Source organism: Archocentrus centrarchus, chromosome 11 (genome assembly GCF_007364275.1).
Source record: "Archocentrus centrarchus isolate MPI-CPG fArcCen1 chromosome 11, fArcCen1, whole genome shotgun sequence".
Lineage (NCBI taxonomy): Eukaryota > Metazoa > Chordata > Actinopteri > Cichliformes > Cichlidae > Archocentrus > Archocentrus centrarchus.
In genome coordinates, this window is record NC_044356.1 from 34293118 (window position 1) to 34420895 (window position 127778).

Here is a 127778-nt window from a genome sequence, read left to right on the forward strand (position 1 = left end):
AAAGAAACATGATCTTAAATGTGATTATACTAATCCCATTCGCTAATAGTGCCACTGCACTCCCCCCAGCAGGTCTGACCATAATCTAGTCCTGCTGATACCAAAATATGTTCGTCTTGTTAAACAATAGCCTGTATCCACAAATGTTGTTAGGTGGACAGATGAGGCTGTGGAGACACTGCAGGACTGCTTTGAGTCTACAGACTGAATGTACTTGGCAACCACACATAGTAAAAAGTGTATGTGCAGAAAGTTGAAATCACTTAAAAGTTTGAGTGAAAACAATCTACATTTCTGCTTTTATTATTTAAATTTGTGCCACAGCTAAAGCAGAAATATAGGTTGTTTTCACTCAAACTTTTACGTGATTTCAACTTTCTGCGCATACACCTTTTAGAGTTCATGGAGAGTACATTAACAGTTTGACTGGCTGCATCACAGAATATATCAAATATATTGACTTTATGCTTCTTTGAGAGCAATAAGCCTTGGATCACTAGTGACTTGAAAGAACTGCTTAATGAAGAGCAGACACAGTTTTTTTCTCAGGTCTGAGGACAAACTGGGAAGAGTGCAGCATGATCTGAGGGTGAAGCTGAGTTTGGCAGAATGAATAAAATCACTGGGTTTAAGGTGACAGAAAGACAACCATTGGGCAGCCTGGAGAGAGAAAATGAGTTGAAGAATTTCTTCAACAGGAATAATTCACAGCCCTCTGCTGCCTCCTCCACCACACACCATGACCTCCACACACCCTCACTACATTCAGTGATTTTGCCCTTCTCCCCTTCTTCTGAACTCTGTGAATCAGACCCCTCACTCACCCACTTTCTTTGATTTCTCAAGTGCATTAGGTGCTGCTACTGAGAGAAAGGCTACCAGAAAAGTCAGTAAACAAGTCCACCATCTCATGGACTACTGACTGCTTCACAGTCTTCAGTATGTGAGACTGAGCAGAGCTCTGTCTGATTTGGTGATGTGCAGTACAGGAGCTCCACAGGGGACTGTGCTGTCTCCATTCCTGTCCACCTTGTGAATCTCATACTTTTAGTACAAGTCCAGGTAATCCCACCTACAGAAATACTCTGTAGTGGTTGGATATATAGTAATGGGAGGTGAGAGGAGTACAGAGCACCTGTGGATGATTTAGTGGAGTGGTCTGGAGGGAATCGTTTGCCTTTGGTTGTGAATAAGACCAGACAGACTGTGACTGACTTCAGGAGGAAGATGATGGCTACATAACCTGTGTCTGTCCTAGGCCACAATATTGATGTGGTAGAGGACTACAAGTACCTGGATCTCCACATTAACAACAGGCTGAATTGGAAGACCAAAGCAGAGGCTGCATACAAGAAAGAGATTCTCTATGTCCTAAAGAAGTGCATATCCTTCAATGTGTGCAGCAAAATGATGGCATTTTTCTATCACTTGCTTGTGCCAAGCACAGTGCACTTTTCTGTGGTCTGCTGCAAATTGAACACTAGACTCTAAATTCTTACTTTTTTGAGCTACACTGGGCTTCAACAACATCTTTGATTAACCATCATAACATAGCAGCATCATAAACAGATGCAATACAGATTTAGTTACTTAACTCAAGAGTAATTTTCATGCATCTCATAAGAATGGCTACAAAATAATTTAGTTTATCAAACATTTGGTGGTTATGATATATTAAACTAAGGTAAATAAGTCATTTAACATACAGTGACTTATTTATAACAGATTATATTTTAGGAACTTGCAGGATTACAGGTGCCACATTAACAATTGCATATGTACACTGTAACCTGTAGTGAAATAAAGGCAGTCTTCACCCCTGGTTTGTGGCAGGCACATCAGGAGATGGGAGAGGCTGTCCCCCAGGTGTGCATGTGCACGTGTGTTTGTTATTCTATTCATTTCAGTTTAATTTATATAGCCAAATCACAACAGTTGTCTCAAGACCCTACAATATTAAAGGAAAAACCCTAATGATAAGATGATCCCTTATGAGTAAGCCCTAGGTGACACCTAGGAAGCCTCTTGCAGAACCAAAGTCGGGGGGGGGGGGGGGGGGGGGGGGGTAGCCATCTGCCACAATTGATTGGGGCTGAGGAGAAACAAGAGAAAAGAAGAGCAAGGGGAGACAAAGACAAACCATAAACTCTGGAACAGAAAAGACAAATTTTAATGACATGCAGTTGTGGTATATAAATATCCTGGGGAGTGAAATGAGGTGAGTGTAGAGGAAGTATTCAGTGCATCATGAGAAGTCCCACAGCAGCCTGAGCCTGTGGCAACATAACTAAGGGATGATTCAGGGTCACCTGATCCAGCTGTAACTATAAGCTTTATCATAAAGGAAAGTTTTAAGTCTAATCTTAAAAATAGAGAGGGTGTCTGTCTCCTGAATCCAAGCTGGAAGCTGGTTCCACAGAAGAGGGGCCTGAAAGCTGAAGGCTCTGCCTCCCATTCTACTCTTAAGTATCCTAGGAACCACAAGCAAGCCAGCAGTCTGAGAGTGAAGTGCTCTGTTGGGGTTGTATGAGATTCTATGAGGTCTTTAAAATATGACATGGTTAGATTATTCAAGACCTTGTATGTGAAGAGAAGCATTTTAAATTAAATTCAAGATTTAACAGGAAGCTGATAGAAGAGATACTAATATGGGAAAAATATGCCATCTCTTTCTAGCTCCTGTCAGTACTCTCGCTGTATTGTTTTGGATTAACTGAAAGCTTTTCAGAGAGCTTTTAGGACAACCTGATAATGATGAATTACAATAGTCCAGCATGAAAGTGATGCATGAATTAGCTTTTCAGCATCCCTCTGAGGCAGGATGTTTCTAATTTTAGCAATATTACAGTGATAACAGAATGCAGTCCTACAGATGTGTTTAATGTGCACACTGAAGGACATTTCCTGGTCAAAAATGACTCAAATTCTTAACAGTATTACTGGAGGCCAAGGTAAGTTATCTGGTTAGATGTCATGTTTCTGGGAGGAACCAAAGTTGTCAGAGGAAATAAACCTCAACCTGCTAGAATAAAGAAATCAGAACAGAAACCCACAGAAATCAAACCTTCAAACATTTGGAATAAGAAGAAAAACAACTTAAGCCTAAATTCATATTCACAAAGAATTAAAAATCCCCAGACAACAAAAGCCCTTGAGGCTTTATCTTGTGAGGCTTGTGGTGCGCACTGGATCAAATCAAGTTTTAACACAGCTGATACTACAGTATGTCCAGGCAAGTGCGAGGTGTGGCAGAGGATGCAAAGACTGGGAGAGGGCGGAGGGGAGGGTTTCTTGTTGGAGGAGCGGGAGGAGGAAAGATAAATGAGCGGGGCTATGTTAAGGGATTGCAAAGTGGTTTGTGAAACGGAGGGACTGAACATCCCTCCTCCTCCTTCTCTTACTCTCGCACGCTGCTGCAGTCAGGCACAATCCAGCGCAGCTCCCGTCATTTTTCTCGCTTCTCTCTTGAGGGACTGACTGCATTCCAGCAACAGCAAGGCCACTTTTTCATCCTAAGATCGACCTTGCTCTCTAATCGACCGTTGTCCTATTACGCCACTGGATTGCTGTAAACAAGACGTTTTCTTTTTTGTGTTGTTTATGTACAACATGTTAAAACCGTTGTATTAAGGCTTTGTACTGGAGAGCCGTCAGTATGTATGTAGGCGGATAAAATGGAGAAGGGTCGATAAATGACGAAGAGGACAAATTAAAGGTCTCGGGGTGTTTCTTCGTGGGCTCGGTGTGGATATTTGTTAATTTTTCATAAGCGGGAAAATGAACGCGGCGTTGTTGCGATCCCTTATCTCTTGGAAATAGGCAGAGGCTGAATATCAACGGAGCCACCGCGACTTTCAGTACCATGGACAGAGGAAAGAGCGTGAAGCCTGATTCAATTACCAAGCTCGACCTTCTAATCAAGTTCAGCAACTTTGAAGCTGCTTTCGCCTGAATGAATCGTCCCTCTTCTCCTCGACGCTTTTCCGACCGCATTTAATGAGTTGCCTGAAGATCGCTGTGTCCTGTGCGCGGCGCGCTTTCTAAGCTGTGCGTTGATGTAGTTCTTATCCAAACACGGCAGAGCAGGTGAGGATAGGTTTCACAGTGTGAATGCAGCTGGAGAAGAGCTTGATGGGATTGCTCTAGGTTGATTTGAATTATTTGTTAAATGCTTTGTTGCTTTTTGCAACAAATGAGCATCACATTAAAAATTATGTAAATAATTCAGAATTGTAAATGTGCTTTCTTCTCTGACGAACAACAGCTTGCGCCCGCAACCTTGCAGACTACCAACTGAAGGCTATATAGGAGGAATACACTGACTCGGTCTAAGCTTCGCTGAGGCTCCAGCATCCTCCAGCTATGACTAGGCTTTGCCAAACCCTCCCCCGCAGGTCCGTCTCCCGCTGCTATCTGACCTTTACCCTTACTGTCCTCCTATCCTGCTCCTGCCCGGCTCTAGGCAAGAAGAAGCTCTACATTGGAGCTCTGTTTCCCATGAGTGGAGGCTGGCCTGGTGGACAAGCCTGCCTCCCTGCTGCTCAGATGGCCCTGGACCTAGTGAATAATAGGACTGACATACTGCCTGACTATGAGCTGGAGCTGATACACTATGACAGTATGGTGAGTACAAACTATGGCTTACACTGATGTCTGTCTTCAAATGTTGATCAGAATTAGTAAGACTTAGTCTGCACCTGCAGGAACACAACCAGGGCATCACAGTACCAAAAGAAACTGACACTAGAATTCCTGTAGACAATTCATGTAGCCTTCATTTTAAGGCAACCTTAATGAAAGAGTTGTAGGTGGAAACTTAATGCTTTATCAAACATTGCTGAATCAACATTCAGTAACATTTTACAAAACAGTTAAAAGTTATTTTAAACAACATCTGACTTTGGTAAAGTAATTTGATCTCTCTCTTTCTTTCTTTCTTTCTTTCTTTCTTTTCTTTCTTTCTTTCTTTCTTTCTTTCTTTCTTTCTTTCTTTCTTTCTTTCTTTCTTTCTTTCTTTCTAAATGGCTGAACACATCTGGACCAAAATGAATTAATTAACACAGAGCCACAGACTTGATGATTAAATCCTTTAATAGTGAGCCACAGTCATTTATAACTACAGGTTGAAGGCTAATTATAACACATGAGACCCAAATGATTTATAAATGGCCCACCAACCAACATTTCCTACTCTGTTCCATAACTTGTCAAAAGTTTTTACTTTGTCACTCTATTGCTAAACTTATTAATGATATATTTGACAACGACAACAGTCACATGATGAAAATGTGCAGAAAAAAATTAACCTTTTGACCTTTATGAAAGGAACATTAACATCTGAAGTAAAGATATAGATTATCCCTTCTCCACATATCAGTTATCTCTGCACTCCACAGACATATTTCCAGGATCATGTCATGCCATCAGCAGAATAAGTGGCAATCTTCTGTTTTTTTTTATGTTTTAAAATGCAGCATTCAGGCCATAAAATGGGTCGCAGCCCCAGAGATATGCTCTACCTACTGTATAGGAGTGTAAAAACTGCATCTCTGTGTGTTTGCAAAAGAACAGCAGCTATACACCCTGCACACATTCAAATAGCACCACACTGTGCAAATGGCTCCCTGTGTGCTCACTGTGGAAACTCGCCTATTTCTGTCTGCATTCAGCCTGCAACCTGAATGTTATGAAAGCAACATAGCATTTTGAATTAAAATGTGATATTTGCAGTGAAACAGACCAGAAAAAACTTTGATTTGCTGTGATAAAAGTAGAAACAGAAAGCAGGACACTGAAATGGTGTAGTAAAGAATACATTTTAAATGTCAGAACTATGGGTGTGCAAAAAACGAACAAATTTTTAAGCAACTTTACATTATTCAGGCTATTGTTTGACAATTAAAAACACTTAAAGTTGTCATTTTTATGGAGTTAATTTTGTCTTATTATATAATCACACTATATAGGTTTGCAATCACAATGAGCTAAACTATAGATGCTGCAATCAAAAATATTTTGTTCCAATAAAATACATTTCTGATCCAAATATGAATCTAAAAGTTTTTTTGTTTACTAACTCGGAATGTTGCCATCCTGTCACGTCAGTAAAGTAAAGATCATCTTCCATCCAGAACCACTTTTAGCAGGATTAGCTTGAAGTTATAGTTTTCTGTATGACTATCAGTCACTCACATAACTGTGGAGGAATTTTGTACAAGGTTGCTTCAGTTCAATCAGGTTTGTAGGTATTTTTGTTTATGCAGAACTCTCTTAAGGTACCATCACAACATTTCAGTTGGGTTGAGATCTGGACTTGGGGCCATTGCAGCATCTTGATTCTTTTCTTTTCCATTCTGCCGTAGATTTGCTGCTGTGCTTTGGAACATTGTCCTGTTGAATGACACGATTTGGGTCATGCTTTAGCTTTAGCTAGAGTCACATTTGACTCTAGAATACTTTGATATGCGGAGTTCATGGTCAGCTCGGTGACTATAATTTGGCCAGGTCCTGTGTCTACAAAACCAGCCCAAATCATTACCCCTCCACTGTCATGCATGACAGTTGGTATGAGGTCTGTGTGTGCTGATATGCTGTGTTTGGGTTTCACTAAAGATGGTTCTGTACATTATGGCCAAACATCCCCACTTTAGTCTCTCTGTCCAACGGACAGAGTTCCAGTTATTTGGAATTAGTGGTTTATTCAAATGCAACTTTGCAAGTCTAAACTGTGCTGCCGTTTCCTTTTTTCAAAAGAATAGGTTTGCTACTGGCAGCCCTTCCAAATAAGCCATCCTTGTTTAGTTTTTTCTAATTGTGCCATCAGTAACTTTAACATTCAACATACTAACTGAGGCCTGTAGAATCTTAGATGTAGTTTTGGGATTTGTTGCAGTTTCTCTAAGTACTGCCTTTAATCCACAGAAAGAGTGGGAATAACAGGAGAATAACATTCAACAAAGCTCTGTCCTGCCAGGAGTCAAACCTGGGACTTGGATGCTCCATATTATAGTCAGTTGGGCAGGTCCAATTGAGTGAGACACTTGAAAGACCTTTGCCTTTGCTTGTCATGTTCTTAAGAAACATTTTTCCTGTGCAGTATCATAGCTCGGTCCTTCTCAACCACCTTTGTGGGTGTATCCCATCCCAAATCCTCCATGCATGGTAAGGCACTTTCTTGTCTTGATGTCAATGGCTTCTATCTCCTCCTTTGGTCACCTTGCTATCCCAGCAGGGTATCTGATGACTGGCACAGCGTAGGTATTGATTACCCAGATGTTGTTCTTCCCATTTTGCTGAATTCTCTGCAGGTAATCGGCGGTTTCATCTTTCCTAGAGGTCTTTTCATGGTTCCCTTTTGCCTCTGGGATTCCGAAGTACTTGTAGCTGTGCTCAATGTCTACAATGTTGCCTTCTGGTAGAGCAATCCCCTCAGTTCTAACTACCTTCCCTCTCTTTGTTACTATCCAACCACACTTCTCCAGTCCAAATGGCATTGTGATGTCATTGCTGTAGATCCTAGTGGTGTGGATCAGTGAATCAATGTCTCGTTCACTCCTCACATACAGCTTTATGTCATCCATGTAGAGGAGGTGGCTAATATTTGCTCTATTCCATAGCCATTATCTGTAGCCAGTCTTGTTAATGATTTAGCTGAGGGGGTTCAGGTCTATGCAGAACAGCAGTGGGGACACAGCATCTCCTTGGTAAATCCTGCACTTGATGGTGACTTGTGCAATTGGCTTTAAGTTGTCCTGATAAAGGCTCTTAGGGTCATGTTGATCTTGTATAGTTCTAGGCATTCCAGGATCCTTGAGTGAGGCATTGAGTCACAGCCTTTCATGTAATCAATCCTGGTGGTGCACAGATTGGTCATTCTGGTATTATAGTCTTGAATGACTGCTCTGTCTACCAGTAGCTGGTGTTTTGCTCCTCTGGTGTTTCTGCCAATTCCTTTTTGGACTTAACTCATATTGAGCCACATGCCTGACAGAAATGTCCATGTTGTTCTGAGGCAAGTTGGATGGGACTGGTCCCTGATCCTTGGGGATCAGGACTGTCCAGCCTTCGGTCGGCCATTCCAGGTGCGTCGTACTCATTAGCAGCCGGTTCATTTGTGCTGCCAGGTGCTCACAGAGTGCAGTTAGTTTTTTTAGCCTGCATGTGTGAATCGTGTCTCCAGCTCTTTATATATGAGAATCTTTCTTTTGTTCTCATATTGTTCCCCTGCCACTGTGCATATACCTTGGATGGCTCAGTGGAGAACATCTGGTTTATTCTCCTGGCTTTTCTCTCTCTGGTATACCTCATCAAGCAGTTAGCCAAGGCTGTGAGTCTTTGCTTGCAATCCAGCTGCTGGATAGTGTAGTGGCATTTCTCTGTCTCTCTGTCTCTCGCTTGCTCTCTCCAGCAATGCACACACACACACACACACACACACACACACACACACACACACACACACACACACACACACACACACACACACACACACACACACACACACACAGAGTACTAGTCAAAATACATACAGTGCATACATATACAGTCATTCATATGAAGAGGTGAGTGTGTCCAATAATAATAATAATATTATTAATATTAATATTTTCATTAAACTGTTTTTTCCTATTTTTTCTTAAAGTCAATTTACGTGGCTATACTTTAGAAATGACTTAAAGACAAGTATGTCTCAGAAAAGTTAAAGGTTTTTGAATTAAAGCCATCTTCTCATTTCATGGTGGGTTGTAAGCCAGCCTGCCAATCATTAGGTTTAGATGTTGTAGACAGCACCCGTGTGCTCCCTGCACTGGTCTGCACCCTGTTACCTACTATCCAACCAGAGAGACTTACTATCCTCTTGCTTTTGGTGTTAGTGGGCCTCATTTAGTTTTCATGTACCCATATAGCTAAGGCACCCACCCAACAGTAAATCATTCTTTATTCCTCCTTTCTCCCCTTTTTCAAAAATTACAACCACAAATCACACATGTGAGTATGGCATGCAGGGTCAGGGTCAAATCAATACTGGCAATCATTTCAATTCAGTTACTAATTCAAGTATTACTTCTCATTTTTAAAGTGTTTATCATTGCTTAGGAAGTTTGAATTTGAATTGAATTCATCATTCCCAAAGTTCAATTCAATTCAGTTGTATTTATATAGCACCAAATCACAACAGTCAGCTCAAGGTTCACCTGGTTCGTAAGTACGTAATGAACAGCACTGTAGCTCTACTTGTAGAATGATGAAGTGTACATTCCTGTGTTTATCACATTCCAACTGGTCCAGACAAACTACCTCAATCCAAGTGACATTAGCCTTAGTGCATCTTGTACAACTTTTCTGCACACCATCATTGGTGACCAAGAGACCGATGGGGAGAGGTTACTGAAACTTGGTGAGAATGGGGTTGACTTCACGTTTTGCAGATCATGCCTCTGCCGTGACAGCGCATCCACTTGTACCAGTTTGATGGTTTTATCACAGCAAAAAAAAATATTTTTAGCATCAAAATAAGCATTCTCCATTTCAATCTTACATTGAAAATCCTGCATTGAAAAAGAGAGAGAGAGAGATTTAGTAAGATGCCGTTTTAAGTTGAAAGGTTTCACAGCTGGACTGTAATTTCATATTTTCTCAATCTCTCACATAGCCGTGTCTCACACACAGAGTATATAAACAGTTAAATGTAATGTGACAAGTGTGTGTGTTTTTAAAGAAGCACTGTGATTGGTTCAAGCTGTTCTGCATTGGATCTCTTCTTCAAAAGCCAGGGGTGGTGGTGGGGGTGTAGGTTGGCATGACAACAGTAACCACGACAACTGCAGTTCAGACAAACACAGATTTGGCTCCAAGAACAAGGCAAGATCATGCACCTTGTATCATGACACAAACAGGAGCAGACGGACAGATATGTGATGTCAACCTGTTGTGGTGAGAAATCCATATTTAGCACACTTAGCCAAATGTAACAAGCACTAGCTTGGTCACTCATCAATCACAGATGACTAAACCACTACACTGCTCTGCCAGACCAGCTGCACATCACACTGAGCATGCTCTGATGGATCTCCCACTGACAATAGTCCAACACCACACAAAGAGATGCCTGAGAGGTCAGGAAAAAACAAAAGCCTGCATCATCTGGTGGTGAACAGAGCAGAAACTTCCGCCAGACCTTCCTCCAGGATCTTACAAAAAGCCTTTATAGCACTTTAAAGTACTTTAACCCTATAACACTGGGCGATCGCCGCTGATGCACCTGTGACCTGTGACCTGCCATTACCTGCTGTGAACAGCTGGTTAACAGCGAGTGTATCACTGTCGAGATGTCTGATCAAACGCACTTGAATATCTGTAATTATGCAACCATTTGTCCTGTCGGAAAAATTCAAACAGTTTCTGAAACCTGAGAAATTGCACTTCACACCCAAAATATGGTTATTAACTGAACAATGGGACATTTGAAGTAGTGTACGTTGTGTCCCCAGTGACACATTTGGCTTTATAGGGTTAAAGCCACATTTAACCCCACATCCAATACAATGAAGACTATGTGTTTTTGGACAATGATACATCTTTTTTGTTAATTTTGCCCCTGTTCACCACCACAGTGGATTTTAAAGTGGACATGAAACACTGCATGTATAAAGGCTATAGAGCACAGATTTAATGGTTTGTGAAGGTGGATTTAAGAAATAAGTGTTTAAAGTTAAAGTTTTTAGAGCATGTGCAGTGCCATCTTGTGCCAGTGCGAATGTGACATCACTGGGTTGGTTGGTTGGTTGCTGCCAACAGACTTACATTAGTTTATGTTAACTAACTAGTGACAGAACTGATAACTCAGTAGAATGCAAAGAAACTAAAACTAAAGAGCAGTCTAAGGGGGTCATCTCTTGTCTCTCTGGGTCACTCTGTGCTGCCCCTGGCTGGAGCAATGAGTTTGTCAAAAAACCGAGGACATACTGTCCACTTTCACTCTCTGTCACTTAAGCAGTCAGTGGTTCTTCGTTGTTGGCTCGCTGCACTGAAATGGGAAAATCCACCTGTTACATGTTCAAGTTTGCGAAACACTTTATAAATGAGGGTTGTGTGGAGGAGAGTCTGTTTGAGTCAGGTGCCCTGGTGGTTCACCAGACTGACAAGCTGGTGAACCACCAGCTGTCTGATTTTTCTTTGTTGGGTGGGGGTGTACCAAGCAGTGCAATCAGATGGCAAAGCAGATGTTCACAAGATGTGATCAGCTCTATTTTCTGCAGTAAAATAGTTTCATTCCCCAAGCACATCCAACCAGTTTACAACAGAACAGGTTACTACTTTTTAAACCAAAACAAGGAAATAAGGTCTCCAAAATGTTAATGTGTGCATGTGTTAGATCTTTAGCCAGTGCCATGAATGATCATCTTTGCCTTGGAACTGCAGTGTACCGACATCTCAAAACCACAGAATCAGACAGCCAGGGTTTCATATGTAATAAGCCTAGGGTACCATTCCCAGGGCAGGCCTGTCTTTTCACAGCTGGGATCTGGGATTAAATTTATGTAGCATTAGCAATATAGCTAGCTGTTAGCTGTTGGAAATAGTCAAGCTGAATGCTCTGTGCACTTGTTTCATTTCATCTCATCTGCAGTGGACACCACTGTGTTATACGGTCCTTTATGGTTATGCTAGTTTGCTTCCATTTCTTCCTGTTTTAATCTGTTTGTGAAGTGGTAAAACAGACACGTTCCACACACATCAAACAGAGAAAACAGAGGCAAAAATAATATTACTCAAATTAAACTTATGTTAATGTAATTACACGGTAATGTAATCTTCCCAACAAGTGTTATTCTCAGTGTTTGTGGTGACAGCTATGTTTAGTTTTTACAGCTAGCACCTCATCATTATCTGTTGTCTCCCCAACCAAGTGTACCAAATCTGTGTTCCAGACCACCTGATGGCTGCTTCGTGCATGTGACTGCTGAGTTCTAGTGCACGGCTTGTTAAATTTCCCTGCGAGGAATTTAATTGCGGGAGTGGCAATGAACACGTGCACCTGTGAAATGAAATGATTTGTTCCATGTTTGTGTCCTGCAAACGGCTTTTGACATGAATATAATTCCATAGTAGTCAATCTGTGGAGGGGTGACTGGGGCTTAATTAGCATATTCATACACGACTTAAGTAAATGAGGCAACTGTATAGAGTTACAGCTAAGCCAATTTAAGGTAAGAAAGGGTTATTTTATTTTTATTTATTATTATGAATATTTATTTTAGTTTTATGAACAGCTTTTAGGTGTGTAATCACTGACTGGAGAGGTATTTTACCTCCACAAGAATGGATTTATACTCAGAGTCAGTTGCTAGGGAACAGCTTGGTTTCAAGTTCACATCCTTTTTGTTATTGATGTTGAAAAAGTAACAGGAAATTAATGCAAGTCCCTTTTTAGATGTTTGTGTAACTGAAATGGTTTTTGACCTTCACTATGAGCCTACGGCAGAGTCATTCTAAACATATAGATTTTGTGGTCATGAAGTTTAGCAGCATTTTCTTTCCCTTAAAAAAGAAAAAGCAAAACTGTAATTGGGAAAGAACCTGAAAGAAAGCACTCTCTGTCAGTACTTCACACATCACAGGAGCCTGTGAATAATGATGGATTGTGAGCTGGATGAGCTACTACCTCACTGATGTTCTTGTTTTGTTCAAGGCTGTTAACTTAGTCTTTTCCCCTGCTGAATAATATTTTGCCTTTGGCTGAAATTATGATAGAAACTTTGAAGTACTCTCAAAAGGCACTCTGCTTTTATTTTGCAATTTATGAAGCCCACCTAGCTGGGTTTTCCTGTTAGTGTAACTCATTCATAATCATTATTTAAGAAATTGAATGTTAACAAATATATATTAAAAAAAATGGAATCTGAGGTCTTAAGCAATGTTAAACATGGTGATGCAGCTGCTGTGCATGTTTTGCAAAAGAGGAGACTCATGGTAAGCTTCTGACAGGTGAAATATCATATTGTGTCTCAGAGGTGCTAATACAAGACACATTTTCCCCTACAGATGGTTTCTTTGACTTTGGGTACATAACCATAGTCTGTGTATTTTCATGAAGGCACTCAAAATGCCCTCCACTTTCACCACTAAGCAATCAACTGCTGTGGAGATATATTTAAATGTGGAAATAGCTGCAGGAAATTGTGAATCTCCTCACTCTTTCTATCTTCCCATGTGTTATGGAAATGTAAAATACAGTGATTTTCACACTAATAGGTTGTCTTTGTGAGGTTTTAATTTGCCTTTGCAAAGGAGTCAAACAATACCGAGTGCAACAGCATGACGTTTGACAAAGAATAACAAGCACAGTCATTTATAAGGACGTGATCTACTCGCCATGGTCACAGAATGCAATCAGAACATTCTGTGCCACATATAACCTGTACAGTCGAGTATATCGTGTATTAAAAGATTATATGGAGACAAAACAGATTGCTGTGGATCCTTCCATTCAGCCAAGTCAGTTTAACATAAAAGGGCAGAATCCTAAAATTTTTCATCATACCTTGTTAGTGCCCTGCTTTGAACTCAGCTTGATGATTGTTATGGGGTGAACTTGGTGACATCATAATTAACCACTGTTTTAGTCACAGTTAGTGGATTCGTGTTACCTTTAATATTCTTCTGTCTGTTTACATTGTTAAAGTAAAAAATTCAATTTCATTTGTGTAGCGCCAAATCTCAGCAGTGATTGTGTTTTACAGCTGCATTACTGAGATGGCCTAAAACTTTGGGGCACCAGGCAGTACTGATGATGATATAACAAACTGTGACTTATGAAAACCCTTTTTCTGGAGCAAATATATACAAAAGAAAGAAAAACTGATAAAGTGTACCATGGACAACTGGTGCCGTTTTATAATGATCTAAACTTGTTTTGTTTTTCTTGCTCTGAATGCAACTTTTCATAAAACTGTTTAGAAAGGATCTTCTTCACTTAGCTTAGTTTCAATCCCAAAATAATCTAATGTTGTACAGTTTGGTGCCTGTTTAAAGAAAGACCCAATCAATTAGAATCTTTGATCTAAGTTTCCCACTGTTGTGATGGTATAAATATCTTCTTGGATGTAAGTGCTGAACTTGCATTTAGTAGCTTTTTACTTGAACTTTCAGTATGAGGTCAAAAGAGACCTCATATTGGGAGGTCTCAATATATCAGTGCAAGTGAATGAGGCCATTATTAGTCTGAAAAACCTAAATAAGCCTATTATGAACGGTGTTGCTGTAGCAACGCTCAAATTTTGGGTTTCATTTGATTGGCTAGCCACAAAAATGTACGTGTAATCAATCACACATACTTTATCTGATTTGCATGAATGCAGAAAAAGTGGCAATTGGCACAATGGCGCCCCCTGCAGAATCAAATCAAAAGTCAAATTTATATGGAGGCACGTAATTACTGAACATTTGCTATCCCCGCCTAACAGCCAAAGAAGGCATTTGGTAGCTAAACAATGCAACTGCTGAGTAACCTGAAGTCTGCACTTCATTTGCATCTTAACTGTTTGATTTTAAAATCCAGTGTGGTGGTGAACAGATGCAAAATTACAAAAATTGTGTCACTGTCTAAATACTCATGGACCTAACTGTATCTATGAACAGTTATTTATCCAGTATTATCAAATGTAAGGTTGTTTGGAACAGTATGCTTTGTGCTGTATACTGACAAATATACTGTGTTTGTGTTTCTATAGTGTGATCCTGGTGAGGCCACCAAGCTGCTGTATGACCTTCTGTACACAGAGCCCATCAAAATCGTGCTGATGCCAGGCTGCAGCTCTGTGTCCACATTGGTGGCCGAAGCTGCTCGCATGTGGAACCTCATAGTGGTAAAACCCTTTACATGTGTAGGGCTTCAATATACAACTCATATGTCATAGAATGTATGAAGCTCTTTGAGTGCTCAAGTAGAAAAGTGCTATATAAGAACCAGTCCATTACTGCAGCATGAACCCAAATGAAAATGTTCCCACTACTTTTAGGTCTTTCTAAACAAGAATTTACTGGTACAAATACAGTGTTGTATTTACATTGTTTAAGGAAAGAAAACAACAGTACCAGAATTAATTTGAATGAGTGATACTAGTCACAATGAAACAGCAAGGAAGAGCTATGCATATGAAACCACTGATAGAAAAGAAAAGGAAACACAAAGGCTGCCCACAGAGTTTAGGCGATAAGTAATCTCCGGGTGCTTCTGTGTGAAAATACCACCAAGAACACTTAGCACCATAGGTGACAACAAAATACAAAAATATCATCACAGGAAGACAGTTTTAACACCAAGGATACAGAGCCAAAATATGCACTTGAAGACAGTGAACTGAAGGGATGTCAAAGTGAGACAGCCAGATTAGGGCAGCAGCTGCAGAATCCTTGGTTACAGTTGTGGTACTGAGTCATCCAACCATTCATGCATGGCTGTGGGTTTCACATCGCTACATCAGAGATTACACAGGACGCTGTACACTCAGCCCCCCTTCCAAGACACAGAATCACTTTTGAAAAATATGAAATCATTCTTACTTATTGTCAAATAATACATTCTATTTGTTTCTCTCTCTCCAAAACACAGATATTATTTCCAGGGGTAGCTGTGTCTGTCAAAAAATATGCCACTTTATATTGTTGCTGATAGCACTCAAGTACATTTTGATATCATAATTTATTACATATTTTTGATGTCATGGCTGGATATCTATACTGATATGGACTGGGTAATGTGTTAGGAAAGGATGCCACATCGTTTGATGGCTGAATTCAAAGACACCCTGAAAATCAAAGTGAAAAAATGATGCACCAGGCTCGTTCACTTTGCTGAAATTTCAATGTAGCAACTCAAAATAGTATTCAGTAGCTTGTATGGCCCCCACATGCTTGTATGCATGCCTGACAATGTTGGGGCATTCTCCTAGTGGGATAACAGATGGTGTCTTGGATGGAGGATGTCCTGGACCGTCTGAGGTGCAACAGTCCAGAGGTGTTCTATTGGATTTAGGTCAAGCAAGTGTGGGGGCCAGTCAGTGGTATCAATTCCTTCATCTTCAGGAACTGCCTGCATACTCTCACCACATGAAGCCGGTCATTGTTATTCACCAAGAAGAACCCAGGACCCACTGCACCAGGGTAGGATCTGACAATGGGTTCAAGGATTTCTTTTCCAGATACCTAATGGCAGTCAGGGTGCTGTTGCCTACCCTGTAGAGGTCTGTGCATCCCTCCATGGATCACTCCATGACCTCCCCAGACCATCACTGACCCGCCACCAAACAGGTGAACGATGTTACAGCCAGCATAAGATTCTCCACGGCTTCTCCAGACCCTTTCACGTCTGTCACAGGTGTTCAGGGTGAACCTGCTCTTATCTGTGTAAAGCACAGGGTGCCAGTGGTAGACCTGCCAATTCTGGTATTCTATGATAAATTGGGGTCCACACTGCCGGGCACTGAGCACAGGGCCCACTGGAGGATGTCGGGCCCTCAGGCCACCCTCATGAAGTCTGTTACTGATTGTTTGGTCAGAGACATTCATACCAATGGCTGCTGGAGGTCATTTTGTGCATTTCCTGTTCTTCCTTGCACAAAGGAACAGATCCTGGTCCTGCTGATGGGTTAAGGACCTTCTGCGGCCAGCTCTCCTACAGTAACTACCTTCCTCCTGGAATTTTCTCTATGCTCTTCAGACTGTGCTGGGAGATACAGCAAAGCTTCTGGCAATGGCACGTATTGATGTACCATCGTGGAGGAGTTGGACAGCCTGTGCAACCTCTGTAGGGCCCAGGTATCACCTCATGCTGCCAGTAGTCAAGTCAAGTCAAGTCAAGTCAAGTTTATTTATAAAGCACGTTTAAAAACAACAGCAGTTGACCAAAGTGCTGTACATTTAAGATAAATAAAATAACTTAAAACACAATGTAAAAGAGATAGTTAAAACAGGAAGCATAAAATTATAAAAACAAAAATAAAAATAAAAGAAAACAACATCAGTAATGTATCCAGTACTCATTTTGATTTAAAAGCCAAAGAATAAAAATGGGTTTTCAAACGAGATTTAAAGATGTCAACTGTAGGGGAGGTCCTGATGTGAAGGGGCAGCTTGTTCCATAATTTTGGAGCAACGACTGCAAAAGCCCGATCACCTCTATGTTTTAATCTTGACCTCGGTACAGTTAAGAGCATTTGCTCAGCAGACCTCAGTGATCTGATGGGAGTGTGCAGGCTTATAAGATCAGAGAGGTAGGTAGGTGCTAACCCATGCAACGCCTTAAAAACAAATAATAAAACCTTAAAATCAATTCTAAAACTGACTGGTAACCAGTGTAAGGATGCAAGTATGGGGGATATATGGTCTCGTTTATGGGTGCCGGTTAGTAATCGTGCTGCTGCATTTTGAATCAGTTGCAGACGACGAAGTAGCGACAGACTGACACCTGAATAGAGACTGTTACAGTAATCGAGTCGAGATGAAATGAAAGCATGGATAGCTTTCTCAAAATCCGTGGAACAGAGAAATGGCTTCACCTTTGCAAGCAGACGAAGATGGAAGAAGCTAGATTTGATGACGGTATTAATGTGCTTGTCAAAACTAAGATTTGTGTCAAGGATCACCCCCAAGTTCCTTGCACAGGGTTTATTATATATCTTTAAGGGGCCAAGGTCATAGAGGTCAGGGGTACCAAACACAATGACCTCGGTTTTCTGCTCATTTAATTTAAGAAAGTTTTGAGCCATCCATGTTTTAACTTCCTCCAGACAGTCCAGTAAGGCCTTCAAAGGACTCACTGAGTTTTTTTTCAGTGGCAGATAGATCTGCGAGTCATCTGCATAACAGTGGAAGGGGATGCAGTGTTTTTTAAAGACTGAACCCAAGGGGAGCATATAAATTGAAAAGAGGGCTGGGCCAAGAATGGACCCCTGGGGCACCCCACATGAGAGCAGGCTTTCAGAGGAAGAAATCTCTCCCAGCCTAACTGTAAAACTTCTGTTCGTTAAATAGGATTTGAACCATTTAAGTGCAGTCCCTTTAATACCAACAAAGTGCTCCAGTCGAGATAAAAGGATACCATGATCTATGGTATCAAAGGCAGCACTAAGGTCTAAGAGTACTAAAATGGCAGAGTCCCCCAAATCAGTAATAGTTAAAAGGTCATTTAAAACTTTTAAAAGTGCGGTTTCAGTACTGTGATATGCTTTAAACCCAGACTGGAATACTTCAATAACACCATTTTGGTCTAAGAAGGTCTGGAGCTGAAGGAGGACAACTTTCTCCAAGACTTTTGAAAGAAATGGCAGTTTAGAAATTGGTCTGAAGTTGGATAAAATGGTTGGGTCAAGGTTTTGTTTTTTAAGAATAGGTTCTACCACAGCATGTTTAAAATCAGCAGGGACACAACCAGAATTAAGACTGCTATTGATAATAGACAGCACACTCTTTCCCACTGTGTAAAAAACATCCTTTAGTAGGCGAGATGGAATAATATCTAAAGGACATCTTGTGGGTTTCAACTGGTTGACTACTTCATTCAGCAGTGAGAGAGACACGGGCTCAAAGTGGTCAAAGGTAGTAGCGGTAGTGGTAGTAGCGGTAGTAGTGACACTGACCATGGCCAAATGCAGAACTAGTGTAAAAACAGTCAGAAAACATGAGGGGAAAAAATGTCAGCGGCTCCACCTGTAAAACCATCACTGTTTTGGGGTTGTCTCATTGTTGCCCCTCTAGTGCACTTGTTAATTTCATTAATGCCCAAACAGCTGAATCTGATTAACAACCCCCTCTGCTACTTAACTGATTAGATCAATATCCCAGAAGTTTAACTGACTTGAAGCTATACTCTGATTAAAAGTGTTCCCTTAATATTTTGAGCAGTGTATTTTAAATACTGCAGCAGTAACACCCATCACTAAAAGCAGAAGTAGATTAGTTTTAAAAAAGATACCACTTGGTTTACCTTGAGCCTGCAGGCTCAGAGTCAAAAAATTACTCCTGTTACTGCCCCTCAAGGTGTGTTCAGTATGTTGCCTTTGCATGCCATTAAAGCTGGAGTACACTGATGTCCATTTCATCAAAGGCCTTCCCAAAGGAATTCCCATAATACTAATTAAGCTGATCAATGCTAAGTAAAGTTTTCTGTATGCCATTAAGTGCCATAGTTTTTCATCTATGTAACATGCCGGAGCACAAGTAGCAATACATTTTATGTCAGACAGCAGTGGTGTGGTAACAGAAATAAATAGGGGGGAAATGTAAGAAGTACCCAAGAAAAGAAACAAACTCTGAATGTTTCTCAGAAGAAAAAAAGAAACCAAATGTAGATGGTGTTCCTTAAAGAACTGTTGTATTTATTTACTCCCACTGCCCTCCTCACAGAAAGGAGGTGGGGGTGTAAAAGTTCTGCAACTGTAACTGTAAAATTACAGCAAATGTAAGATTCATTATTCCTGAGGCTCTGGCACTTCCCACTTTGTTTCTAGATGTTGTTGTTGTTTCTAGTTGGTAATTAGGCCTTAAAACATGACCCTGATAACTCCTGGAATATATGGTCTAGGTTGTGTGCCAAATAAAGACTACTAAGAAGCTGGGGGAGCCTATGTGTCTGTTGAAGCCAGAAACCAATTTAGATAGGTAAGTGATTATAAATAAATGACCAACAGATCACTTTCACAGAACAGGAAACCAGCCTAGGATTGCCAGCCCAGATCCTCTTGCCAGTGACAATTGCTAAAGGCACTGCTCACAGTACTGTTGTATTAAATCTAGTGTACAGTACCAGTCAAAAGTTTGGACACACTTAGTGGGTAAAGGACCGTGGGTCAGACTCAAACCTGGACCACTGACTTTCAGCCCTTGGGCATGTGGTCACCTGCTCACACCGTGAGCTAACACTAGTTGTAATGTTTAAGTGCACTCGGCATCTGTGATTGATGCTGAATGGCAACCCTTCAACTTCAGTTTCAGCATCAATTTATGCCTTGGCAATATAAAGAATACAGGGGGTCAAAGCATCCTCTCGGACAGTCCAATCTTGGACTGTCCGAGAGGATGCTTTGACTCTACGTCATGGCACATTTAGATTCCATCTGGGTGATGAGGACAGGTTAGACTGATCCATAAGGAAATTAGGCAAATTGTGATTATGTGTAAAAATAGAAGGAAATAGCATGGCAGGGTCTTGCAGGTAAATGAGGACCCAAATACAGGCAAAGTCCAAAAATCCAGTGAAGCTAAAACAAACAATCCACTTTCAGGTAGAAGAACAGAACAAACTGAGAGTATACAACAATCAGGCGTAACATTATGAACACTTGCCTAATATTATGTTTGCCCCCCCTTTGCTGTCAGTCTTGGCCCATCAAGGCACGGACTCCACTAGACCATGCTACTAGATGATGAGGAAACTCACAAAAGGGACATAACAAGGAAAGCAACAGATGATCTGACTATTTAAATACACACACACACACACACACACACACACACACACACACACACACACACACACACACACACACACACACACACACACACACACACACACACACATGGTGATCAGGGAAGTGGAGGCAGTATATTGAAGTGAGTTCAATATACCCAGGTTATCTTTCCATTATCTGGATTCACTTGCCATTGCCAATCAGGGAAAGCTGTCAGATGAGGCTGTGATCAACAAACTAACTCACAGCTAATCCAGGGTTTCCCCTGTGCACTGACATGAAAGGGGTGGTGTTGGCAGCATCTGACCAGTCACAATAATGATTAAGCGTACAGGCAGCAGAGTGACAGCTTTTAGAAAGGAAGATAAAAGTATACTATGGAAAATATGAAGAGGTGCTGCACACAAATCAGCAGTAGTTTGTGGTTGAATGTGTGTACACTTTAGGTGCTTTGGTCAGTAAGACTGGACAAGAACTACTATTAACATAGTAGTCTATTTGTCTATTAGTCTATTTGAAGTATTTTTCAGAGAAGTGATTAGGCAGTGATTTCATACCGATCTTTAATCTGGAACATAGGTTCGCAGCTTAAGTTACCATACCTATATTCTTCAGTAAGAAGTGAATCACCTTCATAGTACAGAAAACCCATTAGGGTTAATGCTGAAGTTACCTGGATAAGGTTAAATCCTCCTTTACTGTACAGGCCTTAGTAGGGTAATGAGAGACAGCTGAACCACATCTATACAATATGATACTGGGGGAGGAAGTGAAATTAAACGCAGGACACCAGAGACAAATATTACCAAAATGAAACAGGAAATGAACAACCACTTCTGAAATGCTGAGACATGAGAGGGAGACAGAGGAAAACACTGTGGGGACAAAGTGAATGCCATAAACATAGACTAGAACTGAAATACAACCAGAACTGATGGCTCCAAATATGAAGGAATGAATAATCAAAACCTAACAAATCTCAGAACAAAGTAACCCCCGAGTAATCAAACAAGAGCAGCTAATGAACAAGAATGCTAAACTCCAAAGTACAAAAAATACACAAGGAACAAAACTCCATTAAAAACTAAAATAGGCCTAAAATATGATTTCAAGTCAATTCAGTTCTTTATATTGCAAGGTAAAGACCCTACAATAATACAGAGAAAACCCCAACAATTAAATAACCCCTCTGTGAGCAAGCACTTGGCAAGAGTGGGAAGGAAATACTCCCTTTCAATAGGAAGAAACCTTTGGCAGAACCAGGATCAGGGAGGGGCAGTCATCTGCTGTGACCGGTGAAAGGAGGGAGACAGGACAAAAGCCACTGTGGAAGATAGCAAGAGATTAATAATAACTAATGATTACACGCAGAGTGGGGTATAAACAGAGTGAAAAGAGACGAGTGAAGAAGAAATACTCAGTGCATTATGGGAATAGTTTAAGACTATTGCAGTGTAACTAAGGGATGGTTCAGGGTCACCTGATCCAGCCCTAACTATAAACTTGATCAAAAAGGAAAGTTTTAAGCCTAATCTTAGAAATAGAGAGGGTGTCTCTCTCCTGAATCCAAGCTGGGAGCTGGTTCCACAGAAGAGGGGCCTGAAAGCTGAAGGCTCTGCCTCCCATTCTACTCTTAAGTATCCTAGGAACCACAAGTAAGCCAGCAGTCTGAGAGAGAAGTGCTCTTGTCCCTCTGACATCATAATTTGCATAATTTGTTATGGTCCGTGGGTTTTATTGTGGGGTTTCATTAGTAAGTGTATTGAGTTTGTTTTGCCCCATTCATTACAGTACAGAAACAGCATTAGTGAAGGTTATAAATTATCTTCTTATGGACTCTGACAGTGGACTCATGTCTGTACTTGTCCTACTACACCTCAGTGTATTTGACACTGCTGACCATAATATCTTGTTACAGAAATTACTGCAGGAATGTCTTAAAGACATAAAGGCCTGGATGACCTCTAATTTCTTGCTTCTAAATCCAGATAAAACTGAAGTCATTGTTGGTCCTACAAACCTTAGAAACTTGGTGTCGAACCAGATACTTACTCAGTAGGTGTGAATGAAGGACAGACATCCAGGTTCTAGAGTCTAAGTCTTGAACCCATGGATATCACCAAGTGCTACATTTCCTGACTTGAGATGTTCTGCCAAGCCTTTACTGCAGGCATATTCAGTTGCTGCTTGCTTGTGGGTCTCTCTGCCTTCAGTTTTCTCTTTCGTTCAGCAGCCTGAAACATTGATACAAAGTAAGATGGATCCATGCTTTCATGTTCTTTATGCCAAATTCTGATCCTACTATCTGAATGTCACATCGAATATCGAACCTCGTCAGACCAGACAACATTTTTGGAATCGTCTATTGTCCAATTTTGATGACCGTGTCCAAACTGTAGCCTCAGATTTCTGTTCTTAGCTGATTGGAATGGCATGTGGTGTGGTCTTCTGCTGTGCTTCAAGATTGAGTGCAGAGTGCTTTCAGAGATGCTCTTCTGCATATTCTGGTTGTAATGAGTGTTTGAGTTACTGAAATTCTCCTCTGACATCTGGCATCAACAAGGGATTTTTTTCCCAGAGAACTGCTGCTCACTGGATATTTTTTCTTTTTCAGACCATTCTCTGTAAACTCTAGACATGTTTGCACAGGAAAATGCCAGCAGATGAGCAGTTTGTGTAGTACTCAGATCAGCTTGTCTCTCACCAACAACCTTTTCATGTTCAAAGTCACTTCTATCACCCTTCTTCTCCATTCTTCAGCAAACTTCATGCATGTCTGCATGCCAAAATGCATAGAGTTGCTGCTATGTCATTGACTGATTAGATATTTGTGTCAATGAGCAATTGAACAGGTATAACTAATAATGTGGCTAGTAAGTGTATATCACACTATCATATAACGTGAAAACACTGGCTGCTGGAATATTTCATCAGCGGTGGGGATCAGGGTTATTTTCTGCACAAATGACAGTCAAGTGCCAACACTGCTGCACAAACACTGTAAAAGACACAATTTGTGTACCTTTAGTTGCCAGAGGTGTTCACACACTGACCTGTCCAAAAGACATATTCTGTTTAATTAAGTAACTGGTTAATTAATTTCCAAATGAGCTAATTTTGAGTAAAAATCTTACCGCAAAGGTTTCTGAAACATATCTGCACTTTCTTTTTTCATACTGCAGAGCTGGTGATAAGCTGTGCAGTTTACCTAATTCTTTTTTTAGTTTCATACCAAGACTAAATGCATTTCTTTGTGTCTTTACATCTCTTAGCTCTCATATGGCTCCAGTTCTCCTGCTCTGTCCAACCGACAGCGCTTCCCTACTTTCTTCCGTACTCATCCATCTGCCACGCTGCACAACCCCACTCGAGTACAGCTCTTCCAGAAGTGGAAATGGACCAAGATTGCCACCATTCAGCAAACAACAGAAGTTTTTACATCAGTAAGTCATTTTTTTAAATGTAGGATAAGCATGTAAATTCATGTACAAGGAGGAATGTAAAGCACCACGCCCAAATTGCCCCCTGCAAACCCACCTCTGAAAAGCAGCTCTCTTTTTAAAGTTTAGCTAAATTTATATTTAAGGATTTTGTGAGCACAGGACCAATATTGTGGACTACATTCATAGTCTTATAATATGCTCCATTTTAATTGCATACTACCAAATTAATTTAAGGTACTGCAATGGCAGAGGGGGTTGAACACTAAAAAGTCTTCTGTCTTTTCAGAATAATTATATTTTATACAGTCACTGAAAGTATAACACCAGACAGCCTATAATAGTGTGAGATTAAAACAAAGATTAGGACTTGTGCCTCAGACATCTTTGCCTGTGATAAGCATTGTCAAAGAATCCATTTTAACCCAAACTAGGATCTGCGCTACACAGATAGTTTTGTCCCTAAAGCTTACCAAATAGTCACTGAAACAAAGTCTACAGACCTTCCACTATCAAATGTAAGGTCCTGTGTTTATTGAAACCTCAGGAAGATTCTGTGGCTCGTGCCATCATCTCCTGATACCGACTTTGTGGCTCTTGGAAACAGGGATTAAAGTGGGCTTGAACGATCCAGAATGGTGTTCCAGGACCTTCAGTAAATGAACAATTAATCTGATAGGCAGGTCAAACATAATAAAAAAGAATACATTTTATCTGTTGTAGCCTAGCATTGCTTCCAGCTGACATTATAAGGGTAATAGCAATAAGAAAATAATGATATCCTATGACCCGCTTATACCTTCAACACATCCTTTGCTCCTTTTTGTCCCTGTGATGTGTTCATGGTGCAGATGTCAAAGATGCATTTGGGGTACTTCACCATCTACCTAGTGCTACAGAAGAGCAGCCAGCATAACATAACTTATTAACGTGGCAGAAAATTTCAAAATAATCTTTTCAAAAAGCTCACAGATACTACTTTTGATGTGATTCTTTCTCTTTCGCTGCAATTCTATTCATAATTTTTATGGACAGATTTTCTTGGCGTACCCAAGTGATGGAAGGTTTCCACTTTGGTAGCACCAGAATCTCATCTTTGCTTTTTGCAGAGGATGTGGTTCTCTTCGCTTCAGCAGGTGGTGGCTTCCAGCTTGCACTGGGGCAGTGATGAGGTACTGTAGTAGGAATGGTGGATGGGGAGTTGGGCTCTGGGCTTCTGTGCTTAGACTGCTGCCCCTGCCACCCAGGCCACGATAAGCAGCAGATGATGGATAGATGGATGTTATCAAAGTAATAATAATAAAAATGTCTTTAACTTTCTGTAGCAGCACAAAATGTGGCAGGATAACAAAAGACTGGAAAAGTTATGTAATGCTAAGACGCATTTAGTGCAAGATCTTACAATTACGGAGCCATATTAGTAATGTGTTTGGGTCTAACAAGAGCAGTCAAATCTTTTTGGGTTGAAGATGGACAGGCATCCAGCACTGTGTGGACTCCAGTCCAACAGTTTCACAATAATGTTTTTCAGCGTAAAACTGAAAATAATGGATTTAATCATTTACATCATAATATCATTAAAAGATCCAACAGACGAACTACTTTAGCTCAAATTGGCGAAAATGTTTATGCTGGTTCTGATATAAAGGTCTCAGAATACACAATGTATCACAGTTTGTTGTGTATGGGGTTGCATAGCTGCAGACCAGTGCTGGCCCATCCATTGCCAAAAGTGCCAACATTGGGCATGTGAACATCAGAACTGAACCACAGAGCAATGTGGTCTGATTAATCGTGTTTTCTTTTACATCCATGTACACCTGTTCTTGGAAACAATATTCCTTGATGGCTGTGGCAGGATAATCACCCTGCCACAAAGCAAAAATAGTTCAGGGATGGTTTGAGGAACACAGTGAGTTTGAGATGTTGACTTGGCCTCCAAATTTCCCAGATCTCAGTCCAATCAAGCATCTGTAGGATGTGTTGGACAAACAGCAATAAGGCCATCAGCCTGCAGCATTCATACTGAGTAGTGACAAGTAGTGACAGTCTAAGTCTTAAGTGCATTTGCTGTACTGTGTAATCAAGATTGTGCAAAAAAATGTTCAAGGAAGGTCCTTGGTCACAGTTTTAGTGCTCTCACAGCCTGTGGAAGAAGACTACTGGTGCTACAGCTGATGCTCCTGAACCTTCAATCGGATGGTTGCAGGAAGAACAGGCTGTGAGATGGGTGGTAAGGATCTTTTAGGATATCTGACACCCTACGGATGCAATGCTTGCTGTAGATGTCCAGCAGAACACACGAGAGAAAGACACAGAGGAACAAAACAGACACTGAACAGGAACTCAATACAGATAACTGTTACTAAGAACTTGATTCAGAAACTATAACAAACAAAGAAGTAACACTGTAAGGAAATTTAGAAACAGAAGAATTTCAGCAATTTCCTGCCACAGCAACCAGGTGTCCCCTGTGTTAGTGAAGTGGCTGTGAAGTCCCTAATGCCACGCGAAAGGTTCCTTCTAGCCAGTCTGTATGCTGCTGCATCTCCGGACATACAGATGCAGCCACTGAAAATTTCCGGCCGATCCGTGACGCGACCTTGGCCGGTCCTTGGCCGATTCGTGGCCGAACCTCGGCCTAAACGCGATCCCCCGCTAATGACGTAGGAATTCCGGCCACTGGTGGGAACGCCCCTAAGCAGCATTTGGGGAAAATGGTGGTAATGTCTTGTTTATCCACCAGGAGGAGCAGTAATAGTGGAAGCGCATTCATTAGCAGCCCGCTGTATACTGTACCAAGGATCCTCACATCATTGAACTGTAATTGTAAGCGGAACTGTCCATTAAAAACAATAGAAAGATGAGAGTAAAGCGGTCATTATAGTGGAGCGGTGAGTATTGTCTGGAGGGACGGGCTGGGCTTGAAGTTCAGCCCGGGACCTCGGACAGGCTGTGAGCGCTGCACCGCCAGCGAAACTGGGTAAAAAAATAATTAAAATAATTCTGATCACCAGCCGGTTTGGCCTGGCAATGACCTGGGAAGCCTTATCCTCTCATCAGTGTCACATTGTTCTTCCAAGTCTTCTCAATGTTAAGCTTTTTGTTTGTTTATATTTTCCCTTTTATTTTATAATCAAAACTGCGACCAAAATGGCTATAAAAGGCCTTTTCTTAAAGGATAAAGTGGTGTTTGAGCCACAGTTACGACGGAGCGGCGGCTCTTTGAAATGGGACGCAGCCTTCCTGCGGCAGACAGCTAGCAGCAGGAACCGGACGCGCCAGGTTAGCCTAAGAAGCTACTGAGGCGTCCGTGACAACCACCATAGAAACAGCCTTTTAAGACCGTTTTAAAAACATCCTCAGAGTTCAAACGAGCAAAAATATATGATTTGAAACAGTTACAGCCGCAGAGCTGTGGCGGCTTCTTTAAACGTTGTTTACATAGATGATCATGAATGATACGATGTAGCTAGCAGTGTAGCTAGCAGTGAATGAGGTGACGTCATTGTGTGCGCATTTCACAGCTGTCTGTCTCAGTCTGTTGTTGTTATTATTCTAATTAACATGTGTTTACTTTCTCTGGACCATCTCAGGTCCACCGTTACAATTTCAGCCTACAAAATGATATGAACACACACTCTAACATCAGTGCGCTTTATGAAGTCCAATCCTTAAAATAAATATTATGTTTGTAAACATTCATGTCTCTGAAATAAGTACAGATGTTCATGTTTGTCATTACCATTTTATTTGTTTAGAGAATTGTGAACTTCACATTGTGTATCTAATCAGAGTCTCAGCAACCTTCAGTCAGAGACTGAGACTGGATCACAGCTTTAACCTCTGCAGAGTCACAGACAGACACAAACCTTCCAAATCACACACAAGCAGCCCAGTCTCATCATTTTTGGATGCCTCTACGGTACACTACACTGTGATCAATATATTAAAAATTATAAATGAAAAGATAACATTCACATAAAGCTGTTTGAAAGTAAAATTAATAGGTACTTTCCAATAATATTTTTAAGGATCTCTGTCAGAGACCAGACAGAGCCATGACTCTCAAGAACCAGAGACTGAAATATGGAAAGAAAAAAAAAATCCCTATGAGAAATAAATGTGCAACAGTAAATATTTTGTGCAGTGGAAAATAAACGTTTTGAATCAAAAGCTTCGGATATCATCAAACCAGAAATATAGAACTCATTTTTTTCTTTAATAACACACCTTAGCATGCAGTAATATGACACGTTTCCAAACAACAATACATAGATTTTATTCAATGTTTTGATTGTGGCAGTGAAAACACATGTTGCTGTGCACTGAGACCATGAAGCCCACTTCTCTGAAGCAGCTTCTTCTTCTTCTTGGCATCAAAACAGAGGTGGGAGAAATCTACCAAAAGGAGAAAGAACATCTGAGGTGAAACCAGTCAGGACAAATGATTAAATTATATATAGTAGTTCAATACAGCCTCTCAGGTAGCTTTGTGCTGATTTCAGCTCACTGCTCCTGTCTGTGGACCCGTGGTTTTTATGTTTGTAACCACTTAACTTCCATTCATCTATTTAACTCAGGGAGGAGAAATGTCAGGTTGGTGCAGGCTGGTGAGTTTAGGAGGGAGGTGCGTTTGGTTCTCTGTTGTCATTATCTGAAAGATTTGGTTCACCCTGTGGCTGGGCTGTATCTGGGGTTACGTTGGACCTGTCACACTTAGCAAGTTTCCCAGGTTGGTGTTTATGGTTTAGAACTTCTAGCTCTGGAGCAGCATCTGTGGCTGTGTAGGGTCCCGTTGGTTTTTGCTGTTTCTCCAGATCTGCGTTGGAAATTAGGTTATTGATCTCAGTGCATTCCTAAACAGGCTGAACAAGGTTATATATCGTCACCCTCCTAAAAAAATGGTCAAAGACATTTTTAAAATTTTATTTTTGTCTAAATTAAATTTTCAACATTCGGTTCAGTTTTTTGTGTTTTCTGAAAAGCCTGAAAAAAATCAAGGGAGGGTGACGACATGTTTCATGGCTAAATAACATAACTGCTGCAGTCTGATGGTGACAGCGAGATCTGAAGCAGTGGGTGACGAGGAAGAGGAGGAATACAACAATTTGAAGAGATCCCTCAGTCTACAGTCAGCACAAAGGCTACATTAGTGGCTGTTTGAGTTTCCTTCCATCTGCTGTGAACCTGAAGCACGGAGAACACAAAACATCTCTTCCAAATCTGGGATCTCAATTACAAATTTGTTCTTATTAAAGGTGAAATATGTGTTGTGACCTGGCTTTTTATACACCTGGCGACCCTGGGTCATCAGTGGTAACCCATCCCCACCCCCACACCCATCCCACACACATTCCGATCTACTGGCCCCGTGTACATAACAAAAGGTGGCCTAATGAGATGTAAACTGCCATTTGGAGGCGCTTGGTAGAAAAAGGAGTAGTGTGAAAATGCTGGTAGTTCTAGTGGTCCAAGTTGTTCACCCACTCTACTCTAAGGTGCCGTTTACACGAGACCGTTTTCATTTTGAAACGGTGTCGTTTTGATGCGTTTCGGCCTTGCGTTTACACGACAACGGTGTCGTTTTGATGCGTTTCGCCCTTCTGTTTACACGACAACAGAGTGAAAACGATGTGTTTCAGAAACGGGGTCCAGAGTGGAGCGTTTCAGAAACGCACCGGCTTGCGTTTTCGTGTAAACACTTGAAACCGGGGTGATTTGAAAACGCTCGACTCGCACATGCGCACTATGGTTGCGACGGCCAGTTTTTCGCGCACGCGCAAACTGATAAACAGTACTCGCGGATTCACGAGTGCTTCTTATGCTCTTCCTGTGTTTTTACCGTTTTGTAATTCAGCGTTGTGTGCAGCAGCGATCCAACCTCATCATCGGTCCACACAAAACCTCTCACATTGGCCGTTTTGTAAGTAATGAACAATTTGCCGCACTACCTACTGTGTCACTCCACGCATGCGCGTCTTGCGTAAACAAACTGCAAAGAGAAAACCAACGCCAACTTGTGGCCTGGCATGGGAACTACATCGTTTTCATCGTTTCACATGTCCTCGTGTAAACGCGGATCGTTTCTGAAACGCCATCGTGTAAACGAAAGGCTGAAACGCATCAAAACGACACCGTTTCCAGTGAAAACGGCTTCGTGTAAACGGCACCTAAGTCTCAGAGTGGGCTTGCTTTGTGGCCTGAACTTGAGTTCAAGCTTCTCCAAACTCCACTGGTGTTGCTCTGCAGTAGCTGGTCCTCCATCTTCTTTCTGTAGGTGTTTTTTCCATCCCTGATTTTCCTTCTGAGATCCTTCTGCACAGCTCTCAGCTCCTCCTTATTTCCTGATCTAAAGGTTCTCTTCTTCTCCTTCAGGAGAGCCTTTGTTTCAGAGCCACAGTTATGTATAACAAGTAATACTCAAGTGAATGTTAAACATGTATTAAAAGAAAAATGATTCAGCTCAGCTCACAAGAAACTGCTGGATACTATTCTGGAAATGCCTAATGAATACAAGGCCACTGTGAGCAATGACAAACCTTTAAACATGATAATCAAAAAGTACACATTAAGTATCATTGCTCACCTTTATTTATGAGAGTGTCACTTCTCAAAATGATTGCATGCTGTCAGCTCTCATGGGTGAAGTTTGGCTTTGAGGGTTGGAGAAGAAGCTTTCCAGCACCTTTGGATTTCCAATTCAGTTCTGAAAGAGCAAAGACACAAACTACAATGATGTATGAACTGGACATGTTTGATTGTTGCTGCAGCACAAAACAGGTTTATAAACTGAATCAGTAACAAAATTATGGTGTTGAAAGTAAGTAGCCTGATGATTCTAGATTAGTGACTCCAAAGCAGGCTGAGTCAAAACCTGAGATGGAGACTGGGTTTGTTTAAAGCTGAGGACAGTGAATCAGTCCCTGCTCACTGACAGGATTCCCAGAGTCTGGAAGCTTCTCCATGATGGGAATGTAATACACTGTAAGTAATACACTGTAATACACTGCAAGTTTCAGCTCATTCTCAGGTGCTGGCAGGTTTCATGGATCCTCAGGTTTGTCACAGAGGATTAAAGGCAGCCAGACTTTCAGTTTTATGTGTATAGTGCCAAATCACAACAGTCACCTCAAGGCTCTTTCCACAGAGGAGCTGAAGGCTCTGCATCCCATTCCACTCTTAAGTATCATAGGAACCACAAGTAAGCCAGCAGTCTGAAGTATAAACAGACTGCTCTTTGTTTAAATATTGAATATAAGAAACTTGCAAATATAAGGTTTGTTTACAGTGAATATAAAGAAATCACGGGAACCTCCCCAGCAGTCTAGGCCTATAGCAGCATAACTAAGAGAGGCTTCAGGGTCACCTGATCCAGCAACTGTGTTCAGACCAGTATCATTTTATTTTACATTGTGATAAGCCTGGGTCAGTTCAGTGCAGATTAAATGAAGCACTGTACTCGCAGATATTGAATATGGATGCACTGAAGCTCATCAGGATATTTATTTGGAATCTGTGGCTGAAAATAATCATTTTACTTAACTAGTAAGTCCAGAAGCTCATATTTCTGTCATAACATTGTTTAAATAGTGAACGCTTTCCTACGATATCCGCTAACATTTGCACAGAAAATTTAAGCTAGCGTCTCAAAGACGGCAAAACCCGCAATAATCTCTACAAATGCATCTCAGAGTTGGGATATCAGCGCTCTCTTACACCACATTAATCTAATTTCAAGTGCTTATTGAACTCACGGCCGTAATAATATCACTATATAAACGCTGTCCATTGAAATCCTCTTACCTGAACACTGCAGCATCCGCCGGAAGTCAGCGAGCATGGCTTCTGTAGTCCTTCTTCTGTAGTCCTTCGTCTGTAGTCCTTCTCTGTCAGTGATCCTCCGTTAGAACGATAACTACCTTCTCGACTGACTACGAGGTGCAGACGGCCCTTGCTGGCCCATATTTACAGGCCTGAAAACCGCTAATAAAGTCAGTAATTACCTCATAACATCCGAAGCGGGTGAACTAATGCAATTAGCTGGACAGCAACGGGAATACGCGTGACCATGGTTACGGCCGATGGGGTGATGGGTATTGTAGTTCATTTATTTATTCATCGTTGGTTCATGGATTTAACACAGAGGGAAAACGGCTTCAGACCACGGAACTCACAGAAAAAATTGGACACCGAATATAGCACTAACCATAAACACGTAAATATAAATTTAGACCTAAAAAGCCCCACAAATGTCATCGTTACAACCATAAGCAGCACCCCACATTAAATGAAACGAGGAGAAATTCATGTCAAAAGGAAAAGTGGCGGTTAAGGATCGCAATTAAAGGCATAATTCAGCTTCTGAGCTTCCAGTTCAAAAGAAAAGGGGGGAAAAAAGGGGGACAGGGGCAAAAAAAAAAAAAAAAAAAAACTATACTGCAGCTTAGAAGCCGTGCTCAGAGGCACGAACTTTATCCCACTGCATTTCAGGCAGGTTAGAAGTCGTGCCGAGTAACACGAAAAAAGAGGGAATTCGTGTTCATGAGCACGAATCAATAGATTAAATTTCGTGACTACTGCACGAACTGCCGTGAGACCGGGTTGGCTCAGCGCAGCACCGCTTCTTTTTTAACCTACTGTATTTATTTACTTATTTAGTTAAAAGATGAAGTGAAACAAAGGAATCTTTTGGTGATTCGCAATGGAAATGTGTGAAAGGTCATACTGACAAAAATTTTAGGCATCTATTTTAGGTTTTCAAAACTTGATACTTCACCAAAACTTTTTTGAATCACAGAACTCAACGTTTTTGTTAAGAAGGCGCCACCTTTTGGTGACAGTCTACAATTGAGGGAAAGGGGTGTGTTCATGCTGGAAAGTAGATACGCCCAGGAGAAGGAGGGGGACTTCCAGCCCGACGACAGCCGGACGTCGGCCAGCTGGGGGCTGGACTTCAGCTGGCCGACGTCTGGCTGGATGCGGCAACATTAGGTGGCTGCATCTGTAAATGCTGTGTATCTGGCTCTCAGCAGCACACACACTTCAGCACACATCCAGGGTTTGTCATTTTTGCGACACTTGGCTTGACTAACGTCACGTCGTCAATACATTTATCAATTTAGCTGATGACTGATTCAGTGTATTCCTCCAGGTCAAGCACCCTGCCATTTGTTGCTAACATCTTGATGTCAGATACCACACCACACCTTCATGGGTCTAGTGGAGTCCATGCCTCGATGGGTCAGGGCTGTTAGGCAGGTGGACCTAATATTATGCCTGATTGCTCTAGGCATCACTGTGTGATACATACAAGATTTTATTTAGTTTCTCTGTTCTCATTTCCTATTTCTCTGCCGTCCCTTACTCTCTGCACACACTACCATGTCTACCTTCCCATGTTTGTTTTTTCTCCATCCTTCTCTCTGTGCTGTTTTATGTGATTGTTATTACATCACCCTCACCACCCACTGTCATTTTTCAGAATGACCATTTTTTTATCTTCCCCCTCACTATTTTGCATCTATTTCAATTACTGTTTACTGTTCTTCACATTTATTCTCACTGCCTACTATTCCCTTATCCTTCTCTTTCCTTTTTTAGCTGCTGTCTCTGTTGTTCTCTCGTCTTCTGCATGCTTATTATTGTGTGCTTGTCTCTCTTTGTGTGTCGCAGACTCTGGATGATCTGGAGGAGAGAGTGAAGGAGGCAGGGATTGAAATCAGTGTTCGTCAGAGTTTCCTCACCGACCCTGCTGTGGCTGTCAAAAACCTCAAGGTGCGATTTCCCCAGTTGTTCTTACACATACCAGGTAGCTGAACACCAATCAGTCAGGCGTTGTTGCAGGAGTTTTTGGATACTTAGCAACAATAAGACAGAAATTTCAGAAGCAGTCTGTTGCCAAGAATGTTATTTGGTAACGCATTGAAATTCTTCCCATTGGCCCAAACTGTGCAGATACTTTATTAAAGTGTTCTCAGATACAATTAATAATCACTAAAATTTGTCCAACTCCTTCACCTAAAACACAGTTCAGTACCTGGAGTCACTTATTATATTCAGTTTATTATCTTATATTATATTCAGTGTCTCTTGTCACTGACCTTGAGAACAGCAGCTGACAAAGGAAGTAAAAGAGGTAAAAAAAAAAAACGCTTAAAATTATTTGATTTGCCAGCAAGAGTTTTGATTAAAAGGACTGATGCATTGTTTGGCTTTATTTATGTGGTAGCTTCACCTGAAAATCTTTAGAATGACGTTACCATATTTGCTGGTGTTCTTCTAATTTCATTCTGGTGGAACACAGTGATTGGAAAATGTCAAAATTATCTTATGTCTGTTTATTGACAGAGCCAAAGGCCGGTTAGTATGGCCCTGGCTGGGTAGTTGAGTGGTAAGCACTGTTGCTTCACAGCAACGAGGTTCCTGGTTTGAACCCTGACTGGGGCCTTTCTGTGTGGAGATTGCATATCCTCCCTGTGCTTCTGTGGGTTTCCTCTGGGTACTTTGGCTTCTTCCCAAAGGCATTCATGTTAGGTTAAATGGTGACATTAACTACATTAGCTGTGGATATGAGGTAAATAAAGTGCTTGAGGTGTATAGAATAAAGCACTGTGTGAATCTATGATTAATATGTGACTTGAACTCTGAAGTACTTTGACTATTCAGTAAGACTAGAAAAACCTATATACCGTATTTTTCGGACTATACGTCGCTCCGGAGTATAGGTCGCACCAGCCAAAAAATGCATAATAAAGAAGAAAAAAACATATATAGGTCGCACTGGACTATAAGTCGCACTTTTTTTGGGGGGGGGGGGGGGGGGGGGGGGGGGTTGATAGAATCCGAGACCCAGAGCAGAAATTCCATCTTGAACGGCAATTTAAAATAATAATGGATTAAAGAACAGGACGAACACGGTTACGCCTACGTTATGCTAACGTAGCACATTCAGCTACATGACGCACAACGAACACGTGTTCGGTATTGTAACGTTGTAAACACACTTCCAAAGTCGGCGATATGCACAACAAAGGTCGTCTTTATTAACAGAAAACCAGCTGCTGTAGGCCACAGCCACGCCAACCACAACTACAACAGCGGAACAGCAACACACACACAGGCAAGCTCTCGGTCTTTTTCTCTCTCTCCATGCTGCCTTCACGAACCTCCCGAACAGTCCGAAATCCCACAACATCAACACGCTCTCTAACTAAGAGAATCGCTACAGTATGTTAACGTAACATTAAGTTATTCAGATAACCATAGCATAAAGAACATACTAACAAGTTAACCAAACCATCAATCCATTGAATTCTTCATCCTCGGTGTCACTTCTAAACAATTCCGTACACTCCGTAGACGAAGCGCCGCTTCCTCTTCTGTGTCGCGTTAGTCAGACTCGTCGTCAGCTGCAGTTCCAATTATTCCAGCCTTTCTGAATCCCAACAGGATGGTTTGTCACTGAAGCCCATGTTTTCTTGATCCATCCAATGACTTCCAGGAAAGTTGGGTGGCGCATTCTCCCAGTTGCCGTTAAGCTGTGCTCTCCATCCATCATCCACTGCGCCCACAGGTTACGCAAGACTGCCTTAAAGCTGCAGCTCACGGAGATGTCAAGTGGCTGGAGTATTTTGGTTCATGTGTTATAAATGTCACATATACGTCGCTCCGGAGTATAGGTCGCACCCCCAGCCAAACTATGAAAAAAAGTGCGACTTATACTCCGGAAAATACGGTAAATATGAGTGCATTACATTTGGGTGATTTTTTTTTTTTTTTGTGGCACAAATAGTAATAAATGACTTAAGAGGTTTTATAGTTAATGCAGACAGAGAAAATGAAAAGCATGATTAAAGGAGAATGCACATTTAATGCACCTTGGGGAAAATTGTGCTGTGAGTTTTTGCTATATAAATAAAACTGAATTGAAACTGGCAGAAAACAAGGTGAAGGTATACTATTACTAGTTGTTATAGCTGTGGGCTTTGAAACATGCTACATATGGAACGCAACCTAATTTAGACTATTTAAATGGAATTTTTCATGTGACACTTTGTTACACTCAGATCAAATAAACCATCGATCAGTTTCTGACATGGTGGCAGCAAATAAATAAGACTTAGACTCAAAACAATCCATGGCACTGGTATTTGTATGTATGTATTTTTCCAGTGTATGGAAACCATTTGGCAACCACCCCTTTATAGCAAAGAAGTGCCAGGATTGTTCAGTACGAGATAAAGAAGCTCAATCAGTTTGCACAAAAATTGAGCAGCAGCTTTCTGAGCATTCAACAATACAGTACAGACTAACACCGCAGCCCAATAAAGCTATGAGCACTAAAAGAAACACTCCCACAAATGAAAATTGGTAGTCAGACTGTGTATTCATTTACCAATATTTACTGTACGTGAGACTCTGTGTGCCCCTGGACCAGGAGTGAAAGATCGAGGAAGCTGTAAACAGTCACCAAAGAAGGTTCCAGTGTTTGCCGATTTGCTTTCTTCCACACATATACCTTACAGTGACCTTGTTCAGCATGTCAGCCTAGTTTTTGTGTGTAAGATTAACTGGCCTTTGCAGAAAAATACAAAACAAAAAATCCCCCAAACAGAACATGGGGACAGGATGAATGCATTCCAGTGGAGAGGAGGTCTACAACTGTGTGATGCATGAGATGGGAGGAACGTTGGCTTCTTTGCGCTCAGTCCACACCATTGGGGCTCTAACTTGTGTTTTCTGTCTCTTCCCTCTGTGACTGCTGTCTTCATTTTATTTTCACTTCCAAGCGTCAAGATGCCAGAATTATTGTGGGCCTGTTCTATGAGACAGAGGCGAGGAAGGTCTTCTGTGAGGTAATGTCCTAACCTGCTGAGATTAATGTGTCTAATTTTAAGTATTAAGGACAAGTAACAGAGTGAGAGCTCAGTGATAATGTGGTAATAGGTGAAACAAGCAGGTAATAATATAGAATTTGCAATTGTTTACCATAGTAATATCCCAATAATTGTCTCGTATCAGCAGTGGTTATGCCTGAGTAGTATTACACTGAAATGCTTATCAAGCAAAACCAATCAATAAAAGTATAGTAATATAACCATATGATTACCTGTTGGCAATAAAATGGTGATATCTGTGAATTAGAATTTTTATATTCTGACTGTGATACCAACCTCATAATATTACTATTAGGATACTATTACCATATTAATAATGTGTAAAATTTTGTTTTAACATTATTAATTAGGGTGGACTTGTTTGCATTAAAAAAGTATAAAATACACAGTTTTTGTTTTTTTTTTACACTAAGACACCGAGGGGAATCAAGAGAATATCTTTCTCGTTTTACTTTTCCTTTGCTGTTGAATTAAATTTCAAATTTGCACATTTTCTTCTGTTGTCTGTGTCCAGGTTTACAAGGAGAAACTGTATGGGAAAAAATATGTTTGGTTCCTCATTGGTTGGTATGCAGACAACTGGTTTAAGATCAAGGACCCGTCCATCAACTGTACTGTGGAGCAGATGACAGAGGCTGTGGAGGGTCATGTGACCACTGAGATTGTTATGCTTAACCCAGAAACAGTGCGAGGAGCCTCTAACCTGGTAAGACATGCATTCTCTTATAACATAATTTATCAGTGATAAGTTAAAATTCAGAAAAATTCTCTTCTCACAAGAGGAGCCAAAATGGGAGAAATAGTCTCAGTGTTTCTAGTCCCTGTCAGTACTCTCACAGCAGCATTTTGGATCAGCTGAAGGCTTTTCAGGGAGCTTTTAGGACAACTGGATAGTAATGAATTACAATAATCCAGCCCATTAGACATAACTGCATGAATTAGCTTTTCAGCATCAGTCTCAGACAGCAGGTTTCTATTTTAGAGCTATTGCAGAAATGCAAGAAAGCAGTCCAACATAAACAAAAAATGAGTCCAAGAATCCTGACAGTGTTACTGGAGGCCAAGGTAATGCCATCCAGAGTAAGTATCTGGTTAGACACCATGTTTCTAAGGTTAGTAGGGCTGTGTACAATAACTTCATTTTTATCTGAATTTAGAAGCAGGAAATTAGAGGTCATCCAGGCTTTTACGTCTTCGAGACAGTTTAACTAATTGATGTGTGTCATCTAGCTTCATGGATAGATAAAGTTGGGTATCATCTGCATAACAATGAAGATGTATGCAGATGATTCCCCTACATTGCTTTACATGGTTCCCCTAGGCCTTATACTGTATAGGGGAAGCATGTAAAACAATGTAAATAGAATTGTTTGTAGCACAGAACCCTGTGGAAGTCCATATTTAACCTTAGCTTGTAAAGAAGACCATCCAGTTACATGAACAAATTGGAGTCTATTAGATATGATTCAAGCCATTCCAGCACAGTACCTTTAATAATTATGGCATGCTCTAATCTCTGCAATAAAATAACTGAGGTCTAGCAGGAGAAGCACAGATATCCACAGTCAGAGGCCATAAGAAGATCATTTGTAACCTTCACTAATGCTGTTTCTGTACTGTGATGAATTCTGAAACCTGAATATAACTTCAAATAAGCCATTCCTCTATTGATGATCAGTTAGCTGTTTTACAGCTACTCTTTCAAGACTTTGGGGGATAAAACAAAGGTTGGAGACTGGCCTATAATTAGCTAAGACAGCTGGGTCAAGTGATGGCTCTTTAAATAGTGGTTTGACTGCTACAATTTTTTCTCTAATGGTTAAATTGTTATTTCTGAAGAAATTCATGAAGTCATTACTAATTAAGGTTAATGGAATACTCAACTCAGCAGAACTCTGACTCTTTGTCAGCCTGGCTACAGTGCTGTAAAGAAACCTAGGACTGCTCTTATTTTCTTCAATTAGTGATGAAGAGTAAGATGTTCTAGCTTTACAGAGGGCTTTTTTTTATAGAGCAACAAACTCTTTTTTCTAGGCTAAATGAAGATCTTCTGAACTAGTGAGATGCCATTTCCTGTCCAGCTTAGGGGTCATCTTCTTTAAGCTCCATGTTTGTGAGTGGCCAGTGAGTCACGCACTTATGATTTGATGCTTTTTTTTTTTCAGAGGAACCACAGTATCCAGGGTCATACGCAGAGAGGATGTTAAAGTACTGATGAGATAATCAGGCTCTGTGGGAGCAGAGTTTAGGTAGCTGCTCTTCACCGTGTTGGCACATGGCACTGAAGAAGATCATAATGAAGGATTTAAATCTTTAAACTAATTGTAGCAGTTTCAGAAAAACTTCTACTCTAATAATATTTATTCCCCACTGTAGTGTAATCCATTATTGTAAGTGTAAATGTTATTAAGAAATCATCATACAAAAGAGGATTTTCAGGGAATAATGTTTCCAGGAATGCTGTTAGCTCCTGTGCCATATATGAGAACAAGTCCAGAGTGTGGTGTAACTGGTGGGTGGGCTAATTTATATTTTGAGAGGAGCCAGTTGAGTCTAATAATAGATTAAATGTGTGTTAAAATGACCCACTACACCGTCAAACATCATCTATGTGTAACCTTCTGTCTTCTGTCGTGGTCTCTCTTATTCAGACATCTCAAGAATTTCTTGCTCAGCTGATGTCCAAACTTGGGGGTAAAAATCCAGAAGAAACTGGTGGTTTCCAGGAGGCTCCACTGGCCTATGATGCTGTGTGGGCTCTAGCCCTGGCCCTCAACAAAACCGTGGGACCCCTTAGGGCCAAGGGTCATCGCCTTGAAGATTTTAACTACAACAACCGAGATATCACTGCTGAGATCTACCGGGCAATGAACACCAGCTCATTTGAAGGCGTTTCAGTAAGTACAAAACTCAATGCAGGAATGAGAGAAAGGGTTTGGGTGCTGGCCAGGGCTGTGCAATTAATTGAATTTTGATTTTGATTTTAGCACCAAACAAAGACAAAAACAGTATAATCAACAAAAACATTATTATTATTATTAAAATAGTTTTGTCAAATTATGTTCTGCAAGTATACTCTTAGCCCTGATTTATGGTGCAACACTGAGTCTTTGCGGGGCCTACAGCGTAATCTATGTAAGTGACCAGCAATGTTGCCCACACTTAGGTATTATGTCTTAATTATGGTTAATTATCAAGCGGAAAACCTACATCGTAATCTACACCATAATCTGACCTGCATCTCCCGAGAAAAGTAGCTTGTCAGGGCGATGCAGTGATCATGATTGGCCTGGTAAGCACCTTATGTTTTATGGTGCAGTGTTTTTCATTTATAAGCGAGAGAATAACAATCATCGTCTCAATATAAGGAATAATAATCATAGCATCAATATAAGGACTCGCAAATGTCCTGGAGGGAGATTGTTCAAACTATCGCAATGGACGTGAGGGAATGAACAAAGAAATGGAAAAACTAGAGGAGCAAATAGCTTCCCATCCAAAAAAAATTGACCCAGAAGGGAAAAAAGTCCTGAAATTTTATTTATTTCTGTTGGCCACACCGCATGTAAAACACCGGGACACAGCCGCAAGGTAATTAACACAGATTTGCTGCAAGCTGGGGTCTGCACCATCCACAACATGACAAATCTGTTGGTCTAAATATCTTCATCCTTTTTCTTCCTAGTATTTCTAGTTATGATAATTGGAATTACCTTTCTATTTATTTATCTATTTATTATTTGTGTTTAATTTATTATGTATTTTTTATTGCAATTTATTTGTATTTTTTGTATTTTATTTATATTTTATTTATGTATTCAGTATTTTATTTTCAATTTAGTATTTTATTTTCAAGAGACTGTAGAAGTACACTAGATTTCAAGGTATTCACTGTTCTTTGAGAGCAATAAATACAGTTTGTTTACAAAGTCAAAGATAATCCTGATTTCAATATTGACCAAAATAATCATGATTATGATTTTTTTACATAATCGAGCAGCTCTAGTTTTGGCTGAAAAAAATGAGATAGAAAAACACTTGGGTGTGAAGGATGCAGGCAGATACTACAGCATTAACATTTTTCTGCTTCTTTCAGGGTCATGTTGTGTTTGATGCTCAAGGATCTCGAATGGCCTGGACTTTAATTGAACAGCTTCAGGGTATGCTACAGCCACACGCTTTAAATTGAATTCCTTTTAAAAGTTTATTAGATATAGTCTGCCATGATCTTGTCCTTTATTGTATACTCATGTAAAGATATTGATGTATGCCGTGCTTAGACCATTTGCCATGTCAGGTTTTCAAACATGCTTAGACCTTGTACATGCTAAGACCTTGTACATGCTTAGACCTTGTACATGCTTAGACCTTGTACATGTGCAGCATGTTATGCACTGTGAGGAAGGACATTTATTTTTCTATATAAAATTAGCTTTGAAACAGATATTACAATCTGCACTGTTAGTAAGTTCAACTCATCCTCATTGCCATTTATGGTAAATGGACTGGTTCTTATGTAGCGCTTTTCTACTCTACTTCGAGCACTCAAAGTACTTGTCTCATTCACCAGTTCACACACACATTCATACAAGCACTTTTTTCTATGCCTAAACGCTTTCTATCTAACATTCACACTCCCATGGATGCATTGGAGACCAGCTTGGAGTTCAGTATCTTGCCCAAGGATACTTCGGCATGCCTACTAGAGCAGCCAGGCATTGAACCACCAACTTTTCAATTAGTAGATGGCCTTTTATACTTCCTGGGCCACAGCCATTAGTAAGACTTTAGTGTCCTTTTTTTTTTAATGTGAAGTGCTTTCAAATTAAGGATTTTCAAGGATCTCTGAAGCAAAAATAAATCTGTTTTCTCTAAGCATGTATCATTAAGAAGCATATTTTGCTCACAATTTCAAGGCACTGTATGATTAAATATTGTATGTTTAGCCTCCTTTATGGGCATTAAAATTCAAAAATTCGAAACCCCCATCCCTCTTACCTGTCAGATTACTGCTCTCTTTATTCCCCTGACAGTTTACACCAAGCATGTTTAACATGCGTTAATATGTAGAATCATTCTTTTTCAACTCTGATGTGCAACAAGGATGAGAAAACTAGATGTAAAAACCAGGATGTTACTTTTTAATGCTAAGAACAATTCATTTTATCACAACATAAAAACTTTTTCGGTTCTGAGTCAGGTACAGCTGGTTTCTGCTGGCCAAAATAATAAGCAGTAATTCAGGATGGCAGCTGTACTTAAGTATTTTCACTAGAAAAAACATTTGATAACGTGGAGTTATTGTAGGTACAATTTAAGGACTCTCAAAGAATTGTTAAGATATTCTATGGATGTATTTTACATGAGGCCTCAGAACCAGACTCAGGGAAGGGTAGTCATCTGCTGCTACCACTTGTTAGTGAGGGGAAGGCGACAGGACAAAAGACACACTGTGGAAGAGATCCAGAGATTAATAATAACTAATTAAATTAAATGCAGACTGGTGTATAAACACATAGGATGAAAAGAGGTGAGTGAAGAAGAAACACTCGGTGCATCATGGGAACCCCCCCCCAACAGCCTAGGCCTATTGCAGCATAACTAAGGGAGGCTTCAGGGTCACCTGATCATACCAATATACCAATATGGAAGAAATATACTCTCACATTCTAGTCCCTGTCAGTACTCTCACTGCAGCATTTTTGATCAACTGAAGGCTTTTCAGGGAGTTTTTCAGATGTGAGTTTGAATTTTATGTTTTCAGAGAGCTTTTAGGAACACCCTGATAATATATAATATATAGCCTATAATTAGCTAAGATGGGTTAAGTGACATCATTTTAAGCAATGGCTTAATTACCTTAAAGGCCTGTGGTATGTAGCCAATCAATAAAGATAGATTGATCATATTTAAAATTGAAGCATTAATTAATGGTAGGACTTCTTTAAACAGTCTTGTAGGAATGGGGTCTAATAGGTGGTCAGATGGTTTGGAGGAAGTAACTATTAAAATGAACTCAGAAAGATCAATCACAGAGAAAGACTACATATCAGTAGTTTTGAAAGTAGCTGTACATAATGATATGAATGTGAGGTGGTTATGAATATTTTTTTTCTAATGGTTAAAAATGTATTTGTGAAGAAATTCAGGAAATCATTACTAGTTAATGTTAAAGGAATACTCAGCCCTGACTCTGAGCCTGGGTACAGTGCTGAAAAGAAACCTGGGGTTGTTCTTGTGTTCAGTGATGAATAGTGAGATGTCCTAGCTTTACAGAGGGCTTTTTTTATGGAGCAACAAACTCTTTTTCTAAATTAGAGACAAGATTTCCACTTCAGGTTACAGGTTATTTGCTTCAAGCTGCATGTTTGTGAGTTATACCAGGGAGTCAGGCACTTCTGATTTGATGCTCTCTTTTTCAGTGGAGCCACAGTATCCAGTGAGGATGTAAAAGTACTGGCAAGATAATCGAGTTCTGTGGGAGCAGAGTTTAGGTAGATGCTCTGGACTGTGATGGCACTTGGCATTTAACATAACAGTGGAGGAATAATATCTTCCTGTGCAATAAACATATTACTCACACACAGAGCTACTGCATCACTGTTAATTTCATATAATGGACTGAGGTGGCTGAGTGCACATGTGACATTATCATGCTTGTGTGTTCTGTTTGTAGTGGAGAGGCTCTGGAATACTGGCATGCCTTTGAACTGAGCTTGTGTTCTCCCACGTAGTCTGTGCTTTTTGTTCCTCTGACAGTGCTGAGATTTGTGCCTCTTGAAGGCTCTCTCTGTGTGTGTGTGTGTGTGTGTGTGTGTGTGTGTGTGTGTGTGTGTGTGTGTGTGTGTGTGTGTGTGTGTGTGTGTGTGTGTGTGTGTGTGTGTGTGTGTGTGTGTGTGTGTGTGAGAGAGAGAGAGAGAGAAAGAGTATATTTTTGATATACACTATATTGCCAGGAGTATTCACTCATCTGCCTTCACATGAACTTGAATTGAATCCCATTCTTAATCCAGAGGGTTTAATACGATGTCGGCCCACCCTCTGCAGCTAGAACAGCTTCAGCGCTTCTGGGAGGGCTTTCTACAAGGTTTAGGAGTGTTTAAGGGAATTTTTGACCATTCTTCCAGATCACATTTGTGAGGTCAGACACTGAGTTGGACGAGAAGGTCTCGCAGTCTCCACTCTAATTTATCCCAAAGGGGTTCAGTTGGGCTGAGGTCAGGACTCTGTGCAGGCCAGTCAAGTTCTTCCACACCAAACTCACTCATCCATGTCTTTATGGAGCTGCTTTGTGCACTGGTGCGCAGTCATGTTGGAACAGGAAGGGGCCATCCCCAAACTGTTCCCACAGAGTTGGGAGCATCAAATTGTCCAAAAGGTCTTGGTATGCTGAAGCATTAAGAGTTCCTATCACTGAAACTAAGGGGCTGAGCCCAGGTCCTGAAAAACAACCCCACACAATAGAATAGAATAGAATGCCTTTATTGTCATTATACACAATGTACAATGAGATTGGAGGGCCACTCCTGTTCCATGCTGTAGAAAGTCACACTTTCTAAAATATAAAATAAAATTTCTAAAAATATACAGAAAACTGAATGTATAAAAATATATATATTGTAAAAAATAAAATAAGTGTAGACATATAATAATGAAGATGGTGAGTATTGCAGCATCTAGGTAGTGAAAAGCAAAGTTAGCCAACTATCAGAGCTGCAGAAAGCTGACATGAAAAAAGGGGAGCCTAAGTAGTACACAAATACCCAAGGATTTACAAACTGCCCAACACCAGCACCAGGCCCTGACATGATCCACACATACTTGCTAAAGAAGCTAACTGCAGTCCATGAGCACCTGGCAGCACAAATAAAGCAGCTGCAAATGACTAAGATGCACCCGCAGTGGCTCACCGAAGGCTGGACAGTCCTAATTCCCAAGAATCCCCAGAAGGGACCGGTCCCCTCCAAGTACTGGCCAATAACCTGACTCATTACAACATAGACGCACCTGTAAGGCATCATAGCAGCTAAGATTGGTTACAAGAAAGCCTATGACTCAGTTTCTCCCACATGAGTCCTGGAATGCCTAGAACTGTACAAGATCAAAAGGACCCTTAGACCCTTCATCAGGAACTCAATGGGGATGTGGAGAACAACACTAGACCATCAACTGTGAGCTTTACCGAGGACATGCTCTGTCCCACTGCATGCTGGAACTCACTCAGCCAGGTCATTAACAAAACTGGACCCAGATACCGTCTACTGAATAGCCACCTCATCTACATGGATGACATCAAGCTGTAAGCCGTAAGTGAATGACACATCAATTCACTGATCCACATCACTGGGATCTACAGCAACGACATCGGAATGTCATTTGGACTGGAGAAATGGTCGGGAATTTTCTTTATAATTATATGCCAGGTGTCATACAATAGACCCTGAATACCTGGGGGGGGGGGGTTTAGCTTTTTAATGTATGCACACTATTTGAGTCTGCTATTCTCATGGAACAGGGCTGCACTAGCCATCATGAGTGCCATGTCTTCAACATCAACACATTGTTAATGCATGTGGCATGTACATGGCTGAGGAATATGAAGAAGAAATGAACAGCTCAAACTGAAGAGAAGGCGAGAAAGAGAACAGATACGCAGTAGCACACTGTTAACAATGATGATACCTGAAGGCTCTACCTCCCATTCAGCATCTGGATACTCTGGGACTATAAGTAATCCTGCACTCGGTGAGCAAAGTTCTGCAATAGAATGATGCTAAAGAGCACTTTAAGATGGTGGCACCTCATCATTCAGGACTTTGTATGTGAGGTGAAGGATTTTAACCCTTTAACACTGAACACAATCACAGACAGATTTGAAAAAGTGTGGTGTTTTTCTATGTCTCCACCACCCTCAAAGGAGTGGTTTTGCAGGCTTTCTGTGGAAGTGAGCTTACTGTAATAACCACATATTGGCTGTGAAGCATAATTTCTCAGTTTTCAGAAACCATTTGAATTTTTCTGATAGGACAAACTGGTGTATAATTACAGTAATGCAAAGTACGCTTTTTCAAATTTGCCAGCATGATATGCTCGGTGTTAAAGGGTCATGATTGTGGCTCTTAGAGGGTTAAAGTAGTGTGTAAAATCTCACCACTTGATATCAGTAGATTGCAGATTGCAGTCAAGAGAGTTTTCTTTTCTTACCCCTCACAATTCAAGTGCAAAATCCTTGCTGGATGGCAAACAACTCTGGCCACTATCTATAGTGAGTGAAGGCTGTCAGTCCACTGCTTACCTCCGTTGTCAGTTTTTGGCCAGATCTATTTACACTGGAGGAGGCTATGAGTCAGTGAAGCTCACTTCTGTCCAATGACAGTGATACTGAGGAGAGTAACTTTCTTTGAAGTGGATCTAACATTGTTGGACTCTTAACGAATGATGTGATGTGAGAATAAAATCAAATTGTTAATCGGAGGAAAGTGTGATATTTAGAATACTCATGCCTCACATTAGGTGACATAATGTTAGCTTATAACCAGCTGTTTTTGTTTAGCCAGACAGCTCATTGTCAGCTGTCTGGAGATTTTATTTTTATTTTTTTTTTGGGGGGGGGGGGGGGGGGGTGTCTCATGTCTAATCTGCTGACAATAAGTAAATGCAACAATATCGGGAATAAATAATCATGTTTCTGCATGTTTTCATGTGTTAGAGCCCTGACACATTATTGGTTCCTAGGATACTTAAGAGTAGAATGGGAGGCAGAGCCTTCAGCTTTCAGGCCCCTCTTCTGTGGAACCAGCTCCCAGCTTGGATTCGGGAGACAGACACCCTCTCTATTTCTAAGAGTAGGCTTGAAACTTTCCTTTTTGCTCATGCTTATAGTTAGGGTGGATCAGGTGACCCTCAACCACCCCTTAATTATGCTGCAATAGACCTAGGCTGTTGGGTCTACTGCAGCATAATCATTAGTTATTATTAATCTCTGGCTCTCTTCACCTCCATCCTTAGTGTACTACATATGTGGCTGGTCTCTTGCCATATACATAACACACAATTAGGTGGAGAAGCTATTTAATCTTGGCCATTGTATTCAAAATGGCAGGACATCATGGTGGCTCCCAAAAACCAGCACTTAGTTCCTATGTAATGGAATAATTTTAAGTCTCTGAGAAGCCATCAGTTTGTTGGAAGATGTAATCACACACGCTGGCTCAGAAGGCAGAGCAGGTCATCTACTTGATCCCTGGCTACTTCCATCTTCATGCCAAAATATCCTTGGGTAAGATTCGGAACCCTGAGTTGCTTCCAGTGTGTTCATCGGACTGTGATTGTGTGTGTGAATGTTAGACAGAAAGCGCTTAGACATAGACAGTGCTTGTATGAATGTGTGTGTGAATGCGAGAATGAGACATGCTGTATAAAGTGTTTTGAGTGCCAGTGAAGAGTAGAAAAGCGCTATATAAGAGCCATCTCTGAGCTTCTTGAAGGGCATTCCAAAGCTCTTCTTTGGACAATGGCTGCCTTTTTTGTACCATTGTCTTTCAAGAGGATCCCACACTGCTTCAATAATGTTGCTCTGGGGAGGTCAATCCATGACTGATAGCATACCATTGTATGTTTTTTTTTTTTACCCTGGTATGCTTTTACTGCATTAGCAGTGTGTTTGGGATCATTGCCATGCTAAAAAAAAGCCATTGCCAATCAGATTCTTTCCTAATGGTTTGACATCTTGGATCTAAATGGTAAATGCACTGGTTCTTATATCGCACTTTTCTTCTCTGCTTTGAGCTCTCCAAGTGCTTTACACATCATGTCTCATTGAGCAATTCAAACACATTCATACAAGCACTTTTTTCTATGCCTAGGTGCTTTCTATCGAGCCTTCACACAAATTCACATGCCAATGGGTGCATTGGAGAGCAAGTTAAGGTTCAGTATCTTGCCCATGCATAAAATATGATGGCTCTGTTCTGTGTTCCATCAATTTACCAAACCCACTGTTATAGATACCCAGTGTTGTACCTCTCTCCTGACCACCTCTGTACATACTGATGATTTGAGCCAAAAATTGCAAGTTTGGTTTTACAAACTTACATAAGACCTGTTGCCACTGATTTTCAGTCCAGTTCTTGTGTTATTTGGCATATTTCCATCTTTTCATCCTGTTTCCCTGCCTTAAGAATGGCTTCTTGACAGCCACCCTTCCAATGAAATGGTAACAAATTATATGTCTTTATGACAGGCTGTGCGTAACAAAGTCTATATATAAGTCTATATATAAGACTGACTTTTATAGTCAATGTTTCCCAAGATGTCAGTCAGTCAAATTTACTAAGGAAAATTGGAAAACTTACAGTAGTACTCAAAGGTCAAAAACACTCATTCAAAGGTCTTCTTTTATTTTTAATATGTTCTGTCATTAAAAAATAGTCATTTAAAAGGTTATATTCTTTAGGTAGCTGTTTGTCCTTTGATAATTTGTGTACTTTTCATTATTCTCAACCAGCCTTATGAGGTTATCACTTGGAGTTTTTCCAACTGTTTGGAAGAGTTAACATATTTGCTGTCTTTGATTGTGCCCTACTGTGAACATCAGGTCATGTGATTACCTCCGTCCATAGTCCTTACAAAGAGCGAAGCTGGGTTTTGGTGCATTGTCCCATGAACAGCAAGTTGGATTATATGGTGTGTTGTTCTGGTATCCATGCTCGGTCTTGTGTGCCTGCATAAGAGACCCAATGCTTTTATTTTTTTAAACTCCTTTGTTTTATAATTTGTGGATTAAATTTGATCCAAAACACTGCAAGCTTCATTTAAAAAAAATAACTGCAAATATAGATATTTTTAAAAGTACTTCATTATAATTTCTCAGAATAAAACAAATGAAGGAGATGAAACAGTCAAAACAGTCTGTCAGCCTCTGAGTATATTGACAAAGGAGGATAAAAAAATGTGCGTGTCAGTCCAGAGTGGGCAATTAAACGCGAGACAGAGCCCCAAGGGACAACAGGCAGTTCAAAGGACAATGTTGTACAGACAGTGCACATTAAAAAAAAAGAAAAACAGTTCTGAACTTATGCTGAGTGTGTGACAGAGAGTATCAAATCTCTTCAAATACAGGAGACCATATCATTAAGCCATTTTTTGAAACAAGGTGGGGTAGAGGATTTCCATTTCCTCAGAATAACCAAACATAAGAGCCTGCTGGAGAGACATAGGAAGAGTAAGAGAAAAATTAGAGCAACCCGGAATAATCAAATGGTTGTCAGGAATAAGGTGTCTGCCACAAACATTACTGTAAAATTGAAATATCTTGCACCAGAAGTCCATAAGTTTAGGGCAGGAGCAGAAAAGGTGGCTCAGAGTCCCATCATCTAATTTACATTTGTCACAAATTGGAGAGACAGATGGAAATAGTTTGGTTTTAGAAAAGTGCAACCGATGGACAACTTTGAATTGCATAAGTTGCAGTCTAGAGTTGACGGCACAGGTTTTGATTCTCGACAGACTCTTATCCCACAGCTCATCTGAAATTTCACCAAGTATGTCAGAAGACCAGGCGGAAATATAGATATTTTTAAAAAAGCTTTTTGTTTGTTTGTTTCATAATAGGAAACTGATCATGGTGCACAGATTTGTTTTAAAGGGCAAGGACATCTTTTATAGTGGCAGGTTTTGTCTCTCCATGAACCACCAGGGTTGCTAGCACTGTGATGAAGATTATTTGGCTTTCTTACAACTGGGTGATGAAAGTCACAGAGAGAGATGTAAAATATATTAGCTGCCTCAGCATTTTGTCATAGAGCATGTGTTATTCTTTTTTTTTTGCATGGATGTCACTTTGGTAGGACACAATAGTGGTTTGGAAATTCCCTGAATTTTCCTTGAGTGCGTGCCATGATTTTGAACACAGTTTGAGGAATAATAACAATAAAAAAAACAATCTTCAGTCATTCCTTTGTTCATTCTATTTTGCACTGACCACCTGCAGTTTGCTGATATTTCCCTCCAAGCTGACTGTCCATCTGCTATGTGACTGATTAAATCTTGAAAGATTTTTTTCTTTTTATTGCTTTTTGCTTGTTGTTTCGTTGTCTGTAGCAACATTGAGAGATGCTTAATTTTTCTCTTCTTTTTTTCCATAGAATTTTGAAATTCCTAAAATTTCAAATGAAAAATATTACATGCTTAGAGCACAGTATAATTAATATTTTGATCACTTGAAATTATTATACACTAACTCCCTATTTACCTGCAACAGATATTTTGAGAACATTAAAACTGGCATTATTAAATAATTGGATTCTGTCAGAGCTGATGATTAAAGCTTGGCAAGCCACGTGTGGCCTGTGAGCCATGCAGTGAGTAGCAGTAGAGCATATTAAGAATTATGCATAAGGATTATGTGACAACTAAAACTGGAGTCCAGTGGATGTTAGCTTGTTCATTCATTGCATCTGGATTTTAAAGTGTTTTTACAGCAAACAATGGGAAAGTTTTTCACATGGGTAGATTTTTTAAAATAAGCTTGCATTAATGACATATTACATGACTTTTGTTGGCTCCTGGAGCAGAATGCACAGGGCATCTGTCTGACTTGATTTTCTGGATGATAAAAAATGTGTTGAAGATGATATATATATATATATATATATATATATATATATATATATATATATATATATATATATATATATATATATATATATATATATATATATATATTGAATGCGGCATGTTGGCATAAAATGTAACAGTAAAACTTGGGGGAAATACTATATACTTGTAAACTAATTTAAAAAAAATCAGTCTCACATCCATCCATTCACTTCCGCTTATCCTGTTCAGGGTCACGGGGGGCTGGAGCCTATCCCAGCTGACATAGGGAAGAGGCAGGGTACACCCTGTACAGGTCGCAGGGCCAACACGGAAAGACAGACAACCATCCACACTCACCGGCAATTTAGAGTAGCCAGTTAACCTAACCCCAGTAAGTGCATGTTTTTGGAAACCGAATTACTTGGAGAAAACCCACGCAGACACGGGGAGAACATGCCAACTCCACACAGAGAGAGAGGGAGGGGCCCGGACCAAGTTGGAATCGAATCCAGGACTTCCAGATGGAGTTCTAACTGTGAGGCATAGGTGCTAACCACCACGCTGCCCACATAGTCTCATCTTTGTGGTAAATACACTTATACATGCACAAACACACTGAGGGTTCATCAGGAGAATGTGTCACAGCTGGGGAAAGCGAGGTACAGATGAAACAAAGGAATTATGAGACGGGAGGAAGTAAAATTTAACACAAGACACTAGAGATAAGTGACTTTCAAAATAAAACATGACATGACACCCGTAATTAAATGGGGAAAAACACTCATAAATGAACTTAGAATAGGGGAACTGACACAAGAGGACAAAATAGGGAACACTGAGGGAATAAACTAAACTCTAATAAAAACTGGAACTAAGACCTAAGAAATAGACAAATATGAAAATGTAAACAAAAATCAAACTAATAATCAAATAGAAGATATTTAATAACAAACAGAACTTGAAAATCCATAAACTCCAAACACCCAGGACCATGACACAAAGAAACCTGTGCTCAGGAACCATCTGCATCCTGCACTATAGGAAGACACCTGTGAAATTCACCATTAACCCTTGTATTGTCCAGGGGTCAATACAGTGAATTCTTTTGCCATCAAAATATGTTTTTTATTCAACAAATGGTCTGAAAATAATAGGGGTTGTTCAATAAATGGACTAATTCTTACTAGCACTTTCCTACTCGAGTGCTCAAAGCACTTTATACATATTTGTATTCACCCATTCTGGCACACAAGCACACAAGCACTCACAAGCACTTCTTTCTTCATCTAAAAGCTTCCAATCTAACATTCACACACTCTCTGATCTCCTCTACCTGCAGTACAAATTGGTGCAATGGGGCAAATTGTCACATACTGCTTTCCAACACATCTTTGATTTTTGATCTTTGGTGTGTGGGGTCAAGATATGGCTATGACCAAAAAAGGTCTTTTCTCACTGGTGTTGGGGCATTTCACATTCACAAACAGAGGAGGCAGAAACTCCATACTGAATAGGAGGCTTGTGAGTTAATTTTTAACCACGTGGAAAAGAATGACCAGGAGGACAATGCTGAACATAATGAAGAAGAATCAACTGAAGAGGGCGATTCAAGGTCTGAAGATCCAACATACAGGCATGCTACTTCTTCCTTTGAAGAAACCCTCACATCACCTGCTGCAGAAATGGAAGAAGGGTATGAAGTGAAGGAAAATTTTGAACATGATGATGACGTAGAACGGTAAACGGACTGGTTCTTACATAAGGCTTTTCTACTCTTCAAACCACCAATTTTCTGATCAGTGGATGACCTGCTCTACCTCCTGAGCCACAGCCACCCCAAGCTGAAGTCAAAATGGAAGAAGTGTCAGAAGTGGAGGACTGCACTCATTTATGATGATGAAGAGGAAGAATAAACTGATGAGGAAAAGATCTGCAGGAGAGGACCCAGGTGAGACAGAAGAATTTTTCCAGTCAAAGGATGGAACATTAATCTGGTCTTCCATCCTTCCCAGAGAGACCAGAAAGAGAGACAAGCCACCATGGTCCAACTGCATATGCAAGGTATCATATTAATGACATAAAGTCCACTTTTGATCTGTGTCTGCCCGAGCCAATTGAACATGTGTTGCTGAACATGACAAACAAAGATGAGTGACATGTGAATGGCAACAAGTGGAGAAAGCTGGATCGAATGGACCTGGGTATGTTGATTCTTGCTGGCATGTAGTGATCCAGTAAAGAAGCTTCTGCTAGTTTATGGCATGAGTCTGGCAGGCCAATTTTCTGTGCTACCAAGACACTCCAGATGTTTCATAAAATCTTAAGAGTAATTCGATTTGATGAAAAAGACACAAGAAAAGATCAATGTGCACAAGACAAACTTGCTCCCATTCCCAGTCGGGAGCAAGTGGGTGTCTCTCCTATCTTTAATGTATGATCCAGGCACTGATGTGACTGTGGATGAGTTCCTGGTCTACTTCAGAGGTTGCTGTCCATTCAAACAGTACATCCTGAGTAAACCAGGGAAATATGGAATAAAAATATGGGCAGCATGTGATGCCAGGTCCAGCAATGCATGCTGTTGTCAGAAGAAAATCAGGGCATGCGAGTTATATTTGACATTATAGAAGGTCTTCAGGGGAAAACAATCACCTGTGACAACTTCTTTAGTTCATACGCCCCTGCCTGCAGCTGCTGAAAAGAAAGCTGTACACAATGGGAACAGTGCAAAACAGAGCTTCCCCCTACACTGGTGTCAATAACTGACAAAGCTCAGTTTGCATCAAAGTTTGCCTTCACCGAGACCCATGCTCTGGTGTCTTATCACCCCAAAAAATAGAAATTCTGCAGATCACCAGAATGATCTCAAAACATCAAAAACGTGCCAAAAATGCAATGATCGTGCCATTACTACCTGCCTTGCATGCAACTGAGCACATATTCAAACTGTTCTTATTCTGAACAGTTAGTTTTGAAAAGTTGAATGTTATGGAAATGTAGGGATGACATGTTTTATAGGTCAAGCAATGAACTGGAATAAAATTGGAACACAGGGGTGGGTGATAATTTCTACTTCATGTTGTATAAACAGTCAAACCAAACTGGGTCATTTTGATCCAGCAGGTGTGATTATTTGCTACCATTTAGAAAACTGAAGTGGTCTGAAAACAGCATCCTAACTCAACTTTGACATATACCAGTCTGTGATGATCAACACGGATGACTCTGATCGTCAGCTATAATCAGAATAACTGATAATTTATTTATTACTCAAAAATAAGGTAAAAGTTTATGTAAATTAGGTTTTATTGCCTTTAAATTTCAAATGGAATAAAGAAACGTGGTAATGTGTTTGAATGACATTGTTATTAAAAGCATAACACAGAATTGGGTGACTATCCACTTTATAATCTTCAAATAACAATCAAACCAGTCGGGGTCAATTTTAAACCCAGAGCACAACAGGTGTGATTATGTGCTGCCATTAAAAAAATCCAAATGATTAAAAAAGCATCCTCACTAAACTTTGACATATAGCACTCTGTCAAAAAGTCAAAATAACACTAAGTCAAGGAAAAAAGAAGCAGGAGGACATTATGAGGGTTAAACCATAAATTACACATTAGAGTCATGAGAAGAAATGTTTTAATCAGTTGTGTTTGTTTGAGTTTGGTGTGTTTTTGTAATTTAAATCGAACCATGCAGTTTCTCCCTTTGTAATTAAAACTACCGACATCCTTCAGAAGAAACATGAAGGAGCCTGATTCATGAAATGCTGAACATTTTATTTAAGTTCAGTTTAGGTATAATTTTACTTTGTATTAAAATATTTAAGGGACAAATTAATGGAAAAGCAAATTAAAAGTAAGATGTTGGAGTACCACTTGCAGCCAGAACAGCATCAGTGCACACATCAGTGTGTGAATGTTAGATAGTAGGGACTTAGACATAGAAAAAAAGTGGTTGCATGAATGGGTGTGAATGGGTGACTGAGGCATGTTGTACAAAGCGCTTTAAGTGCTCAAGGAGAGACAGTACAGAAGTGCAAGATAAAAAACAGTCCATTTACCATCATTGCTTCCCCAAGTCTCTGGAACACTATTATATTCCCTTGTTTAGTGTTTTAATGATGTTGGTGGTCCTACCTGCACACATTTGGGTTGTTAGTAAGGTTGAAGACCCTGCACTGTCTGCACTGTCATTAATTATAGTAAGAGACAGAGTGTGAGCCTCTTCCCTGTCTTTCTGTCTTTCACAGGAGGGAGCTATAAGAAGATTGGATACTATGACAGCACTAAAGGCAATCTGTCCTGGTATGGGAATGACAAGTGGATTGGTGAGGGACATTCATCTTCCTCTGTCCCTTTATTTTTCTCTTTATCACTGACTGTTGCACTCCTCCTAGCATCAAACCTTCTGTTTTCTCTGACCCTGCTCCCCCATATTCCTCTTTCCTTCCCCTTTTATTGCCCTCTCCTTCCCTTCACCATCTCACTCTCTGTATACAGTATAAGACTGGCTGCCAATTTGCATCAATCAATTTGTCAGGTTTTATTTAGCATGTGGGAACTGCAACACTTTGCTAACTTTTCACAGCTCACAAGCTATCCAAGAGTGAAACCTAGAATGGGCAGCACTTAAGCACTGGTCCAGTATGCTTTACAGTGGCAGTTATATTCCATTTATAAATTAAATATGAGATCTAGTTCAAGGCCATGACAGCAGTACAATAAATAGAACGTGCCTGCTGATAGTCCACACTAAACAGGAGAAAGCAATCTGGGTGGTGTTTTAATAGGATTGGGCTTCATGACCTTGACTTTGAGGAATGAAAATGTGTTCTCTAATCAGCACACAGAGGATCTCACTCTGCATCCATTTTAGGGGTGCCTGCCTGAAAGCCAAAAAAATCCAGATCTGACAGTGGTTAATGCACCGAAGCTATGGAGGATGCTGCAAGTCTGTGAAGTGGGAAACAAAATGAATGATGTAATAGCCAATAGTGACAAGGGGTAGTGGGTACAGACTGACCTTGGGTTGTTTATACTGTTTGCTTGGTTGTTCAAATGTCTGTAACAAGTGCTGTCTGAGCCAGTTGGTTAGCTGGCTGTCTCCCCCAACACACACACACACACACACACACACATGCGCACACACATTTCCCCACAGACAACACTTCACTCACACACATAGGGTCAAGGCTAAGCCCTTGTCTGCAACACGTGAGGATAACAAACAGGAACATGGGCTTGAGACACAGATGATCTGACAGAGGACAAAGGGGAGATTATGACTCTGCATACATGGAAGGTAAAGTGAGCAGCGTGGAGCCATCTGGGGAACAAAGCACAGCTGAACTAGATCTAATAAGGAGCCATAGGATGTAAAACTAAACGCAAATGACTAACAAAATAAAACACAACATAACATGATAGGTGTCTCTGTGTTAGGTGTTTCTCTAACAGAGATGTACTGTACTTAACATACAGCGGCATGCTTAGGGTGTCACAGCTGCTGCAGGCAAGGCAGGGAGGACCCCAATGCAGGACACAATGCGAGAGCTTTAATAGGACTTAACCTTTATTTTAAATGCTTGAACTAAAACAAGCTGGTCAGGAGCCAGATGCACAAGGAGACTTGAAACTCAAAATACAAAAGGCTTACAGCAGGAACATCAAACAAGACGTTAACAATGATGAGGACCTGAACAAAGAACAGAGGAAAACTGAGGGCTTAAATACACACAAGGAAATCAGGGAGAGTGGAAACAACAGGGAACAACGGGTGAAACAAATGAACCTAATAACACAGAGGAAGCAAAACTAAACACAAAGCACAGGGAACACGAGACTGTCAAAATAAAACAGGAAGTGACCAACATAACATTTGTTGCAGCAGCAAATTCACATAGATCACACACAACAAAAACACAGACATGAAGTAGATAAAGCAATAAATATACATATATGTACAAGCTCACAGTAAATGCGTTTTCAAATTTAATTTCAGCGTGGTGAAACTTTGTGCATTGAATCAGAATCAGAATCAGAATCAGAATCAGAATCTTTATTGTCATTGTACACAGAAGTTGCACAACGAAATTTAAAATGCATTCCTTTCTAGGTGCCTCAGACAATAAATAATAAAATAATAAAAATATGAGTGATAAAAATGATTACTAAAATACAGTGCACAATAGTAAATTAACAGACGAATCTAGCCCCAATACACACACCAACGCACGCACACAGTCAGCACTACCACCCCACATCACTGTCCAAACCACACAGAGTTCAGTTCAATGATAGCCCTGGCATAAAAGCTGTTCCTCAGTCTGTTTGTTCTGGCCTTCATTGTCCTGAAACGTCTGCCTGATGGCAGTAGCTGAAACAAGGAGTGTCCAGGGTGTGAGGGGTCCTGGAGGATGTTCTGTGCCCTCCTCTGGCAGCGGGCATTGAACAGTTCCTGGAGGGAGGGCAGGGGACAGCCTATGATCTTTTGAGCCGTGTTGATGATTCGCTGGAGTGTTTTCCTGTCTGCTGCTGTGCAGCTGTTGAACCACACGCACAGACAGTAGGTCAGTAGGTATTGCCACGTGGAGAGTAAGTTTCCCTTTGCTGCACAGAGGGTTGGAGAGTTATTATACATTTTGACAGCAGCAGAAAAGATTTCTTATATCAGTGCTTATGACAGCGCAGTTGAAGGAAACTCCTACTGAAAACACTGCTGTTTCAGCAGTAGGTCATGCAGGGGATGTGAAGTGTTCTCAAGTATGTTCATCTGTGTGTGCAACGTTCACTTCTCATTAACTCCTGTGCTTCTAGAGTAGTACCCACAGATCCAACCTTCCAAATCAGCTTGTCCAGCTTTCTGGTGTCACTGGCTGTGATGCTGCAAAGAAAATTGCTCTAGCAAAACCAGACTGGTCAAAAATGTGTAACATTTTACTGCATATATTAAATGACCTATTCTTTCTATAGAGTCTGCTCTGTCCTTTCCTGTAGACAACCTCAGTGTTTCATTACATTTCCAGTTCCTTCTACTGTCAAGGTGAACACCACGGTATTTGCTCACCACTACTTTTACCTCTTTTCCCAGGATGGAAATAGTGCTTAACACTTAGGTGGAGGTGGTTATTACTACACCACTCCACAAAATGGTCCACCAGTTCCCTGTGTTCTGTCTCCTTCCCACCACTGATCCAACCTACAACTGCAGTATCATCTGAGTATCAGGGCCTACAGGCCGAAGCTATGAGGTGGACCCAGATGCAGACACGGACAGGAAGACAGAGGCTATTTACAGTTTATTGAAACATTGAATTGGTTTGCTACTACTGAGAAAAACACTTGAAGTGGGATCCTGAAGAGTATTTCCATAGAACAGTAGTTCACAGTCAGGTTAGCAGCACAGAAGGTTATGTGGGTGAGTCACTCTAGGCAGAGGAAAGGGAGAGTTTGTTCCACGAAACAGACTGCAGTGACAGTTCCAAGATGATATAGAGGCTTACTTGTAAGTGGGAGCTGAGCAATCCTTGATGGAGGTGTGTTGTTGTTGTGGGCTCCGACGATTTCCAGGAGGGTAGGCAGGCAGAGGTGAGTAGTGAATGATTTCCAGTAAGCGTGGAGAGGAAGCCAGTCTGAAGATGCAGGTGAGTGAAAGAGAGGTTGGGCTCCGTAGTGAAGATACTTAACAAAGAGGAACACATAAGTGCGATGCACAAAACTTTCTTGATCATGAAATAGCTGGAGGTCGTTACCGCATGGTTAACAGACACTCTGGCATAGACCGGAGGGTTGGACTGACACCTAAATATTGGGTTGATTGCAACAGAACAAGAATCAGGTGTGCAGGACTGCCGAGCTCTGACCTCCGGCCCTGCCCCAGAGAGGTGGAGGAACACCATAATGGTTGCCTCCTGGAAAAGTTAGAGAGAGAGAGAGAGAGAGACCCCACCACAGCAACAACACCACAGCATCGTGGCACTGAGAATTTATGTACTGGAAGTCAGAGGTGTACAGGGTAAAGAGAAAAGGTGAGTGTACCCTGTGGTGCTCCTGTGCAGCTTACCACCTGCTCAGACACATGCCCCTTCATTTGCACAAACTGTGGTTTGTCTGTCACAAGGGGTTGTGGTGCTTCCTTTTGAGATTCTTTCACAGCAATACAAGCTGGATTGTGTTAAAGACACAGAAATCAACAAACATCATTTTCACTGTGATGCCACATTTGCCTAGGTGGGAGTGTGCTTGTTGAAGGAGGTAGATGATGACATCTTCAACCTCAACTTTGGGGTGGTAATCAAACAGCAATGGGTCAAGAGAGGTGGTCACCTGTGGTCTGAGATGGGCCAGAACCCATCTCAAGTCTCTCCAGGGCTTATTGAGAACAGATGGGGCAGGGTGCTAGGACAAAGATGTCTTTCAGAGCATTAGCACTCAAGTTAAGGTTAAAGAGGTGCCACAGATCAGCAGCTTTTTTCTCGCATAGTCTCTCCAACTGTCTCTTGACCTTGATGCTAGAAACAGGCAGGTAGGTGGAGACCGTATTAATGAGGTTGTGTTGCAGTTATTGGTATGGGCGTCTGGGTTAGAGGAGGCACATCTGATTTTTTTAGTCCATGTTGTGATATTTGAATTATGTTTCTGAAGTGATGTCTTGATCCTGGGTTCTTGATCCAGCGCTTTGGACTTTCAATTTCTGTTTTTATGTTTTCTGTCTGACTCTTAGTTTATTTTAGTTTTTGCAGTATTGAGTTTTGTACCTTTTCCCTGGTTGGTTTCTTTATATAGGCCTTTCTTTTTCTAGGCCCTCAGACCTTCTTAGTTTTAACTTTATAAGCTCAGTTCTTGGTTATAGTTTGTTTGTATCTAATTCCTTATTTCAGCTACCATACTTTCCCCGTGTTCTCTGTGTCAAGTCCAAGTTTATGTCCAGTGATTTGTTACTTCCTGTTTTATTTTGCTAGTCTTTTGTCTTGTGTTTAGTTTTACTTCCTTTGTCTCATTAGTTAGATTCTGTTCACCTGTGACTTACCTCCTCCAGCTGTCCTCTCTCCCTAATTACTTCCCTTTGGGTATTTAAGCCCTCAGTTTTCCTCGGTTCTTTGCCACATCCTCCTTCATGCTGTGTGCTCTGCCGTTTCTGCCTTTCTGTCTTGGGAATCTCTGGCTTCAGCTCTGCATTATTTTGTATTCTGTATTTTGGCAAGTCTTCAGCATTAAAACTGCCTTCTCATGAGTCCTGCATTTGGGCCCCCAACCTGTCTGCCACACAGCAACATATGCAGAAGAGTCCCAAGCAGTTGTGAAGGTGCATATAGTGAACGCGTAGAGCTTATGATGTAGACTACACAAGTGGGCTGCTGTCATGTGACCTTAAGAGGTCACATAATGGTTGGTTGTTGGCCTGGTGATGGTAATTTCCTACGCTCTTTATTCGCACCTTTTTTCATCACATTGATCAAGTGAGTTGTCACACGAGCCAGTGTGATGACTTAATAGTGGGTTAACAACCTTAATAGCAGGTTAACAACCCTCAGGACCACCTCCACAGTAGATAGCCCCCACTAGGGGTTTATTACTTGGGACTCTTCTGCAGTTGCTTTAGAACTGGAAAAGCCTCTCAGACTAGAGGAAAAACATCTTCAAAAACTTAAAGAAGACCAGTTGCCTTCTTTTCAAGCTCTCAACATTGTGGTCAGACGTGCCAAGATAGTGGAGCTACATGCACTTTTACAACTGCATAAAACAAATAGTGCTTTATTGTCTCGGGTTAGGCAGTTAGCTTATTGCTGAAAACGTCAAAGTGCGTCAGAGAGAGAAGTATGATTAAGTCTCCAGAGGCTACTATGAACATTTGGGTGTTGGGTTTGCAGTCCTCTCTCCTCTCTCTCCTAACTGAATGGATGATGTCACACACCATGTCAGTATTAGCTGATGTCAGATTGTAAACAACAACCATAATGGCACATGTAAACTCTCTCAGCAGATAATATGGATGCAGGCTTGCAGCTAACAGTTCAGTATCTGGGTTATGGTACTCTTTAATATTGATATGGCCAAGATTGCACCATCTGTTGTTTACAAGCACTGCAGTCTCTCCTCCCTTCTTACAATTTAGTCTGTAATTTCTATCTGCTCACACACATGGTGACACAGCACAAAATTTTTTTTAAATGCCTTGAAGATGAATACAGCTCATTTCAGCCATTCAGTGTCCTTGTCAGCATAAAAACATTAACTAGAATGACTGATTGGACAAATGAAAACCTGACAGAACATCAGCAAAAAGCAGCAAAACACGCAGAACCTTCACAGTAGCTGCTGCAACTTGCTGCTACTAATGGCACAATTTTTGATTTAAAAAATTATAAAGATTTGTAAGCTACTTAAAGAGCACCTTTTAAATATGAAATATATAACTACACTGCTCAAAAAAATAAAGGGAACACTCAAATAACACATCCTAGATCTGAATGAATGAAATATTCTCATTGAATACTTTGTTCTGTACAAAGTTGAATGTGCTGACAACAAAATCACAAAAATCATCAATGGAAATCAAATTTATTAACCAATGGAGGCCTGGATTTGGAGTCACACACAAAATTAAAGTGGTGGATGGAGCGAGACATGATGTCCCAGATGTGCTCAATCGGATTCAGGTCTGGGGAACGGGCGGGCCAGTCCATAGCTTCAATGCCTTCATCTTGCAGGAACTGCTGACACACTCCAGCCACATGAGGTCTAGCATTGTCCTGCCTTAGGAGGAACCCAGGGCCAACTGCACCAGCATATGGTCTCACAAGGGGTCTGAGGATCTCATCTCGGTACCTAATGGCAGTCATGCTACCTCTGGCGAGCACATGGAGGGCTGTGCGGCCCTCCAAAAAAATGCCACCCCACACCATTACTGACCCACTGTCAAACTGATCATGCTGGGTGCCTGGGTGGCTTAGTGGTTAAGCCGGCAACCACATACATATGCCACGTTGCGGTGCGGGCGGCGCGGGTTCGAGTCCCGGCCCGTCGCCAGTTTGCCTGCGTGTCTTCCCCTGTATCTTTCCCCCATTTCCTGTCTCTCTCCACTGCCCATAAAAGCCTCTGTGGCCAAAAGTGTAAAAGAAAAAAAAAAAAAAACAGTCATGCTGAAGGATGTTGCAGGCAGCAGATCGCTCTCCACGGTGTCTCCAGACTCTGTCACGTCTGTCACATGTGCTCAGTGTGAACCTGCTTTCATCTGTGAAGAGCACAGGGCGCCAGTGGCGAATTTGCCAATCCTGGTGTTCTCTGGCAAATGCCAAGCATCCTGCATGGTGTTGGGCTGTGAGCACAACCCCCACCTGTGGACGTCGGCCCTCATACCATCCTCATGGAGTCGGTTTCTAACCGTTTGTGCAGACACATGCACATTTGTGGCCTGCTGGAGGTCATTTTGCAGGGCTCTGGCAGTGCTCCTCCTGTTCCTCCTTGCACAAAGGTGGAGGTAGCGATCCTGCTGCTGGGTTGTTGCCCTCCTATGGCCTCCTCCACATCTCTTGGTGTACTGGCTTGTCTCCTGGTAGCACCTCCAGCCTCTGGACACTACGCTAACAGACACAGCAAACCTTCTTGCCACAGCTCGCATTGATGTGCCATCCTGGATGAGCTGCACTACCTGAGCCACTTGTGTGGGTTGTAGAGTCCGTCTCATGCTACCACGAGTGTGAAAGCACCACCAACATTCAAAAGTGACCAAAACATCAGCCAGAAAGCATAGGTATTAAGACGTGGTCTGTGGTCCCCACCTGCAGAACCACTCCTTTATTGAGTGTGTCTTGCTAATTGCCAATAATTTCCACCTGTTGTCTATTCCATTTGCACAACAGCATGTGAAACTGATTGTCAATCAGTGTTGCTTCCTAAGTGGACAGTTTGATTTCACAGAAGTTTGATTTACTTGGAGTTATATTGTGTTGTTTAAGTGTTCCCTTTATTTTTTTGAGCAGTGTATTTAATAACAGGTAAATAATTATTCAATTTGTCACAGGTGAAAGGTGGAATCACCAATTAACCAAATAGGTAATATTAGGTTAATATATTAATATTATTGTAATATGTCCAGGTACTCTGGCCCCAGCCATGACCTTCTTGCTGAAAGGCAGTGCTAACCACTACACCCCTGTGTTGCATATTACATTGTGCCATTATTTATTGAACAAAAGTCAAGTCAAGTCAAGTCAAGTTTATTTATAAAGCACATTTAAAACAACGACGTTGACCAAAGTGCTGTACAAGATCTGTAACCCCAAGGACTATACTAAATAAAAATAAAAATATATAAATAAATAAATAAAATAATAAAATAAAAATAAATAAATAAAAACATTAAGAACAATAAATAACATAAGAAAATTAAAAATTAAAACGTTTAAAACAAGTACCATAAAATACCATAAAACAATAATCTAAAAGGAGGTAGCACTGCAGCCAAATGCCAAGGAAAAGAAATGTGTTTTTAATAGAGAGTTAAATGTGTGTATCGTCTGAGCTGTGCGGATATGGAGAGGTAGATCGTTCCATAGCTTTGGTGCTGCTGCTGCAAAAGCTCGATCACCTCTCTGTTTTAGTCTGGTTTTAGGCCTCTGTAAGAGCAGCTGGTTCGATGACCTCAGAGCTCTTACAGGGGTGTGACAGTGAAGCAGCTCAGACAGATACAAAGGTGCCAGTCCGTTTAAGGCTTTAAAAGTAAGCAATAAAATCTTAAAATCGATTCTAAAACGGACAGGGAGCCAGTGAAGGGATGACAGGACTGGGGTAATGTGTTCATGCTTTTTTAAACCGGTTAAAAGACGAGCTGCCGCATTCTGGACTACCTGCAGGCGGCGCACAGATGATTGATCTATGCCAAAGTACAGAGAATTACAGTAGTCCAGGCGGGAAGTAATAAAAGCATGAATAACTTTTTCCAGGTCCTGCTGCGGGAGATAAGGTTTTACCTTGGCAATGACTCTGAGTTGGTAAAAACTGATTTTGGTAACAGCACTTACTTGCTTCTCCATTTTAAAACTACTATCTAAAATGACACCCAGATTTTTCACAGCATCACGACAGTGAGGAGCCAAATGACTCGGAGTGCCAGAGGAGTAGCTTGAGGGGTCAAATTTACCAAAGCATATGACCTCGGTTTTGCTTTCATTAAGATTTAGGAAATTGTTTCTCATCACTTAGACAGTTCAGCAGGGGTTCCCATGGATCTCTGCTGTTCAGTTTGATGGGCATATACACCTGGATGTCGTCAGCAAAACAGTGGAAACAAATATTATGTTTCCTAAAAATCGACCCTAGAGGCAACATATACAATGAGAAAAGAATTGGGCCCAGAATGGACCCCTGAGGCACTCCACAAGAAAGCTTTGCTGTGGTAGAAAAACAGTTTCCTAGATGGACAGAGAAACTTCTATCAGTAAGATAAGATCTGAACCAAGTCAGAACTGTGCCTTTAATGCCAATTTCATGTTCTAGGCGGGATAGAAGGATCTCGTGGTCCACAGTGTCAAAGGCAGCTGACAGATCTAGAAGTACTAAAACTGCAGGACTACCAGAGTCCACAGTTAAAAGCAGATCGTTAAAAACTCTTAAAAGAGCCGTCTCTGTGCTGTGACGCATTCTAAAACCTGACTGAAACTTTTCCCACATTCCATGTTCACTTAAAAATGCTTGAAGTTGCTTAAAAACAACTTTTTCAAGAACCTTGGATAAAAATGGTAATTTAGAAATTGGTCTGTAATTTGAAAGAACATCAGGGTCAAGGTTCTTCTTCTTGATTAGAGGCTGTACAACTGCATGTTTAAAGGCAGCTGGAACACAACCAGATGCAAGCGCACTGTTAATCAGAGCGAGGATAGTTGGTCCCACTGAATCAAAAGCCTCTTTAAAAAGGCGAGACGGAACACAGTCTGTGGGAGAGTTTACAGGTCTCATATTTTGAATCACCTCCTTTAGTGTGGAGAGTGTGACAGGCTCAAACTGCTCAAAGACAGCTCTGCTGGGAGGAGGTGCAGATGAGTCTGTTTCAGCCTGAGGTGATGAAGGCCTGAGGGCAGAAATTTTTTCCACAAAAAATTTCTTAAAGTTTTCGCACAGTGCAGGACAGACCTTGGCTTGGTTCACATTACAGCGAGGATCAGCGAGTGAATTAAAAACACTAAAAAGAAAATGAGGCCTGTGACTGTTACTTGAAACAATGTTAGAGAAATAAGCAGACTTTGCATATTTTACTGCTTTCTGGTATTTCAATAAACAGTTACGCAGGATCTCTAAGGAGACATGGAGCTTATCCTTTTTCCACCTTCTCTCAGCGCGTCTGCACTCACGTCTGAGAGCGCGGGTTGTCTCATCCAGCCAGGGCTGGGAGGAAGGTTTGGTGCGTTTGGTTGTAAAAGGGGCAATACAGTCCAGTACAGCAGTGCAAGCAGATATAAAAGAGTTAGTGAAGTCCTCGGTATTCAGGCTCAAGCAAAAATCCAAATTGCTTAAGTCAGAGTTTTTAAAAGCAGCTGCAAAATCAGCAGCGCATGAAGAGTTAACCAAGCGCACACGACGTGTAGAGGATACTCTATTTATCCCAGAGCTGGGGAGCGCTGCTGTAAATAAAACAGGAAAATGGTCCGATATACCACAGTCACGTATCCCTGTGATGCAGACTCTAAGTCCATAAGACAACACCAGATCCAGTGTGTGACCTTTTTCATGAGTGGGACCACACACGAGTTGTGTTAAGTTAAAAGAGTCAATAAGCGAGGCAAATTCTTTAACCAGTGGACCACTCTCACAACACACATGAATATTAAAGTCGCCAACAATTAAAATACGGTCATATTTTAGTATGAGACCCGTCAGCAAGTCAGCAAAGTCACCGATGAAGTCCTTCGTGCACTTCGGTGGTCGGTAAATCACCGCGCAGAGCACCGAGGGGGAAGAGTTTATCTCCAACAGCTGCAGTTCAAAGCTGGCGTACAGGTCTGCCGAGACCTGACGACAGCGAAAACTGCATTTAAATATTGAAGCAAGTCCTCCACCTTTTCCAGAGATCCGCAGGGAGCTGAAGAAAGAACAGCCGGGAGGTAAAAGTTCGGAAAAAGGTGCAGACTCACCAGCATGAAGCCACGTCTCAGTCACAAACATAAAATCCAACTGCTGTGCGATGAAAAAGTCTTTGAGAAGGAAAGTTTTGTTGGCTAACGATCTAGCATTTAGTAGGGCCATTCGGATGACCAGATCCTTGTTAGCTGAGGCCGGGGCCCGCTTCAACAGGCGAAGGTTAGCATGGTTTACGCCGCCTCCACGATCCCGCATCCTGCGCCAGGACGAGGGACGCCGAGTCTCCAGGATGACAGGTGGGACAATCGGCCTGATCCAGCGACGCCCGAAATCCACAGGCAGCCCAACAGCCTTGAGGCGGCAAAGACCACCATCCAGGGGGTAATGAACAGACAAACCCAGGAGTCTCAGGTAAGTTTTGACCCGCACCGCGATACCTCCCCGCTTTCCGCGTCTCCTCTGGCGTTTGTTGGGGACCGGAGCACTGGGCAGCCGGCGCAAATTCTCAGGTACATCCGATAGGTGTGGAGGAAAAATCGTTGAGTTTTTCTTTACAGTATATGCTGGTACCAAAACAAACTGGAGGTTTAGAAGTGTCTGCCGATCGTAGGTGATCAAAGCGGAGACATCTGGGCAGATGACTACCAGGAACAGAGCGACAGCAAACAATACACAGAACAGCTGACGGCAGCCCGTACACAGTGGCGCCATCTTGGAAACTGCTAAGATAAGTCACTAAAAACTAAGCCAAAATACAAAAGCAGTGTTTGATAAACTATGTGCATCCTTATTGCTTCCATAGGAAGTATAACCGTAAGTAGCAGCCAGGTGCTGATAAACAAATACAGCACCTAACCAATCATTAGCAAATGTGACAACCTCTATAAAGGTAGATGTTTACATTAATAAGTGCTAAATTAGCACTGTAAACCATTAAAAACATATAATCATGTTATGAAACAATTGATTCTCACAATATAAAGTTACTTTGACTTCCTGATACTTTTATTAAAACAATACATTTTCTTAAAATTAAACTGAGAGAAAAGGTCTGCCCATAGACATTCTGAATAGAAGAGTGTATTTATTTTTTTTTTTTAGAATAAAGCAATTACTAGATCTTAAATGTTGACAGTACTCTCCACCAACACCAAATGGGGGAATATCATTTGGAGGAAAGGTTTCAGTAGGGTTAGTAAACTTTCACTGAATCAGTGGAAAGTCACAAAAGTTGCTGTGGTGGATAGACACTTTATGTTGGCATTTCTTTTAATTTGTCTCCACCAATCCCAGAAAAATGAAGCTGCTCATTTTCAGGTGTTTGTCAAAACCTCAGCTGTGAAGAAACAAGCCAACTCTCACTTACTGTCTTTGAAAAGCTGTAAACCATAACCATTAAACAACAAGGTCATCCAAGTGGCCTCTTACTCTAATATGACAGGACCTCAAGGGAGAGCTGGAAGAAGTGTCAATCTTTGATGTGTTTGTTGTGTACGACCTTGCAGTCATGTTTATTCCAGTGAAGGACATCGGTAAGTCTGTCTGAAAGTCAGCAGATGCTTTCAGCAGTGCGTGACCTTCAGTCACCCTAAGGCACATGTCAAGTTGTTCTCCTTCCCTTCCCTGCCCTTATAATTGGTCAGCAGTTTCCTGGCAGTGAACGCCAAAGATAGCTCTGGTGGTGACATGACAGAATTAGGTCTCCTAACTGGGACTTTGTTGCAGATAGGTTGTTACATGTTTTTGTGTTCCAGCAGTGGGTGTTGTTCAAAACATATGTTTTTTTTCCTTGTTCCTCATGTCTTTCTCTTCCTTCTACACCTTCTTTCTTTATAATCCATGCTGGTTCATTAATTTCTTATATATATATATATATATATATATATATATATATATATATATATATATATATATATATATATATATATATATATATCTGACTAACCTGTCATTTTTCTCTCACTTTTATTTTCCAGTGTTTGTTCACTTCTTTAATCCTTCCTCAATCTTTCGGTCTCTTTAACAACCACTGCTACATCACTGCTTCTCTCATACAGTGTTATGGTAACCACGATGAAGCCAGTTGTCATGGTAACATACTACCATCAAGGCACAGGGATAGGTATTAATGTAGGAGAACACATTTTCCCAAAGGACACTCCGTTACACACATTCACATTCTTTCTGTAACCTACACACATGCGCAGGTAGACTATCTGCCTTCGGCAATCACACCTACTCACATGCACAGTGCATAATGTTTATGAGTTATGATTCTGGCTCCTTACAGTTTAATGTTTTTACTGCAGAACATTTATTTACAAGGCATTGCACTGCAAGGTAAAATACACTTCCAGAAACATTAAAATAAAAACAGAGCCAAAATTATGCAGTACTTAAAATGTAGAATGCTAATGTGGCATTTTATTACAATGAACAGCCCAAATGCAACAAGTCTTTTAACACCATGAATTCAATTAAAATAAAAAGCAGCTCAGCTCTGCTACAAGCGGACGCACACACACACACACACACACACACACACACACACACACACACACACACACACACACACACACACACACGCGCACACACACACACACACACACACACACACACACACACACACACACATGCGCGCGTGCACACACGTATTATACCTTTATACCTTTCAGTTGTGTCTTGATGTTAGCAGGGTAAACTGACATCAAATAAATGGGTCCAGTGTAGATCCATGGTTCCATGTTTCAAATTGGTCAAAGATTAAGACATGAACATTAGTGATGTCGCCCTTCTTTGCCTACAGTTGTGGTCAAGAGTTTACATACACTTATCATGGGCATGAATGTCATGGTAATTTTAATGGTTTCTTTTAACTGTTCTTTTTCCAGGGTAGATTGATTGTACAGCACATATCCTTGATAACTTTAAAAACAAAAAATGGTTCTCAAGTTTGAATTCATTGTGGACTTTCTCTAATCCACAAAGGATCAAAAGGATATGTAAGGGTCAAACGTATAAATACACCCCTACTAATAGTTGTTTAAATTGCACCTTGGCCAGATGCTTTTGATAACCATTGACAAACTTGTAGCTGGATATCTGACCATTGTTCCTGGCAGAACTGGTAGAGTTCATTTAAATTGGTTGGTTTCCTGGGACAGAGCTGACTTTTAAGCGTAGTCCACAAATTTTCAATAGGGTTGAGGTCAGAGGTTTGGGAAGGCTATTTCATTCCAGAGGCTTAATGTTAACCTGCTTTATCCATTCCAAAACCAGTTTTGGTGTGTGTTTTGGATCATTGTCCTGTTGGAACACCTAACTGTGTCCAAGTTTTAGCTGTCTAGCTGTTGATTTGAGTGAACCTGAAGAATTTGGAGGTAGTCCTCCTTCATTATTCCACCCACTTTGAGCAATGTACCGGTACCACTGGCAGCAACACAGCCCAAGAGCATGATTAGCATCACAACCATGTTTTACAGTAGGTACAGTGTTATGATGTTTGAAAGCCTTTATTCCATAAAACATATATAAAACCATAAAACGTTTCTCCAGAAGGGATTTGGCTTGCTCATTTGAGGAACTGCAAGTTCCATTCATCCTTGAAGGGGTCAGTCGTGAGCAGGGGCTTCTTTGTTTGTCAGCCCCCTCTGAGTCTATGGCAATGCAAAACTCACTTCATTGTGAAGAGTGACACTGGTGCTCCAGTAGTTTTCAATTAATGCCAGGCCAATTTTCTCTTATCTGAGGGTGACAATTTGGATGTTCTTCCATACCTTGGCAAATAGGTGACACATTTGAAAAACTTAACTTTATGTACAATCATTTGAACTGATGATCCTGGAATCTGCAGTTGTTTAGGAAAGACCCATTAAGCTTCTGGAATGGTCAAAAGCCCTGACCTCAACCTTTTGTAGCCTGTTTGTAGCTTTGGAGGCCAGCCTCAGTGAAAGAGTTTCTTCCTCAGCAGGCGTGTCACTGAGTGGGGAAAAAACAATTTGAAATGTGAACGGGTAGGTGGTGTACCAGGGACTTCTGTTTTGGGACTACACTTCCTCCTCATTATCACCCAGCTGGCCTGGTTTCCCAGCTGCCCAGGACAATCTGCTGGGGGGGCTGTAGGACAGGTTGACCCTAGCTGTCCACAGGTCGGCCTGGTCTCCTCCTCTGAAGGCAGTGTTTCAGGCCTTATTTTTTTATTTATTTATTTATTTTTTGTATTTCTCGGGTTTTCTCATTTGTCTCATTTGACTGGGCTCATTTGTGCATGGGATTGAACATCATACTCATATTGCTTTAATAAATTGGGAAATGTCTTATGAATATGCAACGTGAAGGTCAATTAATGAAATGAATTAAGAAGTGAAAAGCATCAGTAATTTTTCTCAGTTCTGAGCTGGTTGCGATGTGAATGTTAAATGATCCTTGCTAATGGGGCCACATACTATGTGACTGTGTTTGACTCACTGCAAATCTAATGGTTCTTTTGAGGATGGTGCATTGCTGGACATTGAACTGACAGTAAGACAAAAAAAAAATTGGCATGCATTTACCTTTTCTGCTTTACTAATTAGTTTTCTTTGATCTTTCTTGCTTATATCCTTTGTTACCTACAGTCTCTTCAGCCTTCATGTCACATCTCCCTTGTGTCTTTTAGGCTCTGGACCTCCTGCAGACCAGACAGTTGTCATTGAAGAGTTTCGCTACCTGTCCCAGAAGCTCTTTGTGTCTGTGTCTGTCTTTGCTGGGTTGGGAATCCTTCTGGGAATCGTCTGCCTCACCTTCAACATTTACAACAGCAATGTCAGGTACAAAAGCCCAACTCTACTTTCACTTAGTACTACTATATAAAAAATAGACCAAGTCATTTTTATCTTTCTGTGCAATATAAAGTGAAGCAAATATTTCACATACTGTCCGTCTGTTTGTCAGTGAGGTTTTAACTTTCCAGTCTATAGACTCCAAAACCACAGGGAGTAGATCCATGAAATTTGGCATATATGTTCTTTACTCTTCAAAGATGTGTAACACAATATTCATATATCCCTCCGTCTAGTCATCTGTCAACGAAGTTTTAACTTTCCAGTCTATAGACTCCAAAACCACAAGGAGTTGTTGCATGAAATTTGGCGTGTGTTCTTTATTCTTCAAAGATGTGCAACACGATATTCATATGGATATGGGTGTATGTTTAGTACACTTTTTACACATTGGCTGTATTTATGGACAGTTTCAGGCTGCTAATGATATGCAGCCTCTTTCTCATGCCTGATTAGCTTAGCCTAATCACGTGATCTTATTGTGCTGTGTGATTGGTTGTACCTACTTCACCATTAGTGACTGAAATGAAGACAGTGGGGATTCCCAATATCTATCAACTGACTTCCTGTAGGTCACCGAGCAGCTGGCAGTAGCTAGATAGTGAGAAACTATAGATTATCTAAATAAAAAGACAGTATACCCTTGTACCAGAGTGCAGTATGTACTTTCTCTAATTTGTTTACCATGCAAATTTTTTTTTGTATTTTCTAGGATGTGGTTATCAAAAAGTATTTGTAGAAATGTTAAAGGCAATCACAGAATATCAATCTCTTACAGCATGCTTAAAACAATTTTGATTTTATCCTTTAAAACTGACCATAATGTCACAGACATTAGCTATTTCCGATGTGTTGGCATTCGCAGGCTTCCTGCAATAGCACAAGTGAATATACCATAATAACCACATGTTGGCTGTGAAGCACAATTTCTCAGATTTCATTTTCAGACACCATTTGGATTTTTCCAATAGGACAAACCATCATGTAATTACGGTAATGCAAAATGTGATTGTGCAAATGTGTCAGCGGCAATACGCTCGATGCTAAAGGCTGTTAAAGGGTGTATCAGTGACAATAGCTCAGTGTTAAAGGGTTAATGAGTATTGTTAATATTAAAAACATATTTTTGCTGGAATATGTATTATTATTACTAACCCAGGGATAACTAAAAGAATTTGGATAAAAGTTTAGGGCAAGCCATCCAAATTAGGGCAGGGCCTCCAAATTAGGGCTACTGAAGGGTTTTCTTTTGTTATTATTATTATAAAATGTGGTTGTAATGCTATCCTGACTTGTACATTCATTTATTTTCATTAATCATGGGAGGATATCCCCATTGGTGATGGGTCTTGTTGAACATATCAGTTCTTCTGCATTCTTACTTTGTCTGTCCTTTCAAACAACCTCTGCATATAGTTTGGATGGAGATTACTGTGTGCTTTGTACATTATCTCTGCAATGTTGGGCTCACCTAAATCATAAAATTGCTCCATCCAGTGACTCCTTCGTCCTATTAGGAGACTTCACTGCTTCTTGAGTCTGCTGCTAAGAGCTGTGGCTGCAAGGTGGTTGGTGCCTGTTGTGGTAATATCCAAACCAGATGGTGGACACTGAAGGTGAAGGGAGCCATAAAACTGAAGAATGAGTCCTATCAGGCTTGGTTAGCCTGTGGGACTCTGGAGGCAGCTGATGAGTACCAGCAGGCCAAGCAGAACACATCTTGGGTGGTGGCCGAAGCAAAAACTCCGGTGTTGGGGGAGTTTGGTGAGGCCATGGAAAAAGATTTTCGGATGGCCTCGAAGCGATTCTGGCAAACCATCAGGTGACTTGGGAGAGGAAAACAGTGTTCTACTCACATGATGTTCTACTCACATGGTGTTCTACTCACATGGTGTTCTACTCACACAGTGTCTAGTGTGGTGGAAGGAATACTTCGAGGTCCTCCTTAATCACACTGAAGACGCCTTCTGTAGTGGAATCAGAGTCTGATGAGGGGGACGATTTGTATAACTATAACTATCAGGGGATCATGCTCCGGAACCTCCCTGGGAATGTCTATGCCAGGGTGCTGGAAAGGACAGTCTGTCCATTAGTCAGACATCAGATCCAAGAGGAGCAATGCAGTTTTCATCCTGGTTGTGGAACCCTGGACCAACTCTTTATCCTCATGCTCATGCTCAAGTCAAGTCAAGTTTTCAGTTTAGTTTGCATCTCTGCTGCTGGCACCCATCCAGCTTTGTGTTTTTGTTTTGTGTTTCGTTCAAGAGATTAAATTTTATTCTTGCCTCCTGAGTTCTGCATTTGGGGTTCTTTGCCTTGCCTGCCACAGCAGTACATGACACCTATGGTCACAAGCTTTAGTAATGACCGAAAGAACTAGATCATGTTACAAGCAATAGAAATGAGCTTCCTCCAAAGGGTGACTGGCTCCCTTAAGCCACATTTACATTAGTATCTACTCAGCGTGGCTCGACTCGACTCACCGTGGTTTGAAAGTGTTTCCATTAGTACCGGGTACCAGGTACTTTTTTTAGTACCCACTCAGCTGGGGTTCCAAGCGATCGGAGGTGATCCGAAAATGTGACGTGGAAGAACAGCATGCCACTGATTGGCCAGGGAGTGTCGTCACTAATAGAGTCGTGAGAGCCACTCCTTCACCAGACTCAAGCTTGCCATTTTTAAAACCCAACAGCAAGAAAATGGAGGCACGCAAAGTACCGGTTGAATGCCCAGACCGACAGTTTGCAGCGGTAGTTCTGCAACATGAGAGCCATCTGAAACACACACACAGCATACATATTTTAACCCTATACTGCTGAGCGATCGGTGCTGAAGCACCCGTTACCTGCCCCTTCAAGCCGTGAACAGCTGGTTAACACTGTGCCTGAGGCAGCTGATCAGAGGAACTTTGAATTACCGTAATAACGCGACCGTTTGAAAAATTCAAACGGTTTCTGAAATCTGAGAAACTGCACTTCACAACCAACATAGGGTATTACTATGGTATTATTATGGTAATTGTTGCCAGAAGTCCGCAAACGGCGGCACGTTTGAAGTACGCTGAGTCGATTATGACATGTTCGGTGGTATAGGGTTATACTTAACAAGGATAACCTTCATCCATTGAAGCATTGTATGGGGGACTTATATATGATGATGATATTAAACTGGCATTAGCTATGTTAGCTTGCCTCTATCTCATCCATTGTTGTGTTGTGTTTTGAGCCGCATACAAATTACGTGAAGACACTACTGCCTGCTCTGCTAATACCGACTCCACCCACACTGAGGTGGTCCTTAATTGCAATGGAAACACAACACGACTATGGCGAGTTGTGCCGAGTCGAGTCGACCTGCGCTGAGTAGTTACTTATGGAAATGCAGCTTTAGAGATAGGGTGAGGCGTGCAGTCATTCAGGAGAGGCTGAGTAGAGCCACTACTCCTCCACATCAAAAAGAACCATTTAAATCGTGGCCACCCCATGATGGATGGACGAATGGATGGAGTTTAATGAATATTCTGTTGTTTTGTTCATAATAATCTGATAATCTGATCCATTTGTAATTATTACAGCTGGCTTCCATAGCATATAAACTGGATTAGTATTTGTTTTGTATGTGTTTTCCCATTCCTCTACATAGTAGGTTATGTATGAAAATATTAGGGAACGTGTATATTTCTGATTTAAATTGTCTTGAGTTTTATATAATATTCAAGTGGTTTTGGACCTTTTTGTTTTTACAGTGTTTTTATGAGCTTTCCAACATAATTTGTAGTCAATGATCATACCCAAAAATCTGGTTTCATACACTCTATTACAGTAGCATTCATCATAATTTTGTCCTTATTTTTTATTTGCCTGTTATTAAATGTTATGACCTTTTTAAAAAACTTTATTTCCCCTTCTAACTCTACTCAGAAGCTCTTCCAAAGTTTTACCAGAGCAATATATATGAGTGTCTTCAGCAAATAAAGTGAACTTCAAAATCTTGGCCACATTAAATATGCCATTTATGTATAGTGTAATCAGTTTATAGTGAGTGATTTTAACATTCATGTAGATCCTGAAAATGACAGCCTCCAAATGGTATTTAATCTATAATTAGACTCAATTGGCTTCTATCAAATGAACCCACTTACCTCTTTAATCACAGTCTTGATCTTTTTCTGATATATGGCATAGAAACTGAACATTTCACAGTATTCCTCAAAAAGCCTCTTTTGTCTGATCAGTTCTTAATAACATTTACATCTGCAATAACGGATTACACAGCTGTAGAGAATAAATTTTTTTACAGTATAAGACTTTCTGAAAGAAACGGTAACTAAGTAATTCTTCCACTGTTATTGTCAATGCTATGAGCCAAAACAGTGCAGAGCAGCTACCTTAACTCTACTCCCATGGAAGCTGATTATCTCATTAATAGTTTTACATCTGCACTGTGTATGACTCTGGATAGAGCGACGTCCTCTGAAAAAGAAAGCTTCAAATCAGAAATCCTTGACTCCATGCCATAATTCACGAATTTGCTCCTTCAAGCAGATAACCCATAAGTGGGAGAGGAAATGGCATCTCACTAATTTAGAAGATCTTCATTTAGCCTGGAAAAAGAGTTTGTTACTCTATTTTTAAAAAAGCCCTCCGTAAAGGTACTTACTATCTTACTATTCATTTTTGATGGAAGAACAACAGATATTATTACAGAGATTTAGAGCATGTCTAGGTATTAAAGGTACTACACTGCATTGGGTTGAATTATATCTATCTACTAGACTTCAATTTGTTCATGTAAATGGGGCGTTTTCTTCGCACACTCAGGTTAATTATGGAGTCCCACAGGGTTCTGTGCTAGGAATAATTCTATTTACATTATACATGTGGTATTATTAGAAAGCATTGCATACATTTTCATTGCTATGCCAATCATACCCAGCTTTATCTATCAATGAAGTCAGTTGACACACGCCAATTAGTTAAACTGCATAAAGGCCTGGATGACCTCTAATTTCCTGCTTCTAAATTCAGATAGAACTGAGGTTATTGTACTCAGCCCTAAAAATCTTGGGAAATATGTTGTCTAACCATGTCTAACCAGACAAGTTGAATCTCAGCAACCTTGAACTCAAGCTAAAGATCAGAGGTCAACTTTACTTTGTGACAACTTGACCTCTTTCTTTGTTCACCATCCATTTTCAGAAAATGGATGATAAACAGTATTGTAGCATTATAGCTACCATTTCTACTTGTACCTGTTTCTGTGGTAGAATTGCTGTGGTCAACACATGTCTTTGTGAAATGCTGTTTGGCTGGTTTTTAGCCAACTTTGCTGTCAGCTTTGTTTTTAAATATGAACACTAAAATAAGATCTTGTGCCGACATTAGGTTAGTGATTTGCTCCAGTATGTATATTACGAACTTGCAATTATGAGTTTAATGTATAAGTACTATAACATGTAGTGTAAGAATTATATTAATTATTTCCAGTGAGTAATTAAGTAGCGTAACTTATTATTTTTATGCCTTTTATTGCTTTTTACCTTTTTGAGTAATAACCTAAAAATTTAGTAAGCCATTTTTAATATTATTTTGCTTTGTTGTATTCAAGATATATTACTTTATTATATAATTATACTATAACTTAATATACTATTACTACTTTTTATTTATTTTGATTTCAAATTGTTTTTTTTATCTTATTAAGATAAAGCACAGGACTCTGTGATTGATTGTGTTGAATAAAACACAATATAAATAGAAAAGCAAGACAGAAGCTGAATAAAATGGTAATAGCGCAAGCCAATAAACCTAGAAACCAACATGACTATCAGCTGATTTAGACTGATTTACACTTCTGTGTTGAATCTATGCTATGGAAACATTGTACCCGCAAACCCCTCACAAACCCTACAATGTAACGTGTGCTGTAACCTCACGTGCACCTCCCTGGAAATGTAACTGTACATTGCATAGACACAACCCACAGCTATCATGATTGGCCTGTTCAGTATTTTCAATTCCCCCTATGCATTTCTGGCTACTTTTTAGCTGCAGTTTTTAAATTGATCATTTATTAGACATCAACAATTATCACCTCCATATAAGAAATAATAATCAAACTCATATGCTGAGGATTGCCCAGTTACTTTTATACAGGAAGTCTGAACCGGCTCTCTGTTTAAAAGGTCCAAGTTTGTGATTCCAAGGGGCATTCCCCAACAGGCAGTGCCACAACTGTTTAAGCCGGATGTCAACCCCGCTAACCTCTGACTGAACTCTGCCTGAATAGCCTTGCAAGTCAAGTGCAGTTCTTCAGCCACACCTGTTACTGTCAAACAAACAGTAGCAAATCTACTCTATGCTAATGCTGGTTTCTGATACTGGTCTTGGTATAAATGAGAGAGAAGAGGGAGAATGCTCTGGCCACAGGCATAACCCTCTCTGGCCATGCCTAATAGTCTGCAGTGATTCAGTACAAAGTCCTCCAACTCCTTTGAAACAACACAGCAAAAAAAGAGTAGAGAAAAAGACAAAAAATATAATTGCAATCCATAAGGCTGGTCAGCGGTTAATCCTCTAGCACTTCCTGTTGAAATTTATTTTGACCATTTTTACATGGTGAACAGTAAAGATAAACAGTAACGTGTGGGGAAGACACACAGTAAAGGGCCACACGTCGGACATAAACACAGGATGGCTACACCACAGCCATGAGGCATATGGTCGCCTGCTCACCCACTGAGCCAACCCTGCTGGTAGTAGCAGTTATCTACTACTACCAGTTGAGAGGGAGGGGAGGGAGACATGACAAAAGACAGTGTGGAAGAGAGCCAGAGATTTATAATAATGAATGAGTAAAGGCAGAGTGGTGTATAAACACATAGAATGAAAAGAGGTGAGTGTAGAAGAAATGCCCATGGTCATCATGGGAACCCCAGCAGCCTAGGCCTATTGCAGCATAACTAAGGGAGGGTTCAGAGTCACTTGATCTGGCCCTAACTATAAGCTTTATCAAAAAGGACTCCAGTATTCCTCACAGTATTGCTGAGCAAGCTAGTACCATCCAGAGTAAGTATCTGGTTGGACACTGTGTTTCTAAGATTTACAGGGCCAAGTTCAAGAACTTCAGTTTTATGGGAATTAAGAAGCAGGAAATTAGAGGTCATCCAGGCCTTTATGTCTTTAAGACATTCCTGCAGTTTAACTGTCTGATTGACATTGCCAATTCACAATGTGTTCTGTCATCCTGACCTGCAAAGTTTCTAAATGCCAGTTGGTAACAAATGTAACGTGGTCTTTACTTTACAAAATAAAGCACCTTAACACTACTGCTCTTGTGAATTAGTACTATATGACTGGGGCCTTGGGGCCATGTTCTCAGCCCATTGGCTTCTGATGGCATGTTTTGAAACCTCGAGGTGAGCATTTTCACCATTGCCATCTTTGCTTCACAAACACCAGATATCACCAGGAGGGGTGGGTCTTGTCAGTCACTTGGTGTCATGACCACATTAGAAAGCACAGAATGGCCAAAAAGAAAAGAAAAGAAAAGAAAAGAAAAGAAAACTTGGTAAAACAGGAATCACATTTCCAAATGTTTTTCACTACTTCAATTAATGTGATTATATGGTTTCGTTATGTAAATCACTTTAGAACATTCTTCATTCCTGGAGATTTACAATAAAACCCTGAAAGATGTCTCGAGACAGTGTCTTCCTTACACAAGTCCGGTTGGTGACTTTTATGGACTGAAATGGAGAAAGTGAGGATTCCCCATATCTAGTAACTGACCTTGGTCACTGGACAGCTGGCAGTAACTAGTGAGAAACTGGTGTCAGATCCCAGTTTTACTCCTGTACAGGAAATCTAGAACCAGCACTTCCAACAATTCCCAGTTTCTGAACCTATGGGTATTACCCTATTAGAAATTTACAGAAACTAAGCTGGTTTGAAGAGGCTCACCTAGTTCTACTGCCTACCAATCCAGACGCTGACCCTGCTATATAGGGTCTAGCAACCCTAATAGTTGAGTGCAATCAGCAGTCACATCTGTTAATGGCAGCCCTCCTCTAATGATCAAGTGTGCTTTGAATAACAGCTTGGTAATGCTTTCCTGGACAGGAAAGTTAGTCCCAGGGATCTATTAATTTAGAGGGCTAAAGTAACCTCTAAGAACCAGAGATGTAAAAGAAGAATAGAAAATGAATGTCCACAATTTAGACTTTAAATGTAAATAGGATATTTTATTTAAGCAGTGACTCAGTACAATGTACTCCAACTCCTTTGAAACTTTAACCCTTACCACGGGCCCGCCATCAGCCGTTAACTTTAAAGGTGCCACCATTTGCGGACTTCTGGCAACAATTACCATAATAACCCTACATTGGGTGTGAAGTGCAATTTCTCAGCTTTCAGAAGCCATTTGAAATTTACTGATAGGACAAACGGTTGCGTAATTACCATAATACAAAGTGCATTTGATCAGATATCTCAGCAGTGATACACTCATGTTAACCAGCTGTTCATGGCAAGTAAGGGCAGGCAACAGGTGTATCAGCGGCGATCGCTGTTAAAAGGGTTAATCCGACACAGCAAAAATGGGTAGAGAAAAGGCTAAAATGTATACTCCCAATTTGTAAGTCCACAGCATTTAGGCAATAGTTAATCCTCTGGCACTTCTCACTGTAATTTATAACTAATGTCCAAAATCCTTCTTCAAATATTCTTCTGTACTTCGTCCACTAGAAGCAAAAGGGACCCCCCCCCCCCAACCGTCCTAACTGCCCCCTTTTATACCCATTTGTTCATATGCCTATGCCCCCCCCCACACACACACAAACACACCTTTTCTTTGAGCCACACATCTTTCCACACACACCCTCTTGGCACATTCAGTACTCTCTTTTGATACTGACGAATCCCAAATTTCTAGGTAAAGAGCCAGTCTATTTATAATAACATCGCTTCTAGGCTGCAGCCTTATTTATTAGCCTGATTGGCTGAGCATTGTCCATCATGCTGGTCAGGGATGACTCATGGCCATAAATAATACAAGCTATGACTCATCACTGAGCAATATTAAAGCCATACCTACTGCTCAGCAATATTGCAAGCTGCAATTTGCATTATGTTTTGTACATGGTTGCCTTATGATTATAGTAATGTTATACATAATGCATTGATATTAGCAGATTATGTAGTATTATGTTAGAATATTACCACATATGTTATGTGGTAATATTCCTGTACACACTCAAGTAAAATGTTATGTGAATATCTTGTAAGTATACATTACATCTGGCTTATTGTTATAGATTATATAAATAGAAAGACATTATGTAGTATACAATCTTGTACAAGAGTGCAGTATGTGCTTTTTCTAATTTGTTTACAATGGAAATTTTTTGTGTCTGTTCTAGGATGTAGCTACCAGAAAGTATCTGTAGAAATGTTTCAGATAACTAAAGAATATTTTGTTTTGATTGTTAAAATTGAAAACATATTTTTTGCTGGAATATGTATTATATCTTTACTAACCCACTAAGGAACTGACTAAAAGGGTGTGGATAAACATTTAGGGTACAGCCTCCTAATTAGGGCAAAATGATCTTGCACAAGGTTAGCACTGCTGCCTCACAGTTAGAATAACATCTAGAGGGCCTGGGTTCAATTCCACCTTGACCCTGAACAGGATAAGCGGAAGAGATGGGTAATAAGTTGTCTGCTGAAGGGTTTTATATTTTGAAATGGGGCTGTAATGTTTATCCTGTCTTCTAAATTTATTTGATATTTTTATTAATCATGGGAGGATATCCCCATAGATGATGGGTCTTGTTATATACTTTGATTAATTCTGATGGACTATATTACAAATTCCATTCAAGGACATGTATTCTGTAGTATGTGGTGAAATACATTTCAATAGTAATCATCCCAGTATATACACTATATATTTTTATACATGTTTATGGCTATCGTCATTAAAATAACTGTTGGTGCTATTGCTCCAGGTACATTCAGAACTCTCAGCCCTACCTTAACAACATGACTGCAGTAGGCTGCATGATGTCTCTGGCTGCTGTCTTTCCTCTGGGTATTGATGGCCTTCATGTCCACAGGAGGCAGTTTCCCATCATCTGCCAGGTATACTTTTTGCACCAAACACAATGATTTAGCTTAAATATTCTGTATTTTGAAGCCTTCAAACTACTTGAGCTATTCTTTGATTTAAGTGGACAAGCCAAGGAAAAACTGATGTTATCATCTTTATCAAGACTGTTTATTCCCTCCTCCTTGAAAGAAACTTTCAATTCTAACTTATTCAGTCCATAGCAAAGGCCGGCCACTGCTGCTGTAGGACTGTGTACAGGATAGACAGCCTCACAGAGGGTTACTGCCATTTCAAGGTCATCTTTGAAAGGCTATTAAACTCAAACAGGGCTTGATGATGACAAATGACTGAGGAGATGATTTGATTAAAATACCTGATATATTAATCAGTGTAATCATGAAGCCTTTCATTTCTTTTCTTCTTCGCTAGTTTCGCCTGTGGCTGCTTGGCCTGGGTTTCAGTCTTGCATATGGCAGCATGTTCACCAAGATCTGGTGGGTTCACACTGTCTTCACAAAGAAGGATGAAAAGAAGGATAAGAAGAAGGTAAATGTGACAGGGAAGCTGTGGATTGACATTTTAGTAATGAAAAACTACAGTTAAGTAAAAAAAAAAAAAAAACATTTCATGGGACTCTATTAAGTTGTTTCAATCCACTCCAATTTTATTTTATTTATATATTGCAAAATCACAACAATTGCCTCAAGGCAAAAGAAGGAACCAGGGTCAGGGAGGGGCAGCCATGTGCCAGGACTGGTTGCAGGTGAAAAGAGGGAGACATGACAAAAGACACACTGTGGAAGAGAGCCAGAGAGTTATAATAACTAAAGATTAAATGCAGAGTGGGGTATAAATACGTAGAAAGTGCAGAGGTGAGTGAAGAAAAAAACTCTCACTGCATCATGGGAAGTCCCCAGCCTCCTACACCTATTGCAACATAACTAAAGGAGGGTTCAGGGTCACCTGATCCAGCCCTAATTATAAGCTTGATCAAGAATGAAGTTTTAAGCCTAATCTTAAAATAGAGAGGGTGTCTGTCTCCTAAAACCAAACTGCTGAACTGGGAGCTGGTTCCACAGAAGAGGGCCTGAAAGCTGAAGGCTTCTGGATTTGACAGGGACCCAGTGAAGATAATTAGATGGTGTGCATCATCATGGATAGATAAAGTTTGGTATCATCTGCATAACAACAAAAGTGTATGCTATGTCTTCTGATAATAATACCTAAGTGAAGCATGTATAATGTAAATAGAATTGATCCTATCACAAAACCCTGAGGAACTCCATAATTAACCTTACTGTGTAAAAAAGACTCAATCAACTTCTGTGGGGGTTATGTTCTTTAACTTAGTTACAGCACTTTCAGAAAGACCTCGACTGTAATGAAATTTATTGGGTAAAAGTTCAATCTAATAATAAAAATCATATAACCAAATCACCTTAAATTTATCCTAACTAATATACTCTATGCTAATACTGATTTCTGATACTGGTCTTGACATGAATGACACAAAGGAGAAGGGGCCCAGACCTAAGATGCATTCAAGACCATGCCTGATAAAATCCAACTGGAGAAGAAGTGATTCAGTGCAGAATCCTTCAACCAATTCGGGTTAAATCAAACACAGCAAAAACCAGTTGAGAAAAATACAAAAATTATAATCCCAATTCTTAAGTCCACTGTGGCAGGGCAGCACTTAATCCTCTGTTGCTGTCCACTCAGTGGGAAACTAAAGGACGAACCCCAAACCTTCCTAACAGCCCCCCTGTTATACTCATTTGTCCATAAGCATCACTTTTTCGCCCCTCTCACTCTTTCTTACTTTCTGACCCACATACAGTACACATGTATGCTCAAACACACATCATGTACACACACTTTTACCACATTCAGTACATTCCTGTATCACACACCCTGTCTAAACAGGGCTCTACTGCACTTCCTATTTTATCTGAAATTATGATGTAATTGTATTTACCAGTAGATACACTAGAATAAAGTGGTAACAATTCAAGTTTTTACAGGACAGGAGACATATTTTTTATCTCAACACATACAGATAGCACATTTCATCTTCTTAAGTTTACACTTTCTTATTCATTATCCATCCAATCACCCATCCATCCATCCATCCATCCATCCATCCATTTTCTTCCACTTATTGATTAGAACTATATACAATTAGAATTATGAATGGCTATTAGCTAAATCACATATAGATATACTTTGTTATAGCACTTTGGATCATTCTAAAGATAACAAGGCTGAATGTTAAGTCCTTTATTTCACCATTGTTCACATGACTCCATTTGCTCCATGCTTACTTCCTATTTTCTGCTGTGCTGTACATCATGACCAGTAATGCCATAGTTACCTTGAAAAAGTAATCTGATTACTGGTTACTCCTTTAAAAAGTAACTTAGGTACTTGACTGATTACTTAATTTTAGAAGTAACTGAGTTAGATTACAGGTTACTTTATAGGTTACATTCAACAACTGCCGGTTTTGTTCCAAAAAGTGATCGTCTGCCAAAAAGTGATTTCCGGTATTTGCCAAAAAACGATTGCCTGTATTTAAACTGTTGTAAATGATTTGTTGACCTATAATCTGTGAAATATATGTCAAAAAATATCTCTCATGAATGATATCAAGTCATTTTAAGCCAGAAACAGCATTTCTATCACAAGGTAGAAGCTGCAATCAGTTTTTGGTAAAGTGACTTTTATATATTTGTTTTTTTTTCAAGGTAAAAACTGTCATTGACATTAAAAATGTCTTTTTAAACAGAAATCTGGCTAAGAAGGCTGCAGAAATCACAACAAATATATCAAAGTTCTATAAAGATATTTTAAGTGGCCAAAAAGCACTGGATTGATTATAATGTAGGTACAATAATACAGATTCTTGCAAAACAGGTAATTTCTTCATTTTATATATAAGTCCTTCATAAATTACCTGCCTTACTTGCCGTGAACAGCTGATTAATGCCCAGCGTATCACCGCTGAGACATCTGATCAAACACACTTTGAATTACCATGATTACGCGACCGTTTATTCTATCAGAAACATTCCGTTTCTGTAAGCTGAGAAATTGCACTTCACACCCAGCATAGGGTTATTATGGTAATTGTTGCCAGAAGTTTGTGAATGGTGGGCCTATGGTAAATAAAGGGTTAAAGCTTCTGTTTAAAAATAAATCCATAGACAGCATATTAGCAACAACCCCTCATACCAAATGTCAAGTGGTGGAGGGGTGATGATGTGGGTTTGTTTAGCATCCATAGGGCCTTGGCACCTTGCAGTTATTGAGTAGACCATGAACTCCACTGTATAACATGTATAAGTATTCTAAGGTCAAATAAGATGCTGTCGACATATTGGCTGAAATTGGGTCATCAGGACAATAGGTGTCATTCACTAATTTGTGCATGCAAACATTCTTACCCTGCACAAAAAATAAGCTTGCATGCAAGATCACTGTCACATTCATAACATGTGCACACCAACCAGTTTTGTTCTTACAGCCATACGTTTGATAGTGAATCAGATTCATTCCAAATCCACGGGCTTGTGCTCACTGCCTACAATCTGCACCACTAAAGCAAAAAAGTAGGTGAAACTGAAGAAACTTAAGTAATAGTGTCCAAGAAGGAAGCCAGTAAAGGCGTAGCTTCCCAAAGTGTATCCATGAGGGTAACAACCATTAAAAAAAAAGAAAAGAAAAAAAGAGTGACTCTTGTGCTGAAATAACTATGATGCTAAATAATGTTTCCCCTGTTACAGCCACTGTGGCTCAGGAAAGAAAAAGAGAAAAGTTTAGACAAAGATGATCAACAGTCAGGTGAAAAAGAAAACAGGTGGAGGACAAGATTACCCCTAGATGAAAAACTCACTGCAATGAAAAACATCCAGGTTCTCCAGCATCCATGTGATAGTGCCAAGAAATTAGACTGTAAGTGATGGCATCTTGTAAGGATAATGCCTATAGGAATATGTTTAAATTTAACAATTAAAGCTTACAGCCTTTCATTTACACCAATCATTGTCACTATTGACTAGTGAATGAAATAGCACTGATTATCTCTTCATCATGGCACCTATTAGTGGGTGCAATATATTAGGAAGCAAGTGAACATTTTGTACTCAAAGTTGATGTGTTAGAAGCAGGAAAAATGGGCAAACATAAGGATTTGAGTGAGTTTGGCAACGATCAAATTGCAAAGGCTAGACGACTGGGTCAGTGCATCTCCAAAACTACAGTTTTTGTAGGGTGTTCTTGGTCTGCGGTGGACAGTATCTATCAAATGTGGTCCAAAGAATGAACAGGGGTGAACCAGCAACAGGGTTATGAGTGGCCAAGGCCTGTTGATGCCCATGGGGAGTGAAGGCTAGTCCTTGTGGTCCAATCCAACAGATGAGCTACTGTAAGTCAAATTGCTGAAAAGCTTAACGCTGATTTTGATAAAAGCTATCAGAATACAGAGTGCACGGCAGTTTTTGTTGTGTATGGGGCTGCATAGCTGCAGACCAGTCAGGGTGCCCATGCAGATTTCTGTCCACTACCGAAAGTGCCAACAATGAACCCATGAGCATCAGAGCTGGACGACAGAGCAAAAAAAAAAAAGAGCTGGATCACAGAGCAAAGGACAAAGGTGGCCTTGTCTGATGAATCATGTTTCCGTTTAAATGTGGATGGCCAGGGGCATCATTTACCTGGGGAATGTATTATGGGAAGAAGCCGGCAGCAGAGGGATGTTTTGGGAAATGTTATGCTGGTAAACCTTGGGTCCTGTCATCCATGTGGATGTTACTTTGATGCATACCACGTACCTAAGCATTGTTCCAGACCATGTACACCCTTTTATGGAAACAATATACCGTGCTGGCTGTGGCTTCTTTAAGAAGGATAAGGCACCCTGCCACAAAACAAAAAATGGTTCAGGAATGTTGGAGGAGCACAACAATGAGTTTAAGGTTTTGACCTGGCCTCCAAATTACCTAGATTTCAATCCAACTGAGTATCTGTGGGATGTGCTGGGCCACAAGTCCAATCTATGGAGGCCCCACCTTGCCACTTCCAGGACTTAAAGGATCTGTTGCTAACATCTTGGTGCAGATACCACAGCACACCAGCATATCTACAGCAGAATGGCTGGCAAATAAAACAATAAAGTTGTTACGAGGACCCAGTCAGACCTCCAGACCTCCCTACCCAATTGAAATGCTGTGTCAGGACCTTAAGAGAACTGTCCATAAATGAATGCCCACAAATCTCAATGAACTGAACTATATTGTAAAGTCTCAACATCGACGTCAGAGACTGAAAAAAATCATACAGAAAATTATTTGTCGTGCTGCCCTGACCAGTGTATAAAAGATGTCAGGAAGGACACTATAGTGCAATTGGTTATGCTGTGAGGCAGTGCAAAAAACATCCCTCTACAGACCATATATATATATATATATATATATATCAAGCCACATTGTTTTAGGGAAGATTAAAACAGAGTGAGTTAACTGGTTGTAAGTGTGGTTAGTGCCTATGTCTTATAGCATTCTGCTATCATCTGTCAACACTGTAGACTTTTTGGTCAACATGAGATCAGCTGTTAATAAGCATAAACACAGTCGTATCACCATGCCCTTTTAAATGCTGATATTATGCAGCTCCAAAAAAAGGTTTTCAAAATAAAACCTGATCGGTAACAGGACAAACTTCAGCCCTTTATGCTATAGTGTGTAAGGTTGTCAGTTGATAGTCATATACACTTGTTTTGTACTGGAATGTTTTGTGAGATTGTATCATTTCTTAAAAAATAGTCATTGTCCCATTGTTTGTGCATTGTTTTTCATTTTTTGCTCTCGTAATAGATTAGATTTTTATTCCTCAGATTTAATGTTTCCAGTATACGTGTTATTGGGTTTTATTTATTTGTATAATAGAACTCCTCCGCAAATCGCCACCTTATCGTGGTGGAGGGGTTTGTGTATCCCAGTGATCCCAGGAGCTATGTTGCCCGGGGGCTTGTCCCCCTGGTAGGGTCTCCCATGGCAAACTGGTCCTGGTTGAGGGCCCAGACAAAGAGCGGTTCTGAAGACCCCTATGTCTGCAACAACGAGGGAACAGTTTACCCTGCCCAGGATAGGGTTACCGGGGCCCCACCCTGGAGCCAGGCCTAGGGAGGGAGCTCGAGGGAGAGTGTCTGGTGGCCAGGCATTAGCCCATGGTGCCCGGCCAGGTGCAGCCAGAAGAGGTTACATGGGCCCGCCCTCCTGTAGACCGATCACCCGCAGGAGATATTGTAGGGGTCAGGTGCAGTGTATGTCGGGCGGTGGCCAAGGGCGGAGGTAGGTTTTAAAGCCAATCTTAAAAATAGAAAGGGTGTCTGTCTCCTGAATAAAAACTGAGAGCTGGTTCCACAGAAGAGGGGCCTGAAAGCTGAAGGCTCTGCCTCCCATTCTACTCTTAAGTATCCTAGGAACCACAAGTAAGAGTCAAGTGCTCTATTAGGGTGATATGGTACTATGAGGTCTTTAAGATAAGATAATTTTTCATAAATCCATGAATTATCTTTTCAGCATCACTCTAAGGCAGGATGTTTCTAATTTTAGAGATACTGTGCAAATGCAAATAAGCAGTCCTACATATTTGTTTAATATGTGCATTGAAGGACATATCCTGGTCAAAAGATTACTCCAAGATTTCTCACAGTGTTACTAGAGGTCAAGGTAATGCCATCCAGAGTAAGTATCTGGTTAGACACCATGTTTCTAAGGTTTGTGGGGCCGAGAACAAGAACTTCAGTTTTATCTGAATTTAAAAGCAAGAAGATTGCAGGAAGCATGAGGTCATCCAGGCCTGTCTTTAAGACATTCCTGCAGTTTGGTGGGTGTCATTTGGCTTCATGGATTGATAAAGCTGGGTATCATCTGCATAACAATAAAACTTTATGCAATGCTTTCTAATAAAACTGCCTAATGATAGCATGTATAATGTAAACAGAATTCTCCATAATTAACCTTACTGTGTGAAGGAGACTCCCCATTTACATTAATAAATTGGAGTCTATTAGATAAACCACTGCAGTGCAGTACCTTTAATACCTATAGCAAGCTCTAATCTCTGTAATAAAATGTTATGGTCAACAGTATCAAAGCTGCACTGAGGTCCAACAGGACAAGTACAGAGATGAGTCCACTGTCAGAGGCTCTAAGAAGATCATTGGTAACCTTCACTAATGCTGTTTCTGTACTGTGATGAATTCTGAAACCTGACTGAAACTCTTCAAATAAACCGTTCCTCTGCAGATGATCAGTTAGCTGTTTTACAACTACTCTTTCAAGAATCTTTGAGAGAAAAGGAAGGTTGGAGATTGGCCTATAATTAGCTAAGACAGCTGGGTCAGTGATGGCTTTTTAAGCAGAGGTTTAATTACTGCTAACTTAAAAGCCGGTGGTACGTAGCCATTTAATAAAGATAGATTGATCATATTTAAGACTGAGGCATTAATTAATGGTTCAACTTCTTTGAGCAGGCTTGTAATAATGAGGTCTAATAGACATATTGATGCTTTGGCAGAAGTAACTATTGAAGTTAACTCAGAAAGATCAATCAGAGAGAAAGAGTCTAAATAACAGCAGTACTGAGAGTACATGTACACAAAGATAGGTCTGTGAGATGTTTCCTAGGTTCCTGGTTATAATTTACTGCTCAGTTAATGTCTATTCTCAAATAGTATTAAGTTTAGGGTTATTTGGTTTTGTCTCTTTGCCTTCCCTTCTGTGTCAAGTTTGCATGTTCATCATTGTCTCAGTGTTTTGTTACCTCTTGTATTATTATTCTATAACATGAGAGACTTAGAGATAGGAAGAGGAAAAACCAAACTTTATGAATATACACAAAGATGTTGTTTTAATGTTCAGTTTAATTTTTATTTTCAAGGCATTTTTACGTGCTTTTAACAACATCCTATCCCTGAACCTCTGATGTCATGTCTCACTGTAAAATTAAACTTTAAAAATTTCTAAAGACTATTAGCATGGGAGAATATCTGAGCTAAGATTAAGATGAGGTTGAGCAATCTCGCTTTGTTCAAAATAAGTGGAAGATGCCAAGACACAAAGAGACGTTCCACTACAACCTTCCTACTTTTCTCATTCTGACACACTGCTTACTGCATTTGCACAAACATTATGAATTAGTAGTTAATAACATATTCTTTCAATATAAATGCTATTTCCCCCTGACCCTGAATTGGCTAAGTGGAAGATGGATGGAATTTCCTAGAGAGTTAATCTTAAAAGTTAGTTCCACTTTTCTGTGCACTATAAGGCCTTTGCCTATTACGGTGTCTTCTAATAAACTAGTATGCTTGTATTAGATAATATTCTGCAGAAATATGTATAAATGAGAGTCCATTTTAAGTCAATAAAAGTAGAAATGATGTTTCAATTAGTGGCTGATCAACACCTGAAAATTTACACACACAAAAGAGAGTAAGTTGTCAAAATATTGATAATCCTGTATAACTGTGATTGTGTTAACAGGCAGATCAAATGTTTTGCATCCGTTGTTTCTGAAGAAGCTTTGGTCTTTTGGAATAATGCAACAAAATCAATAACTACTTAATAGAGTTGGATCTAGTCCCATAAAATCTTTTTTTTTTCTTTAAAGCTGAATATGTGAGTAACATCTTTTATTTAATGACTGAGTAAGGAAGTTGTGCATTCTCATCAGTATGGTGCCTTTGTCTCTTGTCTCCTGTCAAGGCCTAGTGCTTAGACAACAGATTGAATTGGCCTCATTTAGTGATTGATCATTGTTTTCTTGTCCAGCTTGGCCTAGTCTATTTATGGCGTTATAAATCCCTCTCTCATAAAATCAGAAAGACAGGATTTGTGTTTTTCTGATCCATCGTCATGCTGCTTTTGTGACCAATACCACTATCTTTCCCAGCAGCACCTGGAACCATGGAAACTCTATGCAACTGTTGGTGTTCTGCTTGGCATTGACATCCTGTCTCTCATGATCTGGCAGATTGTTGATCCTTTACACATTACAGTTGAGGTATGAGCATTAATTTCGTTATGATTCATGACTGAGCAATATTCTTGACATCTGTTGATTCATATGAACTATGGACTATAGAGAAAAAATTTTAGACAAAACATCATCCAAACATTGTCATTAAATGTATACTAAGAGATATACTAATTCTGTGAACAGAATCAATTTCAGGACTAAATAGTTGTCACTATTAATTAATCTGTTGCGCATTTTTGTCAGATTTTTTTGTGACTACCCATGTAGATAATGAGCGTGGCACAAGCTATATAAATCTTGTGAGACAAGTAGAACAAACATTTACTAGTTTACCTTTTTTTTCTCATTATTTGCATATGGGTAGTCAAAAATCTTGTCTATTAAAACATCCTAAGCTGGTGAATTTGTAGTATGCTGCTGTTCTTGACCTGCGTGTTTATCTTATTGGAGCAGAAATTCACAAGAGAGGCCCCCAAAGGAGATCTTGATGTTTTGATCCAGCCCTTACTGGAGCACTGCAGCTCAGAAAAGATGAACACCTGGCTCGGTGAGCTTAATTTACCTTCACGATCTGTCACTTTTCTTTTTGTCAAAATCAATGAATCGATACCAGTGATTTCAACCAAGCAATAGTCACAACTGCAGTCGTTGTAGTAAATCTGGACCATATTCTGGAACTGTTTAACATTATCACCTATTCCAAAACACCAAAGTTGATTTTTTTTTTTTTCCTGTCCCTTCCAAAATGAAAATAAGAAATAAAAGAAAATTATTTCTCTATATATAGCTGTGAGCATGTGATCCAGTCCAGTCATTTAGCTCCCAGTGACTTAAAAGAAAAGCATGTTTTAATAGCACAATAAACCAAGTCCATAAGGTGAAAACTGAAAACCAAAACACGAGGAGTCAGGAAAAAATAGGAGGTTAAAGAGTATTATATGGTCTGTGCTTTACAATATAAAGTGCATTTTTAAAAAAAATACCATCCAATAATAACCAACATTGTGTTTTGGTTTCTTACAATAAAAAAAGTGCCATCAGCTCCAGAGATCAACTCATACCCTGGATCTCTTTGGATTCTTTCCAGTTCTGTGTATTATTGCAGGGTCTTTGCAATACAAAGCAGCTCGAGGCGACTGTTGTGATTTGGTGCTATATAAATAAAATTGAATTGAACTGAATTAAAGATAATAGCACACGAGGGAGCATACTGTACACAGACAAAATTGCAAAGTGGAAGATGTGACTTTACAGATGTGGTTAAAATTGTTGGTACCCTTCCATTAAACAAAGAAAAACCCACAGTGATCACTGAAATAACTTGAAATAGACTAAAGTAATAATAAATACAGTTTTAGGGGTCATTTACAATTATCAGCATTGTTTTTGTGTTCTTCTGTGCATCATACTGGTCAGCTGTGTGACACTTATCACTCATCCGTTAACATAGCTCATAATCTTTAGGGAGCTGATATAAATCTATAAGGCAGTGTGATGTTCAGAATTCAGCTGTGCGTTTAACAGCCTGTTGTTACAAACTCAAAATGTATCAGCAGGTTATGGCACGAAATGGAAAATGCAGTTACAATTAACTTGATATGATCCACTTTGTTTATCATGTTGATTGTTTTCATGAATGGCCGCATAATCTGTTGCAGTGAATTATGGGATAGCATTTTCTTGTCTCCTTTCATAAAGGATGGTCCCAGTGTATCCTATGCTAAAGGCGGCAATAAAAGAAATATTGAAGCTCCTTTCCTTAGTATTTGGATAATTGGAACAGCTCTTATTGTGGCCACCTTGCAAATACTGCACTTCCAGGTCAGTTCTCTCAGTTAGGAACCTTCCTAAGCAAAATGGCATATTGGAACGCAGTAGATGGATTAGACAAGGAGACACTGACACATGGAAAAAGAAATGGTAAACATGAATGAACAAATATAGAGCACACAAACACAGAAACACTGTCGTTTCACCGTGCCACGGTGGTGGAGTGGTTTGCTCCAGGTTTTTGGTTCAAACCCCAGCTGGGGTCACTCTGTGTAGAGTTTGTGTGTTCTCAGTGTGCCTGTGTGGGCTTGTCCACTGGGTGCTCTGGCTTCCCCCCACAGTCCAAAGACATGCATGTTAGGTTAGACCAAAAATAGTATCTTGATCATTTTTAGCTCAATAGCGATATACAATATATATCTCGATATTTTTTCTTTCCAAAAGGTACAAGCTACATGTCCCAGATGTCACACAGGCACTTTTATTAACATTCAGCTGCAGGTGTACATGAGAAATTGCTCAAAAATAAACTATTGGCGTATTTTAATAATAATGCTCCTCAAATAAATTAATGCTTTTTCATCCATAACAAAAAACTCACAGCTGTGCTATTAAAATGCAAACAGAAAAGATACGGAGTGCTTCCTCCTGTGTGTACTCCTGTACATCTAGTAACAGGTAAACAGCTTGAATGAACAAAATTCCATCCTTCGGTCAGCAGGGTTCTAGCTAGCTCAGTAAATTTCAGGTTTCCAAAAGTCGCCGACGTCACCGGAAAAAGTCGCTAAATTTGACGCTAGTCACTTTTTTTTCCAATTAGGGTGTACAGGGCTAAGAGTCAGGCTTTCAAATGAATTAAAACTCTGTCTGGGTCTTTGGTTGCTACTCCCCTGCCTCAGCCTGTGCTTTGAGGATTTTGACAGAAAATGATTTAATAATTGATCAATATATTGATTTATTTTGCCTTACAAAAACCTGTTACAGCTGGATGAACATGTTAGTTTAAATGACTGAACAATCCCGAGTCACACTGCCAGTGACTTAGAAGAGACCTCATGTTTAATAGTCCATATTTAACTGTTTTACTCTTTAGCACAGTTGAGGATGCCATATTGCTTTTACACTAGTAAGAATAAGATTGAGAGAGAAACCAAAAAAAGAGATTAATATCACAAAACTGAAAGTCACTGTAACAATTAAGTTAAACAGGAACCATAAATTAAGTTGCATAGCAAAAATCCAAAACTAAAAAAACAAACAGACCATTAGAGAGTCTCTTGTAATACAGATTCAATATCAAATGATTCAATCTCTTTTTGTGAAAGTAAGAGTGACAATATGGTCTCCATTAATAAAGTTCAAACAAGTCTCAGGTCATGGCAGATCTCTCAACTTTAAAAATATGATTATAAAAACAGGCAAAACTTGGCAGGATTAAAATGAAAGAAGATGTGTGAACTTGAAATGAACTGTAGTACAGACAGCTGCATTGTTCCTCACAGCTACAATCTAATCTATCTGCAGGTGTGGTATATGGTTATAAAGGCTTACTGCTGCTGCTCGGCATCTTCCTGGCCTATGAGACCAAGTCCATCTCAACAGAGAAGATCAATGATCACCGTGCTGTGGGCATGGCCATCTATAATGTTGCTGTAAGTTTAAAGTGCTGTATTTGTGTGTGTACTTGTAGGACTCTTATTTGGCAGCATTACTTTGCTTACTGAGTCTCCTTATGGGGGTTATACAACCTTTGGGCACAAAATGCAAGTTCTCATAATATAAAAAATTGCTCTTTATATTTAATGTTAGTTTAACATTGCAGGAGGTATTTTATTGACTTAAATAAATACTACTGGGTTTCTTAATCAAAAATAACATAGCAAAAATTACGTTCCATATTTTCTATTAATTGAAACCTGCAAAACAGCTAGTAACTAAAGCTTTGTTATTCATATATTTGGGTACAAAGTGCAGTATTTTTCTATGTATTGTGGAGTGTTCCTCTCTCCTGGCTCTGTGTTAGTCTGCAAATATGGCCTTTCACTTCCAATCCTTTAGCTGGGCCGTTCTCTCAGCAGGCATATTGGCATTTAGTTTGATCTCTGCTCTTTTGTTTACACTCTTCTGAGAAAGCTCGGTCATCCTTGGTGGCAAGATTCACATCCAGCCCAATTTGTGGACTAAAACAGGCACAGTTAACCGTTGGGCATTGCGGTCCAGAATGTGACAACTGTGGCACAATGCTCTGCAACAACACAGACCCAAGCTGACACAGCTGTGACGTGTCCTCATCATCAGGAAGAAAGTCGTATGCAGAAACCCTCACTGTGCATGTGTTAGACTGTGTTATATTCATATATGTCCTTGCTTTTTCTAGAGGTCCTTATGATTTGTTGACTAACAATCAGCCAATCTACAGAAAATTAATTTTCTCTTTGAGAATTAGTGAAGATTGTCATTTTTCAGGCAAATAATATTCTATAGCAATAATGTCCAAGTTCAAGCTCTAAGCTGTTTTTTTAATCCCATCCAGTAATAACTAACATTGTGTTTTGGTTTCTGATGATAAAAGAGTGCCATCAGCTCCAGAAATCAAATCACACCCTGGATCTCTTTGGATTATTTCCAGTTTAACACCCCCTCCAAACACACACACACACACACACACACACACACACACACACACACACACACACACACACACACACACACACACACACACACACACACACACACTGACCGTACTTATTCTGGGGACATTTTTATTTCTGATCATGATGATGGGCACATTAAAAGAAGCAGTGAGCTCTTGAACACCCAGATTCTAAACAGCAGAGGAAGCTGCAGAGCTGGCAAGTGAAAAATGAGTAACTGTGGAAGAACCAAACTGTCTACAGAAATATTCTGCAGTTATAGGGACCTCAGATTCAGAGGGTACAAGTGTGTCAAAAGTTATAGATTTGTGGTCAGAAAAAACTGTTTCCACAATGTTAATATAATCTAGATTAAAACCATGTGACAAAACACAATCAAGAGTGTGTCCATGGTCATGAGATTGGCCATTTAAATGTTGAATAAAATCAAGATTCCCACAGCTGGTTTAATTCTGTATATTATTGCAGAGTCTTTGCAATATAAAACACCTTGAGACGTCAGTTTGTTTTGATTTGACACTATATAAATTGAATTGAATGGAATGGAATGAGTTGGACGTGGCTGCACTGCTCAGAATGAGACGCCATAGGGTTAAAATTCAGCCCTGGTTGAATTTAGTGCTGTCAGGAAAGAATGTAGGAGAGCTGAGTGTAATTGAAGTAAGGATAAGCTCTGATACCTAGGGCATGATGCAGGATTTGGCTTTTAACTTTTAAAATGTACATTAAATAACTGGTTCTTATGTAGCACTTTTCTACTTGAGCGCTTTAAATATGTTAAACAAAGGACTTTCTCAATTAATACTGGAAAATACTCTTCAGCATCAGCTAATATGATATCTGGAGTTCCATAAGGACCTGTCTCAGGGCTTTTTTTTTTCTTTGTACATGCTCCCTCTAGGTCAAATTATTCTCCAAGATAACATCTTTTCAATTCACTTCAATTCAGTTTTATTTATATAGCACAACATCATGATAATAGTCTCCTCAATGCATTCGTTTCAATTCTATGCAGATATTTACAACTGTACTTAGTTTTAAATCTTGGAAATAACTGTTCCATAAGAAGGCTTTTTTAAAATTTGAATGTTAAAAAAAAATGGGACGTCCCATAGTTTCTTACAGTTAAATTTGTCCAAAACCGAGTTCATATTGTTTTGATTTACACTGTTAACCGAGGGGTTGAAGGATAATCTGGGCTTTTTAACTCCTTTTATTGAAACAGGTTAGGAGATAATCTTTTGCACAAATTTGAAATTTGACAAAAAAAAATGGTCAAGAATAGTTGCTTCCAGCTCAGAACAGTTGCCAGACTAAAACCTTGGTGGACATGTTTGTAACTCCATGAAAAATACATTCATAAACAAAATATCAATTGCATTGAGTGTCATGGTCCCTGGGTTTTGGACCCAGAGTTTTGTGTCATTCTTAGTTTGTTTCTTTATATTAATATTTCTGGGTTCTTGTCTAGTTCTGTTCATGGTTTCAGTTATCTTATGTTCCCGTAGTCTCTACGTATTCCTGTCTCACTTGTGTTTCCATGTCTGGTTTGGTTCTAGTCTCATCTCTCTCCATTGTGTCACTGGTGTCTTGTCACTCATGTTATGTTCATCCATGTGTCTGGTTCTTTTCCTACATGTGCCTGCCTCCCTGTTTCAAGTCTACATTTTTGTCTGTCAAGTTTAGTCAGTTCCTGTTTTACTTTGCTAGCTCTTGTCTTGTGTTTTGTATTCAGTTTTGCTTCTCTTGTCCTATTAGTTAGATTTAGTTCAGCTCTGCTCAGTGGTGTGTCAGATCTCCCTGAATTCCTCTGTGTGAGTATATATTGTCTGTGTCTCCCTCAGTTACTTGTCGCATTATACCCTCGTGTTTTACAGTGTTCTGTTTTCTGCTCCTCACCTTGATTCTGGTACCTGATCCAGCCCTAACTATAAGCTTGATCATAAAGGAAGATTTTAAGCCTAATCTTAAAAATAGAGAGGGTGTCTGTCTCCTGAATCCAAGCTGGGAGCTGGTTCCACAGAAGAGGCGCCTGAAAGCTGAAGGCTCTGCCTCCCATTCTACTCTTAAGTATCCTAGGAACCACAAGTAAGCCAGCAGGCTGAGAGTGAAGTGCTCTATTGGGGTGATATGGTACTATGAGGTCTTTGAGATAAGGTGGGGCCTGATTATTCAAGACCTTGTATGTAAGAAGAAGGATTTTACATTAAATTCTGGATTTAACGGGGAGTCAATGAAGAGAAGCCAATATGGGAGAAATCTGCTCTCTCTTTCTAGTCCCTGTCAGTACTCTAGCTGCAGCATTTTGGATCAGCTGAAGGCTTTTCAGGGAGCTTTTAGGACAGCCTGATAATAATGAATTACAATAGTCCAGCCTAGAAGTAATAAATGCATGAATTAGCTTTTCAGCATCACTCTGAGAAAGGATGTTTCTAATTTTAGAAATATTGCGCAAATGCAAAAAAGCGGTCCTACATATTTGTTTAATATGTGCATTGAAGGACATATCCTGGTCAAAAAAGATTTGTCACAGTGTTACTGGAGGCCAAAGTAATTCCATCCAGAGTAAGTATCTGGTTAGGCACTGTGTTTCTAAGATTTGTGGGGCCGAGAACAAGAACTTCACTTTTATGTGAATTAAGAAGCAGGAAAGAGGTCATCCATTCCTGCAGTTTAACTAATTGATGTGTGTCATCTGGCATCATTGATAGGTAAAGCTGGGTATCATCTGCATAACAATGAAAATTGATGCAATGCTTTCTAATAATACTGCCTAAGGGAAGCATGTATAGTGTATATAAAATTGGTACTTCCATGGAACCCTGTGTAATTCCATAATTTACCTTAGTGTGTGAAGAAGACCCCCCATTTATATGAACAAATTGCTGTCTATTAGATAAGTATGATTCAAACCACTGCAGCGCAGTATGCTTAATACTGCTCTAATATCTGTTATAAAATATCATGGTCAGCAGTATCAAAAACTGCACTGAGGTCTAGCAGGACAAACACAGATATGAGTGGAGTCATATCTGTGTTTGTCCTGCTAGACATACGAGATATGACAGGCCATATGAAGATCATTTGTAACCTTCACTAATGCTGTTTCTGTACTGTGATGAATTCTGAAACCTGACTGAAACTCTTCAAATAAACCGTTCCTCTGCAGATGATCAGGTAGCTGTTTTACAACTACTCTTTCAAGAATATCTGAGCGAAAAAGAAGGTTGGATTGGAGATGAGCCTGTAATTAGCTAAGAAAGCTGGGTCATGTGATGGCTTTTTAAGTAATGGTTTAATTATTGTAACCTTAGAAGCCCGTGGTACATAGCAATCCAATAAAGACAGATTGATCATATTTAAGATTAAAGCATTATTTAATTAAATTTATGAATTCATTACTAGTGATAGTTAAAGGAATACTCTGAATACAGTGCTGAAAAGAAACCTGGGCTTGTTTTTATTTTCTTCAATCAGTGAAGAACCAAGTGCTTTTTTTATAGAGTAGCAAACTTTTTCCAGGCTAAATTAAGATCTTCTAAATTAGTGAGATGTCATTTTCTCTCCAGCTTATGGGTTATCTGCTTTAAGCTGCTGCCTACTGGGACATCATCTGTCTTATAGGTCAAGCGATACCGGCTAGATATAATCGGGGTCACCTCAACGCATGGCCTGGGCTCTGGAACCAGTCTCCTGGAGAGGGGCTGGACTCTGTTCCAGTCTGGAGCTGCCCTTAGTGAGAGGTAGCAGGCTGGTGTGGGTATCCTTGTACCCCCTCAGTTTGCTGCTGGTATGTCGGAGTTTTTACCGGTGGACAAGGTCGTTCCCCTACGCCTTCGGGCAGGGAACAAGTCCTGACTGTTGTTTGCAATTATATGCTGAATGAGAGTTCAGAGTACCCAGACTTCTTGGAGTTGCTAGGTGGGGTGCTCCATCCAGTAACTCCGTCATTCTACTGGCAGATATCATTGCTCAGATGGGCAGCAAAAGTGTGACCTGAAGAAACGTGTGGGAGGAACAACCTGATTTGAACCCGAGTGGTGTTCTGTTATTGGACTTCTGCGCAAACCATAGTTTGAACATAAGTTCATGTGACACCAGGACACCCTAGGTCTCAGTTTGATTAATGGTTTTGTAGTTATATCATCAGATCTGGGTACATATGTTCAGAAAACTCAGGTGGGGACCGTAGGGTGTGCTCCAGCTATCGGAGGATCACACACCTCAGCTGCCTTGGGAAGGTCTTGTGGACTTGGAAAAGGCATTTGACCACGTCCCTTGGGGTACCCTCTGCGGGGTGCTGCGGGAGTATGGGGTGTCTGGCCCTTGTTGCAGGCCATTCTGTCCATGTACACTGTCGGCAATAAGTCGGACTCGTTTTCTCTGGGTGCCCTTTGTCACAAATTCTGTTCAGAATTTTATGGACAGAATTTCTAAGTGCAGCCAAGTAGCAGGAGGCTTCCACCTTGGAGGCCTCAGAATCTCATCTCTGCTTTCTTTGGATGATGCGGTTCAGTTGGTTTCACTTGGTGGTGGTCTCCAGCTCACACTGGAATGGTTTGCAGCCGAGTATGGAGTGGCTAGTATAAGAATTAGCACCTCTAAATCTGATGCCATAGTCCTCAGGTGGAAAAGGGTGGAGTGGCCACTCTGGCTCTGGGACATGTTGATACAAAAGGTGGAGGAGTTTAAGTATCTTGGGGTCTAGTGACGTGAGGAATTTAAAATCCTTTTTCTCACATGTGTTCAAGGTCTTGAATGATCAGGCCCCATCTAATCATAAAACCCTCATAGTATCATATCACCCCAACAGAGCACTTCTCTCTTAGACTGCTGGCTTACTTGTAGTTTCTAGGGAATTTAAAAGTAGAATGGGAGGCAGAGCCTTGAGCTTTCAGGCCGCTCTTCTGTGGAATCAGCTCCCAGTTTGGATTTGGGAGACAGACACCCTGTCTCTCTCTCCCCTCATCCTGAACCGGTTGTGGCAGATGGCTGTCCCTGAGCCTGGTTCTGCCAGAGGTTTTTTCCTTCCCACCATTGAACTTGTAATTTAATTTGTAATGCAAGATCTAAGCATGTCTTTTCTACCCTTTCTTCTCTTCAGGTCCTTTGTATGATCACAGCTCCAGTCACCATGATCTTGTCCTCACAGCAGGATGCCTCTTTTGCCTTCGCCTCTTTAGCCATTGTCTTCTCAGTCTACATCACCCTGGTGGTTCTGTTTGTCCCCAAGGTAAAACCATCTCACACCTCTCTTCATCCCGTACCTACACATTAAAGCAGCATTTTAAGTTTCATTAATAATGAATTGCATTTCGCCCAGAAGGCATCTTGGATCGCATGATATATCCCCTAAGAGTCTGCAGATTGGTTCAGTCTTGCTGCGTCAACATCAGTACCAGCTCAAGTCTTTAACAGTCTGCTCTGCCCAGTCAGCATGGTGCTGTCTGTTTATATTTCTCTATCCTTCTAGAGGACTATTAGATTAGAGAGGATGTGATTTACTAAATACACAAATGTTAAATAAATCAAACAACACATTATAAGTAGTAAGTGATTAGATTAAGATTAGATTTTAAATGTCAGACAGAGCCAGGCTAGCTTTTCCCACCTATTTTCAGTTTTTGTGGTAAAAGCTAAACTCATCCTGGTTCTAGTGCTATAATGAACACACAGATATGACACTGATCTGTCTTCTCTTCTCACTCTGAAAAAAACTTGAAAAAACTTGCCCTCCACATTCCTCTCGCATACAGATGGAATGCAGTGATGCAAATGCTGCACAATTCTGGATCGTATTCACATATAACTTTGCCTTTGCAAGATAGACATCAGCTTGCCTTCCCTGAAAAAGACATCATCTGGATGGGAGCGTATGACGCTCTTAAACCTGTATATATTTGCACTTGTAGATGGTATGGCAAACTGATTTCTGAGCACATGCTGTAATTTTCATGACTGAATAATGCCTGTCTTTAATGCCACCTGAGGGCTCAATGATCACAAACATCCATTATACTGATTTTCAGCTTTGACTCTTATACACAGAGATTCTTTCAGATTCCTGGAAATTTTTGTGATAATATTATGTACTGGAGATGATGGGATACACAGTCTTGAAAACTTTAGATTGACAAACATTATTCTGAAATTGTTCCACTATTTGTAAAGAGTTTTTTGCAGGCTGGTAAATCTTTGCCCATCTTTACTTCTGTCATGGTGGCCAGTCGGGTTGGATCCAAGGAGCGGCCACAGTTACTGATAACAAGGTTTATTTACAGGCAGACATAAAGGGGAAAAAACTGAGAAAAAACAAACAAGAGCCTGTGGGGGGGCAGATAGAGCGTGGCAGGACACAGGAGAAGGGTTGGACATGAATTAGGACAGAACTTGCCAAAAGAAAAATGATTACAGTCTAATAATTAAAAAAAAAAAAATTCCAAGCTTGATCTTGGTATGTTATAATTGGCATTGTATAACTTTTATGTTCATCAGTGATCATGGGGAATGACAGACATGGCTGCTGAAGGTAGTTTGTACCTGAATCAGTTTAAAGACATCCTGGGAGCCTCCTCTTAGTAATAGTGTTTACTGGGATAAGTAAGAAAGTCATTGCTAACCTTTAGTGTAGTTAGAATTGTTCTCAGTATAATTTAATAAAAAGCTACCAGGTCTAAACTAGGGTTTAATCCCGGGACCCAGGATTCCCGGGAAATGCGATCAGAACCATTTCCCGTTTCCCAGGAAACGTTAAGACAGGAAACCGGGAAAAAAGTCGCATTATATAGCCTATAAAATATGCCTGCCCTGAACAATAAAGAAATATCTGTTTAACTTCAAGTGTTTCTTTTCCTCGTTTGCAGCTGCTTACTAACAATCATGAATTAGGATACGGGTCTAATGTGTGAAGAACAGGCTACAGAAGGCCTAATTTAAAAAAAATTAATTTTCCCGGGATTCCCGGGAAATGGCTCGTCTTTTCCCAGGATTTGATTCATGTCATTTTCGGGAAAAATATTAAACCCTAATCTAAACTGAACACGTATTTAAAAACATTTTTTTGTTTTGTTTTTTTCTCAAGCAAAAAGAAGATTGTCTAGAGAAAAAGGAATCCAACAAACTTCATTGGTTGAGGGAACTCTCAACTGTTTGTTCATTCAGTTGCTCATTATAAGTTAAAATGGTTCAAGTGGTCAGTAGTTCAAGATCTGAAGAAAAACTATTTAACCCTTGAATTAACTTAATGAATCGTTTATACTGCAGTATTCACATTAGATAAACTAGAAAAGAATTATTTCTCATGTATCATAAGAAAAGATTGTGTACAATTTGTAGATGCGGCGTCTGATCACACGGGGTGAGTGGCAGTCAGATGCCCAGGAGACCATGAAGACAGGCTCATCCACCAATAACAACGACGAGGAGAAGTCTAGACAGCTAGAGAGAGAGAACAAGGAGCTGCAGAAGATCATCCAGGAGGTCAGCCAGGCCCTTTTTCTTATCTGTACGGTTGTCTATTCATTCAAGCTTTATATTTAACAGGTTGGTCTTAGAGCCTTTTTTCCCAAGAAGCACCTCAGCAAGAAAGCAGCACCTCACTGTCTTTCTGAGCAGATGGATTTTATTCATTTGTCACATCTATTCCATTTACCATACAAAACAACACAAATAGTTTTAATCATTAACTGAAAGCTTTATGTTTTTATCCATCCATTCACTTCCACTTATCCTGTTCAAGGCCGCGGGGGGGCTGGAGCCTATCCCAGCTGACATAGGGCGAGAGGCAGAGTGCACCCTGTACGGGTCACCAGCCTGTCGCAGGGCCAACACAGAGAGACAGACAACATCCACACTCACACCTATGGGCAATTTAGAGTTTCCAATTAACCTAACCCCAGTAAGTGCATGTGTTTGGACTGTGGGAGGAAACCCACGCAGACACGGGGAGAACATGCAAACTCCACACAGAGAGGGAGGGAGAGGCCTGGGCTTAGGTGGCATTGAACCCAGGCCTTCCAGATGGTAGTCTAACTGTGAGGCAGCGGTGCTAACCACCGCACCACCGTGCTGCCCGTTTAAGTTTTTATGTCAAAATCTGGGTAAATTAAGCCAACACTTTTGGTGTGGATATATACCACTAAACAGACAAATGTGTTTTACTTTTAGATATTGCCTCAAGCTTATATTCCCACACCTGCTGTCAACTAAGTCAGTTAAAACAGATGCTTACCGTAGTCTTAGTAGATCTGTAACTGAACTGTCGAGTCTTTACTTTAATTTCCCCTCAGAAAGAGGAGCGTGTGTCAGAGCTGAGAATCCAGCTGTCTGAGAGACAGGCCCTGCGATCAAGGAGAAGAGCATCCACCATCACTAATCAGAACCACAGCCCTCCTCCCCTTGCCATCACCCAGAGTGACCCCAGGTCCTTGGCCCCTCCTCCAGGATACCCAGCACCCACCTCTGACCCCCACCCTGTTCCACCATCCTTCACCAATTCGTCCAGCCTGTACCAGCCAGACAGCAAAATCAGTCGAAATAACTGCCACACCAGCCGGCTTCAGCTGCTCTACAAGTGAGAAGGTGGAACAGTGGCAGGACGAGGCTGGTAATGACAAACACAAGTCTGAATAATAAATCAGCATCTGTAGGTCCATATGGGGAAGAACACAAAAAGCTAAAGGTCTTTCCCACAGACACAAATAAATGCAGCAAAATAGGTTCCAGTCAAGGGCCCGGTCAGTCAAAAAGACTAGCTAGAACACACACACACATGCGCACACACACAGTATATGCATATGTTCTTTTGATTAATTTGATTCCTGCATGAGCACTGTCACATTTCTTTAAATGTCCCCTGGTTTAGAGGTTAGCTTACTTCTACAGCCTGAAAACCATGCCCAGTAGGGCGGCTGTAGCTCAGGAGGTAGAGTGGGTTGTCCACCACTCAGAAGGTTGGTGGTTTAATCCCTGGCTCCTCTAGTGTGCATGTCAAAGTACCCTTGGGCAAGATGCTGAACCCCACGTAGCCCCCGATGCATCCATCGGAGTGTGACTGTATGAATGTTAGGTTAAAAGCACTTAGGCATAGAAAGAAGTGCTTATATGAATATGAGTGTGAACAGGTGAATGAGGTTTATAGTAAGAAGTGCTTTGAGTGTTCAAATACAAAAGAAAAGTGCTATATGCATACCAGTCCAGTATTTTCTAAACTAATTTTGAATGCTGGATTGATTTCCTGATTTATTGTTGTGGATAAATTTCTTCCCAGCTGAAGTCAGTGTCCAAATTTATAACTAGTCTGGTACCTATTCAGTTTAAACATACGGTGGCCTACAAAACAGGGCAGCTGCTAGTTTGGACAGTTTCAGTCCATCCCTGGTGCTCACTGTTTGGTGGAGCACTGGTCCATGTTACATTCAGGTCCAGTTCAGGTCCTGTGCTGTTACTGCACTACAGACTTTCCTATTGAAACATTAATAAGGCTTAAAATTATGGTCAAGGCTGCTTCAACTTACAGGTGGATGTTAAAAAAGGTGTCTTTAGCTGACCACCTCTGATGATAATTAAAGTTATGGATAATCTTGATGTTGTGTCCGTGCCTTTTAGGGGATTTTTAATGATATTATCTGATAAATATTATCACTTACTGTGCAATTAATTGTCTATCCAAGAAATCTGTCCTCCGGTTTCGGTAAGTGAAAGTTTAGAATATCATTAGTATGTTGCTCAGTACTAATTAGCCGTGTCTGTGCAGTGCACCCACATAGTTACTGGTTGCAGTTTTCTAACCAGGCTTGTTCATTTGTCCTATCTGTATGTTGGAACAGGGCCTTCGAATTGTTTAGATAGTGGTTTAAGAGACTGAATAAAACAGATTTTTGTGATTTCTGGGCTTTGAAAAAAGGCCTTAAAATGTCTAATATAACCTGACTTTGTTGTGGGTATTTACAGATCTTATGTTTAAGACTGTGAAAAACAATATGGCCAATTTGTAAATCACATTTTTAGATGTAGTTACTGTTCAGCACACTAGGGGGTGCTAACCTAACATCAGAATTTGTGTTGGCTTTTACTGTTCCACTGGCACGCTTACAGCAGCATGTAGTAGATCCTAAGAGCACAGGGTGGAAGGGAATGGTTAATGATAAATGGACTGGTTCTTATATAGCGCTTTTATAAACTACATGAGCACTCAAACACTTTATACAGCTTTATTCAGATGTCAGTTATCATCTGAAGGTTAAAAGAGTCATAATATGTATCTTGTTCTTTTATGAATATTTTTTAACAGTTCTGCCGATTCCTCCATGCCTTTTTGTGTTTGCAGAAATGGTTAACTGCATTTGCAATTGGTAGACTCTTAACTGCAAGCTTTAAGGTGATATGCCTGTCAACAAATTTTGTTGCATGTGTCACATGCACTGACAATAAATTGATTCTATTCTATTCTATTCTGTAGTGTTTTATAAAAAATGACTTACATATGGCATTTTGCATTTGTCACTGTCAAAATGAGGCCCCAAATGTTGAATTTACTCATTCAGAATGCAAATGTGTTGCTAAAAGTGTGCAATTGTAAAGTTTTACTATTTAAATTAGTAAGTTTTTCATTTATTTTAAGGTAATGACATAAAACAAAGCCACACTCAGTCTGGACTTTTTAATCAGGGCTGCACCTTCATTTTGACTGTAAGAGATAATTCTGGCACACCCAGCCATTAATTGGTTTAATGCAGTGGGGGGGAGAGTGTGTCAAGAGGACCAAAGTATGCCTGTCAAAACGGGATCTAGATGCGGGTGTCATCAGCAGCAATATAATCATTTGTTTGTCTCTGACCTAAAAGAAGCTTGATACTATTTTAGGTTCCATAGGACCAGTTCTGATCCCTCTGACGACCTGCTCAGAGAAAAGCTCATCATTATTTCTCATGTCATTGCCAAAGTTACTGAATCCCCCACAAGAGATGCTAATCGTATCGTTTCCTTTTACAACTTTAGTTTCACCAAGAGTTCACACATTTCCTCTGCAGCTATAAACACATTTATTTAGAACAACAAAACCACCAGGTTGCCATCAGATTTCCTCTGTATGAGTTGCTGCAGCATTTCCGTTTTTGTTGTGTTCTCACTTCTGCTTTTTTTTGTCTCAGTTCCTAATACGACAGCCTTCTGGGGACAATAAATACAAATTTTATTATATTGCTTCAATGGAAACACTAACAGAACTGCATTTTGCTCAGAACTTTATGTTAAAATAAATGGTTTAACTGGATCTTACAGACTCTAGTGAAATGAGACCACTTATATCTTCAGTAATGGTCAGTATTAATAGGAAGGAGATTAGGCATTATTATTTCAGTCAGAAAGAAATACCCAAAACATTTACTCCATACTGACTCAACACTGACTCAACACTGACCACATCTTTGCCTCTCAAAACTCTTTCCCAATAGAAAAGATATTTAAATAAACCAAATGTGAACTAATGTTTCAGTATTTATACCAGTTACTTCAAAACTACACTGAAGACGAGTGTTAGCTGCAAATAAGTGGAAGTATAACAGTGGCAGCCAGTTTCATTTTTCACATTCAGTTCGGCATTGATGGAATTTCACCATCATATTACCATCCTTCTGATTTATGAACTCAAACCCCATTTGTGACCTTTTTTTGTCTGTTGGAGTGGTCTGTTCACAGTAAAGATTGTGTTTCCATCCAGCAGTATGCAGCAGCCCCAAGCGGTCTTTTCCGTCTTGCATGTGGAAATGCTTTGAACTCGGGGCAGTTCATGGCGCTGGACTGCTCAAGATACAGACATGAGAGGTCAAAAGAATTCAGGGCACCGGACCAGCCGCAGTCAAATTTTGCATTTTTTTGCAATTGTGGGGCTGCAGTGGCAGAAACACTCTGGGTGTTTACTTGCCTACACACTGCTTGGCCCACACATGGTGTCCTCTGAAACTCTTATAAACAATATGCACATGATTTTTTTTTCTTATCTGCCTCCACAGAACAGCTTTAGTCAATTTAGAGAACTTCTTCAAAAGAACTTCTTCAATTTGGAAATAATTATGACCATAATTAAAGAGTTAAGTTACACAGTTTATTGACCTACCCTCTTTGACAACCTCGCTTTATTTTATCAAAGTTCCTCACACAGAGAATCATGATTCATACCCCCAATAAGAGGTTTAGTGTCTACATAATAGCAGGTTAACGAAGTTAACAAAGTTTTTTTGTTTTTTGAGCTTTTGAGCAAATAATTATTGCTGCTGTTATTCTTGTAAGGACAGTCTGAGTCCTAACCTGAACACCAAATACATGGCTTGATGCTAGAGCTAATCCAACTGTAGTGTTTCATTGCCTCTGTAGATAATTTTTACTTTGGTTGATTTCCAAATTTTTTAAGTGACATCTGACTGGGGAAAAAACGAAATAATAAAATAAATCCTCTCCTCTAGCGAGCTTTTCTTGGAGCTTTCAACCACATCTGATTGTCTTCCTCTCAACAAAGAGTTCTGTTTCTGCCTCTCCTTGTGGCAGCTTTTTATTTCACTGAGGATCGAGCTTTTCCTTGTGTTGTCATGGATGTTTCTTTGAGTGCGGTACGTGCTCGTGCTCTACACGTGGCAGATATTTGGTGTGATCTCAAGCCTCGTGTTTCCTTTCTGTGGTAGCACAGCTTGTGCCCATGCTAATGAACTAGCACGGGTAATCTGAATTGTCCCGAGCGCCTCGCCCCCAAGTAGACTAATGAAATACAGGATGAGGCGCCGATGTGTAAACCATGCCAACGTTGTGCAGTGCTTCTGCTTTCACAGTGATCATGTGTAAATATCTACTGTATGTTTGTGTGTGTTGTTGTACTTTAACTGTAGAGTCAGGTGTGCAGATGTAAGTGATATTCATACACAGACTGTAAATATTGATTATGTAAATAATTTCAATAGACTACTTGGCAAGTCTTTCATGTTGTGCAGTATTCAAACTATATTTCTATATGCTGTAATATTTAATATGGCAGATTATTTCATTTGCAAAAATGAAAATAAAACTAACTGTTTTTCTCAAAATGTTGTGTTCATTGTAAGTGTTGCAGTCCTGTTTGTGTAGATATGAGAAAGAATATGAGAGAAAGTAATAGACCTACCAGATAATTTCATCTGCAGCAGGAAGCCAACACCCTGGGCAGGTGGACAAAACAGTGAATATAAAATATTCATCCAAGGTACTAGATACAAAAAGTATATGTATACAGTCTAACTACCACATTCCTAACCAAAACAAAGACACACACTCCCCCCATTCAGTTCTCAGGCCAGCTTTTAATGAGTGGCATTACTGAAGCCTTTGATTCACCTCACACGCTGTTCACAGCGTTAAACACAAGACAAACCTGCAGTACCACAGTACCATCACAGCGCTTTAGTCTTGTGGGGTGTTTTAGGGACATCTTGAAGTCTGTTAAAAAATAATTCAACACTGCTCTCTGAACAATGACAATAAAAAAGACAAAAGATCACAAAAAGCTGTAAAACTAAAACACAGTGTAGCTGCTTTTGTCTCTCACAGTCTGGATGTCGTTCTCTCTTATCTGATTATCCCATCATGCATCATGCATGCTCCCTGCTCTGCTTTTAATCACATTTCATAGCTTTTATTATTTCTGCTTACTTTGGATCTGTTGGTCTCGCTCTTATTCTTTATGCATTTTTAGTTTTGCAACTTTTTTGTATCATTATGGTGTTCCATTTTAACACATATAAGTCACACACACACAAGCTATGTCCATTTCTATAGAAAAAGAAATGCACACAACTGCCTCATCAAAATCGAAAAAGAAATAATGATATGGAGGAGAAAAAAATGAAAAACGAATTATATTCCCACTGCAAAAGAAATAACTTCCCCCGGTGGTATCTGGCAGCTCTGTAGGCAGCTAGAGGAGAAAGCAGGGGAATTACCAGATAAGCAGGGAGTTCCCCTCCTCCTCCCTTTCACGCTGTTTTAGTGCTGAGGAACTATTACTCTACTGGAAACTTTTCTCACTGCACAGAGCAGAGCCAAGTCATAGTAGCTTATGTAATACCTGGCCTATTATCCACTGTCACTGACATCACAGGAAAAAAAATGCACCAACCCAAACCCATGTGTGAAATCTGGAATCTTTTTTGTTTTGTAGTAAAAAGTGCTTTGAGTCCTCACCTGTGCAAATTAGCACTTTGCTTTCTGTGCACCCCTGCGTCTTCAGTCCTCTGTGAGGGTGTTGGGGAAGTTATACCTATAATCACCTAAGCCCCAACACTGTCAAAATGTTTTATTCCTGAATAAAAATCAATAAAGTACTGCCAACCCCCACCAAGCACTTCCTGTAACCACAAACACACACCACACAGTTAATATACAGTACTTTGATATACCACAACTGATCTGTTGATACTTTGATATACCATGATCAGGACAGATTTATTTAAACTGGTGGAGATTTTGACATAATAATTGCATAATTGTGCTCAAAGATCCGCCAGTCAGTATGTAACAGAACAGCAGGAATGCTGTGCATCAAATGTCCAGTAGATGTCAGCACTCCTAAATGAGGTAGTCGGGGTTTCGTGTGATCAGGCTTTTGGTGAATCAGTTGGGCGGAAAGATTCGCCTCATCACTAATGCCAAAAACATGACCCCCCCCCCCCCACCCCCCCTTCAAAACAAAAAAAAAAAACAAAAAAAACAAGGCAGGAACAAAGTCGAAAATACTAAACCTTGGATAACCAAAAGGGAAGCTTCAGAAAGAAGACACTCACAGCTAGTGGGAGACAACACAACAAAGGATAAAGGGTTCATCAGGGTTCATCAGGGTTCATTGTATCCGAGCAGCAGGGAAAACAGGCCAGCTGGGTGACGGTGAGGAGGAAGCGTAGTCCTAAGCAGAAGCCCCGGGTACACCACCAACCTGTTCACGTCTCTAACCGTTTTTCTCCACTCGGCGACACACCCGCCGAGGAACAAACTCTGGTTATTGGTGACTCTGTTTTGAGAAACGTGAAGCTAGAGACACCGGCGACCATAGTCAAATGTCTTCCAGGGGCCAGAGCAGGCGACATTCATGGAAATTTGAAACTGCTGGCTAAGGCTAATCGTAGATTTGGTAAGATCGTTATTCACGTCGGCAGTAATGACACCCGGTTACGCCAATCGGAGGTCACTAAAATTAATATTGACTCGGTGTGTAACTTTGCAAAAACGATGTCGGACTCTGTAGTTTTCTCTGGGCCCCTCCCCAATCAGACCAGGAGCGACATGTTTAGCCGCATGTTCTCCTTGAATCGCTGGCTGTCTGAGTGGTGTCCAAAAAACGACGTGGGCTTCATAGATAACTGGCAAAGTTTCTGGGGAAAACCTGGTCTTGTTAGGAGAGACGGCATCCATCCCACTTTGGATGGAGCAGCTCTCATTTCTAGAAATCTGGCCAAATTTATTAACCCTCCTAAAAACTGACTGCCCAGGGTTGAGACCAGGAAGCAGAGTTGCAGTCTTACACGCCTCTCTGCAGCTTCTCTCCTCCTGCCATCCCCCCAAAACCCCATCCCCATAGAGTCGGTGCTGCTCCCAGACCACCAAAAACCAAAGCTAAAATCAGCAAAAAGCTATTTAAGCATAAAAATTCAAAAACAATAAATAATACAGCTTCATCAACTGCACCAAAGAATAAAACAATTAAATGTGGATTGTTAAACATTAGGTCTCTCTCTTCCAAGTCCCTATTAGTAAATGATTTAATAATTGATCAACGTATTGATTTATTCTGCCTTACAGAAACCTGGTTACAGCAGGATGAATATGTTAGTTTAAATGAATCAACACCCCCGAGTCACAGTAACTGTCAGAATGCTCGAAGCACAGGTCGAGGAGGAGGATTAGCTGCAATCTTCAATTCCAGCTTATTAATTAATCAAAGACCCAGACAAAGTTTTCATTCTTTTGAAAGCCTGACTCTTAGTCTTGTCCATCCTAATTGGGAAAATCAAAAACCTGTTTTATTTGTTATTATCTATCGTCCACCTGGTCCTTACTCAGAGTTTCTGTCTGATTTCTCAGACTTTTTATCTGATTTAGTGCTCAGTTCAGATAAAATAATTATAGTGGGTGATTTTAACATCCATGTAGATGCTGAGAATGACAGCCTCAACACTGCATTTAATCTATTGTTAGATTCAATTGGCTTCTCTCAAAATGTAAAGGAGCCCACCCACCACTTTAATCATACTCTGGATCTTGTCCTGACATATGGCATAGAAACTGAAGACTTAACAGTATTCCCTGAAAGCCCCCTCCTGTCTGATCATTTCTTAGTAACATTTACATTTACTTTAATGGATTACACAGCAGTGGGGAATAAGTTTTATTACAGTAGAAGTCTTTCTGAAAGTGCTGTAACTAAGTTAAAGGATCTAATTCCTTCATTATTATGCTCTTCAGTGCCAACACAGTGCAGAGCAGCTACCTAAACTCTGCTCCCAGTGAGGTCGATTATCTCGTCAATAGTTTTACATCCTCACTGCGTATAACTTTGGATACTGTGGCTCCTCTGAAAAGGAAAGCTTCAAATCAGAAGTGCCTGACTCCGTGGTATAATTCACAAACGCACAGCTTAAAGCAGATAACCCGAAAGCTGGAGAGGGAATGGCGTCTCACTAAATTAGAAGATGCTCATTTAGCCTGGAAAAAGAGTTTGTTGCTCTATAAAAAAGCCCTCCGTAAAGCTAGGACATCTTACTATTCATCATTAATTGAAGAAAATAAGAACAACCCCAGGTTTCTTTTCAGCACTGTAGCCAGGCTGACAAAGAGTCAGAGCTCTGTAGAGCCGAGTATTCCTTTCACGTTAACTAGTAGTGACTTCATGGATTTCTTTACAAATAAAATTTTAGACATTAGAGAAAAAATTATTCATAACCATCTCAAAGATTATTCTTCATGTTCGGCTGCTTTCAGCACTGCTGGTATTTGTTTAGACTCTTTTGCTCCAGTTGATCTTTCAGAGTTAACTTCAATAGTTACTTCCTCCAAACCAGCAACATGTTTGTTAGATCCCATTCCTACTAGACTGTTCAAAGAAGTCTTTCCAATTATTGATGCTTCAATCTTAAAAATGATCAATCTGTCTTTATTAGTTGGCTATGTACCACAGACCTTCAAGGTGGCTGTAATTAAACCTCTACTTAAAAAGCCATCACTGACCCAGCTGTCTTAGCTAATTATAGGCCAATCTCCAACCTTCCTTTTCTCTCAAAGACTCTTGAAAGAGTAGTTGTAAAACAGCTAACTGATCATCTGCAGAGGAACAGTTTATTTGAAGAGTTTCAGTCAGGTTTCAGAATTCATCACAGTACAGAAACAGCATTAGTGAAGGTTACAAATGATCTTCTTACAGCCTCTGACAGTGGACTCATCTCTGTTCTTGTCCTGTTGGACCTCAGTGCAGCTTTTGATACTGTTGACCATAACATTTTATTACAGAGATTAGAGCTTGCTATAGGTATTAAAGGTACTGCACTGCAGTGGTTTGAATCATATTTATCTCATAGACTCCAATTTGTTCATGTAAATGGGGAGTCTTCTTCACACACTAAGGTTAATTATGGAGTTCCACAGGGTTCTGTGCTTGGACCAATTTTATTTACATTATACATGCTTCCCTTAGGCAGTATTATTAGAAAGCACTGCATCAATTTTCATTGTTATGCAGATGATACTCAGCTTTACCTATCAATGAAGCCAGATGACACACATCAATTAGTTAAACTGCAGGAATGTCTTAAAGATATTAAGGCCTGGATGACCTCTAATTTCCTGCTTCTAAATTCAGATAAAACTGAAATTCTTGTTCTCGGCCCCACAAATCTTAGAAACATGGTGTCTAACCAGATACTTACTCTGGATGGCATTACTTTGGCCTCCAGTAACACTGTGAGAAATCTTGGAGTCATTTTTGACCAGGATATGTCCTTCAATGCACATATTAAACAAATATGTAGGACCGCTTTTTTGCATTTGCGCAATATTTCTAAAATTAGAAACATCCTTTCTCAGAGTGATGCTGAAAAGCTCATTCATGCATTTATTACTTCTAGGCTGGATTATTGTAATTCATTATTATCAGGCTGTCCTAAAAGCTTCCTGAAAAGCCTTCAGCTGATCCAAAATGCTGCAGCTAGAGTACTGACAGGGACTAGAAAGAGAGAGCAGATTTCTCCCATATTGGCTTCTCTTCATTGGCTCCCTGTTAAATCTAGAATAGAATTTAAAATTCTTCTCCTCACATACAAGGTCTTGAATAATCAGGCCCCATCTTATCTCAAAGACCTCATAGTACCATATCACCCCAACAGAGCACTTCACTCTCAGACTGCTGGCTTCCTTGTGGTTCCTAGGATACTTAAGAGTAGAATGGGAGGCAGAGCCTTCAGCTTTCAGGCGCCTCTTCTGTGGAACCAGCTTCCAGCTTGGATTCGGGAGACAGACACCCTCTCTATTTTTAAGATTAGGCTTAAAACTTTCCTTTATGATAAAGCTTATAGTTAGGGCTGGATCAGGTGACCCTGAACCATCCCTTAGTTATGCTGCTATAGGCCTAGTCTGCTGGGGGGTTCACATAATGCACTGTTTCTCATTCACCTTATTTACTTTGTTTATACTCCACTCTGCATTTAATCATTAATTGATATTAATCTCTGGCTCTCTTCCACAGCATGTCTTTCTCTCCCATCAGCCCAACCGGTCGCGGCAGATGACCCCCCCTCCCTGAGCCTGGTTCTGCTGGAGGTTTCTTCCTGTTAAAAGGGAGTTTTTCCTTTCCACTGTCACCAAGTGCTGCTCATAGGGGGTCGTTTTGACTGTTGGGTTTTCTCTGTATTATTGTAGGGTCTTTACCCACAATACAAAGCACCTTGAGGCGACAGTTTGTTGTGATTTGGCGCTATATAAATAAAATTGAATTGAATTGAATTGAATTGAATTGAATTGAATTGAATTGAATTGAATTGAATTGAATTGAATCAGGGTTCATTAGGGAAGTGAAGACAGCCGGGAGAACAGGTAAACCGAATGACACAAATGAGACAAGCAAAGCAGGACACAAGGCACATGGAACACACGACTGGCAAAATAAAATAGGAAGTGAAAAGACAAGGAACAGAAACGCAACTTGACACCACACAGGGAGATAGACACACTGAGGAAAACAGACAGAAAAGACACAAACAGGGAGGAACACTAAGGGACAAAACACAGGGACAGTCACAGGGGAAACAAGGACAACACACAAAATATAATTCCACAAACCAAGGACGAACCAAGAACAAACAAATGCATTAAGGAATCCCAGAAACACTACAACATAAAATGAACCAGTGATTGTGAAGATAAAAGAAATCACAAAAGTCCATTAAACTAAGAAACACAACTGATGAAATATAAAAAATGCAAAAAAAGTCCAGTACAAACTCCTGAAATATGAATTCCAAAAGGCTGTCAAAAGAGCTAAAGCCCCTTACAGAGCCAAGCTTGAAAACAAGCTACAGGACCATGACATTAAGGGTGTGTAGCAAGAACTATGTCCTGGACTGTGACCCCTCTCTTCCTGAGAGATTCACTGATGTCTACTGCTGATGTGACCCCAGTGGAGATCATGCAAGGCTGTCTTTCCCACTCTGTGGTGGATGATCACACGCCTCTTTACCATCTCAGAGCACAAGGTCAGAAGGCTACTCTCCACCAAAACTGCTCATTGCAACAGTGATGTCACCACAGCTGTGTACTATTTATACCAGTGCTGAGGGTGCGAGTACTGGCTGGAGTAATCTCCTGAACGATAGGTGTTATGCAAGGTTACAAAAATTTCAGGCGCATGACCAGCCAAAACCACACCAAACTGCGGCTTGCGCCAGCGGATGTGACATCCCTTTTTTCTTACAGCACCATTCACGAGGACGAGAACGGTGAGCAAACATAGACCATTGTACCAGGACAGTACTTCAGTGAGGACTCACCCGCTCTGTGCTGGTATGAATGGTACAGAACTGTGGCAACGCCACTATTTGGGCACATAGTGACCAATGTGGCGAGCATAAATGGGCCTGACAGTGCGACACCAGCCACACTGACAAGTGTCCTGACCAACTTACCCCTTTACTCACTTTCACCTTTAACTTGTCACTGGCTTATTAGAAGAGGTTCAGTCAGGTTTCAGAATTCATCACAGTACAGAAACAGCATTAGTGAAAGTTACAAACGATCTTCTTACAGTCCCTGACAGTGGACGCATCTCTGTGTCTGTCCTGCTAGATCTCAGTGCAGTTTTTGATACTGTTGACTGTAATATTTGCTTACAGATATTACTAATATTACTAATGCACGTACACACACACACACACACACAAGCTCCCTGAAAAGCCTTAAGACGATCCAAAATGCTGCAGCTAGGACTAGAAAGAAAGAGTATATTTCTCCCATATTGGCTGCTCTTCATTGGCTCCCTGTTAAATCCAGAATTTAATTAAAAATCCTTCTCCTTACATACAAGGTCTTGAATAATCAGGCCCCTCCTTATCTTAAAGACCTCATAGTACCATATAACCCCAATAGAGCGCTTCGCTCAGACTGCTGGCTTTTTTGTGGTTCCTCGGATACTTAAGAGTAGAATGGGAGGCAGAGCCTTCAGCTTTCAGGCCCCTCTTCTGTGGAACCAGCTCCCAGTTTGGAGACAGACACCCTTTCTAACTGTAACATTACTTTTAAAACTTCCCTTTTTGTTCAAACCTATACTAAGGACTGGATAATGTGACTCTGCAGGTGACCCTTTATTGTTCACAGTGGAAAAGTCCTGGAAGTGGAGCAGTTATTTCATCTGGTCAAACACCAGTCTATCATGCCTGCATATTGGGATAGTTGTCTCTAAGAGATCATTAATGAATAGAATATGTAACACTTTCAATAAAAATATACCAAAATGAAAAAGTTGCTACACTAAAAAAATTGCTATGAAAGTAAAATTACAAGTAACTGATTAAAGTTGCTATAAATTGGAACACAAGGTGTTCACTATGTCATAACTGGTGCTTTTAAATTACCAAAACTGCAGCAAAACACAGTCTGTAATTAGATATCATTAGGATGACAACTTTGAGCATGAGACTGAGAAAAAGCGTCACAAGCCATCTTACATTTTTTGATTTCTTCCAAGGAAATATAACAAACATATTGGGTTGTCTACACATGCATGAGTTAGAGCAGTTTGTCTGACAGCAGCGTGTTTTTGTGTATGTGTGTGTCATGGCCCTTTTTTTCCTAGTCAGCCACTGAGTTAATGCATGCGTCAGCTTATCAAAACATGAAAAGCAACTCCCATGATCCCACACTATCCCTAACTCTAACTCTAACTCTAACCCCCTAACCAGATACATCCTTGATTGAATTGCTTTGATTACTACACCCCACTGTCTGTCTGTCTGACTGTCTGTTTTTTAAATTCACCATTGTTTCCAAGCTCATGCTTATTTGTGCAAACGTGTGGAGCTACCTGCTGCGATGACTTGTGACAAGGGAGCAGCCAAAGTAGCTTCTTCTTCTTTGTGGTGATCATTGTCATGGTCAAGTTAAGCCAAGATAGAATTGCTTCATAATTTTCTGCCTTTTACAATTTAGCAAACTCTGAGCTTCCCTGAGAATTATGTTTGGTGGTCTAAAACTTTGCCAAACTGTGAAAAATAGTGAATTTACACTATCTGGACATAAGTATTGGGCCACACTTGTTAATCACTGAATTCAGGCATTTTCAGTCCTCTTGTTGATGGTGTATAAAATCAAGCATGTAGTGTGAACTGATAGTCATTCTAAAGAGCTCACTGACTCCCAGTGTGGTACTGTAATAGGATGCTACTGCTGCACCAAGTCAGTTTGTGACATTTCCTTCCCTCCTAGAGATCCACAGTCAAATGGAAGTGGTATTTTATTGCAAAATGGAAGCATTTAGTAACCACAGGAACTCAGCCACAAAGTTGCAGACCCCATAAAGTTACAGAGCTCTGTTGCAAAATGCTGAGGTGTATAGTGTGTAAAGCCTGCTAACACTGCTCACTCTGCAGAATTTCAAACCTCCTCTGGCATTAGCATTAGTACAAATACTTTGCACAAGCTTCATGGCCTGGCAGATGGAACTTTTTCTGTGAACATTCTTGGTTCTGAATCATCTGCTGCGTCTCTGTCACGTGGCGTCCCACAGGGCTCAGTTCTAGGGTCATTGCTCTTCTCGCTGTATTTACTGCCTCAGAAGGCATGGGATTTCATTTCATTGTTATGCTGATGATTTCCAACTTTATTTTCCTTTGAAGCAGAAGGATGAGAGTGTAATTAAAGTGGTGGGTGGGCTCATTTACATTCTGAGAGGATGGACAAGGCTAAGAGTCAGGCTTTCAAATGAATTATAAGATAAGATAAGATAAGATAAGATAAGAAAAATGAAAAGGATGAGTAAAAACAAATGAACTAAAATAGAATAGAATAGAAAAAACTATACACATATACATAAGCACTATATACATAAATAAATATATCAATGCCAATACACACATATACATATACACACACATCAAAACACTATATACAGATATCAAAACATTATATACATTTGTAGCCGGTAAGGTACACAGCATACACAGTATGCATTATATGGGTGAGTGTAATAAATAAATGTATCTGGACTGTATGGATAAAGTGATGCAGAGGAGGTAAAGTGTCCAAGTGACTCAAGACATTATGATGTGTTATACAGTCTAACTGCTGTTGGGATAAATGAGCTGTGAAAGCGCTCCTTCCTGCAGCGAGGATGTTTCAGTCTGACTGAAGGAGCTGCTCAGCTCACCCACGCTCTCATGCAGAGGGTGATGGCTAACCAGCTGGAGTGGAAGATTCCTGCTACCCATCCTCCTCGACCTGTGCTTCGAATATTCTGATAGTGTGACTCAGGGGTGTTGATTCATTTAACTAACATATTCACCCTGCTGTAACCAAGTTTCTGAAGGGCAGAATAAATCAATGTGTTGCTCAATTATTAAATTATTTACTAACAGGGACAAGAGATAGTCCTAATGTTTCATAGTTCACATTTAACTGTTTTACTCTTTGGTGCAGTTGAGGATGTTATATTATTTTTTCGTTGTAACTCTTTCTGTAACTATAAGTGTTGGGAATCACTTGTTTGCTGTATTTAGTTTGACCTTGGAGGGTGTGTGGTGGTTTACTTTTAATTTTTTGTTTGTTTGTTTGTTTTTCAGTTGCTTTAAAACAATGACCACAGCTCTTGAAAACATAATTTCTTTCCCAGATGATTTTTATTCAAATATTTGAAAGTACCATGGGCATTATATAATTTTTGACATTTTTGGCCCATGGCACCTATATTAATTATCTGTAAGAATAAATATAGTATAAATTATGTATAACATTCAGTAGCAGTGCAATTGGGAAATTTAGTATAAAAAAATAAATACAAATAAATTACAAAAAGATAAACTATATAAATAAATAAATAAATAATTCAATAAATAAAATATATAATAATATTGTGTTAAATAAAAAAAATCCTTAAAATGTAGTAATGTGATAATTCTCCAGCATTCATAATTTCATTCATACAATTTTCAGAAAAAAAATGTAGAGACTAGACACTACAGTCAAAGTAGGTACTGATACAGACTACAAAACATGATAGCTCGATAGAGTTATTTAAGGTCATATATTATCATGAGCTCTTTTGCTCTTTGTTTTAGTTACGATAGCTTTGTTTGCTTTAACATTAAATGACTTTCTAATACAAACAATTCAAGTATGGGTGGAAAGTCTAAACAAAAGTTTGCATCAGCTCTTCAGTAGTAAGGTGATGATGGTGCTGCAGTGGAACTTGATGTCACCATTTCACCTACATTCATCAGACACCTGTCCTCACAAGGCAAAAACACCAAAGAAGGTCTTCCCTGGATCATCCTCCAGTTTGTTCAGCATTTCCTCCTCCATCACTGTCCTCAGTGTGTCCCCACTGTACAAGTTGAACACAGCTCCCATGTAAACAGCAGAGTACCAGCTCCCATCCTCATCTGAATCACTGCTAGTTGTCTTTTGGCAGGCTGTACGGATAGAGTGAAGGATGGTCGCATAATCCCTCTTGACATCATCGTTTCCGTATGAGCGAGACCAGCGCTGCACAGTGTGGCTCAGGTGGACCATGGGGTGCGAGGAGGTGTCATCAGCATTGTCATTTCTGCAGCTAACCCTGAAGGATGCTTGGCTATAAACAAAGTAGAGGCCATCCCGAGGAATCACAATTTCATTGTTCTTGAGCTCTAGTCCTCCTTGAGAGTGGGACTGGTCCACCCTATCCTTCCATTCCACTGAGGTATTTAGTTTAGAGTTGTGCACTCCTGTTGAAAAGTACAGACATGAATTCCTGGTAAAAATAGTGAAATAAAACTGACTCTTAAGTCGTGGGCTCCTGAAGAATAAATTCCAATTAATTTTGTTGTAGTGAAGGTAGCCCATTTCTGATTTAGCTTCTACATTCTTCAGTCTATGTAGAACTAATTCAAATATCCAAAGTAGCCGAAGGGAACAGCCATAATGTGCTGATTTTTTTTCAACAAGTTCTAAGACGTTCTTAAGAAGCTGCTGAACTTCTTGAATCCTGCCCTAAGAACTTCTTCTAATTGTGACCTACTAAATGTCCCATAAATTTCACTGAGACATTTGACTTCAGAACCACTATAGTAGGAAAGTTGTAGTAAGATTCTACACACACCCCAGTCTAAAATATGCCTGGTATAACCTTTTTTCATTGCACTTCTTTATTTATGCTGAAGAGTTCAATATTTACCTTCCAGATGAATGGCTGCTCTTACATTTGAAATTTGCCTCAACGTGTGATCTGGAAACAAGATAAGACAGAGGTTAGCAGCAGCTCAGTTTTCACTTCATTGACTTTCTTGTGCAAATATACAATTTTATTAAGATTATAACAGTTATCCAGTGTTTTCACCTGTTAGACACTAACATTACTGAGCTAAAAAGAGCAAAAACTTCAGTTGTTCCACTACTACTACTGAAAGAATTAAGGGTACTCACGAAAATTGTCTTCATTTTGTCCTTGAACCTGTTTCAAGAAGAGCAGAATATAGAGGCTGTTACAGAATGGTTGATTTCAAGTGAAAGCGATCATTCACTGTGAGAGTCATCTCTAAACTTCAGTACTTTACAAAGTATTTTAAAACCCACCTCAGTATGCCTGTTGACAATGAGGACAGCAGCAGCAGCAGCAGCAAGGCAGAGTGTGAATACCAGCAGGGCAGTAGTTATCTTTGAGCTGGGCTGGAGTCTCTGTGTTGCCTGTTTCTCTGTGTCTTTGTTGACAGCGGTGTCCAGCGTTACCTTGCATTCACCTTCCATTTTTTTGAATGTGTTCCTTCTATTGCTTCAAGCTCACCTCTTAATAATGCCTGTATCTGTGAAAGGCTCTTTTAAAACAGACAGGCACAGGGGGAAACTCCAGTGATGTCACTCATTTCGAGTGAGTGGAGAGTTGATGAGGAAGAGATCCAGTGCCTGGGAGGATCTTACACACCACATACTCCTCCGCACTCCTCCGCTGTCTGTATGACTGAGTTATCCCAGCAGCACATACACACAGGCACCTGTGTGGAATCCCCTTTTGTACCTCAGTGCACGCACACACACACACACACACACACACACACACACACAGACAAGACCACAGAACACCTGGCTCACCATTCTAAAAAACAAAGCACATTTTGCTGCAGCTGTTAAGTGTTTACATATGTTGTCATGTTGTCCTCATTTCTTTACAGGGCAGACACGCTGGTATCCGGCACTAAGTCACAGAAAGGCCTGTGTCCTTCATTTATTCATCAGCCTGGTTCACCAGTATTGCCAAATGTTTGTCACACTATCAGTGTATGATATTCTACTAAAATTGAAGTACAACTGATGTGTCATTCTTAACACTGCATCCACAGTACGTGTCACTTCCCTTTGTTCAAAAATAGATAAAGACTCGAGTGCCAAAATGAGTGGTTTCAATAGTGGTTCTTCCAGTGTGACATTAATTTGCTTATGAGAAAACAAATAATCCCTGTCCTTTTTGTCTAGCTTCCAATGGGGGGATTGTACTTTCTCCTTCTTCTTCTTTTTTCTGAGCAATATTCACAATATCTTAAAAAAGTGATTTTTTTTGGTGCTTCATATAGTAAGGTAAAGACCGCACAATATTAGAGAGGAAGAACCACAACGATCAGGCAATCCCCTGCAAGCAACACTTGTGACAGTTTAGAAGAAGAAGTGCATTTTAGCAGGAAGTGTTCTCCGACCAGGCTCAGGGGGGGTATTTGTTTAAGAAGGGTAAGGTAAAGCCCTTACAATAGAAAGAGACTTGAGGCTGTTGCTGTGATTTGTTGCTTATAAATAAAATACATTTTTAATTAATTGAATTAAGGCTGGGTCACTTTGAGTGACAGGTGCCATTTTATCTTGTTTATAGATCTACTGTATATTTGGACATGTACACTCATCTTTAATGTGTGGGCTTATCCAAACTGTGAAGCACTTTGTCACTGTATCTTTAAAAAAATGCTATATAAATAAAGGTTATTATGTTATGTGGCCACATCCATCATTTGTATACATTGCACTCAAAATGCTTGGCTCTTAACATTGTGGCTAGTAATGAGAGATGTCTTTGTCCATCAGGGCCACAGTCCACAGACATGATTGTTAGTTTCTTTTCCATAGTTGGTGTCTACGAAAACATCACAGAGTGACACGGATGAGTAAGAATGAGTGTAGGTGTTTCATATCTATTGGTAGAAAGGAGTATGTGTTGGAGAATCAGTCAGCAGTCTAGTCAGTTATCTGTAGTCCATCACTAGTCTGAATTGGTTGTCATGAATTCATTTTGGAAAACAAAATTAAAACTGAAAAATGGGAACAAGCTGGGTCTTTTCATTATCACTGACAAACCATACCCTGGAAAAAGGAACTTCCTTGTTTAGAAGTGTTCAGAGGTGGCAAAAGTACAGACCTTCTTTATTAAATTAGAAGTACTGATACTTGGTAAAAGATAAAGTACTGAAACAACCTTTTTACTCAAGTAAAAGTGAAAAAGTACACACTCTGAAATGTACTCAAAGTAAGAAAGTAAAAGTAGCCCTTTGGAGGACATTTCTATTTTTCCTGCCAAAATATATTCATTTAATAAAAAAAATATATTATTACATAGGAATCCAAACATTATTCCAATCTCAATTTTAATTCTGAAAATGAATGAATTGAGCTTGAATTTGTTATGTGGGATACAAGCAGTGAAAGTGAATTTTAAAAGAAACAGCTCTATTTTCTGTTCCCCACACTGTAGAGGCTGACTGCCTCCACACCTGAACACAACAAGGGGTTTCAGGGCATTCAGCAGGTGGGGGAACGCCCAAGATCAGTTGCAGTGCTGTGTGGGGAAAAGAATTTCTATTGTGAGCGCCAGTAGATTTTCTTGGTGTGCGGACTGTGATCGGTTGAACCGTGCTGCCGTTCTGAGGTTTGCTGCTCTTTGTGGAGCTGAATTCAACAAGTTGTAAGAAGATGTTTCACAAGCTATCTTAGCTTTGCATCCCCTACACTGACTAAGATGACTACACTGATGATGCTTAGACTGAATCTAAGCATCATTAATTTATTGATGCTACACTTCTGTAACCTGTAACTCTGAGCATGAAGACCGCAGTGGCTGTGCACCAGCCCAACACAGAGCTGTACTGTAATACAGTACACCAAGCTGGCCTGTTTATCCTGCACTAAACTGCAATATTTTCATGCAACCTTTCAATAACACAAAGTTAGTGTACCTCAGTTTTTTTTGGTTTTTTTGTTCTGTTTTTGCAGGATGTTACACTAAGTGGAAAAACATCACATACAGATCGAAGATCTGATTTTTATCACATGTCACTGAGCAGTCCTTACCTTTAAATTGAACCCCTCTACTGTCCTCTCCTCTTTCTTCCGTCTGTCTCCATCTCTGAGTGAACTGCTGGGAAATACTGCAGCTGGACCTTCAGCTCGCAGACAAACTGTGTGACAAACCGCACACACAAACAGTTTGGCTGTATGTCTGTGTAGATTCTCAGTTATCCAGGTCATAGTAGTCTCTGGAGCTTGAAAAAGGCGACTGGACTTCTTTTTGTTTCTTGAAGACGTTTCACCTCTCATCCGAAAGGCTTCTTCAGTTCTCAACCAAATGGTGGAGAGACCCAGGTATTTAAACCCCTGTGGGCGTAGTCCCCTGGAGGTGGTTATGACCCTCTATTTAACATGTGCTTGAACACATGTGCCCAGGTGTGAAGGGGGCGTGGGTCATATTTAATCAGTGGTTTCAGTTGAAACCAATTTAGGACTCCGCTCCATTGTTTCCTGTGGCCTATTGAGGTCACTGGAACAAAGGTGTGAATGGGGGTTGAGACGTCTGGGAAGGGAGCTCAGGACAGCACTGTAAGCGGGGGAAAGTTGGTGACGTAATCCACCTCCTCTGTTCAATGATGGTTGTTCACAGTGGACATAGATGCTTCTTTCACTCCTCTTTCAAACCATCTGTTTTCCCTGTCCAAAATGTGGACATTGGCATCCTCAAAAGAGTGCCCTTTTTCCTTCAGATGCAGATGTACTGCTGAATCTTGTCCTGTCGAGGTGGCTCTTCTATGTTGTGCCATTCGTTTGTGAAGAGGCTGTTTGGTTTCACCAATGTAGAGGTCCGAGCACTCTTCACTGCACTGAACAGCATACACTACATCGCTGATCTTGTGTTTGGCGGGTTTGTCCTTGGGATGAACCAGTTTTTGTCTTAGGGTGTGACTTGGTTTGAAGTATACTGAGATGTCATGCTTGGAGAAAATTCTTCTGAGTTTCTCTGACAAGCCTGACACATATGGGATGACAATGTTGTTCCTCTTGTCCTTCCTATTCTCTGTAGTTTGTGTTTGGCCTTCATTCCTGTGCATCTTAGCTGATTTGATGAAGGCCCAGTTGGGGTAACCGCATGTTTTGAGGGCTTTCTTAATGTGTGTGTGTTCCTTATGCTTCCCTTCTGCCTTAGAGGGAACACTTTCCGCACGGTGTTGTAGGGTCCTGATCACCCCAAGTTTGTGTTCCAGAGGGTGGTGGGAGTCAAAGAGGAGATACTGGTCTGTGTGTGTGGGCTTCCGGTAAACTTCAATGTTGAGGCTTCCATCTTCCTCGATAAGCACCGCACAGTCCAGGAATGGTAACTTGTTATCTCTGGTGTCCTCCCTGGTAAAACATATGTATTTATCCACTGAGTTAATGTGATGAGTGAAGGCTTCTACTTCTCGGGTTTTGATTTTGACCCAGGTGTCATCTACATATCTGTACCAGTGGCTAGGTGCCGTCCCTTTGAAAGAACCAAGAGCTTTACTTTCCACTTCCTCCATGTAAAGGTTGGCTACAATGGGAGACACTGGGGTCTTCAAGAAACAAAAAGAAGTCCAGTCGCCTTTTTCAAGCTCCAGAGGAAACAGTTTGGCTGTTTGCTGATAGTTGTTGAGCTGTTAGAAACATTGCTTCTGAAATTAGCTGCCACAACAGGGTGCTCCCTTTACGCTCGCTCCACATCTGCACTTGGTCCAGCCCACTGTAACCCCTGAGGACAGTGCAGCAAATGATGCATATTTATGTGGCTTTGCGTCTTTCATCTCTTTGATGGTGATGGATACACCAGTACGATTGGCTTTTGTGTTTTTGTTCCTCCATTTAGGCTCAGATCGGTTTGATGTTTGAAGGTGCAGTAATGGGAAATTAAAACTCCACTCAGATTCAGGTTCACACTGTTTGAACCTTTGAGGAGTCAAAAGGGCCGCTATGTGTGTAAAAATGTAGGGAGTAAGTACAGTAAAGTACAGATACCTGAAAATATAAGTGCAGTAACAGTAAGTATTTGTATTTAATAATAATAACAGATTTATATAGTGCCTTTCAAGAATCCTAAGAACACTGGATAAAGAAGGAGAGAGAAAAAAACAACTAGGAATTGAAGGCCTTTTTGAACAGGTAATTTTTCAACAGTTTCTTAAATGTGTCCAGTGAAGGGGTGTTGCAAAGCTGAGAAGGAAGAGAGTTCCAGAGTGAAGGAACTGCCACACTGAAGGCTCTATCCCCGAAGGTATGGAGGTTGGTGTGAGGGACAAAGAGCAGACCTATGGCTGAGGACCGAAGAGTCCGAGGCTGTTTGTATGGGTGCAAGAGGTCGGACAAATACTGAGGGGCCAAAGCACTGAGGGATTTGTGAGTGAGGAGAAGGATCTTGTACTGGGAGCCAATGTAGCTTAATAAGGGTGGGGGTGATGTGCTGCCAGGCCTTAGTGTGGGTTAAAAGCCTGGCAGCTGAATTCTGGACATACCGGAGCCTGTCGTGTTCAACTTGATTGGAAAGGTGCTAACTAATACTTAGAACACTACAAACAAGTGACAGTTTACATCAGTGAAAGTTAATACATAATGACAACATTTCAGCTGCAATGTCAGCTTTTCAAAATCACTTGAAACTAATTTTCCTTTCTAGAGAAAATAAACCCAGCACTTTATTTTGAAGTTGGATTAACTTCCTGACCCTGCAAACATACTCTGAGGATCCATGATCAAATCTGATCAAATCTGATCAAATCCAAAATGATAGCCAATCACTTGATGGCAGAAATCCCAGATCTGGATCACCACCAAAGTTCATCAGTAGCTCCCTGGCCTCAGGCTTATCTCTGGCCCATATATCAGAGGCAGACACTCAACAGGTTTCTTTTTTATCTAAAAACTTCTTTGAAGAGATAATGTAGAAATACTCAACATTTTCAGATGTGAAAATATCTACATAAGAGAATGTAATAATAAGAGTTGTGCAAAATAGCTGCAGTTATTAGGAAGAATTTGTGGTTGTATTACAGTACAGTCGTCATGGAGAATGAGTGTCTTTATTCAAGGTTACATGCTTTTGTCATTGTTCATGTGAGGGGGAGCCTTTCACACGCAAATTATATTTTAGTGGAGGTGCTAAATGATGTCACAATCTCTCTCTCTCTCTCTAAAAAAGAAAGTCCCAGCTCGCCCCTACGGGCAGTTGTTTTGCCCTCCAAGCTCGGGTCCTCTACCAGAGGCCTGGGAGCTTGAGGGTCCTGCGCAGTATCTTAGCTGTTCTCAGGACTGCACTCTTCTGGACAGAGATCTCAGATGTCGTTCCAAGAATCTGCTGGAGCCACTCCCCGAGTTTGGGGGTCACTGCCCCAAGTGTTCCGATTACCACAGGGACAACTGTTACCTTCATCTTCCACATCGTTTCCAGCTCCTCTCTCTGCCTTTGGTATTTATCGAGTTTCTCGTGTTCCTTCTTCTTGATGTTGCCGCCACTTGGTATTGCAATGTTTGTCACTACGACCTTCTTCCTTAATTTATCCACCACTGCGATGTCCAGTTGGTTAGCCATCACAAGTTTGTCTGTCTGTATCTGGGACTTCCAGATTTATATATATATCTAGATATCTATATCTATATCTACATCCATATCTATATCTATCTATCTAGATATAGATATGTGTGTGTGTGTGTGTGTGTGTGTGTGTGTGTGTGTGTGTGTGTGTGTGTGTGTGTGTGTGTGTGTGTGTGTGTGTGTGTGTGTGTGTGTGTGTTTGTCAGACAGATGGTGCATGGGGATCGTGAAGACCCATATCTTCAGTGATAATCTTCAAACACCGTCGATCAGTCGAACAGTGAACTGACGACCCCCTCGCACCATCAACATGCTCAGCATTGGCCTCTTGCTTGTTGAAGGCCTTCCACTCCTAGGCTCTTCTTTCACATCCTCACATCTCTCTTTGTACCTCTTATACAACTCAAAAACACATAAATGTGACTTCATCTTATCTCCGTGCACTTCCTGCAACATTCCTAGACAGTTTCTCCCAACTGGACCAGAAATTTCAGGTTGGTTTGTTCCTCTACTCATTGCTGAACAATCTAAACAGAGGCCATCTATTCAAAACCATGTTAAAAAAAAATCCAATGGCTACAGAGAGCTGAGATAATAGGTATACACTTCCTGGATGTTACATCACAATGTGACGCCAATCTCTCCCCGAGTCATACCTAACGCAGCACACTCAGTCCGGGAACTTTTCTGACACACCGCATAGATAGATAGATAGATAGATAGATAGATAGATAGATAGATAGATAGATAGATAGATAGATAGATAGATAGATAGATAGATAGATAGATAGATAGATAGATAGATAGATAGATAGATACTGTAATATTAATTTTCTGACATCTCCTACATAAAACAATTACATAGACTGAAGATGAATTTTTTTCCACCATAATTCCTGTATCATAACCAAAGGTTAGTCACCTAGTAAACTACTGTTTGTGGTCTGAGGTGTGTCTGGTCATTCCAAATCAACTGCTCTGGGGTCAATCTTTTACAACGTACTTTCATAGTTGTCTATTAATATGAACTGTAAGTAAAAGTAAAGTAAGTAAAATTTTATTTATATAGTAATTCTCAAGACACAAATCACAAAGTGCTTCACAACAGTAGAACAAAAGAGAGGAAGAAAAAAAAAACCCTAACCAAACACAAGTCTAAAAAGATGAGTTTTTAGCTGTTTTTTAAAAGACACCACCGAATCCACAGCTCTAGTGTAGGAAAAGCTCTGTCTCCTTTAGTTTTCAGCCTTGTATGATGACCAGTAGGCCCTGACCACATGACCTCAGAGACCTGGTGGGGATGTATGGATGTAAAAGTTCACTGATGTAAGTTGATGCTTGTCCATGATGAGCTCTATAAGTAAGGACCAGAATGAATGTAATGGGGAGCCAGTGCAGCTGGATCAGTGTGACATGAGAATACTTGGGAGACTTTGTCAGAAGTCTCGCAGCAGCATTTTTGAACAACTTGAAGACATTCCAAGTTTTTGCCAAGACAAGTAAACAGAGTGTTACTGTAATCCAAATGTGAAGAAATAAATGCATGAATAACAATCTCAAGTTCAGAATTTGACACAATAGAACTTAACTTAGCAAGATTCCATAAATGGTAAAAACAAGAGTGAGCCAGAGATTTGACGTGGGTATCTAGAGAGAAAGCAGAGTCAAAGGTTACCCCAAGGTTTCTGATGGAGGATTTAGCAAATTTGCCAAGGGGACCAAAAGCTTCCATTATCCTGGGCACAAATCTATCAGGGGCACAAACAAGGACTTCAGTTTTTTCTTCATTAAGTTGGAGAAAATTATCAGCCATCCAACTTTTGATAGAGTCTAAGCATATATAATCAGCATCTGTAACTTAGAGACATGTTCAGGCTTAAAGGAAAAATATAACTGAATGTCATAACAGTGATACGAAATGCCCTCAAAGGTGCACAGGAAGCCTCACAGCCGCAGCACGGCAGGACAAATTTAGAAATGTACGCTCTAGACTGACGACCACAACATCAGCACTACCTGACAGGATACATTAATAGCATTTACGCTTGTTAGGAGGGACTTAGCAAACGTGTCAGAAAGTGGAAAAATGAGTAATAGAATCTGAGGGACTTTGACATGAACCAATTAATGAAGCTTTATCTCTGTGGTAAATGGACTACATTTATATAGATCTTTTCTCATTTTATTATTTATTGCAAACCACATTACGCTATTCACACAGCTCATTCTAACACAGTCACACACAGATGTTACAAGTTTTCAAGTTAAATTCTTTGTAAACGTCAGAACCACT

General features: G+C 40.3%; 2 protein-coding genes across 2 annotated transcripts; one reads left to right on the plus strand and one right to left on the minus strand.

Moving 5' to 3' along the window:
• Positions 1 to 4273: 4273 nt before the first annotated feature.
• gabbr1b (gamma-aminobutyric acid (GABA) B receptor, 1b) lies at positions 4274 to 106899 on the plus strand. The gene is made up of 18 exons (XM_030741798.1): positions 4274 to 4623; positions 14733 to 14867; positions 23741 to 23911; positions 33584 to 33685; positions 36700 to 36765; positions 37322 to 37513; positions 39459 to 39704; positions 40904 to 40967; positions 54665 to 54742; positions 70147 to 70297; positions 80319 to 80451; positions 80849 to 80965; positions 89381 to 89488; positions 89918 to 90011; positions 92759 to 92886; positions 98993 to 99121; positions 101224 to 101367; positions 102177 to 106899. The coding sequence occupies exons 1-18, from the start codon at positions 4363 to 4365 to the stop codon at positions 102462 to 102464; spliced, it is 2607 nt and encodes an 868-aa protein (XP_030597658.1). The 5' UTR covers positions 4274 to 4362; the 3' UTR covers positions 102465 to 106899.
• Positions 106900 to 117723: 10824 nt separating this feature from the next.
• LOC115788426 (tumor necrosis factor-like) lies at positions 117724 to 119509 on the minus strand. Its single transcript, XM_030741438.1, has 4 exons — positions 119212 to 119509; positions 119062 to 119089; positions 118814 to 118864; positions 117724 to 118364 (listed from the first exon to the last, which is right to left on the minus strand). The coding sequence occupies exons 1-4, from the start codon at positions 119380 to 119382 to the stop codon at positions 117889 to 117891; spliced, it is 726 nt and encodes a 241-aa protein (XP_030597298.1). The 5' UTR covers positions 119383 to 119509; the 3' UTR covers positions 117724 to 117888.
• Positions 119510 to 127778: the final 8269 nt, after the last annotated feature.

Coding starts and splice junctions, on each gene's coding strand:
- gabbr1b (XM_030741798.1), top strand. CDS start 4,363: ATGACTAGGCTTTGCCAAACCCTCCCCCGCAGGTCCGTCTCCCGCTGC. Junction 70,298..80,318: donor ATTTACAACAGCAATGTCAG/GTACAAAAGCCC, acceptor CTATTGCTCCAG/GTACATTCAGAACTCTCAGC. Junction 89,489..89,917: donor CTTTACACATTACAGTTGAG/GTATGAGCATTA, acceptor TTATTGGAGCAG/AAATTCACAAGAGAGGCCCC.
- LOC115788426 (XM_030741438.1), bottom strand. CDS start 119,382: ATGGAAGGTGAATGCAAGGTAACGCTGGACACCGCTGTCAACAAAGAC. Junction 119,090..119,211: donor TTGTCAACAGGCATACTGAG/GTGGGTTTTAAA, acceptor TTCTTGAAACAG/GTTCAAGGACAAAATGAAGA. Junction 118,865..119,061: donor ACAAAATGAAGACAATTTTC/GTGAGTACCCTT, acceptor TCTTGTTTCCAG/ATCACACGTTGAGGCAAATT.